Here is a 122,000-nt window from a genome sequence, read left to right on the forward strand (position 1 = left end):
GGTAATACTGCATAAACTATTTTCCGTTTTCCGTTCCGTTATTGATTCCCCGTCTTAGCAATACCTCAAATGTATAGAGTTATATTTAGACTTACTACATATCAATAATATCTTACCGAATTACATTCATATAATATGGTATACTATTGAATTTGTTCCATTATTGAAAGTACTCGCACCTCAACAGTTAGATATAAGATAAGAGGTTAAGAGTTCTTCCTGCTCTAAACTTTCTCAGACACCAGCTTCTTCAAAAAATGTATTTATGCCCAAAGGCGGATCCACAGCCGGCGACCCCACTCCTTGTTTAGTGTGTTTCCCCAGACCCCTGAGACTGGATCCAAAACTAATTGCACATGGAATTTAATCAACTTCGGATATGTACTTTGTGCTCACTCGCCCTCCCCCATTTCAATCTTTTAAAACTTTGTACCAATCAAGCCGAAAGCCTACATTAAAGGAGGGGTGAATTGTATTTATATGTGGTAATTTTCACAGGGGCCTGACATATCATTTTAATTATCATAATTAAAATAGTTCGGTTATACAATCTGTTTTGTTTCGTTTCGGTAGATTTCGTTTCGCTTCGATTTCGTTTCGCACTTTACAGGTACCCGCTTTGAAATGTATGTTCACACGTGTTTATAACGCTAGGATTTATTTGATAAAGAAAATTGTTAATGATTAATTCATATTACACTCAACAAAGTAAGTATTTAGATAATTTATATCAAGATTCAAAATATGCGATTCAGTTATTCGGGCGCTTCATTTATCCGGACAAGTTTGCTTGGAACCATATATAGTGTCCGGGTTATTATACATGTATGTCTGTGGGGAGGGGTGAAAAAGCGGGTTTATTGATTATATCCATGTAATATTTCATATGCAAGCTCATATTGTCTTGAAATTTTGAGATATTTTCAAGTAGTTTTATTTGGAGATAATTATTATGTAGGTCACATGTACAATATGTAATTTCGAGAATTTTTGTACCGGAAGTTGGAGGCGTCTATGGTTGCGGTACCAGATTTCATGTAAACAAACGAGTTGTCACATTTACAATATTGCACCCTTTTGTCCCTTACTATGACAAGTATCTACAGATTATGAAATTTCGTTATAAAACCAGCTTTCATTTCTACGCTTTATTGGAGAACATACTTTTTGAAAATTTACATTTCATTAAACATTGTGGTTTGGAGATAGGGTGTTACAGCTGGACTCACAACTTTACACATACAAACTCATTCATAGGTCTACTCAAACAATGCTTTATGTGACAACAGTCTATAATATTTGAAATGCTCAAATTTGAATAGAACGTTTCATTGCTGATGGTTATGCCGAAATACAATACACTATGCAGCTGGCGTTGATTTCTGTTTGAGATATACATCACAGACATCGTATAGGTTGACAATTTTACAAGAAACAGATTTATGTAAAACGAGAGAGGAAAAGGCAAAAAAAAAAACAAACAAAAAAAACAAAAACAAAAAAAACAAAAAAACAAAAAACAAAAAACAAAAAAAAGAAAGAAAGAAAGAATGAAACAAAACAGACGCATATGTATTATGTTAGATCTAGTATTTATAACTTTAAAAAAAATTAATTGCAATTTAGGTCAGAGCAAGTTGATCGATGTAAAATTCAATTTTAGACTGAAACACAGTTGAAAAAAGCTTTTCAACATTTTGATATTATCCATAGATAATAATAGATAGTACAATGATAATGTAGATAAGCATCTTGTAATTTCGCGAAAATTAATTCTATATTTTGAGATCTTTTGGTGTAATTTCCAGATAATCGTTTCTTTTGGAAAGAGGAAATACTTCTCACCCTGAAACAGCGGTCAGTATATTCCTTTCGGAAATCCTCGCTGGTTATCTTGTTCATCCACTCTCTTGAGTAGTGACTAGTCTCTCCAAAGTTTCCAGAATCACCATTTATCCGTATCGGAAAGTCCTCGGCAAAGGTATCATAATTTCCTCTCTGTGTTGGATTTGTTGTTTTCAGCTCTCTAAAGAAAAACAATATATTATCACATATGATGGAAATAAAACTGAGGGTATATTACATGTAAATATGATATGAATTCATATGTAAAAGACACCTTTTCTTAGCAGATTTCAATAATTTTGAATCCATAGTCGATTATTCTGTGAGACCGTGTTCGGTCCCCGTTTACGTTTTTACATAATATGAGCATGCGCTATACATCGATTACTTTTATCTACAAACTTAAAACGTTTCCATTTCTTTTCGACGAAAGATGAAACTTAGACTATTTGTACTTTAGCCGATAAGAATTATTTTATCTAATCTATCGATGGTTAGGAGTGTAGATGAATGCATACTTTTGTGCTTAAATGAATGTTTACATGTTAAAAATGTATATTTTAAAAGTGATACTCCACGAAGGATATAAATAGTAAAAGAAAAGCTATATCGTACTATTAAGATATCTGCAAATTACATGTATGTATAAATTATATATATAAAAACGATTTGCAAAATGGATATATACAGCTATGTGTGTCAATTTTTAATCTGTAAACCGAAAAAAAAGCATAGGGATGGAAACGCAAATAAGCCTGTCATAAGTCTCGAAAGGCATGCGCTTGATGATTTATCGAGGAATGAAATAAAACAAAACGACGGCATCATGTGTGTTAAGTAAAGCGTTTTCTTAATTTTAGTTTTTTAAAAAAAAATATCTTATGATTGGAAGATTTATCACATAAAGACAATGTCACCAAGAAAGTGTTGGAACAACAGAGTAACTTGATCGGTATAGATGCGCAAATAAAATTAAATCTTTTGGAGTCATCTATACAAACACTAAACTATGACGACAGATTTATGTGTGTCCCCTACAATATTTTCAAATGGTTGTCGGGGTACGAAGGGTGTCGTATCGTTTCGTGAGAAAATAAAATCATTTTAAAAAAGAAAAGAAAAAAAAACATTTGAAAAGATTTTGGTCGTTTAGTAGGTAGTGCTTTTATCATGCATGATTAGTTGAAATGGAAAATGGAAATTCTGTAAGATTTAAAAAGAAAAAAATTGTGTTATATATATATATATATATATATATATATATATATACATATGTAAGACTCTAAAGTGCGATAGTCGCTCCAAAGTGCGATGGTCACGCCAAAGTGCGATGGTCTGCGCCAAAGTGCGATGGTTTGTTAACATTACGGACGCCAAAGTGCGATGGTCACGCCAAAGTCCGATGGTGCGGAGTTCAGTAACATTTGTGACGTCACGTCATTGTGACGTCATTCTTAACGTCTTTCAAAATGAAACCGAATAAATGCAACACGGACGACAGCAATGGCAAGGTTTACACTGTTGAGGATAGTGAGAACGGCAAAATACATTTGTTGTCGAACTATCTACTTCGCCCAAACATTCTTTAATTCATGATAATTTATTACTTGTGACGTACACGTAATAAAATCCTGGGGATATGCGATAATGCAAAACATTCTTCACGATTTCGCGAAACGAAATAGAACTTCTTATTTTTTATGCATGGATTTTGCACTGATATTTTAGTGAAACAACACACGGTTGGTACAGTCTGTACCAAAACACTGTGTCGTTTACAAAAACCAATGGATTTCGGCGTGTCAGACCATCGCACTTTGGCGTGTTACACCATCGGGGTTTGGCGCAGACCATCGGGGTTTGGCGTGACCATCGCACTTTGGAGTCCCATCGCACTTTGGAGTTTTACACACACACACACACACACACACACACACACACACACACACATATATATATATATATATATATATATATATATATATATATATATATATAATATATATATATATATATAATATATATATATATATATATATATATATATATATATATATATATAATATATATATATATATATATATATATATATATATATATATATATATATATGAGAGACCGTTTAGCAAATTCACAAAAGATTAAGGCTTGCGGAATCAAATTCAAATGAAATAAAATAAAATGCAGTAGGCTCGAAGAATGACGAACAACTGACTCTTGTTTATTGTTGTTTTTTTTCAAAATGCACACAAGATTTGAGGCCTGTCAAGTCGTATTCTATCTATTCTTTTTGATGTAAATAAAAAGCAAACGGATGCTGGCGACTGGCGAGCGAATTAGGCTGTGGAGGCGTACAGAAATCTGACTTGACTGTGATGATTTGACACCGAATCTTTGGACAATCATTAAGAATCTCCGAGTTCTGCTTTCCTCAAAGCTTTCAAGGATATTCATTTGTCTAAATCACAATTAGATTATGCAGTATTAACCTTTAGATACTAGTAATGTAAGTCCTACAAGACGCTGTCATCCTGGTATATTTCCAACTTTTGTTCCAGCCTAGCTATTTTTGGCGTTATATCGAGGGTGATATTATAAAGCGTTTGACCATTTTAGTTCATCAATCTAAAGATATTAGGGTTAATAGAAGGAATCATTGCCATTTTACTGTCGTTCAAAACAAACATAAATACTTCTTGAAATGATTGAAATGATTTGCTGTAGTTCTTAAAATTGCGTCAGATAGTGGGGTGTTCTGTGCTTGGGTATTTATAAAACTCATAGATATAAGTAGTCCCGTTCCATTTTTGACATGGTAGGTGCTTCGACGACTGAATACTTTGAGAGGTTGATAAATACGTGTAACCCAGAGATATGACTTAACTACGGAGCGCCAATAAGGACTTGGTCTTTTTGTTATCAAAATCAATTTTGTGTACACAAATAACAAAATCAGTTTTGTCTAGCACAAGTAAGTTATACGTGCTTGTTTTAGGATAAATTTATTTTTGCGATGACAAAAATCAGTTATTGTAGCACAAATATACAAACTTATCTTTCAGTGGACAAAAATCTAGATAAAATTCTTCGTCAATTAGATATTCAAATATAAACTTATTTACATATAAAATTGACTTTCGTTACCTAATTTGCAAAGACAACAAAGGTAAATTTTGTGAGACAACATTGAATTTTTACACATAATGTTGATTTCGTGACGCCAAATAAGATGTTGATGATTTTGTACTCAATATCCATTGTTTCATGGACATAATTGAGTTTTGGTGGACAAAAGTGAATTCTGTCATGAAAAAAAAAAGACTTGTCTAAAAAAAAAAGAAGATTTTGTCATGAGAAAATGATTTTGTCCACTGAAAGATAATTTTGTATAACAAACCTTTCTTCTTTTTCTTTTTTTTTTTTTTTTTTTTTTTTTTTTGGTCATTACTACGGGATACGACCTTTTGGGACTTGACCTTTTTGCAATCATTAAATCAATTTTGTGTGCACAAAATTGAATTCCGTCATACATATGTAACAAAATCATTTTCGTTTTACAAAAATGTTATACATACTTGTTATATGATAACTTCATTTTTGTAATGACAAAAATAAATTTTGTTATATAAAATATCTTTCAGTGGATAAAAATAATTTTTGCCATGACAAAATTCATTATTGTAGACAAAATTCATTTTTGTAGACAAAATTCAATTCTGTCAAGACAAAATTCGTTTTTTGTCAATTAGGTATGCAAATATAAAAAGCATACAAAATTAAATTTTGTTATCTAATTTGATTTCGAGACGCTGAATGAGACTCTACTGATTTTGTACTCGAAATCCATTTTTGTGTGGACAAAATTGAACACAAAGTTCAATTTCGTGTCACAACAGTCAATTTTGTTTAACAGAAGTTAATTTTGTATGCAAATTAGTTTACAGAATCCAGATATGAATATGCGAATGAAAACTCAGCACCAATTTATAAGAAGGTCTCTCATTGGAGTACAAGCGAAGGAAGTGTGCCACGATGTTCTCAACATGTGGCATGAAGACTTCAATATAGACAGATTACAAGGGTTGCTAGATGAAGATATACCAATCACGCAGATTGCACAATACTTCAATGTACTATTGATTGATGTTTTCCGCTACACTCAACAATTTTCAGTTATCTGGTGGCGCCCAGTTTTTATTGGTGGAAGAGAGAACCCAGATACAATGTACCTGGGAAGAGACCACCGACCTTCCGAAAGTAAACTGGCAAACTTTCTCACTTACCGGCGTGAGCGGGATTCGAACCCGCGCCGACAGAGGTGACGTGTGATTTTGAGCGCGATGCTCGACAGAGGTGACGTGTGATTTTGAGCGCGATGCTCTAACCACTCGGCCACGGGGGCCCTGAGTTCAGGACCACTCCCAGCCCCAACAACATAGTACATGAGTTGATTTAACGTTTTGTTACTGAAAATATCTCTAATGTCAACAATATTTTGATACCCAAACGTCCAAAATATCTCCGACATAATTAGCCTTTTAAAAACTGAAAAACCTTCACTGGGTATTATAACGGTTCTGTTATCCAGCTTTGGAGAGATTTTCAACAAAAATATTTAAGTTTATGGCCTCTCGGTCACTGTATGCCTCTTGTATGTCCTTACTGCGGCACTCCGATGGCACCTGTTCGTTCCATTATCTGCTACTTTTCAAAACATGCAACACAAATATGAAGAGGAAAATGGGATTACATGAAATGCATGTACTAGCATTCAAATCAACACCTACATGTACATGTACTAAAACGTTTCATAAAACATTCTATACATAAATACCCTCACATCTTCTATATCATTCGATATGCCCCTTTATGAATTGAAAAATTACCTGAGTGAAATAAAGTCGTATGCGCAGTGGTAACTGTAAAATGCGACACGAAATCGAAATGAAACGAAATCTACCGAAACGAAACCCACCGAAACGAAACGAAACCTACCGAAACGAAACAGATTGTACAACCGAACACTTTTAATAATAGTAATAAACATGGTAATCGCAGGCCCCTGTGAAAGTTACCACACATGAATTCTCCTTCGTCAACTTCCCATATTTATGTAGCAATATTCCATTATCACCTGTATATGGTGTTTACATCTCTCAATTGATTCGATACACAAGAGCTTGTTTTGCGTATGGTCAGTTTTTAAATCGAAGCAGGCTACTGATAAACAAGTTGATGGCGCAAGGGTGCCAATAGTTTCGTTTAAAATCAGCATTTCGCAAATTCTATGGTCGTTATAACGTTCTAGTTTGCCAATACAACCTATCATTAGGTCAAATGCTATATGACGTGTTTCATGCCGATTGTTAGGCCGTTTCTGGCACACAGATTTTGACTACGGATAACTCCGTTTACCTGATCAAGATATAGGGCCCACGGAGGGTGTGACCGGTCGGCAGGGGATGCTTACTCCTCCTAGGCACGTGATCCCACCTCTGGTATACCCAGGGGTCCGTGTTTGCCCAACTCTATTTTGTATTGCTTATGGGAGTTAAATTCAAATCGTACGTCGATTCGATATATCCCAGGGAAAAGACGTTAGATTTTTAATGCTTATAGATGTTGATGGTAAACTCAACTTTAAGACAAACGGGATAACTTCAGCTTCTCTATCGTCAACTTCTCATATTTATGTAGTTATATTCCATTATGACATAAAGGTGGTGTTTATGTTTCCCATTCGACACACCAGAGCATGATCTGCATGTGATTAATTAATAAACCGAGGCAGGCTACCGACAAATAAGTTGATGTTTCAGGGGTTTCAACATTTTCATTTAAAGTCAGCATTTCGCAAATTATGTGTTCGTTAAAATGATTTTATTTGCATGTGCAGGTCTAAAGCTGTGTGGCGTATTTCATATCAATTGCTAGGATGTTCATTTTATGCTCATTTTGTCTACGGATTAATCCGTTTACCTGATCAAGATATAAATCTCACGGCGGATGCGATCGCCTACTCCTCCTAGGCACCCAATCCCACCACCCCTTCGTGGATCCAGTGTCCCGTGTTTGTCCTGATCTGTATCGGATTATGAGATTGTTCACTGTACATTATCTTCACCTTTTAAGATTTTAGTGTCACAATGATAACACGCACATGTATCTTTAAATCAAAAAGGGTCTCCGCTCTGAATGACATCAAGCCCCACAGATAGTAGGCTATTTCTTTTAGCCTTACGAAGACTCGGAGTGCAGGTTTTCTAGATAACAAAAATAGTTAGATCCATAAGGCCATTCATTTACACTCCACTTCTTGTGTACATAGATGTTAAAAATGAACACAGTTTCTATTGAATTGTACAAATGTAAAACCAACAAAAGTGTTTTATCTGCATGTATTTTATTTGCATGACTACTCGGTACCAAGTTTTACAAGTTTATGTATTGTGTCAAAATGTCATTTCTATCGTTTCTATCATTAGAGGTATTGCCAAAATATAAATTGTTTAGTCTTGATCATCGTTGTAAACCACGGTTTTGAGTCCACACACGCTCCATCAAATGATGATGGAGAGAATCGATTAGAAGCACCCGGGGCAACCGACGATGAGTCTTGATTGCTTTACCACATTCTCTCTCTCTCTCTCTCTCTCTCTCTCTCTCTCTCTCTCTCTCTCTCTCTCTCTCTCGTATAATGTTTGTTCAAGCTTACGGGTAAGTAGGTATAGATTTAATCAATTTAACCATTAATGAATTCTCGCAAAGAAAGATAACACTTGCTTAATCTCGCGATTACAACAATCTGCTTTAAACAATATCAGAATTATATTTAATCTTTTTAAAAAGATTGTAACCATTTGTTTTTATGTAATGCATTAGCAGATAAAGACACACATCTAACTATATGATTACTTGTGCATTATTGATTCCGAATTAAAAGTAAGCTGAGAAATGTGTATTGGCAAAAAAGGGTGGTACCCCTAACTTCTTACATGGCGGAGAACGTGTCTCCTGTAAAACAGCATATAAGTTGATGCATTCTCTCTGTAGTATTGGTTTGAAGTATACCTTTTCTAAAAGGACAGATTGAAAGCTTTCTGAAAAAGGTATTCAAAGTTATTTTTGTTGCCCTGTCCACTTGAGAAGCGTAAAAATGTGTATCTCCCACGTAAAAGATGGATGTACTGTAAGTGACCTCTTTATACACGTTATGCATGGTACCTTCATATAAAAAATCAAATGAGTATATAGGTTTTCTATCGTCACTCTCATTACTCCTGTTGGGACCTTACATAATCTGGTTCATCAGAAGTTCATCTAAACAAGCAGTGAACTAATGCATAATTCAGTCAGGTATATGAATGTCGACCTTTTTTCAGCTAAAACTCTCCCGATAAATGTTTCATTTTCAGTTTATAAGTACAAAACCACATGGCTTACCACGTGCATGTAGAACAGATAAGAACATTCATCAATAACATAGACATTCACATCAATATGTACACATACAAAAATACTGCAAATACAGTGATGTACACAACACACATTATACCTTAAGTGTATGAACATAAGCGTAAATACATGTACATATATATTGAATATTATATCATATGCAATTGATTATATGCGCTATGAGCATACATTATTTCTATGGGCTCTCGCTTTTTTAATGTAACATGCTATTAAGTAAACGATGCAGATATGATAATCTAGGTACAATGAAAGAAATCTACATAAACACTTGAAAGTAAACACACAATTTAAAGCACCAATGACAATGGTCTATGTTGATTGTTATTTTTTGGAAATCATTTTCCTCATACAGGTAGCAGAGTGCCTGATTTCTCCATCAATTTCGGATGGTCACATCGATCTAACTGAAGACAAAGGTGTTATATGATTAAAACAGTTGGTTTGTTTTTACGCTCTATATCTCGGTCGACATAAATCTATATCCCTCTGGGTCTTTCAGCAACCTTTAGATTTTCTTATTCTAAAGACGGAAATCTGATGGTCCCTACAATATTTATGATCTGGCATGGTCTCCAAATTTCAATGGATTTGAATGAATAATTTTTTAATAAATTCCTACTATGCTTTCAGTTAATCCTGATGAAAACTGATGCACCGCTTTACACTTATGATTCCTTTATGATTTTGATCAGGTGCTCAGGATATCGACATCTGGAAACCCAATGTTTTTTAATCTACAGTCGTTTCTGTTTTATCTGTACCTCCTGTGCGAAACTGCTGCGAATTCGTCGTTATGATTTGAAGCATTTATCTGGATACATCTAGACACACACACGTCCACTTTGATTTTCATTAGAAATTGATTTAGTTGGTACATATACATGCATCTCAGACATGCATACATAACATGAGGTACTTTAGTGGCATGAACTGTTAAGCATATAGTACAAGTGAAAGTCACATATCATCAAGTTTTTATTTTGGTGAACACATCTTCTAATCTTTTGTAAAGAAAGCCACGAAACCTCCAATTTTAAGATAAATTCCATTAAATGTAATTGTAATTAAGCTTTCGGGGTGTTTCTCATTTGCGCAATGCCTTACCAGATTCTTGACCAGATAGATATGTGAAATTGCACTGGTGGTGTTGAGAACTCTTGTTAAATTTCAAAATGATAATACATTAGTTTTGGCTATTTTGGTATTGGACAGGCGTGGTTGACTTTCGTTTTATTCTTATATTGGGGGGGGGGGGGGGGGGGGGGGTAATGGTCATGATAGTAAGACATAAGTGTTAATGGAATTTTTAGGGCTGACCTGCTGTAAAGCATGAAGTTATGAAAAGTATTTGTAAAAAGAAGTGCTGTAAAAATTAAAGTCGTGGTAGTATTTGCAGAAGAAGTTGTTGTGGAGGCTGGATTTACAATGGTTGTAGTGTTCAGATTAGACCTAAGTGCGAGATTTTGTGAGTTGGTGGTACAGGCAGTGGTGAAGGTGTAACATTGAAGTGGAAGACCATGGTGTTTGTTTTAGTAATGGTCGTTTTTGTCTACCTAACTTAAGGTGTAGGGTTTCTGAACGTGTTGGTTTAAGTAAAACAATTGAAGGGGAAGGTTTAGTAGTCATTCCAGTATTAATCGTTGTATTGTGACGCAGCGTTAAGGGTGCGGTTCTTGACGTGATGGTAGAGGTGAAGGGAAACGTGGAATGTCTTGTGGTCTAATGAATAATGTTCGTTTGTTTCATACTTGTTTTTAAGTGTGGGGTTTCTTGACGTTCTGTTATAGGCATAACAAGTGTGGTATTATTTTCAGTAGTTCTTTTTGTAATAGAAGTGGTAGGGAATGTACTAGTGGTAGGGGTTGTAGTAGTGGTAGTAGTGGTAGGGGCTGTACTAGTGGTAGAGGATGTACTAGTGGTAGTAGTGGTAGGGGCTGTACTAGTGGTAGGGGTTGTAGTAGTGGTAGGGGCTGTACTAGTGGTAGGGGTTGTAGTAGTGGTAGGGGCTGTAGTAGTGGTAGGGGTTGTACTAGTGGTAGTAGTGGTAGGGGTTGTACTTGTTTTCATACTTGTTTTTAAGTGTGGGGTTTCTTGACGTTCTGTTATAGGCATAACAAGTGTGGTATTATTTTCAGTAGTTCTTTTTGTAATAGAAGTGGTAGGGAATGTACTAGTGGTAGGGGTTGTAGTAGTGGTAGTAGTGGTAGGGGCTGTACTAGTGGTAGTAGTGGTAGAGGCTGTACTAGTGGTAGGGGCTGTACTAGTGGTAGTAGTGGTAGGGGCTGTACTAGTGGTAGTAGTGGTAGGGGTTGTACTAGTGGTAGTAGTGGTAGGGGCTGTACTAGTGGTAGAGGATGTACTAGTGGTAGTAGTGGTAGGGGCTGTACTAGTGGTAGGGGTTGTAGTAGTGGTAGGGGCTGTACTAGTGGTAGGGGTTGTAGTAGTGGTAGGGGCTGTACTAGTGGTAGGGGTTGTAGTAGTGGTAGGGGCTGTACTAGTGGTAGTAGTGGTAGGGGCTGTAGTAGTGGTAGGGGTTGTACTAGTGGTAGGGGCTGTAGTAGTGGTAGGGGTTGTACTAGTGGTAGGGGCTGTAGTAGTGGTAGGGGCTGTACTAGTGGTAGTAGTGGTAGGGGTTGTACTAGTGGTAGGGGCTGTACTAGTGGTAGGGGCTGTACTAGTGGTAGTAGTGGTAGGGGCTGTACTAGTGGTAGTAGTGGTAGAGGCTGTACTTGTGGTAGTAGTGGTAGGGGCTGTACTAGTGGTAGTAGTGGTAGGGGTTGTACTAGTGGTAGTAGTGGTAGGGGCTGTACTAGTGGTAGTAGTGGTAGGGGCTGTACTAGTGGTAGTAGTGGTAGGGGCTGTACTAGTGGTAGGGGCTGTACTAGTGGTAGGGGCTGTACTAGTGGTAGGGAATGTACTAGTGGTAGGGGTTGTAGTAGTGGTAGGGGCTGTACTAGTGGTAGGGAATGTACTAGTGGTAGGGGTTGTAGTAGTGGTAGTAGTGGTAGGGGTTGTACTAGTGGTAGTAGTGGTAGGGGTTGTACTAGTGGTAGGGTCTGTACTAGTGGTAGTAGTGGTAGGGGATGTAATTTTTGTATGAGTTGTATTTGTTGTAGGGGATGTAGTTGTAGTGAGAGTTGTAGATGTAGCTGTCGATTTGATGGGTGTTGTAGTTGTTGTTAGAACTGTGGGTTTATTAGGGTTCATTGCAAGATTTATTGTAGATGTAGTTAAAGTTATGGGAGTTACAGTACCAGTTTTAGTTAATATATTTGTTGTTGTAGTAGTGATTGAATGTGGTGCATTTGAGAAATATTTGCTTCCAATGACAATTTTTGAAATTGATATTGTTGTAGTTTTTACAGGAAACTCTCTTAGATAAAAACGTCCATCCCTCTTTTTCTCGCATGCTGCTTTAAGTTTAGTTTCCACAATTTCTTCAGATATGGCCTCCTTTCCTTGTACGAAATATAAGGAAAATGTGACTACAATGCTTCCATTCCTGCAAGACAGAAGTTATTTTCGTTTTTACTTACTACTAAAGTGTAAACAATGAATTTCAAAATAATTGTTATATTTTTATCTGTAAATTTTCATGACACTGCACTTACTGAAGATCTTTTATAGCACAGTTCCGCAAAGTTGGTAGTCCACTTTGTTTGAGACTTCTTGTCATCTTAAGAGAATAATAAGAAATGATGTTACACTCACTTGGAAATCAGAGACTAGATGAACTACACAAAACTGTATGTATTTACGTGCCTGTATATCTATATTCATTTGTTCATCCTGTATTGAATTTCTCTTTTATGAACAAAACGGCAGTAATAAGAACAACTTACCGCTTTTGAAAATGCCCCAGTGAAGTTGCGATATGTCTCAGATGTTTTGTCTTTCAAAGCTGATGAAAATGGCTGGTTAACACTTATATGTCCGTTAGCTTCAACTAAAACAAACCTGTGTTGATTAATCATCGATAAATAGAGTACAAGTACCGGGTATTGTGCACAGTATTTGCATTTTTTATACATGTAAACGTTGATGTGTGCATGCATGTAGTCAATGTAATTAGTTATTGGATTCACTTTTATATTCCAACTTCCCGTGAGGAACCGGGTTATAATAGGTTCTCAGTACCCCTTGCTTATTGTAAGAGGTGACTAGATGGGGAAAGTTCATCAGATGAGACAGCAAAAATCGAGTTTCCGTGTTACAGCAGGTGTGGCACAATAAAGATCCCCCTGCTCAAAGGTTGTAAGCGCCGAGCATAGCCCTTCGACAACAATGGTGACGTCTCCATATGAGTGAAATATTCTCGAGAGGGACGTTAAACAATATACAATCAATCATACTCCAACAGCATTGCTTTGAGGGTTACGTGACCCGAGGCAATGCATAATCATGAGACTGACCCGAGGCAATGCATAATCATGAGACTGACCCGAGGCAATGCATAATCATGAGACTGATCCGAGGCAATGCATAATCATGAGACTGACCCGAGGCAATACATAATCATGAGACTGATTTCGCCAATTAATATGTCTAACTTTGATTGATTCAAACCTGTGTTGTTGTTAGACACCTGATCCCACCTCTGGTGTGTCCAGGGGTCCGTGTTTGCCCAACTATCTATTTTGTATTGCTTATAGGAGTTATGAGATTGATCAGTTCGTTATCTTCACCTTACACTACCGATAAAACGCTGTAGACGGTGAAACATACTAAATATTGGTGTAGGTACAGAAAATTAATAACAATAATGTGAAACCAACAACTATTTGTGCTCTATAAATCATATATTCGAGTAGCGTATTTCATGTTTGCGTATAAATCGACTCCTATAGTAGCTGGCCGGTAGAAGATTGTTTCTCACTAATCAAACGTCAAACGTGTAAGTAACAAATAGTGAGTTGACTTAAAATGTGTAACAGGAAAACTCATTTTTGTAATCATCAGCAACTGCCACGAAATACTCTGAACCCTTCATCATTGTTTTTGTTTTATAAAACGGCTTAAAATTACTTTCTGTATGGCATAAAGTCCCCCCCCCCCCCCCCCCCATTATAGTCTTTTGCAACTCCTCGGGGTGTTATTTATGCGATTTATATGTATTTTTCGTTGTGGCGTAGATTATCTAAACTTATACCTTTACTGATTGTTCTCTAAATTAAAGCAGCTTTCAAAAAAGACTTTTTAAGATTAAGATTTTGTCATTTTAACTAGTTTTATATAATTATTTTCATTATGCTGTTTAATGAAAATAAACAGTATTCTGATGTCCGCATGTACATTGTAGGTCTGATAGCTTTAAAATGGTGGTACATTGTCTTTGGTTATTGATTGAATTAAACTACAATGTATATCAAGTGAAAATGATTTTTTTTTTTACTTTGAATCATTAATATTGTCACATGATGGTGAAACTACAAGTGTACCTTAGAATTAAAGCGAAATATCATTGCCTGTCACAATACTTACTGATTGCAGTATCTGTAAACAAGGAAAGAAAACATTGTTATTAGATATGTTATCTATAACATTATGTCATTTATTAACAGTATCACCTTCATAAGCATGATTATATCTACATAAATTATAATATTGGTAAAAGAACTGTAATTCATATTAGTGAGAGTGCAAAGGTTCATATTTTTATTAATGTTTACAGGTAACCTGATGAATGGGTCGTTATATCTAAACGTATCTAAAATTTGGTTTGAAGATCGTGGTGTCATATTTAGGAGCTGTTCGTTTTTGTCTGTTTTTCTATAGCTTTAACGTTACACACAATGCTAGCTATAGATCAAAAGACCTTACCCTGTTTATCCTGCGTCTGATTCGCAAACACAATGGCAAGAGCTACTGCGACTCCAAGGGCCGCCAATAAGCAGCTGATGACTATCGTCACTAAGATCCGTGCCTTGTACCGGGTATGTTTCTTGGCAGGGGACAACCGTTCATATTCTGAAGACAGGGAGACCCTCTGACGACCAAACCTTTCACGCTCGTTGTGGTTTTCTAGCGTCGCCTTTAAATACAATTCAGAGTAATATTTCACTTTACATGCGTCTTCAAATACGTTCTACATACACGATTGTCTTGTCGTCCGATTTTAATTATGTGTGTACCACAAAATTCAGCTGACATAGGTTTGTGAGAGTTAGATCTGAAAGATGAGTTGTAGCAATTTTACAATGTTAAACAAACGATTCATATACTACGTCTCACAACTTTCGTAGAACAGATCTACGACAGAAAAGGGAATTTCTGTTGTAGGTGAGTTACAGGAAACATTGGTGTTTTGTTAGAAGAAAAAACTGAGGGAGATTCGAATATTTTCTGTTGTTTTCTAGCGATACAGCGGCTTCTTCACATCCTAGCAATCGCGTAAGACAGTTGACTACAGGCCTAATGATTTAATTTCAGGATAATCTGACTTCCATAAAATTGTGGGAATATCCCGCGTTATTTCTGCGAGTGTCCTATATAAAACTCACGAAAGTTTAACAAATATATATGTAGGTCAAAATGAAATAGCACATCTAGACTGTAGTACGATAACTAGCGAGAGTCACAGAAAGGATGTACATGTAGACAGTAATACGATAACTTACGAGAGTCACAGAAAGGATATATATGTAGACAGTTGTACGATAACTCACGAGAGTTAATGAAAGGAAGTACGTGATGACAGTAATACGATAACTCACGAGAGTAACAGAAAGGAATTATATGTAGGCAGTAGTACGATAACTCACGAGAGTCACAGAAAGGATTTACATGTTGACAGTAGTACGATAACTCACGAGAGTCACAGAAAGGATTTATATGTTGACAGTAATACGATAACTCACGAGAGTCAAAGAAAGGATTTACATGCTGACTGTAGTACGATAACTCACAAAAGTCTCAGAAAGGACATTTAAACAGTAGTATGGCAACTCACGAGAGTCACAGAAAGGATGTATATGTAGATAGTTGTATGATAATCCACGAGAATCACAGAAAGTATTTACATATAGAATGTTAGATGATTCGTAATACTGGCATGTACTTAAAGCAGGACAATCTCAGCATTATTGTATATGTAGAAAAGTCTTCACTCGGATCAGTTCGGCCGATTCCATTTAACCTCGGATGTATTATCATGTTTTCTGTCATAGTACGTACCACGGGGGCTAAGCCCGTTTTGGGCCCGAACTCTGTGATACCATAAATATAGAAAGGGGTCTAACTCTAAACTAACCACTCGCTTCAAATGCCTAAAAAATCTTAAACTAGGTACGCTATGCGTAATTTGTCGTTTGCTGATAATATGCAAAGATGTGTCGGCAAATTGAATAACTCTTTTAAATATAAAAAATGTGCAATTTCCCCCCATAATTATAGAATATTCTAAAAGTGTTTAAAAGGATACACTAAAAGTATCACCATCCTTTTAAAAGAAAACCAAACCTTACAAAGCAACCTAAAAATTGAGGATTATAGATCATATTTGTGAAATGTTTGCAGAGAAACAAATCTTTCACACAAAGTTCAACTTAATAAATCCAGACGTTTTCAAGAACCGTCGATCCGTTGTAAACTGTTATAATCAATCTTCTTTATGAATTTACTTCATGTGTATCTCCAGAAGTTCCAAGTATGTATTTGTTTGACCACCGTAAAATGACTGAAATATTGCCAAAACGGCGTAAAACCATAATCAATCAATCAATCAATGTATTTTTATGAAATCATGTAATAGTAGTTTAAATTGAATGAAATCATAGCTTTTTGATTGAACAATCTTTTCGTCACAAAATTTAGTTTCATTCCAAACCCTTTCAAAATTAGAACTGATATAAAAACATTAATAGAATACTGTCGAGTAATGGAACTATTAAACAAACATAACCCTGCAACTCGGTCTTGGTCAGGCTGGGATGGCCAAGATTGAATCTTAATATGACCATGATTATAAGATGGAAAAACAGGTTAATTGAGGAAAGTAACCAGGGACCCGTTTTACAAAACAACTTACGACGAAGTCGCAAGTCTTAAATTGTATTACACTGTTATTACTTTGAGTGAATGAAGTAAAACTTTTCTGAGGCTTAGTTTTCAATATAAATAAAAAACCATTTTGCATTTGGAGTGAATGATCTTACAATAAACTTGAAAATTCCAGTGTGTAAACTTGGTCGTAAGTCGTAAGTTCTTTTGTAAAACGCGCCCCTGGGTCGCAGCTTGGGTAGGTCATGGTTATAATCCTGGGATGACCAAAATTGAATCTTGACTTGGCAAAGATTGTAATATTGGAACGCCAGGTTTAATATTGGCAAGAGGCAAAGATCCTATCTTTGTAACCCTGGGATGACCAAGACACAGCTTGACTTGGCCATGATTTTAAGTTGGAAATACCAGGGTAATGTTGGAAGATGACCAGGATGATATTCTGGCCCATCAACAAGGGTAGGTCAGGATCGATACAATGGATCATGTAGAACATGACCTGTGGGTCCCCCAAATGCTCTCCATAATATATGATGTATTTGGGAGAGTGTGATTAGCATGGGTCTAGTACATAGACGATTAAAAGGCGTCTTGATCTTGCACATGTGTTTAAAAACCACTGAAGGGCGAAATGTCGTACACACACTTCGATAAATATCATGAAATTAATCTCATGCTACATATTGGTCCCTTGCAACATATTGGAAGACACATGTGCGGATTCATTTTGAAATATAAATATAGCTTTCGAAATGAAAGGTCACACGTATATGTATATAATACAAGCCATCAAGCATCTGTCAGACATCCAAGCGATAAATCAACTGATTGAGCAGGCAGAAAAACCATCCTGACTTATTTTTAAAAAGTAGCCCATCACCGTATGTCTCCGTACACGTGACATTATGATAATGCAGGATAGCGCTGTGTGCTGTTCTTCTCTATGTGAACATTCTGTGAAGGAGATGTAAATGTTTACAAAGTTAGATATTATTATGTTATGATATAAATTGCTCCATGTGCACAGAAAGGTCCATGTAACAGGAACTATTGGTATGAAATTAATCTCGTAATGACATTGGTTCGATGATACCGATGCATTATATCCGTATCAACTGTTAATCAAATTCAATTCTGTTTGGGTCACACGTTTAGGATCGAAAATCCTAACTCAACACACTGTGCATGAAAACATTTCAATTCACTTTTCATCTCATTCCGATAAGTGATCTTAAAAACGGTATATCACTTGTTATATTTCAAACCTTGTAGGCTAATTGACGTGCAACTCCATATAAGGTGTGTAGGTTTGGATATTCAAAATGTCATTTGTAAGGAGCAACGCTACCGGTACACCAGAGAAATGTGATATGAATGAAAAGTGGTGGATATGCACAATATTTTTGATATTGAAAACTTTCAAATTTACTTTATTATAGTAAGAAAAATGCAATTTTAAAAGAAAGCAATCTGGAAAAAAAATATTAAAGCCCCTTCTGGAATTAAACCCGCGATCTACATTTCAGCAGTCGATGTGCTAACCTACTGGGCTACTCAGTTAGGCAATGATATTTGAAATGAATAGATAAATATTATTGATATTTGACTGCGGATAACTCCGTTTACCTGATCAGGATATGGGGCTCACGGCGGGTGTGACCGGTCAACAGGGGATGCTTACTCCTCCTAGGCACCTGATCCCACCTCTGGTGTGTCCATAATCCGAGATTCCTCTGACTCTTACCCCCGCTTTTATATTTGACATGTGCGGGGGAGAGTCAGAGCGGACTCCATATTGAAAAGTGGGAATTCAGCGACACCAGCTGGTGTCGCTGCTTTACCTACCTCTTACAACTTTATTTCGCGGACCCATCTTCCAAGACGCGAGGATTCAGTTATCGGAAGATTATTCTACAAATACATCATGATTAATACGATGCTATCGCCGTTTAAACGATGGAATTTTGTGTTTACATGTGCTGACGTCATGCGCAAAGAAATCAAATGGCGAGGCGGCGACCTAATTCAAGTGATGCTCTATTTGTCGGTGTTAGGGCCGTTTAAACGGCGATAGCATCGTATTAATCATGATCTATTTATAGATTTATCTTCCGTTAACTGAATTCTCACGTCTTGGAAGATAGATCCGCGAAATAAAGTTTTAAGAGGTAGGTAAAGCAGCGACACCAGCTTTTCAATATGGAGTCCCCTCTGACTCTCCCCCGCACATGTCAAATATAAAAGCGGGGGTAAGAGTCAGAGGAATCTCGGATTAGTGTGTCCAGGGGTCCGTGTTTGCCCAACTATCTATTTTGTATTGCTTGTAGGAGTTATGAGATTGATCACTGTTCGTTATCTTCACCTTGCATATATATTTTCATCCATATTTTAAAAGGAAGTCAACCAGTATGACGATTTAGAATACCTCCTTAAAGCACTAAGAGCTGTAGTGTTTTTTGTCACCAGTTGGACTACTTTCGTTTTCGTATTTCCGGATAATTGACACTGCACGGAGTTTGACCGATATATATGAACTAACCAGATCCAACATACCTTACAGAAAACGGACTCCAAAAATTTATTGGATATTGTTTAACGTCTCTCTCGAGAATTTTTCACTAATATGGAGACGTCACCAAGACCGGTGAAGGGCTTCAAATTTAGGCCTATGCTCGGTGTTTATGGCTATTGAGCAGTGAGGGTTCTTAAACGTGCCACACCTACTGTGACACGGGGCATCCGTTTTTAAAGGCATCTCCGAGGGCCCGTAACATTCATATCTGATGCCGAGTGGCGATGGAACTGCCACTACCTGTTTTAACGACTTAGGTCTGTCGCGGCCCAATTTAATTAAAATCAGATTGTAGGATGCGCTCACAATCGCTACAATACTTCTTACACAGATTATACGGCGCAGATTTAAGAAATCTGATTTTAATTAGATTGGTCGCGGCTGGGATTCGAAACCCGGCATTCCGCATGCTGGGCGAATGCAGGGCCGTAAATTACATGGAGGCGGAGGAGGCAGCTGCCTCCTCCAACTTTTGAGCAAAAAAAATTAAAATTTAAAGTTCATTAGAATTTATGTTGTTTCCAATAACTAAGAACATGATACCTCCCTTAAAAAGCATTCCAAATCTTTCTTTTAGAATGAGTTAGTCAAGTAACATCTTAGAAGGCCCTAGAATCAAGGATTTTGCACGAAACGTGTTCAGTGTGCACAAAATGTGCTCAGCGTCTGGGGGCCTGGGCGGCCCCCAGACCCCCGCCTAATTTCCTGCCTCCTCCAAATTGAAGGTTAATTTACGGCCCTGGAATGTTCTAACCTCTAGACGAAAGCGGACTCCGAAGAAACCCAAGTCTTGCATAAACATGCATGGCCCAGTATGCACTATTATTATTAATATAATATATATATATATATATATATATATATATATATATATATATATATATATACATAATATCTTATTATCATGTTTATTACGGATTGCCCATTCTAGTACAAATAATCAAATATACTAGAATATCTATTGCACTAAGTAAATTCATGCCAGGATTCATACGGTTACATATGTAACACTATTCAGTACTTTTGAATTCAAAAGTCCGTCCAGAACTCAAATTGCAATTTTTGACCACATATCTTGGACGATATATATGTTTATGTGAATATTTTGTCTTTTAAATTGTCCTCTAGTGTTGATGAGTGAGTTTTTGTGGCACAGTTCTGAGTTTATAAATCCAGCTTTCTTTTGCAGCAAATCTTCACAATAATTTCTAGACAATTTATCTCGCCTTTTGGTATTTCTAGGGGCTCTCATATATTCGGTATCTGTTATCTTTGCTTTTTCTTGATAAAGAAAGATAAACTTTTTGTTAAATCTGAGGTGGGCAAACGGTGTAAGAAAATTAAAAAAAAAATCAACACAGGAAACTTATTTGTGATGTAGAGAGATAAGAAGAAAAAGTCACAATCCAGACGGAGAAATTGATAGAAAGATTAGAATTCGCAAGCAGAAGTTAGAACAGACGCAGAGGACAGAACAGCACAGAGAGCGCAAAGATTAAGCAAAAGATGAAGATAACGAACAGTGATCAATCTCATAACTCCCATAAGCAATACAAAATAGATTGTTGGGCAAACATGGACTCCTGGATATAGAAACGGAGTTATCCGTAGTCAAAATCAGTGTGCCAAGAACGATCTAACAATCGGTATGAAGCACGTTAGACAGCATTTGACCCAATGATAGGTTGTATTGGCAAACTACATCATTATAATGACCTATATTTGTAAAATGCTGTCTTTAAACGAGACCGTTGAAACCCCTGCACCATCAACTTATTTGTCGGTAGCTTGCCTCCATTTGAAAACTGGCCATCCGCAGAACAAGCTCTTGCGTATCGAATCAGTTGAGAGAATTAAACACCATATGCAGGTGGTAATGGAATATTACTACATAAATATAGGAAGTTGACGATGGATAAGCTGAAATTATCCCGTTTGTCGTAAAGTTGAGTAATTAATATGCCGTTGATATCTACTTTCAATAAAATATCTAAGTATGAAGCAGAAGTGGAAGACTCTGATGTGTCTTTTATTTTGAGCTCACAGGGATATATCGAATCCAAATATCAATGAAAAGTATTATTTTTAAATGTCGAATTGAAGGCCACAGCAAGATGTTTTTTTCTTCTCACGTAGAAGTTTATGAATAAATTCTGCTTCATAGGAATATAAAAACAGGTCAGCTAACAAAGGAGCACAATTCGTGCCCATGGGAATCCCAACAGACTGTTGGAAGACCTAATCACCAAAGACCACGAAGATATTGTCAATGAGGAACTCTATCATATATTTTATTTCAACTTTAGAGTACTTGTGTGTGGAATCAGAATGGTGTTTAAAAAAGTTATTTTTTTGGATCACTGATCACTAGATATGATTTTTTCCGTTTTCCATTTTTGTTGAAGAAGCAACTGTCTATGATGTCAAAAAGTCTAGTCTTTGATTTATCGTGAGGAATGGTCGTGTAAAGTGTTGATAAATTATACGTTTTGATGTTGTTGATTTGAGAAATGTTTTGCGTTTTGAAGCTTATTAAAAGATCTTTAGAATTTTTTAGAATCCACATTTTATTTACACCACTTCTGGCATATGTAGTCGCACAGTAAGTTTGAAGTTTCTCTTTCACAGCTGTTAATATTTTCGTGAGGAGCAAAGATAGGGACTTGGTAGAGCACTTACTGGATCCAGAAATGTATTTTTGTGAGTAAGAATTTTTGTGTAGTTTAGGAATCCAGTATAATCATATTCATTCGGCCCATTGACTGGGATTTTAAATGTGTCTAAAACTGAAGCATAGCATAGTTTTGAAAAATTTCATCTTTTCAATGGCCAACCAAAATGAAGAGTATTCTCGTGAAATAGGTTTGAAAGTGACGAAGAAAATACACTGTTCACAAGAGCCTTTATTCAACAAAATACAGGGGAAAAGTTAGATAAGTGATATAATTGTTACACATAGAATTTCAGGTAGCAGAGGGAAGCCAAGACCTATTATTGTCAATGTGTCCCACACCGAGATCAAAACGAAAATCAGGACGAAACTATCCATGGTGAAATATTCAGAAAAAGCTAGATTCATGAATGATGTCACCAAGCCTAAATTGAAAGTCACTTCAGGACTGAACGAGTACTGAGAGGTAGAGTCAGTCTGGTGCATTAACGTTTCGGTGTTTTCCAACATGAGAAGTATCTTTCGTAAGGTTAAATATGACACAAAAGACAATCTGGAATCCAATGTTAGGAATTATTGAAAACAAATATCCGGAATTATTCTGTCTTTCCTGATGGCCCGTCCTCGCTCTACCACACAGGCCAGTGCCTGGTAGTGTCATTTAAGTCCAGGCACGCATATATCTATGTACATGTAAACAATTGCCAATATCACAAAAACTTGGGTTTATATCATGTCTGCCCAAGGGAGATTAAAGATTACGGTGTTAGTTCGCGATTTGAAAAATGTCTGCGAACTTTAAGCCATCGCGAATATTGTGGCAATATAGTATTCATATACGATGTAAAATAAATGGCATGCACTTTAAAATCGTATTTTCCTATTTCATGGAATTAACTTAAAGTAAATCAAAGCTTTGGTATTCAAACTTAGGGAGAGAAATCTATTCTGCATATGACGCAAAATTTCAATGGCAATAAATTTTATAACTGTTCCATTTATCGACGATTAAGTGACGATGTCACGCCATTCTCCCTTTTTATCAAAGGCACCGACGATATAGTCATGGTCAGTTAATCACTCGATTGTGTGTATAAGGTACAAGTACTTGCATTTAGCATGAATTGCTTTTATTTCGGATACGTGAAGGTCATTTTCTACGTTTTCACCAGCATTACCCTTTTCTAATGCCGATTTCACTTCATTAGCAAAGAAACGTTGAACTTGATACTTTACTAGAGATTTGTTTTGCACAACAACAGCCTATCGGTGCATACGGTAGGTACGAATTCTACTACTTTGATACCTATTTCCTCCATGAGGTGTATATTGCATGAACATACTACAAAAAATAATATCTATATTGTGTAAAACTACACCATCATAAACGAGTTTCTTTATCGCCAGTCGGCACGCTTGGGTTATAGTTTACCTACTGCTATCATTTTCTGAAAAGAGGCGACCTGTATGATTACGAAGAGAGGACACTGACATTACACTGCTCTTTGTAATATTTCAGAAATGGGGTCATGCTAAAGATGAGCGATACCGTTAAATGTTTGGTAACGATAAGTTCAACAAAAGCACCAGGGTTCCCCATTAAGTACCTTTTCATGTGATGTCGTGGAGTATATACCACGTGATTTCAATAAATACTCGGCGCTTATATTATTCTATAGAAGGACACTACTGCTAATTTCAAGGATATGGAGAGAGAGAGAGAGAGAGAGAGAGAGAGTATTCAGGAATAAAATTCGTGTGCGTATAATGTAATACAAACATTGAAGCATTTAATGGTAAACTTTTGATTTTCATTTGTAATAATGACCTAAGTGCACTCAACATAATTCATTTAAATCGATTTTCAGAAATTTATTTCTCTTATGATATGTGAAAAGTCGTTTGGGAGAAATTTGATAGCCTGTTTGAGTTTGATAAATAAGTATACTACGTTTGTATCTGATATCCCTATAAGAAGCTAATTTTCAATAGACCGGTCTAAAATCTTCAACTCTACAAGTTTCTGAAATTCATTCAGGTTTTTCCCGAAATCTTAAAAGAAATTGAAAAACCACCTGAGATTTTAATTAACATTCATAATAAATCAATCTCAACTTTAAAAAGATACATGTATATCAAATAGTAATTAATTAATATTTTAGGAATGAATGTTTGTAATAGGTTGTTTGTATTTTAAATGTACAAAAATTATGGAAGCATGGGGTATATTGTAGAGAGAGAAAATATTTTCCATTGCTTGTAAATTCTCATAATACAAATACCGTATGTGTTTACCACTAAGTAGAGAGGCCAGCTCTGTTATCGAAAAATTCAGCAAAAAACTGTACTGAAACGACATAGAACACTGGTAAATGTGATTATTTATAATTCAAAATTCAACAAGAAAACAATTTTATTGGTCATACAGTACCCGGACAGAACGATCATTAAATTCTTTCCGAAAATCCTCGCTGGTGATTTTGTTCATCCATGTGCACTCCTTTGGGGAAGTCCAGTCTTGATAACCAAGGTTATTTTCCCTAGAAGGAAAGTCAAGACCAAATGATTTGTAGAATCCTTCATATTTTACAATTTTCACCAAAAATCCCATCTGAATATTAAAGTACATGTATCTTAAACTAGGATTTTTGATAGGCATTCATTGTAATGCATAATTAAAGACAAACTCACTTTTTCATGTCGTTCTTAAACAAATGCAAGTCCATGACAGATCCGAAGTACCAATATTGGTTTGAACTTTTCCAGTAATACGGTGTGCGTGTGCACGTATGAAATTTGTATGACACGGATGTCGCTTACCTTGATAAAGGAAGTATTTCAATCCTTACCTGTTTCCCGTAAATGTTCGAAAAAGTGAAGATAACGAATATCAATCTATTTCATAACTCCTATGAAGAATACAAACTTAAGAGTAGAGCAAACACGGACCACTGGACATACTAGAGGTGGAGTCAGGTGCCTAGGAGAAGTAAGAATCCTCTGTCGACCTGTCACACCCACCATGAGTTCCACACCCCGATCAGGCAAACGTAGCAATCCGCGGTCAAAATCAGCGTGCAAAGAACGACCTCGATTGATACAAATCATGTCAGACAACATTTTACCCAATGAGAAGTTGTATTGGTAAATTAGATCGTTATAATGACCATAAAATTTGCAAAATGCTAACTTTAAACCAGACTGTGTAAACCCCAGTTTCATCAACTTATTTGTCAATAGCCTACCTTGATTTAAAAACGGAGTATTCATAGAACAAGTTCTTGCGTATTGAATCACCTGAGAGATATAAATACCGTATGCAGGTGATAATGGAATATTGATACATAAATATGGGAAGTTAACGGTGGAGAAGCTGAAGGTGTCCCGTTTGTCATAACCTTGAGTTGTTAGTTTGCCGTTAACATCTATATCCAATAAAATATCTAAGTATGCGGGTGTGACCGGTCGACAGACGATGCTTACTCCTCCCAGGCACATGACCCCACCTCTGGTGTGTCCAGGGGTCCATGTTTGCCCAACTATCTATTTTGTATTGCTTATAGGAGTTATGGTATTGATCATTGTTCGTTATCTTCACCTTTCATGAAGCAGATGTGGAAGATTGCGGTGTCTTTATTTCGCGTTCACAAGGATATATCGAGTGGACATAAAAGTGAATATGGTTATTCTTAATAAATAATACGTCGTTGATATATCTAAAGTTCGAGTCGTAGGCCACATCGTTCATTTCTAGAAGCTTTTGTCTTGTAAGAATATAAAAACAGGTCAACTAAGAAAGGAGCACATGTCGTGCCCATAGCAATTCCAACAGACTGTTGGAAGACCTTATCATCAAAGACTATGAATATTTTGTCAATGAGGAACTCCAAAATTATTAAAATATCAACTACAAACTATTTATGCATATAATCAGAGTGGTGTTTAGCAAAGTAATTTTAATGACTGATCACAAATTCTGAATATTTACGTTTTCCATTTTCATTGAAGAAGCAACTTTCTATGATGTAAGAAAAATCTTGAATGTCTTAAATTCATTTTGAAGAATGGTCGTTTAAAGTGTTTGAAAAGTCCACAATTTTGATGTTATTGATTAAGAAGAGATTTGAGATGTATTAAATGTACTTTAGAATCTTTTAAAATCCACATTTGATTTACATGCCGTGGCACAATACGTTTGAGTTTCTTTTTCACAGCAGTTAATATATTCGTGAGGAGCAAAGATAGGGGCTTGATAGAACACTTGCTGGATCCAGCAATGCATATATGTTTGTAAGGATTGCTTTTTTGTCGATTCATTTTCCATGAATGTTTGAAATACCTATGTAAACTGGCTTTTATATGTATAGATGAAACGTTTCAAATCATATCTTTATCTATTTTGACTAAAATAATCAAAATTTCCATTTTTAATATTGAAATATGATAGAGTATTTTTCTTTACTCGTTTTACTTCTCTTTAGCAATTTGAAGAAAAACAAAATTATAGAGACCATGTAACATTTGAATTCAAGTAAATATATGACATATTCTCTAAAAAATATATGCATGTATAATTACTTGGATCTTGAGGATCACCTATACGCTTAGATACTTTACAAGCAGGACAGGGGATGCTTACTCCTCCTAGGCACCTGATTTGGTATGTCCAGGGGTCCGTGTTTGCCCAACTATCTATTTTGTATTGATTTTAGGAGTTCTGAGATTGATCACTGTTCGTTATCTTCGCCTTTCATACTGGTGTGCATGTCGTTTGTTTTGTTTTTTTCCTTTTTGTCGGACAAACGTTGGTTTTCTTACGATAAGTTATATAATGCTGTTAATGATTTTTGATAACGGAAGCAACATTCTTAATCACCGAGCTGAATCGATGCATCATCAGAACCAGAAGCCTTGCGGCTTTTAGAATAGAAATTTTGACCAAGGAAATCTTATTCAAATATCACGAGGTTTTCTATCGTATACTCTCGTGGTCCTCGTCCCCAAGTGGTGATTTTGGTTCTTTAGAAATTATGATACTGTTGTAAAGTATTCATTGATCGCCTCTTCTCTCTCAATTGGACGAAGCAATAGTTTACTTCTTGATTTATTTGGCGTTGTTGGTTTACGATTTTTATTTAATTTTGTTAGTGACTTTACTAGACTCCATAATTTGCCGGGGGGGGGGGGGGGGGGTTCTATCTATTAATAATGGTATTTATTTGAAATAATTTTCCAGTGGTTTTCTTATCAGACTAATGATTTCGTTTCTTAACTTTCTGTATTTTTCCAATGTAAAGGATTAAATGTGTTTTCCAGCTTTGTAGTATATACGATTCCATTACCTCATACATCGACGTTTAATCTAAGACGTCGTCATTCATATCACTAGAATTGCATTCATCATAGCATCTAAGCACCCTTCTGTGTGTGTACTTTTCGTAAGTTTAAACCTATTAGTCTGTAAGTACTGCAGAAGGGTACTAAAACCTCAATGGATGTAATTAGATTAGTGTAATTAGATACAATAAGATAAATACACGGGTCACGTTCTGGGGTACGATCTATAGTTTCATTAATTATATTTGAGACCCAATTCTTATTATATTTTTACCTGTAATATTTCCCTGCAGCATATCTACACTAAAATTACGTACAAATAATGACATGTTTCCATTTATTGTATTTTCTCCAATTTATATGAAATAGTCCCAGTATCCAATATTGGAACTTGGGGGTCTATCTATAACTCCAATTAGAAATTTATAATTGCATAGTGTACATACATGTGTATGTATTTTATCCCACAGCATTTCTATTCCCAACTAGATTCTAAATACACACATACATTTAATGTAAACACGGATGGTTCTACCAATATAATCGAGAAACATAATAAATGTATAGATTAAGTTGAACAATATTTAACCAGAGATTTATAATTTAGCGACAGAGGTATTTCTCTTTAAATATCGGATCCAGTGCTCTTGGTTAAAGTGATTATGGTAAGGAATCCATCATCATTAATGTTTCGGTTTCCAATCTAAAAGATAAACACCAATCTCAAGAATCAAGTAGCCCGAGTGTTTAAATTTATATTAATACCCAAATTCTTCAGTTTCCAATGTTATGGAAGTAACAGAAATGTAAGTTTAGGATTATTTGTATTGTGATGTTGCAAAATTATTTTGAATCAATGCACATGAGGAAAAAATGATAGAAAATAAAGGGACATTTGGGCAAAGAGATGGATATAGCTAGATTAGTACCTTTGTGGACAGATACGGAGGTTCCCAACAGTAAGCCTCGCGACTTTAAACTGTCCAAGTATCTTAACGTATTACGACGGTGTACATTAAGCACACTCGCTACCAACAAATTGAACTCCTCTGTTTTCAAATATTTCTATAAAAAAATATGTGACTAAACATAACAACAACACAAACTGAATTTAGTCAAGTTGACCCCCATGCAATATGTCCTGAGCTATTTAAGGCAGATCATATCGAGTGTTTATGCGGTCAATTCGATGCTGGTTTTCAAGAACACGGATATCGGGGTGCTTTCCTTAATTTTCTCGTGTTTCTACCTTAAATGTCTGTCTTCCTAACCAATCAAAAGGGGGTGGTGAAAGTTTTACATTCAAGGACAGTTCAATTACTATAACTACTGCGGATTTGAAATTCTCAGTGTTTGATTATCAAGCACGTGACAGTGAAGCTCAAGCTAATCTAGATTGCTGTTTTATTGACAATTTGTGGGTTTTCAAACTTAGATGTCGATCTGATTCCTGTTCTCTTTTTTTTTCAAGGCACAAATTCTTCTTCTATCAGCATAATGATAAAACAGAATAGTCATATGTTATATAGCATTAATCTTTGTGACATTTTGCATCGGTTGTTATCTCGTTTTAATATTTTCATTCAGTATATTTGTCACTGTTACACGTATTATCCTACCAAGATACCGGGTATGATGTCTTAGGGAAATCTTACAACATTTGTTTGTAAGACTTGGCATCAATGATAACTTTCTTTATACATTTAAGGAATAACTGTCTAGTAGGTGGCTTGTGTTATGGGTGTGGAGTAATTTCTGTAATCGGCGATGCTGGCAATAATTTATATGTAATATCTTAATCGTGATTTTTATTCCTACTGCCAAACGCTTGGAGAAGAAACAATCACTTAGAAATAACTATCTCCTCGTTTTTTGTTTGCAACCTTTAAATTTTAAATTGCTTATTTACAGGTCGTAAAGCCATTTTCGCCAGCAACGCGCAAAAGGAGTCGGTAATACGGATGTTTGAGACCGTTAAATAGCAAATGAGAAGATGGATATTCCCATTCCAATGCAAGTTTGTATTTCATAGCATTGTGACCCACAAGCGCTCCATATATTTCTTTATTCAACCGAGGAGGAATACAAAACCACAAAACCAAAAATGAATTATCTCAATAATTATATTGTTGAGTGTTTTATTTGGGGGGGAGGGGGGATGTTTAAAAACAAACACAAATTCCATATGCCATGCAGTCGTCTCGGGACATAAGAAAGTCCTCCAAGTCCTAAATTATTACAAGCCTGTGACGCTACTCATTTACATTATCCGCTAAAAAAAAAAAAAAAAACAGCATTCCACATCGAAAATACACATGCCCCATATATTCTGCAAATATTAATGTAATATGAATATTGAAACAATGTAATTCAGTTTTAGCACTTCTGATATACATATATGACACCGCTGTATTCCAAAAAGTAATTTGGAATGACTTTTCTTGATAGTCTTTTCCACTTGCCAGAAATTTCCAATTCTTTCATTAATGGTTCCAGTCTGTCTTTATAATCACTCACGATTTCGAGGTATCTTTCTTTCATTACGTTGACAATATAACCACCTGAAAAATTGAAAAGAAGTTGACTATTTTAATACCTACAGGTGGAATTCCACTGTGTATATGACATTTTCATGAGCAAGGCCTCTCTAACACTCAGTAAGGTCGAAATTAGACAGTAGAATTGTTCTTGTGTTCACATCGCAGCTTTTTGAACTCAAATAAGATGCAGGAATCTATTGAATTTATTAGAAAAATAATACCGATGTCTTCGTTGGTTCAAACATTTAACATTATGCTTATTGAACTTGTCTAATTGACTATAAGGAATTGACAAGCTTAGTTCAGTCGAAGTATTTTCATATGTCGGATATCCGGGGTTGTCATGGGTAACGTATTCGTTTTTCATCGTTGCAACCCGAGTTCAATCGAGATCAGCGGTGCTTGTAAGTGAGAGGAAAACGTAGTCCCCACTTGGACAGGTACTTTTTCATCCGGGTACTCCAATTCCTCTCACATCACTTACCCCTTAGCGCAAATATCCGAGCCGACGAGAAACATTACTTATATGCACGGGCACTGGAAGTTAATGTAATTATATAGTATGTGCATGTATAAAAAAGGAAGGGTAGGACACTCTTTTTGAGGCAAATTCGGGTTTGGGTTATTGTGGGCGTTTCTCAAACGGCCTGACGCAATGAATCGTTCACATATACCTTACTTTCAATATATGTACGGTTTCTTTCCGTTCCAATGCCGTTCATTCGAAGAAAAAGATGTTTTTACACCTCCAAGTGCCTAAGAATTGACTGTCTTACTTCCGGTTTAATCGCACTGAATCGAAAGGTAAGTTGTGATTGGTCAATGTGATAAACATTTATAAGTTTATGTCATATTCGTATTGGTTGTGAAATAATGATAAGAATATTTGAACTATAAAAACAAACATGGCTCATGTACTTAACCACTAGTCTCTAACACCATCATGAAGTAATAATCCTGAGAATTATTTTCTCTACATATGTATTTATGGATTAGATAACGTGTGTCAATTCAGACTTCAATTTTATTATTGACCTATCAGAACTTACCTTTCGATTCAGTGCGATTAAACCGGAAGTAAGACAGTCTAGCGAAATTCTTAGGCACTTGGAGGTGTAAAAACATCTTTTTCTTCGAATGAACGGCATTGGAACGGAAAGAAACCGTACATATATTGAAAGTAAGGTATATGTGAACGATTCATCGCGTCAGGCCGTTTGAGAAACGCCCACAATAACCCAAACCCGAATTTGCCTCAAAAAGAGTGTCCTACCCTTCCTTTTTTATACATGCACATACTATATAATTACATTAACTTCCAGTGCCCGTGCTTATATGATATACACTGTACATATAAATTGTTTGTTAATCGTCGTAAAATGAATATCGTTTTAATATTTTGATAATTTTTATTTGACTCTTAAACATGAATTTCAGAGACGAGATAATCTGACCAATCTTGGACAAACACATATCCAGCCAGAGACGAGTACACATGAATTTGAATCTCGATACTGACATGTAACAACTCACCAGGCTTTACAATACGGATCATTTCGTGTACGGCGTTGCATGGTATGTGTCCTTCCCCAAAACCACCAGCGGTGACAGCAACATCGTATGTGCCTAGAAAATGTAAATAAGTTGTATGAAGATGGAGTTAATGTCAATCTTCGATCTTATTGATCATTTTATTGCGTGTATGAATAAATGGATATACACGTTGCCGTATACGCTATATATACCTTCCTCGATATCCAACTTCTTTTCAGTCAAGAAATCACAGATGAGGTTGGCATACACCTTTTTTTTCCTGGCAGCTTCTAACATTCCTTCCGCAGGATCTAACCCATCAATTAAGCGGAACCCCTTTTTCCAAATCTATAATTTTTACATTTTTGGTAAAATTTCAAAATGATAAATGACAACGGAAGGAATTCCATTCAATATTCAAATATGTATACCAAAATTGCCCCACATTTAATCCACTACGGAAGCTGTAAAGGGTCAACAATTTTCAGTACGATTCTCCCGATCTTCTAAGGTTACGTAGTAGGTCAATAAGAATTTATCACACCTCTTGTTTCTCAACCCTCAATCGAGCTACAGTTTATTTTCATTTCAATTTGTTATAACTTGCGATCGCCGAGAAAGCAAAGTACGGAAGCCGATAGGTGCCAGGGTATAGAATTAATATTTATTTAACTGGCGGCCGCCACTAAATTTATGTGGCGGCCGCCACTTATTATCTGGCGGCCGCCATTTATTAACTGGCGGCCGCCACTTAATTTAAATATGGCGGCTGCCAATTGCAAAAACAATGTAATTCGTATCGCTGAGTGATTATTTTGAAAAGATTTAGAATAGTACGCAAACACGCAGCACCGTTTTTCAAAGTGTATAAGGACAGTCGGAGGAGAAATTGTCTTCTACAATTGTTGACAAGCAGAAAGGGAACCTAAAATGTCTCTTTTGTCCAAACTTCGCACTCCTAAATTGGAGGGAAGGGGCTCCGTTCATCCTTCAATTGATCAGTTAATCTAATATTACATTTTTACCATTCATTACTACCACCAAAAGAGTGGGGTGGGGGCCAATCCACCAATTAATCTTATTTCACATGTGAAAATAATTTAGTTTGCATGTGAAAATAACAGAAATTGAACGTTATCAAAAAATGGAGGGTCAGCCCAGGTGGTTCTACGTATTTAACAGTACAATCGAAAAACAATAATTTAATGCTCTTAATTGTGTATATATATATATATATATATATATATATATATCACATACATATTACTAAGCATTGGGGAGGGATTGCACCCCTTTCATTTTGAGAGAGAGATAGAGAAAGAGAGAGGAGTTGAATAACTGGTGACAGCCATATAGATGATTTAAATTGAGTGGCGGCCGCCATGTGAATTAAGTGGCGGCCGCCAGTTAAATTAACTGACGGCCGCCATATAATTAACTGGCGGCCGCCACATAAATTAACTAGCGGCCGCAACTTAATTTATATGGCGGCCGCCAGTTAAATAAATATTAATTATATACCCTGGCACCTATCGTCTTCCGTAGCAAAGAACAACATCACAGTAATACCCCACACCCTCGAAGAGACGATACGATTTACTGCCTCCAATGTAGAGTTACCAAGGGGCATATTTTAACCAATCCACATCGAATGTTCTGTCAAAGATGAGATAAAATGTTCACCATGAATTTCACCCACGCTAATGTTTAAAAAAAATCGAATTTCTTTGTTTTTGTCGAATTCAGTTTGGATATCTAAGACCTGATGTAAACTCTACAAAGAAAATGAAGGTGAAAACCATACAATCTAAACTAGACTGATTTTTTCAAGAATAAATTTGGTGTACCTGTAAATCATAGAATATAGACACATAAACTCTTTCTCAATGAGGATAAATGCACATACATGAAATGAATAAAATGATGGAAATTATCATACAAATGTAACGTGTGTGTATTTATATCACCATTTGTCCTAAAAAGCCAGTTCCCGCGGCAATATCCAACACCCTGACATTTTCTCGATTCTCTTTGATTAGTTCACATATAGTTTCTGCAGCAAGCTCTGGGCCCTTATATCGCACTGGTCCTAAATCCTACAAATGCACAACATGGGAACACAAATCTAATGTCGGCTGGCTTAGATAATAGGGGTCACATTGTGACATTACATTTTGATTTGTGATTCTTAATCGTTGTATATTGATTTGAACATACAAATGAATCGAATATAAGTTCTTGCAAGTTCATTTTCCTCTCAAATATACGTATATAATGCATATATAAAATAGAAGACAGTCATACAAACATTTTAAAATCCAACTATATTTTGAAAATTATATATGTCAAACTGCTCTTGAGAACTCCATGTATCCATCTATCCATCTATCTATCTATCTATCTATCTATTCTTTATTACATACATTTCTTTCCAGACTTAGGGAATGGTGAATTTTTGTCTCTGGACAGAAATTTAAATTCATTGCAGAATACAGTAAGAAATACCACTTCATATTTATCGGTATTCGCCCACTTTGTGTAGTACTCTGCCATTTCCTTCATCGATATACCCTCCCTGTGTGCCCCGTAGTTCTGAGCGTACGCATCTATAGCCTCCTTGTTGCGCTCCTGCTGGAATGGCATTGCCTTTTCTAGAGCCATTATCTATTCAAATAGGCAGCAATGTATATTCTATATAAGTTTTGTATATTTCATATCAGTGTTAAATATTTTATATCAGTATTAAATATTTTATATCAGTATTAAATATTCTATATCAATAGTGTATATTCTATATCAGTTTTACTTATGTCAAGGGATAAAAATCAATTTGATTAAACTTCAAAAAAGAAAAACAAATAGCTCTACCTTGACACGCTGAATCTCACGTAATTGACCAAACTATACAAATTCCTGCTTTGGTCAATTACTATATAAGGAGATAATCTACAGGAAATCCTGCAACGTCAGTGATGTCACGGAACCATAGCATGTTCAGTTGGAGAGGATACATGTAACACCCCTACAAAGTTATTGGTATTCAAATTTACATCATGTGGGGTGTTTCGACCCATTAAAAGGTTAAAGGTGAGGTCAACTTCAGCAGTGAAGGAAGTCGGAAACAAATCTGCCAGAACTACAGTCATTTTCTATCTAGTATACATATACATGTATCCTTAATGCACTACAGTTACGTAGAAAATTCAATAGAGTCCTGGCATTACCAGCTATGATTGTGGTATAATAAAAAGTTGAGGACGTAAAAGTCGATCATTTAAAAAAAAAACTGTGTTAGATATGTATTAGTAAAAAACATTTTAACTGATGTTTAGTCGTATTGTTGTGTCATGTGGGGGGTGGGGGGGGGGGGGGGTGGGGGTGGGGGGGTCTTTTCTTCTTTTTTTTTTTACAACGGTAATGATTCAATTGTTTATGATATATACAAATACAGATATTGAGGTAACTGCCCTCCTCCACTTTCATTTATAGTGGAAGATAGGATAAAGACAGAACTGTAAACATGTATCGAAGGAGAATACTGATATATACGTGTATGTCAACATCCCTCTCCCCTATAATTAAAAAATCGAAGGTAGGGGAAAATTGAGGTTTGGTAGTAAGTTTTCCCCACCCCCGAATTAAGAAATCAAGATTTTTTAACTTAGAAGAAACACCCCCCTACCCGATTTAGAATGGGCAAGTCACAAGTCAAGTGAAGAGTGGGCAAGTCACAGGGCAAAAGAACTTTTGTTCCTTGTCAAGGATTTTCCCTAACAATCGGTATGAAACAAGTCAGACAGTATTTGACCCAATGATAATGGCAAACTAGATTGTTGTAACGACCATAAAATGTGCTAAATGCTTACTATAAACGAGACCGTTGAAATCCCTGTACCATCAACTTGTTTGTCAGTAGCCTGCCTCGATTTAAAAACTGATCATACGCAGTACAAGCGTATCGAATCAGTTGAGAGATATAAACACCATTTGCATGTCTTTTTTTTTTTTTTACTGTACACCAAGCTTTAACATTCTGATCACAATCCCCATTTAAACACATTATAATGTTTTATCGAACATCTCATAGGGGGTCATTTTTCACTTATCAATGCAACTTTTAGATTCAATTGGATTAAAATTAATTATATATGAAGTAAATTACAGATGTCAAGTCACCCAAACAATGTTTCTTCAATGATCTCTTCAACAATATATTGTTTTTAGAAAAGGGAAAAAAAAACACTCGGGATAGTGTGTTTAAAGCCATACAAGCTGTAACTGACGGTAAATAAATTGAAAAATAAAAGAACAAATATTTAACATATTTGTGATCGAATATATATAACGCAATAGAATCAGAGTGAATCTGAAATAATAAACCCGTCAAAATCAGCAGAAAATGTCGATTCATGAATCATTATCATCCTGTCAGTAATTCCTGCTCGTTGCATTGACCTCGGAAGTTACCAGTTCGGAAAAAGTGAAAGGGGGAAGTGAGCACGTGCCATATTTGTAAACATGCCAATTTTATAGACAATTCACTATCACAATTTCATTTGAGTGGCACATTTGTGTAATTAATACACTTATAGTACTTCTTGTCATTCTTGAAACGATATAATATTTTAAACAAACGAAACGTGTAGTTACTCACATCAGTTTTCATCTCGGTCTCAGCAACCCGATTATGTTCGGCAATCATCGTTCCCATGTCTGTGTATACGACGCAATGATGGTTTATACGAAACCCTCATTGTAGGTATGCTTGAAAAAATATTCCCTTCTTTATTTTGCTGAACCTTTCTTCAGATCTTTGGGATTATATCAGTTATACCGATAGGAGCTAACTGATGCATAATTGGACAGTTGAAAAACAATAAATGAAACAGTAAAGCTTAAAGTTTCTTACAGACAAAATAAAGTATATATATTAAAACAATAGTTGATTACAGTGTCATGCAATATAATCCTAATTGTTCATTTATTTGATTTCGATTTTAATTTGTGTACAGCCATTCTCTAATATATACATATACATGACTAATCTGAATATAAAAAGATTCTTAACTTGATATATTACATTGTGTTTCTGTAATTATAAGTTTGTAATTGAAGTAAGTAAATCTAAATCAATTAAGGAGAAAAATGTAGGTATTTTATTTATAAAAGTGGAACAATTTTACGAAATGACTTAATGAAAATATTTACTGCGTGATGTACCAGGAAAGGAAAAAGTCATGATGTACATATACATTGTCCCTTCACAATACTATGTGTTACTGATTATTCATAGTATCATTTATGCTCTCCGTTTTTATAAGAATATGAAATACTATTCGAAGAAACTGGTTTTATCATGTCCCGCAGCTTTGTTATTTTTCTTGGCAAATTAATGATTATTTATAATACCATAAATGCATGCTTGCATTAATAAACATTAGTAATACCTGTATGTGGTTACAGAAACTCAGAGCTATAGACTGTCAATCTGTAAATGAGTATGAGACCACCACTCAGGAATTCTAAATGTTTTTTACATGTACTATGACTTTCTATTAAGACTGTAATTTTGTGCTTCACATACAGAATCCGTGGCCCCTGTATGATCTAATCAGAATCTTTTAATTAAAGCACCGTCCCCTGGTGTCTTATGCACATTTCTTACTAGATTTAATATACATGTTATATTGACAATTACAATCCTGCATAATGATTACAAGGAGAATCCTGTTACATGTAAATTCAATGTTAAAAGATTCTTAAGCACTGTACCCTGGTGTGCTTTGCAGATTTGTGATCAACTTTTAGAATTATTACATAAATATGATATGCTATGGCAATTTGTACTACATCTAGTCATGTTCTTATCTCCTTTTATTGTTGCTTTCCCTCCACTTACAATCCATGAGTGGTCAATAAGACCACTCATGTAAGAAAAAGTTGGATTTTTCATTACCAAATGATTATCATACGTGTCATGTACTTTCCATCCATTATGCTTTTCTTAGGTGTGCTGTATGCATCAATGAGTTTAATTGTGAAAATCTTCACATTTCACATTTCATGGGTAGTATGTACCCCCACTCCAATAAATCATAGATATGTATGTATATATGAATATGCCTATATATATAGTACATGTAAGATTTCTATATGAATGCAGAATTCGTCCTCCTTAATAAAATGATGTTGAAGTTAACTGTACTATAAAAGATGATAAATGAAAATATCAAGGCTTTTACCAAAGTTAGTTATATATAAAAGTTATACTATCTTTATTCGTAGAGCTAAACCGCAAAATACATGTACTATACCATGTAAGATTTTATAATGTAAACAGTTTCCCCAATCTAATTAACGATAACGAAAATACCGGATACAATGGTTAAATATCCGTTTACGTTGTTTGAGAGAATGGGATAACATTGTATAAGACAACCTTCTCGGATGTACTCAAGGAGAGTTGTTAACACGCCTGCCCACGGTGGCTATCTTATTTTGCCTACCTAAAGGCAGATCACCCAAATCCTGTGCTTCTGCCATTCTCTACCCATAGGTGTCACAGCTCGCCAACATCTTTGTCAATTCGAAGTTACAAGATTCTTGTACATGTATATAACGCTTTGTAAACTATTATACAAACATTTCACTTAGCTTAATCAATTCATGGTGCACATTGCAACATTGTTTTACCGCTTGTAAACATAATTTTGATTTAAATTAAGTAAAGGATATTATCCAAATAGTTGGTGTTATCTAAGCTACAATGTATATCATTCGAATTCTTAAGTTCCGTTCCGTTCCGTTTTTCTTCCCGCGTTTTAGCAACTCTCCTTCTAGGCACTTGATTCCACCTCTGGTATGTCCAAGAATCCGTGGGCAATAAGATTTTGGAACGCAGTTCGCAGTTTACTATTCGCAATTCAAAAGTGAACTGCATTCTAGAACGCAGTTCGCAATTCAAATTTCTATATGCATAAAAAGAACACCAGACTGGAATAATAAGGAGGGAGTGCCAGTTACCAACCCCAAACACTGTGAAGAAATGGTGATGGTAATCTCTCGATCTAGTTACGGAGATCCGCCCTTCCAATTTTATGCATTACACATATTGAATAAACATCGGGCTTGGAATAATCGAAGACCCCTATCCTCAGGAACTGAAATTTTGGGGGTAAGGTATTAATGGTCCATTCCCACCGCTGTGAAGAAATGAATGGTGATGGTACTCTTTCTAGTTACGGGGATCCGCCCCTGTAATTTTTAACCAATACGCATTACACTTAGTGAATAAACATTGGGATTGGAATCATCGAAGTCCCCTACCCTAGGGGCTCAAATTATGGGGGTAAGATATAAGTGGTCCTCTACAACAACTGTGGAGATATGATGGTACTCGCTCTAGTTACGTAGATCCGCCCCTCCAATTTTTATGCATAAAGCATTACACTTTGTGAATTAACATCGGGTTCGGAATCATCGAAGACCCCTACCCCGGGGACTGACATTTTGGGGATAAGGTATTAGTGGTCCATTCCCACCGCTGTGAAGAAATCGTTATGGTACTCTCTCTAGTTACGGAGGTCTGCGTCTCCAACCTTTTTCAATAATGCATTACACTTAGTGAATAAACATTGGAGTCGTAATCATCGAAAACCCCTATCCTCAGGAATGAAAGTTTGGGGGGCAGGGTATTTAGTGGTGATGGTACTCTCTCAAGTTACGGAGATCCGCCCCTCCAATTTTTATTCATAATGCATTTCACTTACTGAATAAACATCGGGGGAAATTTTGGGGGGTAGGGTATTAGTGGTCTATTGCTACCGTTGTGAAGAGATGGTAATGGTACTCTCTTTAGTTTCAGAGATTCGACCCTCCAATATATATGCATAACGCATTACACTTTGTGAATAAACATCGGGCTTGGAATCAACGAAGGCCCCTACTCCTGGGACTGAAATTTGTGGTTTGAGGTATTAGTGATTCACTTTCACCACTGTGAAGAAATTGGGGTTACTGGAATCTGTGCAATATCCCCCCAAAAGTGCTATACCCAGAAAAAAGTACACTATACCCAATACTGCGATAATATACACAGGATATCCTCTTAGATGGGTTGAGAAATGGTTATCTGGAAAAAATGGTACACTGAATTGGTACCGTTACCGTTATACAGCCAATTCATAGAAAAATCCAATACATCCGGCGCCATTTGCCGGCGCCATTGCTTGTGACGTATTATAAGGTATACCACGCCCGATCAAATTAAAGACGATGATGTAGTTTAAATGATGGTGGGTTTTTCTAAGTTTATAAATTCAAATATATGTATATTTTTTAATATAAGTTGATGCCCCATCACCTGTCATTTTGTCACCAAAATGAATTCAATGCATTTTTAAATTTTTTTTTAATTAAATATCATGAATTTAACACCAGTATTTAATTATTTCAAACACTTTTTAATCTCAAAAGCAGGCATGAGTATGTAATTTAAGTGATTAAATAATTTTCTTGCAAGACAAATACACACAAATACACACACATACACACTAATATAAATAAGGAAGTTAGCCATAAGGAAAACATGAATTTGAAATTTATTTAAACATTCATAGTTTCCATATGTTCCCATCTCTAGCCACGTGGAGGCCTCCTTTCTGTAGAGCCATAATTTCTTTCTTTTTTTAATGAAAAATTTAAAGCCAAAGGACCAAAATCATGAAGAACACAACATACAAAAATTTAAAACACATAAAACATCTGTAAATTTACATTTATAATTTATTTTTTGCTTATGTTAAATAAAAAATATTGAAACCAAAGGAAACCAAACTATCAAAAATATAAGAGACAAAAATTTAAAACATCTTTAGTTTTACATTTACAAACAAGAATTTCATTGGATGTCATTTTCTGCTCATGTTAGATAAAAATATCAAAACCAAAGGACCAAAACTATAAATACGAGAGACAAAAATTAAAAATACACGAAACATCTTTAGTTTGTTTTTTAAATGAAGCAATGAAATATTTTAGGACCTTGACCATAAAAAGAACAGATCAATAGATGAAAAGAGATAGGAATATAAACACTTAATACCATAAAAAATATTTCAATATTACATAATTATAATTTTTTTTTTAAATAAAACAATCCGTTTCATATAAAAATCATTAAGATTATATATTTCATTACGATATCCTTGTTTGGGAAAAAGAGGATGCCAACAAAAACCATTACAACAAAACAAAAAAATAAATATTTAGAGAATTTTAAAAGACCATATGAGATTCATAATTGAAAAAAAAAACATTTGTAACATTATATTAGCATAAAAAAAGTTATGCAGCTAAAGGCCAGAACATATGAACATTAAAATTAACAAAATGCAAATGGAATGGGTGAGTAATAAGCCTGAAAGTAACCCTACTCAAAGTTCTAACCTACACAAGATCAAGCTGTATTCACTGGACACACCCGTCTGGCGGGGGAGGAATAAGCCTGAAAGTAACCCTACTCTAAAAGTTCTAACCTACATAATATCAAGCTGTATTCACTGGACACACCCGTCTGGCGGGGGGAGGAATAAGCTTGAAAGTAACCCTACTCTAAAAGTTCTAACCCACATAATATCAAGCTGTATTCACTGGACACACCCGTCTGGCGGGGGAGGAATAAGCCTGAAAGTAACGCTACTCTAAGTTCTAACAATTTACTAAGTGAGGAATATAAAAGCCTGAAAGGGTCAGAAAATGTAACTGATCTATTGTGATTTAGGTTTTTTGAAGTTTGTAGTCCTGTCCACTATTTTACGTTTCGTTTGTCCTATCTTTTTTCCTAATGTTCTTGGTCGAAGTATGGTCATTGTTCCGTCTGTGGAAGTTATTGTACGTTTGTCTTGAGATATATGCTGTTGAAATCTCTTGTACAGTCTATTTCGTTCATCGTTTGTCTTGGTTACCCATACGGATTTTGAAACACCAAAATGTTTGTAAGTTTCCCCCAGTGTAAATAGTCCTACCCCTACCAGTGATTTCTTAAGGTCTTTGAATTGAGACTCTATCAGAGTTGTGAGAATATTTATAAGATCCAATAGTGGTTTTGATTTCCAATCAATGGCTTGTTTCAAGACATGGTTTAAGGATTCAGAATTATTATTTGTCCATGGCTCATCAATTAAATTCTGTCTGATTGGATTATTTACTTTTTCTTTGAGATTTGTTCGAAGTTTTCTGTAATATTTTAAGAATTTGCCTGACACCTCCTTAGAGAGGTCTTCGACTTGTTCAGATTTATAATCAAAACAAATGCTGTCATCAGCATTGATTAACCCGTCATCACTGAAAATGAGATCTAATATTTTTTGTCTATCTGTCTTGTCAACACTATCGTCAATTAGTTTTTGCTTTGTATTTTGATACAAATGCCGTTTACAAAGAATGTGGTTTGACTCAGGAAAACAGTTAGTTATTGCCTTAACGAGAGCTTTCTCCTAATCTGAACCAAATATTAATTTCGACTTGTCCGTGTCCGAAAGTTTAATCCTTAAATGGTGAAAAAAATTACTATAAGACCCAAAGTCACTGTTGTCATGAATGAACAAAGGTCCAAGAAATATTGGCGGTGCTTTAGTTCTATCCCTTATCACCATGACTTGCTTATAACATGTTGCAGTAACATGCATGTCACATAGATTAAATGTTTTGTCCACACCTAAAATTGTCTGTCCACTACAGCATAAAGTTTTAATGTCAGCAATTTGATCATCAGTGTAAAGAATTAAACATGGTGCTTTCCCCTGATCTCTTATAATAGATTTTACTAAAGAATGGCCTGATGCCACTAAACTGTCAATTTCCTTGATGTGGTCTGCAATATTGCGTCTGTGTATGACATGTCCTGATTCATTTATTCTTCTTCTTTTTTCATCATTTTTTTTCTTGTCATAAACCTGATTAATACGGCTGGCCCACTAAGTATTTCATATTTGGAATTTAATTCATTAATTACTTGATTTGGTTTTTTTTGTTTCAAAAGATCTGAAATTTCTTGCATTACAGCAGGTGGTGGTTTTAATTGGATTATTCATTTTTTTTTTAATTATAATGTAGTAAATTGTTAGAACTTAGAGTAGGGTTACTTTCAGGCTTATCCCCCCCCCCCCCCCCCCCCCCCCCCCCCCCCGCCAGACGGGTGTGTCCAGTGAATACAGCTTGATATTATGTAGGTTAGGAAGAAATTCAATTGTTTCATTAAATGTTTGTAATTCTATGATAATGTTATTGTACAAATATAGTATTTACATTTTTTTATCTAGTGCATTTTTATGGCTTTGGTCCTTTGACTTTAATACTTTCTTTTTTACAAACAGAAAAATTGTATTATGTTAATGAAATACCATAGATTTTTTTGTGTAATTTACATTGTTCTCCACTACATTCTTTATGGTTTTGGTTATTACGCTTCACTAATTTTATTTCACACAGTAGAAAAACAAATTATCAACAACTGAAATTGGTTAATGTTAGTATCACAAAATTTATTTATTTTTGATATAATTTTTTTGTATGTTCTACTCTTCATGGTTTTGGTCCTTTGGCTATAAATTTTTCATTTCAAAAACAGAAATTATGGCTCTACAGAAAGGAGGCCTCCACGTGGCTAGAGCTGGAAACATATGGAAACTATGAATGATTCAAAAATTCATATTTTTCTTATGGCTAACGTACCGATTTGTATAAATATGATGGTGGTTACAAAGTGGTAAATTGTTTGCTTATTAAAAAACCATTTTATTATAGAGCAATGTATTGAAATCACTGACTTATTTATGTATCATTATTTCTTTTTTTTCCCCTCATTAATATACATTTGACTATATTCCATATAGCACAAAGAAATTTATATTTCTCATCAAATCATACATATTTCATGTATACAAATAGCAAAATACCAAATGCCTGAGGTGTCATTGGAGGTTTATATAGGGTTTCAATAAACAGGGTCTTCTGTCAGTAGTTGTGTATTTACTTTCAATAATTAATGGCCTTTATTGGGATTAAAAATATGATAAATGAAATCAATCACTTCTCAGCATTAAATTTAACTATATAATTCATTGAAAACAACTGTGATATCACAAAGCTGGCTTGTTTCTTGTTGTCTGGTGTCTGAACAACAGCTTTAGTGAGCATTTTTGTGACTTTTAGTCCAGTGAGGTTTAGTCCCGTGACTCTTTATCCTATCTAATCAAAAGTTATCATTGTGACTTTTTGTCCTGTGACTTTTTGTCCTACGGATTTTGTGACTTTCTGTCCGTAATCTAAATAACATTATACAGATTTTTAGCGGAATTTTATACTTTCAAATTGATGCATATATTTTTTCTTTGAGCAGTCACTTACAATTCCCATCTTACAGTTCAACCATCTCATGTTTAAAGGAAAAAAGGTTTTAATGACTGATCCATACACAAATAAAGGGATCAGCATTATGGCCTTCATGAGATGGCATGAAATTCTCATCGTTGGATAAAGCAGAATACATAGTGTTTAGCTAAAACTCATAATTCTTTTTATGCTGATATATATATATATATATATATATATATATTATATATATATATATATAGATAGATAGATAGATAGATAGATAGATAGATAGATAGATAAATTCTCAGTTAATGTACACAAATCTTTATTCTGAAAAAAAAAAACAATTAAAGAATTCCAAAACTGTCCTTCTATACTTATTCATATTGCTAAATGTTTGCAGAAAAGACAAGACAAATATAATTATATGCATGTAATTATAATGCGTTTCATTTTTTACACAATGTCAAACATAAGCACCCTCAATACCAAGTAAATTAACACAATGTACGCTTCGCTGAGATCATGAATTCATTTTTGAAAGGTGATATTGCATTAGTGTCTCTATCAATACGTATAATGTCTGATACGAAATTATGCTGCCAGAATATTGAAAACATCAATGGAAACCGTGTTAAGATATTGTTGTGAAACATTATAAACTCAGACATAAAGGAAATCATACACATTGTAGAAACCTTAAGTGTCTGCACTCATGGGGTTCCAAAACAGATAACGTACACATAACGTACATTTCACGTTTGCAAAACTCATTTTCCATACTTAATTTTGGTATATATGTGTGTGTGTGTATGTGTCGAATTTCCGCTCTGTTGAGTGACATTTTCTGCAAATATGAATAGAGATGAAATTGTCTATATGGGGCTATCATAATCATCAAGAAAGTATAACAATTAGGAATATATAATAGTGTTTTGAGTTAACTCTTCCAATTTTTCAAAATTGTGATTGTCATCCAAATGTATTTCATAGCGCTAAATATCATGTATGATCAAGCCCTGGGCTAACCTCAATTCATATGAATAGATAATTCATATTTATATCATACTACATGTATCACAAATACGCGGACTAATAAGCATTACTTTGGGAGTGTAAAGCGTATTTACATTCGTTAATGAGTAATTATACGCATGATTTTCAACTTAAATGCGTATTTGGTAAAATTTAATGAGTATTTACGCTGATACGCACCTTATCTGAGCTCTGCGATTTACCAACTTGAAAAACACACAATAGAACTTATCATTTTTTAACTCATTCATGCTATCGAACTTCATAAAAAAATCTGTTGTTATGCGTACCTTTTATATATCACTGATAATGAAATATAAAATACCTGCTCTGGCTTGTAACGTACGTTTCATTTCTGTACATAACGGTATTCCTTACTACAGTAGTTGGCCATAAGTAAGTTCACAAAGAGAATTTTCTCTATATATTTAATGCAAATCTATCTTTTTTTTAAAATCTTCTCTTACACCCCCCCCCCCCCCAAATTACACATACTTATATAAATAGTATATACTCTCAAATTAAGATTCGTGTTAAAATCGTCATATCTTTACAATATATTATCATTTATTTATTCTTAAATTATTATATGCTACTGTGAATTCTTCTGAGATCAGTGCTTTTTATTTCATCAAAATTGATGAAGAAATGCGGTCAGAAAAATTGTTTAAAAGTATATGGTTTTGTATTAAATATATAGTGGACATTTTCTTTGGGAACTTACTTATGACCTAGTACTGTATATTATGTTTACATATCAATGGATAAATATATGTTAATTTCCAGTTATGGCAATCATTTCTTTTAAAAATTCTCATTGAATTTCTAAATGGAATAGGTATGTACTAATAAAACAATTAAAAAAGAGAAAACAAATACTACGTTAAAGGAGCCTGCATGTGCATATTTTTTTTTATACTTGCATACTGTACTTACTAAACTATAATTATACTGATTTGATTGCAGTTTTATATGTATTCAAGCAACAATATCATTTTCAGCTGTTTCTGAAACAGTTGGGTTAACTTATCTAATATATCAGGTTCTTAATTTAAATCCTGTCTACAATTAGTATTTCATGTATAAATGTAATTATAGATGTGTGCAGTGCAGAAGTGTTAACTTTGCCAGTATCAGTACCTCCGAATGATTGTTATTTATTTTCATTGTTATAATTAATTGCTTGTTTAACCTGTGGTGCATCCCCCCCCCCTCCCCCCCCCCCCCCCCGGTAAATAAGCAATATACATAGCTTATAGTGTAAACAATTTGTAAGGAAGAAATTTTGTCTTGCAAAAAAATTATTTAATCACTTAAATTACATACTCATGCCTGCTTTTGAGATTAAAAAGTGTTAAGTGTTTGAAATAATTAAATACTGGTGTTAAATTCATGATATTTAATATAAAAAAAATAATTAAAAATGCATTGAATTCATTTTGGTGACAAAATGACAGGTGATGGGGCATCAACTTATATTAAAAAATAAAAAAAATATACATATATTTGAATTTATAAACTTAGAAAAACCCACCATCATTTAAACTACATCATCGTCTTTAATTTGATCGGGCGTGGTATACCTTATAATACGTCACAAGCAATGGCGCCGGCAAATGGCGCCGGATGTATTGGATTTTTCTATGAATTGGCTGTATAACGGTAACGGTACCAATTCAGTGTACCATTTTTTCCAGATAACCATTTCTCAACCCATCTAAGAGGATATCCTGTGTATATTATCGCAGTATTGGGTATAGTGTACTTTTTTCTGGGTATAGCACTTTTTGGGGGGTATTGCACAGATTCCAGGCACCGAAGAAATTGTGATGGTAATCTCTCTAGTTACGGAGATCCGCCCTCCATCATGGAAGACCCCTACCCCGGGGACTGAAATTTGGGGGGTAAGATATTAGTGGTTCATTCCCACCACTGTGAAAATATAGCGTTGTATTTTCTCTAGTTACAGAGATCCGCCCCTTCAAAATTTTGTAATGAATCAACCCATCCATTTTGGAATCATCGAAGATCCCTACCTTAGGGAATCAACTCATCACATTGGTGGGTGTAAACCCCAAATACTATATCCTTCTCGGAGGTAGGAGTCTTCGATGATTCCGAACCTGATGTTTAATCAGTAAGTGTAATTCATTAAGTATCAAAAAGTGGAATGAACGGATCTCTGTAACTTGAGAGAGTACACTCACTAGCTCTTGACAGTATTGGGAGTAGACCATCAATACCCTTTCCCAAAAATCCCAGTCTCCGGGGTGGGGGTCTTCCATGATTCCGAGCCCCATGTTTATTCACTTAGTGTAATGCGTTATGCATAAAAAAATAGAGGGGTGGATCCCCGTAACTAGATAGAGTACCATCACCATTTCTTCACAGTGATGGGAGTGGACCACTAATGTCCAACCCCAAAACATTTCAGACCCCGGTGTAGGGGTTTTCGATGATTCCGAGCCCGATTTTTATTCACTAAGTGTAATGCGTTATGCATACGAAATAGAGGGTCGAATCTCCGTAACTAAATAGAGTACCATCACGATTTCTTCAGTGTTTAGAGAGGACCACTAACACCTTACCCCTAAAATTTCAGTCTTTGGAGTAGCAATTTTCGATTACTCCAAGCCCGATGTTTATTCACAAAGTGTCTCACCTCTGTCGGCGCGGGTTCCAATCCCGCTCGCGCCGGTAAGTGAGAAAGTTTCCTAGTTTACTTTCGGAAGGTCGGTGGTCTCTTCCCAGGTACATTGTATTTGGGTTCTCTCTTCCACCAATAAAAACTGGGAGCCACCATATAACTGAAAAATTGTTGAGTGTGGCAGAACACATCGAAACAAACAAATATTCACAAAGTGTAATGGGTTATGCATAAAAATTGAAGGGGCGGATCTCCGTAATTAGAAAGAGTACCATCACCATTTCTTCACAGTGGTGTGAATGGATCACTAATAAATGTACTTTTCCCCTAAAATGTCAGTCCCCGGGGTAGGGGTCTTCAATTAATCCGAGTCCGAGGTTTATTCATTAAGTGAAATGCGTTGTTTAAAAATTAGAGGGGCGGATCTCCGTAACTAAAGAAAATGCCATCGTCATTTTCTCACAGTGGTGGGATTGGACCACTAATACTGTAGTCCCAAAATTTCAGTCCCCGGGGTAGGGTTCTTTGATGATTCCAAACCCGATGTTTATTCACTAAGTGTAATGCGTTATGCATAAAAATTGGAGAGGCGGATCTCTGTAACTAGAGAGGATACCATCACTATCTCTTCACAGTTGTTGGAGAAGACCACTAATATCTTACCCCCAAAATTTCAGTCCCTGCGGTAGGATTTTTCGATGATTCGGAGATCGATTTTTCATCTCTAAGTGTGATTCATTATGTATAAAACGTTCAAGGGCGGATCTCCGTAACTAGAGAGAGTACCATCACCTTCTCTTTACAGTGTTGGAAATAGACCACTAATATCATACCCCCCCCCCCCCAAAAAAAATTTCAGTCCCCTGGGTAGGAGTCTTCGATGGTTCCGATCCCAATATTTATTCACTAAGTGTAGTTATGCGTAAAGATTGGAGCTCCGGATTTGCGTAACTAGATAGAGTACCATTACCATTTCTTCACAGTGGTGGAAGTGTACAACTAATACCCTACCCGCACAATTTCAGTTCCCGGAGTAGGGGGTCTTCGATGATTCCGAACCCGATGTTTATTGATTAAGTGTAATGCGCTATAAAAAACGTTGGACGCGTGGATTTCCGTAACTAAAGAGAGTATCAACACCATTTCTTCAGTCGCCGGGGTCGGGGTCTTCAAAATGCATTATTAAAAACGTTGGCGGTGCGCTCTCCGTAACTAGAGAGAGTATCATCACCATTTCTTCACAGTGGTGGGAGTTTATCACTAATACCTTACCCCCGAAATTTCAGTTCCCGGAGTATGATTCCTAATCCGATGTTTATTCACTAAGTTTAGAAAAAAAGTTGGAGGAGCGGATGTCCGTAACTAGACAGAGTACTATCATCATCTCGCCACAGTGGTGGAAGTGGACAACTAATGCCTTACCCCCGAAATTTCAGTCCACGGGGTACAGGCCTTCGATGATTCTGAACCCGATGTTTATTCACAAAGTGTAGTGCGTTATGCATAAGAAATGGAGGAGCGGATCGTCGTAACTAGAAAGAGTACCATCACCATTTCTTCACAATGTTGGGGATGGACCACTAATACCTTACCCCCAAAATTTCAGTCCCCGGAGTACGAGTCTTCGATGATTTCGAGCCCGATGTTTATTCACTTAGTGTTATGTTTTATGCATAAAAATTGAAGGGACCGATCTACGTAAGCTGACCAGTACCATCACCAACTCTTCACCGTGGTTGGAGAAGACCACTAATATTTTACCCCTAAAATTTCAGTCCCAGGAATATATGGTTCTTTGATGATTCCGAGTCCGATGTTTATTGACTAAGTGTAATGCGTTATTCAAAAAAGTTGAATGAACGGATCTCTGTAACTAGAAAGAGTACCATCACCATTTCTTCACAGTGTTTGGGGTTGGTAACTGGCACTCCATCCTTATAATTCCAGTCTTGTGTTCTTTTTATGCATATAGAAATTTGAATTGCAAATTGTGTTCTAGATTTTGGAACTCTTGAATTGCGAAGAGCGAACTGCGTTCCAAAATCTAATTGCCACACACCAGAGGTGGGATCATGTGTTTAGACCAGTCACTTCCAATGTGAGCCATATATCTTGATTGGATAGACGGAGTAATCTGTAGTCAAAATCAGTATGTTAAGAACGGTCAAACAATTGTGTTATCATAACGACCATAAAGACCATAGAATATTTTACTTTAAACGCAACTGTTGAATCCCTTGTAACATCAACTTCCTCGGATAAAAAATGCCATACGCAATACATGCTTTTGTGTATCGAATCAGCGGAGACACATAGACATCACATGCAGGTAAAAATGCAATATTGCTACGTAAATATAGGTTACAATGGGGAAGCTGATATCATACGTTTGTTAGTTTGACGTTCACGTTTATGTTCGGTAATCATCCACATATGAAGCAGATATGGAAGACTCTGTAGTGTCTTTTATGTACAATGTCTATCACTAGGATATATCGAATCGAAATATGAATGAAAGTGAATATTGCCAGTCAATGAAACGTCAATGCATCTTCCATTGTAGATTGATTGTATATTGTTTAACGTCCCTCTCGAGAATCTTTCATATGCCGGTGAGGGGCTGCAAAATTTAGGCTTATGGTCGGCGCTTAAGGGCCTTTGAGCTGGGGGTGATCTTTATCGTGCCACACCTGCTGTGACACGGAACCTCATATTTTAAGGTCTCTACCGAAGGACCGCCCCATTTAGTCGCCTTTTACGACAAGCAAAGAGTAATGAGGATTGTTTTTTGTTTTGAACATATTTTATTGATGAAATCAAAAGGATTGGGAACAAGTTCTGACAACTTACAAGTCCCTCTCCTAAAATATTACAATATGTCATGCAAGATAATAATTAACAGGTATAATGTACAATGATTAAACAAATCTACAAGTTTCTTCTATAAATTTATGAACTGAAAAAATAGTTATATTAGTTTGCAGAGGTAAATTGATATCACCGCATAATAACAATTTTGTATCAATATTAACCAAGTCAAGCATGAAAAGGCGATTAAAAAGATCATTTCTAGCCCTGGAGTAATTTTTACAAGCAAAAAAGAAATGATATATATCTTCATTAGTATGTCCACATGTACAAAACGGAGAATTTGTAATATTTAATTTATAAAGATCATAATTAAGTATACAGTTGTATCTTAGCTTTGTATGAATAATGTTGATATATCGTTTTCCAAAAGAGTAATATGATGGTGGTATTGTAATGTCTGTTATTATATTTTTGCGGAATGAATTGATTGAGATGGCTTCTCTGGTTTCTACATTTAATAAATTCCACTGTTTTACAGAGTCAGGTACAAATGATTTTTTGAATAACTCTAATCTGCATTTTGGAATGTAAAACTTATCATTGTTTCTAGTATTATAAAGGGATATATTTTCATGTTTATGTGGAATAATTTCATTTAAATAATCAGGGGCGCTACCATTGCAAATTTTAAACATGGTAGTCATGAGGATCTATTCTAACCTGGATCCCCACGAATCTCATAGAAGCTAATAATAAATTATGCCATTTATTAGTAATCAGTCAAGGTAAGTCCATACCTTATGCCAGTGCATTTCCCAAACGAAAGAATTCCTATACGGTACTATTTCTAACCATTTTATTTGTAAAACACAAATCGAATACATGTACATGTAATTATCAAAGACAATCTTTAAAAAATCAAAATCATATCAAATTATGCAGAAAAACATAAAAACAACCGTGCCAATTTCTATAGTTGGTCCCTTTTTGTAAAAGAATGGATATCTGTGCAGTTTCACCATTTGAAAATCTAACGTCTGCACATTTCTTGAATTCGTAATGTTACTACATGCATGCTTCAAACAATTCTTTTGAAAAACTGTATAATGACACGAATATATTTCATTTGTTGACATTTGATTGGTTGGTAGGTTGTTTGTTTTACGTCTCGTCAAGAATGTTTCACTCATATTGAGACGTTACCAGCTGTAGGTGAAGTACCACAAATTCAGACATATGCTTAGCGCTCAGGGGCGTAGCAGTGAGGGTTCTTTTACACACCAACGCTTGTGGCGACACGGGACCTCCGTTTTTAAGGGCATATCCGAAAGACATGTGATTCTCATTTTTAAATGCAAAGCGTTGGCGACGGAGCAATCACCACATATGTTTGACGTGGTCATGGCACGAGTGGGACTTAAACTCACAACCTCCCAGTTGAAGTAAAAACACAATTAAATCTCAACTACAACGATTTTCTTCCATGTTTTCACGAAAGAACAATTTATATTTACAACCAATTGTGTGAAATGCTTCAGACACTTTTTTTTAAATTATGAAAATCAGAAATATACCACTAACTATCGAAATATTTCAATGTAACCAGATCGCACGAAACCATACAAAGCTGTTTGCTATATTTGTACATGTACAGTGTATACAGTAACATCAGGACACACACACACACAGAGAGAGAGAGAGAGAGAGAGAGAGAGAGAGAGAGAGAGAGAGAGAGAGAATACTATATATATATATATATATATATATATATATATATATATATATATATACACCCTTGAACGGTTTGATTAAAACCCCTATCAGCATATCGTGAATAATACTCGGAACATATTCTCAAAAGCAAATATTGCTGCCACTATAATAAAAATATAAAAAAAAAAATAAACATGCAAAAATGGAATCTTTCAGAGAAGAAATGAAATATTATGGTAAAATTAAAGCCTCCTATCAGTATATGATGAATACTACTTGAAGCGTATTCTCAGAAGCATGTTGCTGCCAAGAACTAAAACAAAATAAACACACTACAACGGTATCTTTGAGAGAAAAAAATACAAATATGAAACAATGATAAATATATATATTATGAACAGATCCAGATGCATGTATTTTTCTCTTGAGTGTCCAACTATACTAGGGGTCTTAAAAAAAAACATTGAACAACAATAAGTAAGCGTTTATATATTTGGTCATTTAGCGCGGGTTTTAACCTTCACTGGATCCTGTTTGCACTTATCATTGTCATACATAATAATACATTTTGCTATAGGACGTAGATGTATATCATTCCATTGATATCAATCAAAATGAATCCATTATCTATTGGGATTCTATTCTCCGTTTCATCTCCCCTGTCAGCGAGTGCTTCGAATCTGTCAAAAAGGAAACAAAAATTAAACAGAACATCACGGCACCCTTAAATCGTAGTCATCTTCATTTCAAATAACGCACAACCTTCTTAATTTAAGATAGCTCACAACACTAAAGCTCAAACTCTGTATGACACTACGTCACAAGAAGGTGATTTAAATGTTTTGTGAACTTATCGATCGATTCGATTGTCTATCATCGTAGCTCAGTGATTAAAGCATTGGGCTGGTGAACCACAGATCTCAAGTTCAAATCCGCCAAAGTCTTTTGTTGTGTTTAAATATATTTTTCAAAAATCCTGTTTCTATCGAAAATTGCATATTTTCTGGCTTTTTAGCCTATATAGTTATTATAGATCATCATAACGTTTATCATTAAATTAATTCGTTACTGATTTGAAAAACTATTTCAGGGTGTAGTGAGCCTTAATTAAATACCGCTATACATTAAACACACACTCAACCTTCTTAACCCTAACCCTAACCCAAACCCTCTCTCTATACTAATACAGACACATTCTTCTTAATACCCTAACTCTCTCTATACACTAGATACAGACAAAACCTTGTAAATCCTAACCCAAACCCTCTAGATCCCTCTATACACTAAATACACATACAACCTTCTTATACACCCTCTATACACTAAATACACACCTAACCTTCTTATTGACCCTCTATACACTAAATACACACACAACCTTCTTATACACCCTCTATACACTAAATACACACCTAACCTTCTTATTGACCTTCTATACACTAAATACACACACAACCTTCTTATACACCCTCTATACACTAAATACACGCACAACCTTCTTAACCCTAACCCTCTCTATACACAAATACACATACAACCTTCTTATAGACTCACTATTCACGAAATACACATATAATCTTCTTATACACCCTCTATACACGAAATACACATACAACAGTCTTATAAAATCTCTATTGCCTATGCTCTAAACAGAAATACCTTTTGGACAAACGGATAAATACAACCTTGAAAGTAGTCTACAAATACATGTAGACCATTCAGATTGTGCGTATTTTCCTAGGACACCGTCCTTATTTTCCTTGTACATCATTTCAAGCATACTCTACTATTACCACTGAATAGTATGTGATGTTAGCATACACGTAACGATGTGTATTTACTAAAACAAAAGTTACTGTATTATATCAGGAAATCCTATTGTAAGATTGTAAGTGCAAAGAGCTTGATAACATCGTTGTAAGTCATTCAAGAACAGAGGAATGAATACATGAAGCATTTGTAAACGAAAATCTATAAGGCCTCCGTGGCGTAGTGGTTAGAGCATTGCGCTCAAACTCACAAGGCCTCTCACCTCTGCTCGGCGCGGGTTCGAATCCCGCTCACGCCGGTAAGTGAGAAAGTTTCCCAGTTTACTTGCGGAAGGTCGGTGGTCTCTTCCCAGGCACATTGTATCTGGGTTCTCTCTTCCACCAATAAAAACTGCGCGCCACCAGATAACTGAAAAATTGTTGAGTGTGGCGTAAAACATCAATCAATCAACCTATCCCCTTCTTAGTATCCATGGATTGCTCAATTTGACAAGAGTAATATACATTTCCTTACTAACGTCTTAACATTTTTTGAAATATTTCAGTTTCTTGATTTTAAAATTTAACATTGTGCAATTAACATTAATAAATTATATAGTCATTGAAATGCGTTATTTTCATTAAAAACTTTTTAGCTTGGTAAGAAATATAAACTTACCATCATAAGATACAACCTCGCACCTGTGAGCAAATTTCTCAACTAACTTCTGCCTCAATATAATCCCAATTTCATGGCAGAATTTGCTGGCTTGCTTAACCATGTCTTTTTGATTTAATCCTGCAATCTTCAGGTTCCACATGTCATTCAGACAGGTTACCGGAGCTGCATACTGGCCAACGAAAAAATATTCCTGGAACAAACAAATGCCAACCAAAATTATGAGTTGATTGAATATCGGGGTTCTTTAAGTAATTCAGAAATCATCCTTACTAGAAAGACTGCCTATTAAGATGACTAATCATACTTTAGCGTTCATAAGAAGAAGACTTTTAAAGGATTTTTATTATATATTCCCATATAAAACTTTCATTCCCTATTTTGGCCTCATCAAACCTCCCAAAGTCACAAACTGAACAAACTTGACTCTGCACTATCTGAGGATGTTTACTTATTTTAAATATGACTAGCCATGGTCTTGCTGCTCTTGAGAAAATATTTTTCTAAATTTTTTTGCGAAATATTCCAAAATAATACTTTGATCCCCATATGTAGCCCCATTCTACCCACCGCGGCCATCATTTGAACAATCTTTAATCTGCACCGCCCGAGGATGATTGCATATAAACATGACTTATCAAGACCCTTTTGTTCTTGTAAAGATGATTTAAAAACAATTATTCTACATTCCGATGTAAAATTGACATGGATTTATACAATTTTAAATCTCACATTCTTTGATGAAGCTTTCATATAAGTTTTTTTCCTTTCTAGCCTTGTGGTTCTATAGAAGAATTTTTTAAAAGATGTCATCATAATTTTATTATTTATCGATTATATCCCCTTTGAAAAGGGCGTGACCCTTCATTTGAAGAATTTTGAATTTCCTTTATATAATGATGCTTTATGACAAGTTCTGTTGAAACTGATCGTAGTTGTTTGGGGGAAGAAGTACAAAACTGTGTTATAGTTTAGTAACGGGTAGGTTTAGAGACAGATGAACAGCTGATGGGTGCCAAACAGAATCATGGTCTTGTTGTTCATGAGAAAAAAGATGTTTAAAATGTTTCCCTTTATTTTCTAATATAAAACTTCGTTCCCCTATTGTGCCCTGACCCTACCCTCCGCGACCATGCGCAAATGTGGATCTACATTACTTAAGGATACTTACATACATGTATTAACATGACTAATTAAAGCCCTGGTGTTCTTTAAAAGAACAGTTTAAAAGATCATTTCCTAGGTTGATTGATTGATTGATTGCGGGTTTCCATCGTTTTTGGCAATATTTCAGCCATTTTACGGCGATTAGCTAATTGAGATATGTTTGGGTGCGAGTGTTTGAGTTTCCCTGACGGCCCCAAGTGATGTCTATTCTTTTTCGAAAATCAGAAAAATGGTCTTTTGTGTGCCAAGGGGGTTATGATCCCTGACAAGGGGCACCCGGACATAAAAGTTAAAAATACATAAACAAATAAAAATACAGATCATTTCGTGCATCTGAACAGTTGTATCATAAAAGTATTCAAATTTTCCTGTAAAATCGCATTCTTGTGAATATTGTATAATATAATGCTTGTCAATATTTGTGAAAAGTCCTTGCATTGATTGCACATTACCAAAACCTCTATTCCATATGGGCGTAAAATCACTGCATTCTAAAAGAATGTGATATAAAGTTAATGAATAGTCACAATATATACATTCAGATTGAAGTTCTCTGTTTCGTAGGTAAGAATGGGTCAATTATGAATGCACGATTCGTATTCTTGAAATAATCACTTCGTCCTGGCGTTTCATCAAGATATTACACAGTTTGTTTACTTTGTTTAGAAAAGAATAAAGTTTATTTGGGTCATAGAAATCCCAACAGATTTGCCAAAGAGAATTATACATATAATTTTGTAAAATATTTAAATCAATGAAGGGGATTTCAAAGCGTGCAATATGATCTTGAAGTGCATTTTGACTTTGACTACTTTTGGGATGGTTAGAATATGCCCTTAGTATCGCTTGCTTGTCGTACGAGGCGACTCAATGGGGTGGTCCTTCGGATGAGCCTACAAAAACATCGCAGGTGTGGCATAAAGACCCCTCCCTGCTCAAAGGCCGTATGCGCCGAAATAGGCCTAAATTTTGCAGCCCTTCACCGGCAATGGTGACGTCTCCATATGAATGAAATAGTTAAACAATATACAATCAATCAATCAACATATATCTCCCCATTTTAAACTTTAGATACCCTATTTTGTCCCCCACCCTATCCTGGGGTCAAAGATTTAAACGGTTTGTATTTTTCTTATTAAGGTAGCTTTCACATACAATTAATCTTTGTTTTTTTTTTATGATTTTTAAGAATATTTTTAAAAGAGGACATCATATTTCCATTGTGTCTTATCTATCTCCCCTTTGAATTCAAACGTGATCTGTAACTCATTAATATGCATCTAAATACAAAAAACTCAATTCAATACCTCAAGGCGTGTAGGAAAAAAAGGACCGAAAAACTGGTCGTAACAGTAATGTTTCAACGTTAAAGGGGCAAAACTCCATCAAAAATTAAGGAACCGAAACAAACCTCAACCTCCATCTATAACTCATCCATATACACCTGAACACAAAATATCAATCCAATATTTCAAGGCGTTTAAAAGAAAGGTCCGGAAAACTGGGTGTCGCAGAAGGACGGAGAAGGGTACATTATGTAAAACTATATGCCCTAACCACTTTGTGGCGGGATGTAATTTTACAAAATTAAGGAAACCGCAAATAAGGACACCTGGATATACCAGAAATGGGATCAGGTACCTAGGAGTAAGCCTCCCCTGTCGACCGGTCACACCCAATGTGAGCTCCATGTATTTATGAGGTAAATGGAGTAATCCGTAGACAAAATCAGTCTCTAAAGAACAGTCTAACAATAGGTATGAAACACGTCGACAGTAAATGGTCCAGTGATAGCTTGTATTGGCAAATTAGAACATTATAACGAGCATAGAATCTGCGGTATGCTGACTTTAATCGAGACTGTTGAAACCCTTTTAACATCAACTTACTTCTCAGTAGCCGTTTAATGCTATTCTATTGAATTTTTTCTCACAACAATATTCAAAATCATCTACAAAACTAATATCCACGATGTTAAAATTCAGGATAAGGCGCCCGCCTCTAGTTGGGACCTTAAGGTGGCTCATTACACAAAATTTTATTTAAAAGTTCGTTAAAGCATCTCTTATGAAGGATGATTTCACCATCGAAAGTGTGATACTTCACAATTATTTTATATGAATTTCTGTTATTTTTTCCGGAATGATAAAGATGGTGTTTGCAGGTTTGCAAAAAAAAAAAGAGAGTTTAAAATCACTATGATGCATGACATAAATATCTAATACATGAAAGGTAAAGATAACGAACAGTGATCAATCTCAGAACTCCTACAAGCAATACAAAATAGATAGTTGGGCAAACACGGACCCCTGAACACATCAGAGGTGGGATCAGGTGCCTAGGAGGAGTAAGCATCCCCTGTCGACCGGTCACACCCGCCGTGAGGCTTATATCTTGATAAGGTAAACGGAGGTATCCGTAGTCAAAATCAGTGTGCCAAGAACGGCCTAACAATCGGTATGAAACATGTCAGACAGCATTTGATCCAATGCGGGGTTGTATTGACGAACTAGATCATTATAACGACCATAGATTTTGCGAAATGCTGACTTCAATCGAGACTGTTGAAACCCCTGTAACATCAACTTGTTTGTCAGTCGATTGCCTTGATTTAAAAAATTAAGCATACGCAGAACAAGATCTTGCCTATCAAATCAGTTGAGAGATATAAACACCATATGCAGGTGATAATGCAATATTGTTATTTAAGAAATAAGATATCATTTTTGAATGCTATTGGAATATGACATGAATTTGGTCACGTGATCAAATCCTATAACGCCCTTCGATCACGTACCAACTTCATGTCATATCCTAATAACACTCAAAAATTATATTTGTATTTCTTATATTGATGTTTTCTATTTTGATTTGTGTTCTTACCGAGATGACCGAAATAACGATCGTAGAACACAAAATATAGTTTGTTAGAGTTTTATCAAATAAAAAATTAGGAACAATATCAAAGAAAATATAAGATATAGATATTCAATTGAAAATGTTGGAAAAAAAGACGAAACAGGTGTAAAATAAAGGCAATTTAGATCGTGAAGACAAGAAGAGCGGTGTAAACTACATCCGTGATGTGATTTGGTCGCGATCAGCGATGGAGAAACTGGCGTTAGTGTAGCCTACTGAGTTGAAAACGTAATTGTTGAACTCAGATTTCGACAGAAATACAAATGATCTGAGAGAATTGATTCTTAGTCAGGTTTTTGGAAAGAAACAACGGCATGTGCACGTTCATCGTTAGGACTCGCGGTTGTAGCCATTGAGGAGACGATTCGAGACAGTTAACAGATTTACACAAAGTGCAGGTAGGTCGCGTCTTTTATTTACCTTCAGTGTGTGTAAGAGAAAATAAAAACTGACGGAGTTTTTGTTCACTTGAGAGATTTTTGTTGTAGGATTTTAATGAAGACTCGCACCGGTACCCTGACATGAACATATAAATTTTTCGAGACTCGAAACCAACTTCGCTTATAATCATGCCAAGTCATAGCAGTGATGGCAGTTGCCAGGAAACAACAGCTTAAGTAAATAGGCTTATAACTCTTCCTACATTTTTTCGCTTCCAGTATCATAGAACTTTATTTTATAAATTCGCCATGCAGAAGTTGATGTTTCAGGGGTTTCAACAGCCTCATTTCAAGTTAGAATTTCGCAAAATCTATGGTCGTTATAATGATCTACTTCGTCAATACAACCTATCATTGGGTCAAATGCTGTCTGACATGTTTCATACCGATTGTTAGACCATTCTTGGCACACTGATTTTGACTACGGATAACTCCATTTACCTGATCAAGACATAAGGCTAAGGGCGGACGTGATCGGTCGAGAAGGATGCTTTCTCCTCCTAAGTAACTGATCCCACCTCTGGTGTGTCCAGGGGTCCATATTTGTCCAACTCATTATTTTGTATTTCTTATGGGAGTTATGAGTTTGATCACTCTTCGTTATCTTCACCTTTCATCAAATAAAATGCAATGAGCCACCTTAAATATCTATATCGGCTTGGGCTTATCATTCCAATCTCTTCAGCTCTAAAAACGAAATTTCCAGTATGTAGTGGAAATAAAAATGATTTCGATTAATAGATATAAAAACGAATTCAGTCAAACAAAATTGTTAAAAAAAGTTATCCCAAATCTAGTTCATTTACATTATGTTCAGTTTGGGTAAATACATTCTAGACACCTGATTCTACCTATGGTATATCCAGGAGTCCCTGTTTGCCCAACTCTCTATTTTGTATTGCTTATAGGAGCTACGAGATTGATCACTGTTCGTTATCTTCGCCTTTCATTCTACATATTATTCGTGATTTTTAAATGGCGATTACAACTTTTGCAGCATAAACAAAATTTCGTATATCCACGGATTGTGCATCCGCTTTTTATGGTGGCACATTTCTGCCTCCCATTTGCAAGTGATTTTCTTATAGATTATGTTAGCATGCAAGATAATTATTTCAACATGCAAGAAATATATAATCAGATAAGAATTTGGAAACTTTTCAAAAGTTATCGAATATCGCCAACAAGTGATTTCTAACATGCTAGATGAAACTTGGTTATTTTGACATGCAACTTATTTATGTCAACATTTGAGATAAATATATCGACATGCGAGATAAATGTTGAAATGCATATCTATCTCCCATGTCAATATAAATAGGTTGCATGTCAACATAAATAAGTTGCATGCTGACATAAATAAGTTGCATGTCGACATAAATATGTTGCATCTAGCATGTTGAAAGCCACATGTGGGTGATATTTGATAATTTTGAAATATTTTACAAATTCTTATCTGATTACATTTTTTTTGCATGTCAACATAGTAATGTTGCATGTTGACATATTTATACTGCATGTCGACAAATTTATCTTGCATGTAGACATAAATTATAGAAAAATAACTTACAATAACATACAAGGGGGCAGAAATTTGCCATCATTGTTTTTCTTTTGAATAATCCGGTATCCTGTTTACGACAACAATATTACCTCTCTGGAAAATGAAATAACTCGGGTTTGGAGCACACCCTTTTTTACTTGCACATTATCACACGCAGTATTAGAAGTTTCAGTGTTTATAAAGATCAGACATGCATATGAATTTCCATCATATATCACAAGAGACCCAAGGGCCACATTGCTCACCTGAGATACTTTGGTCTATATTTAAAGATTTTCCTTGTATATTCGCATGTAAAACTTTGATCCCTATTGTGGCCCCAAACTATTTCCAGGGGTCATGATTTTTACAAACTTGAATCTGCACTATGTTGGCAAACTTTCATGTAAATGTAAAATGTTTTGGCCCTATGGTTCTTGAGAAGAAGACTTTTAAAGATTGTCCTTATATATTTGTATGTAAAATACCAAGTTAATGGTTGAAATTGGCCCAGTGGTTCTGGAAAAAGAAGAAGATTTTTTAAAGTTGTTAATGTATTTTTACTATTTTGCGATTATCTCCCCTTGCAAAAGGGCGTGGCCCTTCATTTGAACAAACTTGAATTCCTTTCACCCAAGGATGCTTTGTGCCAATTTTGGTTGAAATTAGCCCAGCGGTTCTGAAGAAGATTTTTAAAAGTTGTTAATTTATATTCACTATTTCGCTATTATCTCCCCTTGGAAAGGGACGTGGTCCTTCATTTGAACAAACTTGAATTCCCCAAGTTTGGGTGAAATTGGCTTAGTGGTTCTAGAGAAGATGTCAAAAATGTGAAAGTTTACAAAGAGATGCACGAAAAGACAGACGGACGACGGACAAGCTCACTTGAGCTCTCAGTTCAGGTGAGCTAAAAAACTGATACATGTATAACTACTATAAGTAAACTCACTTTTCCATTTTCTTCAAATGTGTACATATCGAAGTGATAAGGCCTTTTGGTTCCCGCAAGGCTGACATACACTGGGTGTATAGTCTCCAATTTAGTAATTCGTGGATCTGCATCATGTAGGGAGGCATGACACTCACAGGAATCAGGAACAATGATGTACACCTTTTTCTTGCATAAGGAGGGATCTCTGTTGTGTTTAATTAACACGTTCTCAATAGATTCTGTTAATCCTATAAAAATATAAATGTTTTTGTTTTTCCTTTACACACGTTACAATGTTCAGGTCAAGTATATTATATCGTATTGTAGCTCATGTGGATTTCTGAGTTATAAAATGAGTAAACAATCTCGTTATACAATGTATCAGTAATGAATATCATCATACCAAATGTTCTACAATGAATCCTACAAATTTGACCCCGACAGTGACATGCAGTCACTCTTTATAAAATTCAACTAAACCAATAGTAAGCCCACCAATCAAAGTGGGAACGATGTATAGTTGTATAATATCACATGTAGTGACTATAATTTGGCCAGTATATAAATTACCCAATATGATAATTGAATATCTTTTTTAAAAAACTATCCATTTGTAGAAGCTAACTTTTTTATTTTATTGCATTCACATGTATTTATCTTATTGTTAAAATGATATTTAGAAAAGTCCTCTAAACGAACACCAATTGAATCCCTACCAACACAAGAGGCCCATGAGCCACATCGCTCACCTGAGCAGCAGTTCCTAGCAATAAACAAGATTGAGCAAAACTATCATTAAACTTTAAAAAAAACTTTTCAAAGAAATGACTAAACATTCCCTAATCATCAAACTTGATTATTAACCTTAACTATAAATTCATTGATTATCATATGCCATTGTAGACGGGTATGGCCTTTCATATTAACAAATTTCATCGAAAATCCTGGTTAGAATAGGTCATCAGTACCCCTTGCTTGTCGTAAGAGGCGACTGAATGGGGCAGCCCTTCGGATGAGATCGTAAAAACCGAGGTCCTGTGTCATGGCAGGTGTGGCACAATAAAGATCCCTCCATGCTCAAAGGCCGTAAGCGCCGAGCATAGGCCTAAATTTTGCAGCCCTTCACCGGCAATGGTGACGTCTCCATATGAGTGAAATATTCTCGAGAGGGACGTTAAGCAATATACAATCAATCTAAGGATGCTTTGTGCCAACTTTGGTTCCCTATTATACATTAGCATGTAAAAATTTCATCCCCTATTGTGGTATCAACCCAACCCGAGGGGTTATGATTATTTCAAACTTGAATCTCTATTTTGTCAGAAAGCTGTAAATTTCAGTTTGCCTGGCCCAGTGGTTCTAGATTTTAAAATGGCACCACTCTATTTTTGCATATTTATGTTTATTTCCCCTTTGAAAGGGCCATGGCCCTTCATTTGAACAAACTTGAATCCCCTTCACCTAAGGATGATTTGCATGAAGTTTGATTGAAATTGGCGCAATGGTTATGCATGGGGAAGCAGGGATGTTTTAGGGTCTGTAAGGGACCGAAATAAGGCCTCATTCCCAATGCTAAAAAGCAAATATTTCCCCCAATTTTTGCTTTAAAATTCCCAAACACTGAACACAGATCAAAGTAAGGTAACATTATTGTTCATATATCTCCTTCACAGGCCCACAGATTTACAACTTTTGTTTCAAAATTACCAAGTAAAGCTAATTTTTTTTTTGGCCTCTGATTATTTAAATGAGGTACGCTTTGACCAAAATGCAAGTCCAATTGTTCCTTAATGAACTAGTTTGTTTTTCTCCCTACACCACTGAGTTCTTTTATCCCTAGAATATTTTTCCCAATTTCAAGCAAATGTTGCTATTTTTCCCAATTGGAAAGGCCAAGGCTCCTGAAATCAAGACCTTAAAAAAAACCTGCGAAAGAAAATTTTCCTTAGATCAGCATTTAAAACTTTGATTCCCTAATGTGATCCCACCCTACCCTTGGGGCCATGATCTGAACAAATTTGAATCTACTCTATATCAGAAAGATTTCAGGTAAATCTCCAGTTTTATGGCCCATTGGTTTCTAAGAAGATTTTCTGTTTGTATTTGCATGTAAAATTTTGATCCCCTATTGTTACCCCAACCTAACCCCAGGGGTCATGATTTTTTACAAGCTTTTTTTATAACAATAATTATCAATTAATACTTTAATTTAATAAAAATAATTGTTTACGTTTCTGGTCCAGCTAGTGGATTTTTAAATGACCCTATCCTAGTTTCGCATTTTTTACCCCCCCCCCTTCAAAAAGGGGCTTTACCAAAGGATGATTTCGTCCAAGTTTGATTGAAATTGGTCCTTTGGTTCTGGAGAAGCTGAAAATGTGAAAAGTTTACGGACAGACAACAGACAAAAGGTGACAGAGTCTCGAGCTTTCATCTCAGATGAGCTAAAAAGGAAAAATTGAGCAAAAACAATAAGTCTCTAAACTGGAAGATTTTAAAACTCAATAACAACGCATAATCCTGATTATCTACACTGATTGTTCTATAGAATACCACACAAAGTATGTTATAACAAAAACTCTTTCTGATCCAAACACAAGTAGCATTTTCTCTTATATTAGGTAAACACGTAATTAAAGATAATTATGAATTTCTCAAGCTTTGAAGAGAATTTGACAAATTTTTGAGTTCTTAAATCAAACATTATTATACCCAAGTTACCAATTTTGAAATAGAATTATAGGTAAATAAAGATTAAACAAGAACTATTTAAACTTTTAATTCATACCATTAACTCCCTCCTGCTCCGGATCTGAAAGAAAAAAATCGGTGTTATAATTACATGTAATGTGCACTTCAAATCTTTACAGAGTCAACAATAACATCCTAAATCATAAATAAAATAGAAATCAATTACCCATCAAGACATACTGCAGATAATTGAGCACATAAGTCCACGCCAGTCCATATGCCACGTCCCCAGCCGGTATCAATGCCTCTTTCTCAAAGGGGATGTCATTCCCTAATTAAAAGGAGAAATATTAATAAATTTTAAGCAATCACTATTTCCAAAGTACTGTCAATTCTCCAATACATTCAAGAGACCATGTATTGTTTTACCATATATTTAACACAATTCTCTATTAATACATTGTATTCATTCTTCGTATTATTACAGTGGAACACATCAGATTTCATCATTCAAATTAGACTTCCTGAACTTAGGGGGAAGTGCACTCAATATTGGAGCCATTTTCTCTTATAAGTGCCTAAAAAGGAAATCGGTAGTTAATTTGTAGTCTGCTACTGCATTTTCTCAGTAATTATAATAGTTTAGGTTACATGTATTGCATTGAATTCTCATAGAAACAAGAGGTACTGTGAGCAATGCTCACTAAGAATATCCCCCGCTTACCCCAATCTCCCAAAGGCTGTTGGTAATAGGTATAAATTAACTCTTTCCTGAGTGTAAAAATATGGTTTGCCTTTGTAGAAGAAAATGGAAGATATAGTCCGAACACAAATCCATGGTATAAACCTATAATTTTGACCTTGATATCAAAGGTCAAGGTCACAAAGAGGTCATGAATGTACATGACACATAGTCTCATGGTGATACACCCATGTCTTATGGTATGACTATATCAAAATCCTATAATCAATTTTTACCTTGAGTCAAAGTTCAAGGTCATATAGAGGTCATGAAGGTACCCGACACATCGTCTCATGGTGATACACTCATGTGTTATGGCTCGGACACGAATCCATTGTAAAAAAAAAAACCTTTAATTTTAACAAAAAGGTCAAGGGTCAAGGTCATATAGAGGTCATGAAGGTACTCGACACATCGTCTCATGGTGATCCACCTGTGTGCCAAATATGGTATGCCTATGTCAAAGAACAAAGACGTTATGGTCCGGACACGAATCTGCACAGACAGACAGACAGAGTGATTCCTATATATCCCCCAGAACTTCGTTGGGGGGGGGGGGGGTTATAACAATGTATTGCAGTAGATATCTTTCCAGACGCAGACTGTAGAGGAGGTCTAACTATTTCCGACAAAAATCGCTTACTCTATATACTGACCTCAAGCAAATTATTTTTATTTGTAATATTACTTGTGTATGTAATCCACAATTTTTTATTGATACTGTGGCACGGTCCAAATTGTTTTCCTCTTTTTGTTGTTCAATTTGCCTGTAATTGAATGTACATAGATTTTGATCAACGTGGTCGCTTCCGTCTTTCATTTTTTTTTTCTCAGTAAAATACACAGATCTAGAAATATATAATTGCATTTCCTCCGACCGAAATCCATACATGCGGTACCGCGAAATTTAGGCCTATGCTCGGCGCTTATGGCCATTAAGCAGGGAGGGATCTTTATCGTGCCACACCTGCTAGGACACGGGACCTCGGTTTTTGCTGTCTCATCCGAAGGACCGCCCCACAATCGCGACTTAAGTACGTTAGTTCGAGCTGCTCAGTGACGTCAAACATGTAAGAATCATATCCCATTAATTAAGATGGCTCATTACACTAAAATATTTATTTAATAGCTCTTTTAAGCACCTCGTATGAAGTATGATTTCATCATCGAAATAGTAATACACGCTCTCAGCAATTTTTTTTTGGGGTGATTTTTTTTTCGGAATGATAAAATAAGATCTTTTGTTTGCAAATAAGATATTCTAGAGCCCAAATTCCGCCGTGATTTGGTGCATGATATGAATATCTACTACAACATGCCTAAAAGACTCAGATAGACGTTCTAATTTTTTAGAAGAAAAATATTTATGAAAATTGAAAACGTTATTTGTTAATATTTCTTAATCTACGGATAAAATCTTTAAACAAATATATCCAGAAAATATATTTTAAAAAGAAATTGAAACGAAATGGCCAAATTTCAGATACAACGCTAGATGAGAGAGAAAAGTACCGATTCGATCAAAATTGAGATAAATTATTAAAATAATCATATTGTTGCTATTACATGCATATGTATTTTTCATTGATAAATTAGTTTCCTTTATAAATTCATTTAATTTGTAAACCATTTTACATCCAGGGAATGTAGTTTTCTTATTACAATGTTCTCTATGATTACTTTTTTTTTCATAATTCCGACCGGGCTTGCTTCAATTTGAAACATCGTAATATTTCTTAATTTTGACCATTTCAATTTCTCCGATACATCTTCTTTTTTTTAATTCACATCCTTTTTGAAGATTTCATCCGTAGATTTAAACAAGAATATCAGTGAAACTAATCAATGAACTACTTCATATGAGAAATGACTCGCACAATATATGATTAATAACTGTTGAAATGATGGTTTCTTTTTCATATAAAAGGTATGTTGAATGACAATGACCTTTACAAAATGACCTTGAGTGACCTTTGTCTGAAAGTCATTTCCATATTACTTATCTGCGTGATATATAATCAATACATGTTTAAACACTGTTGAAATAAGGCACTTTTTCTTTATATAAGGTATATGTCCTGAATGACCATGACCTTTCCATAATGACCTTGATCCAAAAGATCAATAACTGTTGCAATATTGTTGAAATGAAGTATCTTTCATATATGATATATATGCTCCGATTGAACTTGACCTTTGTAAAATGACATTGAGTGACCTTTGTCTGAAAGCCTGTTACTTATTCATGTGATGCATGATCAATTGTACCTTTTCAAAATCTGTTGAAATAAATAACGTTTTACATATATAAGGTATGTTTTGAATGCCCTTGACCTTTCATACATAACTTTGGTCCAAAAGTCCCTGTCTCAAGGAATATTTGTGGTCAATTAGGATCCATTTCTGATGAAATGTTTAGGATATGGGAACTTTTATATAAAAAACTGTCGAAATAAGGAATTTTATGTTCTGAGTGACCTTTACCTTTCCAAAATGACCTTGAAAGACCTTGGTCGAAAAGGTTTTGTCTCAAGGAACATTTGTGATCAATCACATCAATTTCTGATGAAAGGTTTAGGAGATTTGAGCTCGGACAGACAAACAGACATTACCGCAACTATATGCTCCCCCAAAATTTTTCGGGGAGCATCGAAATATTAATGAATAACTGAGAGCTTGTTTCATTCTTCATAAGAGGTGTTTTAACGAGACATTGATAAAATGTTGGGGTATGGAGTATTGAGCTACCTTAGCACTGTTTTGTAAAACCGATGGGTTCCAAAGATCGTAAATGGTGATTTTAGCATCAATGAACTGAGTATGAAGTCTAAATGAAATTTATATTCTACTTCAAATAAGACAGGTAATGTTGCTACAAAGTTAAAATACTGTAGTACTGCATACATTTCATGTGCTGAGGAATATTGGACAGGTGGTGAGATATACGAGTATGTGTGTATTACATACCTTTTATTGCGTAGTACACATCTCTTGTTGTGCATTTAATGCTGTACGTACAACACACCTCTCACTGCAACAGAGTACATATATATATATAACATTATTACCATTGTGTGCGTATTGCATACCTCGTATTGTGCAGATGAGTTGTTCTAAATATCTTTTCTTTGCATCAACAGTGACATACGTCACAAATCGAATGGCACCAGGGATATCGCCGACATCTGTATCTACCAACACTGGAATCAATCTAATTTTCTTATCTCTTAAAAACGCATCTAAAATGCTCAGAAGTTGCAAAGTAAATGTTTTGTCATAAAGGGCTTCTTTGGTCATGATTGCAATCGTCCAGTAACACTGGTCTACGGCGCATTCCATGGTATCAAACTGCCTATGCCCGATCTGTCCATCCTCATAAAACTTTACACCTTCTTCTTCGAGGCGCTTTACAATATCATCTCTTGTTGTCTTGCTTGCGCCAGACGGATGGTAAAACAAAAACACTTCTTTCTCATAATGAGCAGGTTCTTTTGAGCTTAGTCTGTCCAATGGTCTCTCTATCTGATTTGCATAAAACAAACATAAAATCAATATAAATTCATATAATTTACTTGTAAATCAACATGATTTTTATGACAAACTTAAACAATATTACACTAAACAAGATCACGTTAATATCACAATATTACACTAAACAAGATCACGTTAATATCACAATATTACACTAAACAAGATCACGTTAATATCACAATATTACACTAAACAAGATCACGTTGATATCACAATATTACACTAAACAAGACCACGTTGATATCACAATACCAATATGACCAATTACAAGAAAGAAAGCGGCCACGACTTTCCCATGGCTGTTACAATTTGCTGACAGACAAGCAGTGAGTTCTATTGAATGGGATATAATTGCTATGTAGAAAAAAAATGAATATACGCGATCTTTTTTCATATCTACTGTACTGATAATACACGACAATGTGTAGAACATTACTAATTGTAACCCGCCTTATTCATTTGTGTATCATCAGCACACAGACGTCAAACATCATTTAACAATATTGTTAAATCTTCAAAAAAATCCTTTTTATCAATCATATCTTTGTACTTGACCTTTGTATTTGGGAGAGGGCTTACATAGGCTATGCCTGTTGCCCAATCCTGTTGAGTTTCTCAATAAAATATGTTTAAATCAAAGTACATCATTTAATGCTTTAATAAACGTGATTTGTAAACGAATTTTTAGTCAACCTATAATATCCACAAACGAATTCCTAGCAAACTAACTCATTATCAATCACTTATTTTTAGAAAAATGACGCACCTTTCCATCTCTGAAAGCTTCCATATTTAGGTCCAGTTTAATAGATTTTATCATCTCGTCAGCAAGAACAAACCCTGGCCTATTTTCTGAATAAAAAACAAAAACTTTTCAAAAAAATCTGTGGGGCATCATGTAAAGAATTTACAACCATACTAAATGTATTTTAAACGCTAACTGTGGTTTCCACATCGAAATATCAACTGTACACGTCGAATGTTGGACACTAGTAATTACCATTGTACATGATGACATTTGCTTTATTCAGTGTGTTTTCCAAACTCTCGTGATGCAGCAAACCGACCAACGTGTAGTAAAACCGTCCAACCTGAACACGTCTGTCGCATTCCTGTAATCTGGTAGAGGTTTCCTCGATCATCTTCTGGATTCCCGCCAAAACGCCAGGATATTCCGCTACACAGTAGTACTCCTGAATAGTCATCGTACATATTATGCAAGATTACAAAACTGTAGTCTATTTACGCAAATAGCTACATGTGATACAAATAATACGCTATTTTACGTAGTTCATTTACGCAAATAGCTACATGTAATTTATATAATATGCCATTTTGCGTAGTTCACTTACAGAAATACATGTAGCTACATGTAATATATATAATACGCCATTTTGCGCAGTTCACTTACGAAAATAGCTACATGTAATATACATGTATATAGGCCAATCCGAAAACATGAGTTATCTTTCCTTGATCCGGAATGTAGTGCGCTTGCTTAACAGTAGTTTAAAACTTCCGGGTAGTATATTCGAGAAGCGTCATTATCAACAGTGAAGAAGGCCGCAAAGATATTGCTGTATAATTTTACAGTAATCACGCCAACAAATATGTTAACGTTAATAAAAAATCCCAATGCATAAGTTTACTTCATACACGTAAAAATAATCAACTTTGCATGTAAAAATAATAGAAAATTAATGTTGTAAGTAGAGGAGGACACCCCCCTCCCCAATATAGAATGCTCTATCGTTAAAGTGATGTAATTTCCTACGCCGGACCTGTCCCGAGACGCAGTTAGATTATTCAGATTCAGTTTCTTTATTTCCTTAAGCTATACAGCTCATCGGTTATAAATGCATTTTAATATTTACAGTAACTACCCCCCCCCCCCCCCCCCATTTTCCAAGATTTCACACGTTTTATGACTGAAATTAGTATATATCATATATTGCATACATTTCCTCAGGATCTTTAGCCCGCGTGTTTTAATACAGTCAGGTTTATAAAAGAATATCAGAAGTCACTTGTTCAATATCAATGTAGTACATTCAGCGATAAAAGTTCTGCCACGATGAACGTCTAGGTATGTCGGACTGACACATCTGGATTTTGAAAATGTCCATCTCTCTGATTGGCGAGTAAAATTTATCCCAGCCTGTACTTGTAAGTGAGAGGCCACTGACAGATTCCCAGCTGTCTGCCCACAAATTTTATACAGTTTCAAATACAAGTATTATAACCATAAATAAATTCGTCGTCACAAACCATCTTTAAACTGATATTTACACATGCAACGTTTTACAAATAAAATAACTTATAATATTGAACGCCCTGAATTTATAGTCGGCAGGAGTATGTACCTGTAAATACAGCAATTTTGGGTAAAATATTTGGAGTTTTACTCAAATTATTTTGTAAATTCGTGGCGAAAAGGGGGTGTGTGTCTAAATCTGTCATTGCAATTTCTGTTATGACACGATACGTGCCTATACATAATCAAGTACATTTCAAGGGGGCTAAAATGAATAAAAGAGGGAAGATACAGAGACGTCAAAAGCATTCTATTGGGGGTTAAACTTACCTTTCCCCAGAGAGTACATTTGAGAATATGGCACCCCCCTCACCCACCCCGGGATCACACAGGTCTAAGAAAAATGATTTATATCAATCGAGCAATATTGAACAAAATTAATTTAATTTTTTTTTTATTTTATTACCTATTTTTCTGCATTTTAAACATATCAGTTGATATGAACAATTCCAGCTTCATGCTGCAGTGTACAAATGATTTGCACACAGAATGAACACGTCCAGGTACTTTGGAGAAAGTTACCCAAACATTGCAATCTGGTTTATTTTTGAAAGAGTCGATTGGTAGTGGTGGAATAATTTTAGCCCTGATAAAACAATGAGAGTGTTGATTTCCTAATTGATTTTTTTTTATTTTGGAAAGAAGGGGGGGGGGGGGGGGCATGTTATGCAAGATCTTTGCACGTGTCGATCCTCGTAAAAACCCGAGCTTTGAGTTGATGAGTTGCCATCATTTCTTGAGAATCAGAAGTTCTGTTCTGATTTCATACAAAATAATTATGTCAGTCGTTATTGGAGACATATATGTAAACAAATGAATGTCTGCGTGATTTCCAATTTAATTTTTACCCACCCCCCCCCCACCCCCCACCCCCGAAAAATCACACCCGACTCGATCAAGAAATTCGTTTTTGTTTCCATTAATATTTTCTTACTCTCGTACAAATGATTTCAACTGTTTTCGATTTTGGTAGCACCCATACTAATATATAACTCTTATAATATATGCGCAGTCTGAGTGTGTTACTACCCGGAAGTTGTCATATTCACACTAAGTGTAAGAATACAAAGAGAGATAACTCACGTTTTCGGAAAGGCCTATAATAGGAAAATTTACTTTGTAGTTCATTTACGGATATACCTAGATGTATTATAAGATCATAGGACATTTTAAGTCGTTCATTTACGGAAATAGCTATACATGTAATACATATAATAGAAAATTTTCGACATTTTTACTTTCGGCCATTCCGCCATTGTTCTTTTTGTGCGATGTTTAGACAGGATCATTATCAAACTATATTGTGAATAATACAGTATTTCATTCATTTCCAATCATTTTCCCCTATTGTCTTTACATTCAGAAATCTGGCTTCCTCGAAATTAGATACCGTGGAAAGCAAAATTGAAAACTGACAAAATTTCGTCAACTTACAGCAAATACTGTAATATATATTCAACACTCGGTATGATCAAGAATAAATACGTAATTTCCTCATAGATTGATTGCTGCTATTAATTAGTCTTAGTTGAATCTGAAACCTATTTCTACCCATTTTAAAAGTGCACAACCAACCTCGCCGTCCCTGTCCTTTACACAATAGATCGTCATCACCACTGTCCTAGTGTTCCCAGCTCTCTTGTAGATTAGTTCTGGTAATTTTTTATCCATTTCAATTATTCTTTTCTCTGATCTCTTCTCGGGGATGTCCTCTATTACTTTTGGACAGCGACAGTTCTCTGGGACTAGTTCATGCAACTTCAGTGAAAACCTGGACGGATTTTTCTTATACAGCTCTGTTTGCTGAATAAGGTCTGCAATTTCTATAAACAAAAGCGTGACCAAAATAAGCACCAATGAAGGTTACCTTCTCAGATGTCAATGCCTGTAAAATATTATACATGCGCAGATCGAAGACCCAGGGGGTGTGAGCCTTTGACAAGGAAAGAAAACAATCCTTTTAAAATGAATGTCTGAGCATCATGGGTCAATAGTAACTAAAACAGTACAAAAGCGGGGGGGGGGGGGGGGGTATCTACAGACACATACTGCAATTTTATATGATTCTTTAACTTCGTCCCGCGATACACAAAATGACGTAGGGTGTGAATTCCTCACTTTTCGTCATGTGCTGATGTTTTCTAGTTTGAACTGTTCTTTTGCCAAAGAGACTCGATTGATATAATCTTTGGTTCCCCCTGCCTTATAAATTATTGTACCTTTTCTTTTTGGTCAATTTGTAATGGTAAACAAAAGGTGAAGATAACGAACAGTGATCAATCTCAGAACTCCTATAAGCAATACAAAATAGATAGTTGGGCAAACACGGACCCCTGGACACACCAGAGGTGAGATCAGGTGCCTGGGAGGAGTAAGCATACCCTGTCGACCGGTCATACCTGCCGTGAGGCTTATATCCTGATCAGGTAAACGGAGTCATCCGTAGTCAAAATCAGTGTGCCCTTAAACAAGTAGTTTAAGTCTAAACTGTACCAAAGTGAATGACTTTACGACAATGTGAATGTAGTAACATATAATGCCGTTAGGCAAAAGTTTACATTGTCTAAAAGTTTGTTGCTAGCAAAATAGTAAGATATAAATATTAAGGTAGTACCACACAGATACGTAAGTTTTTCCTCAACTTCAATTTCTGAAACTTGAATATTTTGTTGTAAGTAACAAAAAGCTTCCTACTGTGCATGATATAAAAGAAATCATATCAAATTTGTTCTCCACATAAGGTAACAAAACCCAGTTAACAGAATGTGAAATTAAACTTTCATGATAAGAATGTGCCCTATGCAAAAAGATCAAGAAATTTTACAAAAATGAATACAACTGTTTGTAAACTGACCTAGTTGTTACTAACTCTCAATAAAAATATTGTAATTGATATATCAGATTCTATATGTACACTGAAATGTACAAGATAACATGCATGACTCGTCAATAGCAAATCTTAAACGTTAATACGTCCAAGTTAAACATTGAGTAAGAAGAAATTTGTACGTCCATAATCATGAAATTTCCGAGTTGCCCAATAGTTGTTTCGTTTTGTTCAACTCTTACTACAGTATACTTTCGTATACACACGGTGGGTACTAGTCTGGATCATCCCGACGTTTGTGTATACACCCACATTTATGGGGGAGTCGGCGTATACACAAACGTCGGGATGATACAGACTAGGTGAGTTCATCTGTCCAAATGCTTATTCCTTAAAGGATGATTGCCAGCTGCTATCCAACCACCCGAACTGCAGTAAGCACAAATATATTATGCTTATGAGTATTTGAATAAAAATATCTCCAAGAAAAATTCGATTGGAGATTAAAGAATTAAAGAACTGAAACTGAGATAAATTTATTAACAACTCAAAGACCCGATTCAAACAATTTCTTCTCGCTATTGTCAGTTCAATGTCTACCGACGGCTGTTGTAAAATCCATAACTTTTATCGTCATCTACGTAAAAAGAGTACGAAATGTTTACTTGATTATAAATGTCTATCATAGTAATATAAATTACTTAGAATTTATAGATTTTTAAAGACCTTTATTTTCTACAAGTGATGTTTGGGAATTTCATTTATTGGTATTGCAAACGTGATAGAAAGATAGTGTAGGCCTACATAATTAGTTTACATTCAATGTAATACAAAGAATAGAAATTGGTAAATGACATTTAACCCTAATAAATGCGAGGTCATTTGCATTCACATAAAAGGAAAATCATCAAGGGAAACTACATTAACCAGGCCTTGAATATGACCAGCAAAATCAAGTATCTGAGTGAAACGATCGTGGAGAGTATCCCAAAAACGGGGTTTTAAATCTGTGACGCGGTTCTTAGTGTCCGATCCGGTTCTTTTAATATACGAATGTCCAGCGTGGTATTTAAAACATTACAAGTGTATATGCATTATCAATCAATTCATCATTTCATCCCCCCATGACACTCATTGATCACTCGTTTTAGGGATCACGAAACGAGTGATCAATATGTGGCGAGGGCAGGGACCCGAATACATGTTACAATATCAATATGTGGAACCCGTGTACTTTATAATTAGCCCGCAAAATAAAAATCAGATAGCTACCTGTAAATTGTCTTAACACATTTTTATTACTTGTGTAAAGACTTTTCATCATCAGGGATTTAACTGTAAAATAAAGTTTCGAGACTACTGTTCTATATAAATCCCAGAATACCACACTATGGCCCCAAGCATGCGCATTAGCTGCAAAAAGACTAACGTATTTGCTATCGCCCGAGGGCGCTAGCAATAATATAAATAATACGTCAGTGTGATTAAAATCAGACCCCATACTCATTATCATATCCAACGATATGATAATGAGTATGGGGTCTGATTTTAATCAGACTGAATAATACGTGCACCTGTACCCATCCAAGTGTTCAATAGAGAACTGAATGTACCTCCATCACAGAGGAGCTGATATCTCGGAACGGCATAGAATGTACATTGTAAATTGTAAACGAAAGAAAATTCTAAATAGTTTCAGTATATATTCGTTTGAGAAATTATATCTGTTAATGATGATTTTGTGATTTGGTTTTATTATCTAATTTACTATAATATGCTTTACGGCGTGACTGTGTTTGAGGGCGAAGCAAAAAGTATTAGCATTAGTATGCAAGGTGAAGATAACGAACAGTGATCAATCTCATAACTCCTACAAGCAATACAAAATAGATAGTTGGGTAAACACGGACCCCTGGACACACCAGAGGTGGGATCAGGTGCCTAGGAGGAGTAAGCATCCCCTGTCGACCGGTCACACCCGCCGTGAGCTCCATATCCTGATCAGGTAAACGGAGTTATCCGCAGTCAAAATCAGTGTGCCAAGAACGGCTTAACAATCGGTATGAAACACGTCAGACAGCATTTGACCCAATGCGAGGTTGTATTGACGAACTAGATCGTTATAACGACCATAGAATTTGCTAAATGCTGACTTCAATCGAGACTGTTGAAATCCCTGTACCATCAACTTGTTTGTCAGTAGCTTACCTCGATTTAAAAACTGACTATACCCGGAACAAGCTCTTTTATATCGAATCAGTTGAGATATATAAACACCATATGCAGGTGATAATGGAATATTGCTACATAAATGGGGGAAGTTGACGTTGGAGAAGCTGAAATCATCCCGTTTGTCATACAGTTGAGTTGTCAGTTTGTAGATCCATAACAGGACAAAAAATATCCCGAAGGTAGCACCTAACGTGTGAAGACAGAGCTCAATCAAAGTATTCGAATTTTAGACATTTTTGATCCGCCTACTCATTGAACATGGGAAACTATACGCAACTGATGTAAACAGTGCATTATAACGTCATATTCAGCGTCGGTGTTTAGCAAATTCATAAACATGGGAGGAGACAATTGCGTTACTCGAGACCAGGAGTAATTATAGGGCCTATATAATTAAGAAAATAAGATGTACATGCTTTTACGGATTTTATGTACTAACATCTCAGAACGACGTGAACTTGGGAACACGAGATTCAAAATGGAGAAATACATGTCCACGCGCTAGTATTCGAATCGACGCCATTGGGACCAAAATTTTCAAGTTCCATAGGTATGGTTAATTTTTCTATATTTTCCTTTTAAACATGTATATACGTGTTACCTATAGGGATAGCTCCGCTCTCACGGCCCTTCGGGCCTTGAGAGGGCTTCGCCCTCTATAAATAGATATTACATATTTTTTCTGTTTTCCAACTTTAATCAACAGAGAAATATACACAAAATGAGCAGGGGTTCATTGCGTGACTTACTATCACTGATCCCATGACGAACTTTTTTCCAATCACATGAGGTACTTAATATGTTTTACGGCGTGACCGTGTTTGAGGGCGAAACAAAAAAGTTTTGACATAAGTATCTATATCCAAAACAGGACAAAAACAACCCGAAGTTAGCACGCGGACGGAGCTGTATCAAAGCATCCTAATTTTTGGACATTTGATCCACCTATATATTGAACGCGGGAAACATAACGCAATTGATGTAAACAGTACATTGTTACGTCATATTCAGCGTCGTTGTTTAGCAAATTTACAAACAAAGCGTTTGAACCACAACAAAAAACATGGCGTTAATCGTGGAGTGATTATACCGAGCGAAGCTCGAACGGGCCGAAGGCCCGTCCGCGAAGCAAGGCTCTAAAGGTAACACGTATGTAAAAGAAAAAGAGTCAAAATCAGCAAAAGAAAAAGAGATAATCTCTATATACGTTCACTGAAATTTTCGTGATCCATATGGGCGCCGCCATTTATTTTTTCATTACCTGCTTCAACAGTTATTCCTGTTTTATTTTGAATGCCAATAATAGAAGACTCTAACGTGCAATTCGTAATTTAAACATTCAGTTTGTTCAAAGTGAATAGTATAATTATCATTGTAACAGGTTTTAGCAAATAAATACACATAAAACCGTAATACGACTAAAGAAATGAACGAGTTCATGAGTTTCATTAAATAAGAATATACGATAAAATTACGGTTACTTTTTACCATTTTGAATTTATTGTTTAATTTTGTTTAGTTTTAACGGCCTTTTTCATTGCATACGGAATGTATTATTAAGGTATTCCGTCTCCTGCGGAAGACCTTACTATTATTGTTCGCGTTCTTCTTCTTCATTATTATTATTATTTTTATTATTAAGGTCTTCCGTCTCCTGCGGAAGACCTTACTATTATTGTTCGCGTTCTTCTTCTTCATTATTATTATTATTATTATTATTATTTTCCTTGGTAGTACACGCGTTCTTCTCAGCCATTTCTCGATCGATTTTCACGAAATTTTCAGGAAAGATGTCTTTTGGTGACGAGACTTTGCTTGCAAAATTTCGTGCTTGACGTCACTTCCGGTCAGGAGTTATCTCTCTTTTAGTGACTTTTTGAAGGGCCTTGTTGTCCACGCATCTCCTCCGTTAGTTTTGAAGCTAGAGTCTTGAAATTTCTACACAAGATAGAGTAAACATTTTAGAAGATTTGTGGGGGATTCGATTTTACCGGAGGCGATTTGCCTAAACGCTCGCCTGGACCTGAAAAAATGGATGCCAAAATTTTTCGCCGATTTCGGCGATTTTTGACCTTTGATCTCCAATATCTTTTTTCTTGCAAATATTTTGTTAAGACATGTAGAACAAAAGTTGTGCACATTTACGAGATCTTTTCGAAAATATCAAGATTTAGGGGCTAGCCCCTTAAATTAGGGATCTAGAAGGGCTCAAAGTCTAGATCAAATATCTCAAAAATCGTTAATATTTTGGTATAAGTCAAAGAACAAAAAATGTTCATCTCAACAATCCAAATCTATTCATATAAAAATTTAGGTCATATGTTACGTAATAAGGGATTTTAAGGGCCAAAACCATAAAAATTTTACCCCTTGTATCTCGAAAACGACAAATATTTTGAAAGGCAATAAAGAACAAAAGTTGTTCAGAATGATGATCTGAACAATATGCATATTTCGTTTTTACCCTATGTGGCCCCGTTAGGGAGCTACAGTTTGGCCCCTAAAAATTACTTCTAGAAATAACTCGAGAACGGTAAAGAATTTCTAAATACTTGTTGAACAAAAAATGTTTGAAATGTCATGACCTTTCTTACGATATCAAGCAAAAGGGGCTGACCCTTTAAATTAGGGGCCCAGAAGGGTCCAAAGGTTTATGAGAATATCTCAGAAACTATTAATATTTTGTAATAAGTCATTGAAGCGGAAATGTTCATCTAAACGAGCTTGTTCTTATCAAATCAAAAAGTAGGTCATATGTTACGTAATAAGGGATTTTAAGGGCCAAAATTATAAATAATTGACGCCTCATATCTTGAAAACGACAAATATTTTGAAAAGCATTATTGAACAAAAGTTGTTCAATGTGTCATAACCTATCGATCAATATCAAAAAATGGGTCTGTGGGCCTCATGGCTCGCCTGTAGAGTCGATTTTTGTCGATATCAGTCGATTTCACAAACTTGTAACTGGTAAATATTTTGTAAGGACATATTGAACAAAAGTTGTTCAGTTTATCGAGATCTATCGATTGATATCAAGAAATAGGCCTATGGTCCTAATGGCTCGCCTGTAGAGTCGATTTTTTGTCGATATCGGTCGATCTCAATAACTTTTTACAGGTAAATATTTTGTAAAGACATATAGAACTAAAGTTGTTGAGTCTATAGAGGGCTAACAAATGACATCAAGAAATAGGCCCGCGGGCCTTATGGCTTGCCTGGAGAGTCGAATTTCAAACAGTTTCACCGCAACTTCGCTTCAGAAGCTTATGATATGAAAAATTGATTATATCTAAAGTGTCTTAAAGTCGGAAACTAAATTGGGACTCATTTGTCTTTTTTTTTTTTTTTAACTCCGAGTGCATCAACAAATCGGACGGAAGACCTACTCGTTGCTCGCAACGAGATCGTGTCTAGTTATTAAGGTCTTCCGTCTCCTGCGGAAGACCTTACTATTATTGTTCGCGTTCTTCTTCTTCATTATTATTATTATTTTTATTATTATTATTATTATTATTATTTTCCTTGGTAGTACACGCGTTTTTCTCAGCCATTTCTCGATCGATTTTCACGAAATTTTCAGGAAAGATGTCTTTTGGTGACGAGACTTTCCTTGTAAAATTTCGTGCTTGACGTCACTTCCGGTCAGGAGTTATCTCTCTTTTAGTGACTTTTTGAAGGGCCTTGTTGTCCACGCATCTCCTCCGTTAGTTTTGAAGCTAGAGTCTTGAAATTTCTACACAAGATAGAGTAAACATTTTAGAAGATTTGTGGGGGATTCGATTTTACCGGAGGCGATTTGCCTAAACGCTCGCCTGGACCTGAAAAAATGGATGCCAAAATTTTTCGCCGATTTCGGCGATTTTTGACCTTTGATCTCCAATATCTTTTTTCTTGCAAATATTTTGTTAAGACATGTAGAACAAAAGTTGTGCACATTTACGAGATCTTTTCGAAAATATCAAGATTTAGGGGCTAGCCCCTTAAATTAGGGATCTAGAAGGGCTCAAAGTCTAGATCAAATATCTCAAAAATCGTTAATATTTTGGTATAAGTCAAAGAACAAAAAATGTTCATCTCAACAATTCAAATCTATTCATATAAAAATTTAGGTCATATGTTACGTAATAAGGGATTTTAAGGGCCAAAACCATAAAAATTTTACCCCTTGTATCTCGAAAACGACAAATATTTTGAAAAGCAATAAAGAAATAAAGTTGTTCAGAATGATGATCTGAACAATATGCATATTTCGTTTTTACCCTATGTGGCCCCGTTAGGGAGCTACAGTTTGGCCCCTGAAAATTACTTCTAGAAATAACTCGAGAACGGTAAAGAATTTCTAAATACTTGTTGAACAAAAAATGTTTGAAATGTCATGACCTTTCTTACGATATCAAGCAAAAGGGGCTGACCCTTTAAATTAGGGGCCCAGAAGGGTCCAAAGGTTTATGAGAATATCTCAGAAACTATTAATATTTTGTAATAAGTCATTGAAGCGGAAATGTTCATCTAAACGAGCTTGTTCTTATCAAATCAAAAAGTAGGTCATATGTTACGTAATAAGGGATTTTAAGGGCCAAAATCATAAATAATTGACGCCTCATATCTTGAAAACGACAAATATTTTGAAAAGCATTATTGAACAAAAGTTGTTCAGAATGATAATCTAAACAATATGTACATTTCGTTTTTTCCCTATGTGGCCCCGTTAGGGAGCTACAGTTTGGCCCCTAAATATTTCTTGTACAGATAACTCGAGAACGGTAAAGAATTTCTAAATACTTGTTGAGCAAAAAATGTTTAAAATGACAAGGCCTTTCTTACGATATCAAGCAAAACGGGCTGGCCCTTTAAATTAGGGGTTCAGAAGGGTCCAAATGTTTTTGAGAATATCTCAGAAACTATTAATATTTTATAATAAGTTGTAGAAGCGGAAATGTTCATCTCAACGAGCTTGATCTTATCAAATCAAAAAGTAGGTCATATGTTACGTAATTAGAGATTTTAAGGGCCAAAATCGTAAATATTTGACGCCTCATATCTTTAAAACGACATATTTTTTGAAAAGCATTATTGAACAAAAGTTGTTCAATGTGTCATAACCTATCGATCAATATCAAAAAATGGGTCTGTGGGCCTCATGGCTCGCCTGTAGAGTCGATTTTTGTCAATATCAGTCGATTTCACAAACTTGTAACTGGTAAATATTTTGTAAGGACATATTGAACAAAAGTTGTTCAGTTTATCGAGATCTATCGATTGATATCAAGAAATAGGCCTATGGTCCTAATGGCTCGCCTGTAGAGTCGATTTTTTGTCGATATCGGTCGATCTCAATAACTTTTTACAGGTAAATATTTTGTAAAGACATATAGAACTAAAGTTGTTGAGTCTATAGAGGGCTAACAAATGACATCAAGAAATAGGCCCGCGGGCCTTATGGCTCGCCTGGAGAGTAGAATTTCAAACGAATTTCACCGCAACTTTGCTTCAGAAGCTTATGATATGAAAAATTGATTATATCTAAAGTGTCTTAAAGTCGGAAACTAAATTGGGACTCATTTGTCTTTTTTTTTTTTTTTTTTAACTCCGAGTGCATCAACAAATCGGACGGAAGACCTACTCGTTGCTCGCAACGAGATCGTGTCTAGTTGTTGTTTATAATTGTTTGCTTTGAAAAAGAGAAAAAAGTCGAGGCTAAATGTCACGTCACAATGCACAGTTTACGTCGCCTTGCGTTTTATTTCCCGCTTTCAATGAATAGGCGGATCATGTAAAACAGTTGTCCCCATATAAACTCCTTTAATATTGAGATGTTACTGGGTGTTTAGCGCAAGGAAATTTCATTCAAAATATATATTTTTAAATGAATCATAATATACCGTACTTAACGGAATTATGATTACCACTCGGGACACGGAGTTACGTACATGCTTCGCTCGGTCCAACGGTCTCACCGTATACATATTATATGATTAAGAAAATAAGATTTACATGCTTTTACGGATTTTATGTGTAACATCTCAGAACGACGTGAACTAGGGTAGACGAGATTCAAAATGGAGGAATACATGTCCACGCGCTAATAGCGAGCGCAGTGAGCCAGCGCGAAGCGCTGGCTCGTACTGCGAGCTCTAATGACTAGAGCGCGGGAATAATCCGAGCTAAATCCAAACCTCTAACAAGAAATTTTTTTTGACGCCAATCCCAGAAGTCCCTTGTCAAAAATGGCTGAGATCTCGCAAAGTCACACCTTGGAACATGATTGTGAACTTACGTGGATTTTCATCCTAATCTTGTGCATGGTCTCCTAGCTCCAAAATTCAGTGCACCATTAGGCGAAATGTTTAATGAAGTGCAATGTTTATGAAAGGCAGGCTAAGATCATTTGTGACGTCATGTCTACGTTTCGACGTACGTCATAATAAGACGGACAGTAAGTATAATCTCGCGAGAATACCGCTTGTTTTCATCTGCCCGTGTAGCACATTCGTTTAAGTCATACTACCGGGACAATACATTGAATATACGTAAACATTAGGCATACGTAATATGGCATCGAATACAAATTGTTTATAATCTATTGCAAACCACAAATCTGATTAAAATACTAAATTCTCAATAGGAATTCATTATTCTAACAAGAAAAAAGGGAGACTAACTTTTTAAAAATTGTTAAAATATTTGAGATCACAGATACTGAATTATTGCTATTAACAAAAATATACAAAAAATCGATGAAAACATTTTGAAAAAAATCTTTGAGCTTTTTTTTTCGCGACTAATAATAGTAAGTGCTTGAGTCCATTTCCTTTTAAAAACATGTCCGTAATGCAAACCACGATGACCTCTCGGTCGATTCTGACAGCCTAACCACTAGGCCACCGACGCCACTATCATTGTGTTGCAACTAGGATTATGTACAATATTATAAAAAATGTTTTAATTTTCTCTTTTGGAACATACCATTGCTCATTGCTACAAGGAGATTATCATATGAATTTCATTTTTTGAAAATTAGATAGGAGCGCATGGGACTTACCTAGTGGCGTGTGCGTGTGTGGGTGGGGGTGGGTGGTGGGGTGGGGGGGGGGGGGGGGGGGGTCTGCGCATATACATGCTCAATAGTTGAATTTATCGATTTATTTAAAATTATCATTATATTGAAATGCGTTTTACGTTCCAAGGCAGTGCTGTTTCCACAGTTTTACAAACTTGAAAGGTTTAATGTTTGGGCATTTTTATCATAAATTGGTAACTTGAAAAGGTTGAGAGTAGAAAAAAGAAAAGTACAGGCAGTCGACTGCTGAGAGCATACAGTTCAGAACAAGTGCATCAAAGGTTAAGCAAGTCACAGTGAATGCAGCAGAAATAAAATGTATATTCACTGTATAGCATAAAAATATTTCAATTACATTAATGCATACATGTTTTAATGATTTTTAATATAAAACCATGGGAAAAAACTAAAACGGCCTAGCTGTTTCAGCTACCTAATTTCAGTCATGTTATGATAATTAGGCAGATAGATATTGTTTAAATTCAACCTGATCAAAACAAAATATGTACATACATGAAGCTGCGTTCGCTCAAACGGCAACACCGTCAACATATTATTCGAATCGACGCCATTGGCACTAAACTTTTCAAGTTCCATAGGTATGGTTTTTAAATTTTTCATTATTTTCCTATATTTTCCGTTTAAACATGTATATACGTGTTACCTATAGGGAGAGCTCCGCTCTCACGGCCCGAAGGGCCGTGAGAGGGCTTCGCCCTCTATTACCCGATTAGCAGATTAGGTATCATTTCATGTCTACTAGGGAAACAGTGAAAACTATCGCCCCTCGGTAGTGACGAAGACCCGGGAAACTGTTGTCTATGACAACGAACAGTTTTCCGGGTCATCGCCACTTCCTCGGGGCGTGCGTTGCAAAATTGCATTAAGTATTTTAATACACTGGAACATTCTTTTGAAGTAAATTAACAAGATATCAAGAGAGTAGAAAGTTATGTTTCACCTGGAAGCAAGTACTGCAATAAACCTGTATAGTGAGACCAAACTTGAGCATGCGCAATGTTTCCAGCAGGCAAAAGTTCTTCTATGCATTTCCTTTCTACAAATGAAAAACAAACATATCAAACTTGATCTAATTCGTCCAGAAACCAAATCTTATTCCAAGTTATGGAAGGAAACACTGCATATTCTACCTTTGATTTTCTCGACAAGTTCATCCACTTTGCTGTCGATATCATTGTTGTGTTGAATGTCTACACGTGGAACCGTATTCAGCATCTCCAACGCCTAAACAATATATACACACTCTACATATCAACAGCATCTCCAACGCCTAAACAATATATACACACTCTACATATCTACAGCATCTCCAACGCCTAAACAATATATACACACTCTACATATCTCAACATCTCCAACGCCTAAACAATATATAAACACTCTACATATCTACAGCATCTCCAACGCCTAAACAATATATACACACTCTACATATTTACGCTGTACTAGCAGATTATGCAGACTACGTATGCCATTCTGTGTAAATTGATTACCATTACATTCACATGAATAAAAGGGATTCGGTGATGATATCATTTCAAAAAGAACGAGCCACAGCTTGAAAACATTTATTTTAGAGCATGCCTTTTTTATTTGTTTAATGTTATATAATGATATATTTTCATACCCGCTTTGCTGTTTTCATATTTCAAAGGGATTACAAGTAGTGTTTTGTATAGATTTGCACTAAGCGTGAATTCTCCATGTTCATAATTATCTGTCCATAATTTTGGAACAAGGCGAAGTAAATCAAAACTACTCTGTATATTTGCTAAACATATTACGGTGAGTTAGTATGCTAAGTTTGGGTTCATTTCGTGAACATGGACTTATCACGAAAATGCGATTTTGCCTGATTTTTACGTGGAACCATACTTAAGACAACTAACCAGCTGGTTTTCCCATTCAATTGTATTTCCTATCTGCAGGACAACAAGAGACATAATGTTCTGTCTGTGGGACTTCTCCATTGCCAGCAGTAGTTCCAGTGAACACCAGGGACTGTTGTGGGAATGTTCTGTGAGTACGATCAGACACTTTCGGCAACTTCTGACAGCCAAAGCAATGTTGTCCAACACGCTTCTGCCACCTCGGAAATCATCATGGTCAGTCATAACCTTTATACCTCGACTTTCCAGTAAAGGCTTAACTTTCCCCAAGGCCAAATCCCGGTCTTCCGTCGGTTCGTTGACGTGAATCAGAAAAACGTCGTGAGTAATGTCAACATCAGTACCTTCGTCGTCCGCCATTTTCTGTTGTAATTAGAATGTTCGAATTGAGACAGGCCTATATTAAATATCATTTGTTCTTTTAGCAACCAACCAGGTATTACCTGTATAACTCAACTCCAAATAATAATGCATATTGCTATCTTTCAAATTTACGACAAAGTAAAAGAATTTTGTTGATACAAACATTAACAAATGGAATTTTTATACAAATTAATTGAGTAGAATGGCTTAGTATTACAGAATAGAACTTTCAAATGTTTTGCCTCAATTTTGCAGCCCTTCACCGGCAATGGTGACGTTTCCATGTAAAACTTATACGGTACCAATTTTGATGCACCAGATGCGCATTTCGACAAATAATGTCTCTTCAGTGATGCTCAACCGAAATGTTTGAAATCCGAAATAACTATGAAGTTTTAGATCTAAATATAGCCAAAAACAGCGTGCCAAACAAGTGGAGCCAAATTCGTCCAAGGATAAGAGCTAAGCATGAGGGAGATAATCCTTAATTTTGAAATGAATTTCTAAATTTTATAACAGCAATTAAATATACATCCGTATTTTCAAGCTAGTAACGAAGAACTTAGCTACTGGGCTGTAGAGACCCTCGGGGACTAACAGTCCACCAGCAGAGGCCTCGACCCAGGGGTCATAATGTAAAACTTATACGGTACCAATTTTGATGCACCAGATGCGCATTTCGACAAATAATGTCTCTTCAGTGATGCTCAACCGAAATGTTTGAAATCCGAAATAACTATGAAGTTTTAGATCTAAATATAGCCAAAAACAGCGTGCCAAACAAGTGGAGCCAAATTCGTCCAAGGATAAGAGCTATGCATGAGGGAGATAATCCTTAATTTTGAAATGAATATGAGTAAAAGATTCTCTCGAGAGGGACGTTAAACAAAATACAATCAATCAATCAAATGCTTTAATGATGTAAAAGGCGTGGTTGGTAAAACGAATTGTTTTTAACTTAGATAGCCTTATTTCAAAAGTACGTAGACATATTAAAAGACAAATCGCTGGCTTTAAAACAAAATAAATCATGGATTGTTGGAACCAAATCAATTCATTGTACAGAAAATTATTAATATATCTAATGTCTATCAAATTCTGAAGGAAAAGGAGTTCATCTCCCCACAATTAGAAAAAGATAAGTGTGAAATTTATCTCAGTGAAATCATTTCCGAAAAATGTTCGTAATTCTATTCTTAAAATGTATCTTTCTTTTAGACTTATACACCAGTCTTAAGGCATCTATTTCACAAAGTGGGTTTCTATCGGAGCAGTTTGATATCCAACGCGGTTGTCGTCAGGGCAATCCCGTAGCACCATATCTTTTTCTTCTTTGTGCTAAAATACTTGTAATTTAAGTCAAGCAAAATAATGATATTATAGGTATTATTGTTAATGATAAGGAATACAAGATTTCCCAGTATGCTGATGATACATCCCTAACTCTTGACAGTTCTGTAAAATATCTCCATGTAGCTCTTGACACATGAGATTTCTGGTAAACTATCTGGTTTAAAAGTAAATTACTCAGAAACAATAATTATATGAATTGGCTCTAAAATAATTCTGCTGCGGTATTTCACAATGCAAGATGGAAGTTGGATTGGGAATCTCATACCTTCACTTTATTGAGTGAAAATTAGTCATTTGTTTATGATGAAATTTCTGATTTAAATTATCGTTTACAAATTTCAAAACTCTATACACTTATTCAGCAATGAAAAAAGGTGTTTTAACCCTACATATGTAGAGTGATTGTTAATGCAAAAACACTGATGTTTACAAAAGAATTATATGCTATATTACGTTCATTCTATGATTTCTACTTTTTGTTGCTGAACATTAGAAAACTTCGTGGGTGCAAAGCGTAATTACAGGTGTCATTGTACGAAGGCCGACTGGGCTCACTTTTTAAAGAAGTAAAAAAATAATCATTTCGTTATAACGAGTTAGTATCTCGTTATAATGAGTTAATTATCTCGTTATAACGAGTTAATTATCTCGTTATAATGAGTTAAATATCTCGTTATAACGACTGATTGAATATTGTTTAACGTCCCTCTCGAGAATATTTCACTCATATGGAGACGTCACCACTGCCGGTGAAGGGCTGCAAAATGTAAGCCTATGCTCGGCGCTTATGGCCATTGAGCAGGGAGGAATATTTATTGTGCCACACCTGCTGTGACACGGGACCTCGGTTTTATCCGAAGGACCGCCCCATTTAGTCGCCTAGTTCTTACGACAAGCAAGGGGTACTGAGGACCTATTCTAACCCGGATCCCCACGGGATCGTTATAACGAGTTAGTATCTCGTTATTACGAAATAAATATTGATTTATCATAACAAAGTAACTGACGGAAACCTTTCAGGGCCTTCTCTTGTTCCCAAAATTTAAAATTGATTCTGAAACAAGTTGTAGCTATGGTATAATTACATATTCATAAACATTTACCAAATCATCAGTTTAAGAAACCAAACATTTGTTTTCTTGATCGACTTGCAGTTCTCAACACCATCTTCATACTGATCTCAATTGTTTGTGAAAATACACATACGCTCTAAAAAATCATCAATGTATTAATTTGAAGAAAATCTTATCATGAATATGTGACTGAAGTTGTTTGAAAGTTGATACATGTACGATAATATTTAAATACATGTAAATGTTGGGTTTGCTGTAGGGGTTTTCTGTGATTTTTAACAGCAGAAATAAAACCAAGTCGAAGTTGTGGGCTAGGTTGGCCCGCACTTAAATTCAAAATTAGGTACGTAAAATTAGGAGGGAAAGGGGGATCCCCCCATTTAAAAAAAAAATGAATATTATCTGTTATTTTCATACATGTATGTCAATAAAAATATATTGAGTGACTGCCCTCTCCCAATATTTTTATACTGTAGTAGTAGTGAATGAGAAGACTGTAAGCTTGAAAGTTATGAATTGAAGCCCTTCAGCGAAGGATGAGCGTCCCCTCCTTAATTTAAGAAATCATATCAAAGCGTGAGGATTTTAGCTAATGTAGACTCTGAATTCCTTCCCCTCTCAGGAATAAGGATTTTAAGGATAGGGCAAGTTAGTTCAATAATCATCCGATAAAAGCAATTTAGACAAGCCAACTTCTAACTTCTCCCCCGGCTGCCCCTACTTTGAAAAGCAATGCTATGTGCCTGAAAATGAAGTACATGTAGTAATAATTCCCTGTGTCAGACAAATATCTGCCTGATACTGCTACCTGGTATATCTATCATTTATTGGTTTGAATATGCATCTAGCCTTGTTGATATTTCGCTCAAATACCAATTTAACTATAATGAAAATTCAGTCTGATTAAAACCAGCCCACTTCTCCTATCGTCGATAGGAGAAAGGGAGGTGGGGGTGGTTTTAACCAGACTGGTGAAAATCATGACAACCATTACTGCAATTCGACTAGTTATAATATATTAAAACGATAAATAATTGTTATATCACTTCTTGGCAACGCAGTCTTTTTGTTGAATTCAAGAAAAGACATCGTCACCTTTTGGATAATTTTAATTAAGAAATGAACATTTTCTCGCCATCTTAACACGACTAATAGTCTTACACATTAGTCATCGTAAAATAATCGTCTATTAAATAAGCCAGATATGATATTTTTTCATTTAATCATAAGATGGTGAATCTTGTTCGCTGGGTGGGATTTTTCTATACCACACCCGATATAATGAATGAATCTATGACTTCATATTTGACGATTTGAATAATTTCTAATCGTTATGTTGAGATTTTAGAAAGATGAGATCCTTTTGAAAACGTTTCCATAGATACGAACACTTTAACGTTATAATGCAAGATAAATATCTCCTGTTAACGAGATATAACTTGATACGGGGTTTCACACCCCCCCCCCCTTTTTTTTTCGACTCTGTAAGTGACAATTATGCATTTATCTTGATGTTGCATTTAAATGCTGATGGACTGTACTGCCCTAAGTTGTATTAAATGAATAAACTACACTATAACGAGTTATAAACTGTAACAAGATAACTAAGTCTTTGTAAAGAGATAACTAACTCCTTATAACGAGATAATTTTAAAACTCGTATTAACAAGATGACTGATGGGTAGCTAGTTATAACGAGATACTACCTCGTTATAACAAGCTAGTTTTTTTTCTCTACTTTTTCAAAAATGAGCCCAGCTGGCTTTCGCACCATTGTAAATAAATGTACTGATGTACATATAAATGTGTGAAAATAATGCACTATGAGAAGAAAAATTTCACATGTTTTATTTCTTTAAAAAGTAATCTTGAATTCTTGATTTATTCTGCAAAGTTAATCCATTTTCCTAATCAATATCGAAAGGTATTGATTCTGATTTAAACAATACATGTGGAATTCTTTTTTCTTTTTTTTTTTTTCTTTTTTCTTTATCGGGTAATGAAGATAACATGCATTGCAGAACAAAAAATATTGATTGTATATTGTTTAAGGTCCCTCTCGAAAATCTTTCACTCATATGAAGACGTCACCATTGCCGGTGAAGGGCTGCAAAAATTAGGCCATTGAGCAGGGAGTGGTCTTTATCGTGCTACATCTGTTGTGACGCGGGGCCTCGGTTTTTGCAGTCTCATCCAAAGGACCGCCCTATTTAATCGCATCTTACTGCACGCAAGGGATACCTTGAACCTATTCCAACCCTGATCCCCACGTGACTTGGCGGGTTATGCAAACTTTTCTGCAATGATTCCTACCTCCGATTCATCATCCGATAAAACAACAAAGAAAGACACCTTTCACCTTTTCATATTTGGTAATGGTTATGGGGACAGTTGGTACTAAAATATCGGATCAACTAGTTTGCAACACGTCTATGATGAAAGCAATGTCAATTTTAAAAAAAATATACGAGAAAAGGTTCAGTGAATGTAAATATTCAATAAATTGAATGTCACTTATTATACAGTCTACATATTCCATATTTTTCCTCCTACTTTTCTTTTACAAAACAATTCTGATTTTTCTATATGCTTGCTTACTCCATATTCCAAAATTGTGAATCCCAAAAGGAAAAATATTTCAATTTCGAATACATAAAACCAATCAAATTTATTTTGTGAAAATGAGATTTTCTTATTCATTTGGGGGTGGGGGGTGGAAGTTATGATTATTATTTTTCCATATTTTATAATATAATTAATTGGGGAGGTGTATATTATGAAACTTCGGTTACGTGCAAGAATCCTTACTAGAGATGTATGTCAATAATGAAAGGACAGATGAGAGTATAATATTAGAAATTTACTTACATAGAAAAACATATCCTCCAAACGTTTAAATTATCACTTGTATAGCACCACATGTGTCCTGATTTTAAACGCCATTACTAAGCATAACAAAACCGAAACTAAATGGTGTAATTTAGACCCGTCAGATTACACGGCCTATTTACCCTCAGCTTATCGATCTAACTCTGTGTAGTCTAAGGAAGGCAACAAATTTAATCATAATCGACGATCTGTTGCAAAAAACATAAAATCGCATGAATAAATTAAGTTTACTGGGGGGAAAAATCGGCATTTGACAAACATTAATTTAAACAGATAACAACATACGTATAAATGATTTTCTGACAAAATACTTTAAGACACAACATACGTATAAATGATTTTCTGACAAAATACTTTAAGACGCATATATATATTTTAATTTGGGCTTTTGAACATGTTTAGAACTATAAAATTGGATCATATTTGTGAAGGGTGAATGTGCCCGCGCTGGATCCGCCATTGCCACTTTGACATAGATCTACGTACGTGTAAAACAATCGAAACCGAAACTTACGGTATGACTCATATACAGTATATATTCGTATCACCCGCAAATGTAGATAAATATAGATCTACATGTAGTATAGTTACATAGCACATCATTTAGAATGTAAAAAATAACAATAATAATAAAAAAATAAACCACGATCCTTTGAAACAAAGACCTGCTTACCTATGGCGTGAAGGTAGTTCTGCAGCTTTCTGAAAATAGCGACAAGTGTTACGCGTCGATGTAACCACGTGACAAACAGAAGATCGTTGGATTTAAAAATTCCATTATCATCACTGCTTGAATTTACAATACTCAACAACAAAATTGTTCTGCGTACCGGATTGTTCAGTTTTACATAACTGCGTTCAAAATGCACTGTTAACTAAAAACTAAACAGAAACAGTCAAATGGGATTTCCCCATCTATAAATAAATTTAGAACAACTTTTAAACATTTAAACAGCTTTCATATATTGATTCCGAACAAAAATAATCCTATTGCTGAACCAAGATCAAATAATAATAAATAATAATATATTGATCAAAAGCGTGCTGTCATTTGCGGGAGGGAGATTCTATACTTGGGTTCTTTTCCTAGAGAGAAAGATGGACCCGGGTCAATAATTCTATGCTGGAGCCCATTGGGGGGGGGGGGGGGGGTCTATACCTCTATGTGTATAATGTTGTAACACAGGCAATATTTGAGTGGTTTTATTCCTCGTATACTGTTTTTCAAAATATTACCAAACAAACGCTTATAACTTAAATAAAACAATTTATTTTTTGTAAACAATTCAGTTTACATGAACAAACAAAATGAAAACAAACATTAAATTAAAACACACACACACACACACATATATACATATATATATATATATATATATATATATATATATATATATATATATATATTAAATAGGGTAACTTTTAAATAACCAGCAGAGAAACATCAACAATCGCAAGAGTACAATAATCAGTGCATCAATCAAATATTAATTATATATATTGTATATAATCGATTTCCCAGCCATTTGTGAAATCTAAGCACCTGTCATTATAAAATCAATGGTAAATGTATATCATCATTTATACAATAATCAAACAATACGGCATAAACATGTATCGCTCAGGTAGGACATTACATTTTTAATGTGTCAACATGCAGCGCAGCTAGATAACAAAATAATCGATCTACCTGCAACAGCGTATTACAGTATTCAACGTTCCAGCACTCCATATCTTAGTCCTTTAAAATATGCATAGGACAACAGCAACATAGGTAAAACAAAAACAAAAATATATGAAGAAATCTCTCATTCAAAAATAAATTACTGTATTGTTATCACATGTCATAGTAAAAAAAAAAACAATGGAGGGAGGAATACAGACACTGGCAAAATCTTGTCATCTACAATATTCAGAATCATAAGGGAAATAATCAATAAATGTATTTCTTTTGGGTTTTTCCCAACATTAACTTATATATATAAATATATATACTACAAAAAACATGCAATGTAATATTGCACCATCTCTGATAATCAATAATCATAGTAAATCAAAAATACAAAACAAAATACTGTATCATTCACATAACTACATAGATTTCGAAGCATTTAATTACAAAGGTGGGTTGTTTTATGTTCATTAGCACCATGATAATGTACACTGAAAACATGTTCATCGTATTTTTAATTAGGATATAAATGAGAAGGGAACTTTGTACCTTGTAAACACAAGTACATGCCCTTATGTTCAAACATATATAGATATTTTATTTAATGGATATCATAAATAAATGCACAAAATAGAGTACTTTTATCATACTTGTAAGGCGATGATGGCAGTCTGTAAATCACAGTATGAGAGAAATCAGGAGACACACTAATGAAATGCACATTGAGCGACCATGGAAAATTTTCCTCATTTGGTGTCGAGATTGGATTCCGAATAAGTCTAAAATGACACCGTTATCGGGACGAAATATAGTTCCGGCCATGACAGCTGTAGCCATAGTAGCATAGACAAGTTCTCCGTGTAATGCATGCTTGTGCAGGGCAAGTTTTACGCTTAGAAGAACATACACCGGGCCTAGGTGGCTCCGCACACCCTGCAGACGAGTTTTCAGTCCGTCTGGTTTTCGTAGGAACTGTGGAATGGCGACTAAAATCATTTTATAAGCAGTCCATGAGCTGGATCCAAACATGCATCCTCGAATATCCATTATGGAAATTAGTAATGTGAAAAACATACTGGTACTCAGCGATTTGAAAACATCGGTGATAGATTGGATGATAAGAAAGGTTTCTACGGTAACTAAGATAGTTAATAGAGGGTTTCCGATTATCTCCATAATAATCGCCATAATACACAGTGGCACGACGATCTTTAATTTATCTCGACTGAATGACCGTTTGTAATATAAAGTGGCAGCTAGAGAATAGACCAGCGATGTGAAGGCGATATTCTGAGTAGAACTTTCCGGAAACATTGTACTCAGGAAAACGATACTGCTTCTGTTATAATGCGCTATCTCCGTATGGTCTTCTGTAAACTCCATGGTAAATTGACTGTATTTCCGTTAGTTATAAGCTACCAACTGAATTCGTATTCTTTTTATACTTCATCTCAACGGAAAACCCCAATTACCTTATTTCAAAAAATGCGAGCATTATCTATGACCCCATTAGATCAACGTTTCTTGATTTGCAAAATCGACGTTTACAAGAAAACGCAGGCATATGTACTTTCACTTTCGTCTAATTTTAGAAAGCTATGATAGAAATTATTTTTAGAAGACGGGGAATTCCATCAAATTATTTCTAAATATATACGTCTTACTGTTGGACAAGGCCCGAGGCATACTATAAAACCTGGCCTGGCCCCATTGGCCTGTCCTGGCTCCAATTTTGCCTCTGATTAGGCTCCATCCCAAATTTTGGCCTGGCCTCAAATTTGGCCTCCTAAAAAAATTTTGGCCTCAACTAAAAAAAAACTTTTTATTCTAAATTTTGATCGAATTCATTGATTTATTATTGGTTTAAGTTTTTCAGTGATGTAGCAGATAAATGATATGTTTCTGTTGTTTTGTAAATGTGCACTTTAAAATAATCATGAACTATCACCAATCTGATTGATTTTATTGAATATCTATTGATCAGTTTATTGATTAAGGAGGTATGCTACACCAGAGAAATTTGATGTAGATGAAAAGTGGAGGATATGTACAACAATATTTTGAAGTTGAAAAATTTCAAATTTACTTTATTTTGTCAAAAAATACAGTTTTAGTAGAAGGTAATCGGAAAAAAAATTTAAAACCCCTGCTGGACTCGAACCTGCGACCTACAGTTCAGCATTCGGTATTCTAACCTACTGAGCTACTCGGCTAGGTATTTAAATAGAAAAGGAAAAGTCAAATATTGCTGATATTGATTTTGTCATCTATGTTTTTAAAGGAAGTCAGCCATTATGACGATGTAGAGTACTACCTTAAATCATTTTCTTTTCCCTTCATACTTCAAACTTATACACAGCTAATGAAACGATTGGCGTATTGATTTTTTTTCTTCAGAATAATGATTGATTTCATTGATTTATTATTGGTTTTGTATTTTCAAAATTGTTGAACATGAATGATATGTTTCTGTTGTTTTGTGAATGTACACATTAAATAATCATGAACTACCACCAATCTGATTGATTTTATTGAATATATTGTGAACAGTGGATTGGTTCATAAAGTTTATTCACAAAAAAAGGTGGCAGTATACATGGAAACCTGTAACATAAAGAAGAACAAGTTGTACATATGACCGCACTAAAGCACAAATAAACAGAATAAATGAGTAAACAAGAGAATATGTCTTGTGAGCTATCATTGAGAAACATTAATAGGGGCACTACCCCAAATGGCTCATGTACTAGGGTGCATATGATCTATACTCAGTTTTGTGTGTAAACAGACTTGACATACATATCCTTAAGATAATGTAGGTAAGACTATATAAATACATGTGTTACTTCAAGCTTACTATTATGTTACCAAAAGTATAGTACAACCCTATGTGTCTTGATTTCTAACAAAAAAAGTATTAATGTGTAATAATACAAACACAGTACATCACCTATGTAACTATGACTATCAAGACTTTTGACTAGAAATCCACATTTACAAACATTCCTCACTCATAACTTACAATGACTATTGTGAGAGTAGTGCCAGTTGATACCAAATATTGTGCCTAGATTTACTAGATATAACAAACATGGTCTGACTAAATAAACAATATAACTAACCATTTCTGAATGTACATGACATGTAATAATGGCTAAATAATACAACCAAGTCACTCTCACAATTTGGCATCTAGAAATATTCATGAGTATTATTCAAAAACCTCAATACCTATTTGAGACTAGTTTCATACATGTGATGTAACAAACAAATAAAAGAATACATTTTGGCGGGAATACACATACAGTAAACAGTGGCTATCTATGTAACGTATTTCTAAGTTGTATACTAAGACAACTAATATATACAAAAGATATACATAACTGCCGTCATCTAAGACATACTAAGATATCAAATTATCAAGTAAAACTTACCCAACATGCGGCTAAAGAAGGCAGTAATTCACATTCATAGAACTCACGCCATGTGAGGGGAACTCTATACACAGTGCTTAAAAACGAAACCCGGAATACGGAAAAATATGTTCCGGCGCACTCTACTACAATATGTTGATCAATTTATTGATTAAACAATTTTCCCCTTCCTAACTTATGCACTATTACACAGCAAAAAAAGTATACCGAACTAATGAAATTATTGGCTTATTGATTTTTTTTTTCTGAATTATGATTGATTTCATTGTTTTATTATTGGTTTTGAATTTTCAAAATTGATATCTTTGTGTTGTTTTGTAAATATTCACATTGAAAACTCTCATTTTACTAATTATCCACTTCACTTATTGATATTGAATTTAAAAAACAAATTGACACTAGTTTAATGATGAATCACCACACTTCACACACTGCAATGTAGCGTACTGCTTTTACTCTCATTGATAAGAACAATGAGTTTGATATCTAGGTATAAAAATACTACCATAAATCATACAGATTGAAACTACAACTTTGATAAATTAAGGATATTCATATCTGGTTAAACTATTTGAAATAAACATGTAACACTAGTACTGTAATGGGATATCAGATTATTTACAACATATTATTCTACAGCACGGTTCTTGACAGGAAGTCAAGGTTGAGGTTAATCTTTGATATACGGTTTGAAATGTCACACAGCTCTGCACAGAACGTTTATTTTCAATAATTATCAGAATGAAAAAGGTTAAGGAGTAAAGTACAAAATTAAAGCTGCACTTTGTGAATTTGTAGATGCATAAATCGTTTTTCTCCATGATAAGACAATAGTATGAGTATTACATGTATCTAATATTTGCTTAGATATACTGCTGCAGTGGTAGATAAAGGTACAATGATTTTTTTGTTAACTAATTAATGCAGGCTTTGATATAAAATAAGAAGAAGGTGGACAGATTCAATGTGATAATTGTAATTAGTTCTGTTTTACTGTTGCTTTATCACAAAACCAGAAAAAAATCACAATTTTGAAAATTCAGACAGACAGTTCCGTATACCTTATTTAGTTTAGGCACAATCATAAAATGAGTTACTTATCAAAATTTTCTGTTGTATCAAACACACCCTATTTGCAAATGTTGGACTGCTCCATTGTTTCTGTATACATGTAATGGAATTTCCAACTTCAGCAAAAGTTTTCATCATCATCTTTTAATATGGTGATATATATTCCCTTTATCCTGACAGGACAGACCTTCATAGCATGGGAACTTGTCACTTTTACAATGAGTATTGAAAATCAATTATGAAAGCAAGAAAGAAATATATATAATACATCATATCGGTTTTAATCTACATTGTTCATTCAGGGTAAAGTATAGATAAATGAACACTAAAATACACATCTAAAATCCTTAGTTCATTGGCTATTATCATTATGCTAGCAAACATTTCACTGTGTTTATTTTGATTTTTTGAAAATGTCATTTATCATGCTTTGGAAATTAAACAAGCAACACTAAATGTGTGGTATCTGCACATTGAAAACATTAAGACCACATGCTCTGTTCTGAATGTGCTCTGATCTTAAAATCGAATTCATCATAATGACAACACAATTGTAATACATTGTACTTTTATAATTTGTAAATTGATATCAAATTGAATTCTATTGAATACAAAAAATATCATTAAATCAATCATTTCATCAGAATACTTTTTGGTGTACTAGTACATAAGTTAAGAAGGGAAAAGCAAATAATTTTGTCAATAATCTAATCAATGGATAATCAATAAAATCAATCAGATTGGTAGTAGTTCATGTTTATTCTAATGTACATAATCATTTTATTTCTACAACTTTGAAAAACTAAAACCAATAATAAATCAATGAAATCAATCATGATTCTGAGAGAAAAAATCAATATGCCAATTGTTTCATTAGTTGTGCAATCTGTTTTAGTGTGTACTAGTAGTCTAGTACGTACATATATAAATTAAGGGAAAAGAAAATGATTGATTAACTGATCAATAGATTTTCAATAAAATTAATCAGATTGGTGGTAGTTCATGATTTTTTTAAAGTGCACATTTACAAAACAACAGAAACATATCATTTATCTGCTATGACATTGAAAAACTAAAACCAATAATAAATCAATGAAATCAATCAAAATTTTGAATTAAATTAATTTTTTGGGGGGGGGGTTGAGGCCAACAAAATTTTTAGAGGCCAAATTTGAGCCCAGGCCAACTTTTGAGGCCAGGCCAAAATTTGGGATGGTGCATAATTAGAGGCCAAAATTGGGGTCAGGTCAATGGGGCCAGGCCAGGTTTTATAGTATGCCGCGGTCCGAACAAGTTATCTGCAAACCTTTATTTATATTCTTATTTGCAAAGGCGTAATAGCTATGTTTATCAGTGTCACAACTATATTTCAACATGTTTGTTTCATCAATTTTATTTTAACATTTCTGTTTCTATATTTTATTCTTATTCTATATTAAATTGTTTTAACCGGCAGTATTTTATCTAATAGTTTATAGTTTTTGATTCAGTTTACAATTTTACTTCTCTATTTTTGTTTTAATAATTTTTTTTTTTCCTTCTACTTTTAGCAATAATTTTACCAATTTTGCTTCTGTTAATGATTTTGTTCTAATTCCCTATTACAATTTTTTAAAAGTTATATATCTGAAAAGTTCAAGAAAAATTTAAAAGGAACCACAAACTGGTACACAATTTGCCAAATTGATACCCACGCTATACATCCTCATGTCGTAGCACCCGGGGCAAGGACTGGGCCACAACATGGGCATTAACTGTGAAAGTGATGTCAACTATTTTTCACTCAAAATCGCTCAATGGCATAGGAATATATATTAATTAGAGCATGTTTTTATGAAAAACGGATGTCTTCCCAGCTCCCCAAATTGCACGTACACCACATAAGACCTCCTTCCCTTAATGTACTGCATGGTATGGAGGAGAAAACATGGACAGGACATAAGACATTATGAACTTCGATACGTCACATAGGAGAAGTGTTCACAAACTATCTTACATCCTCCACCCCTCATATCCACTATAACTTCAAGGATAACAATAGGATCCTCCTGTCCCTACAATATGCACATCTGCAAATGGCATTGAAGTATTGTACAAAATTTCAAGTATATCGGACAAGTCTTATAGGAGAAGTGTTCACAAGCTATTTTCCATCCTCCACCCCTCTTAGATCCACTATAACTTTTAGGAAAACAATTAGATTCTCCTGTTCCGAAAATATGCACATCCGCAAATGGCAATGAACCATTGAACAAAGTTTCAAATCTGTCTGATAAGCCATATAAGAGGAGAAGCGTTGACAAGATTTTGTGACAGACGGACGGACGGATATATAGAGAGTACAAAAACAACATGTCTTCCCCTGGAAGGGAGACATAATGACTAATAAAAGCACTTTTTTGTACATAAACAAGAGAAACTTGACAAAACTATATAAGATAACCGCTTTTTAGTGTAAAAAAATAATATGTAAGGAAGAATTATATAATCACCAAAATTGCAACATCCATGTGATTGCTTTGAGGTTAAAAAGTGTTTGAAATAACCAAATACTGGTGTTATTACTGAAATATATTACAGATTAATTTTCACTCAATTCAATTTTTGGTGACAAAATGACAGTTAATGCTCCTTTATAGTTAACTCTAGAAATGAATCATTTTCTTTTAACACCCGAAGTAATCAAACTGGCACATTTCATGGAGCGTATTTAACAAATAAACAAGCACATAAAGGCATGGATAAGAAAAGTTGCGACTCAAGACGAACGGAGAGTAAACTAATAGTGCCTTTCGGCTTCGCCTGCACGGGACTAATAACGGTTTTTTAAAATTTCATTTTTGGATCAAATTAAAATGTAGACTTTAATCAATTTCGTGTGGCATGATTTGTTCAAATCAGCAAGTCACTCAGAACTAAGCGGGAACGTTGTATGGTCCGCTTTTCGACACATTTTTCCACCTTGTAAAAACGCTGAACATCAAATCATCGCACGTACATGTACGTATTTATGTAGCTGTACGACATGTAATACAAGAATTGTCATTATTTCACCTGTTTTAACCAGAATTATTTCATTTTAAATCGGTGTTTACAAACAACCGTCACTCGGCCATTTCTAATGCACGAATCCGTGTCAAGTCCTTATCTGTGTAATGCCGTGTAATTTGTTACAGCAGTACCGTGCAATAAGTTTAACACATGTAAAAATATCTAATACCTATTATTATCCGTTGTTTTACGCTCTTTAAGCTTAACATATCCATCATGTTGGGATTCCCCTGACGCTCGTGGGACTATTTATAGACACCTAACAGACAATGTATGAATTACACGCAGCCACTTTATCTAAGTTTTAAATAATCTTCTCAATGTTTTCTTTTATATGTAAATGTTTTCAAGCATGTATTTAAGGGAAAGTTGATAACTTTAAAAACTAATTAATCTGCTTTAAAGCAATTATGTACAAATATAATACATGGACATCGAATCATACAGCTTTAGATCAATCTTACTAATTTCATAAAAATAGTAAAGCATGGCTTGGCAATTGGTAACCCTTCGTCCCTAAGATATGTCCATGACTTACAGTGTACATGACTTACAGTGTACATGACTTGCAGTATGCTTGACTTACAGTGTACATGACTCACATTCTACTTGATTTACAGTGTACTTGACTTACAGTGTATATGACTTACAGTGTACATGACTTACAGTGTACATGACTTGCAGTATGCTTGACTTACAGTGTACATGACTTACAGTGTACATGACTTACAGTGTACATGAGTTATAGTGTACATGACTTACAGTGTACATGACTTACAGTGTGCATGACTTACAGTGTAAATGACTCACAGTGTACTTGACTTACAGTGTACATGACTTACAGTGTACTTGACTTATAGTGTACATGACTTACAGTGTACATGACTTACAATGTGCTTCACTTACAGTGTGCATGACTTACAGTGTACATGACTTACAGTGTACATGACTTACAGTGTACTTGAAGTGTACATGACTTACAATGTGCATGACTTACAGTGTGCTTGACTTAAAGTGTACATTACTTACAATGTGCATGACTTACAGTGTACTTGACTTAAAGTGTACATGACTTACAATGTGCATGACTTACAGTATGCTTGACTTACAGTGTGCATGACTTACAGTGTACATGACTTACAGTGTGCATGACTTATAGTGTACATGACTAACAGTGTACATGACTTACAGTGTACATGACTTACAGTGTACATGACTTACAGTATGCTTGACTTACTGTGTACATGACTTACAGTGTACATGACTTACAGTGTGCATGACTTACAGTGTGCTTGAATTACAGTGTACATGACTTACAGTGTGCATGACTTACAGTATACTTGACTTACAGTGTGCTTGGCTTGCAGTGTACATGACTTACAGTGTACATGACTTACAGTGTGCTTGAAGTAATTCACTGCGTCCCACAGTGTGACTTCCTACAATGGATTTCCATCTCTTTCTGTCTGGTGCAGTGATCTTTGCATCTCCCTAGTTTTTTGCCAATTTTCCTCAAGTCTGATTTTAACCCTCTTCGCCACGTGCTATTTGGTCTTCCACGCTTTCTTTGTCCCCGGGGTGTGTGGGGGTGGGCAGGGGCTTGCTTTGTGATGTTGGTGTTCGGTGTATGACTTATCCGGTTTCATCTGCGTGTTCTGATGCTGTTGTTTGGTCCTTTAACATACGTCATGTAATCATCACACTCGGTACAAATACTTCCTTTTTATCCCACATATCTATTGCTACTTTGAATGTCAACATGCCTGGTTTTTGATTGACCGAATCCAGATATGCCATGCATAATTGTATTACATGTAGTTGCATGTTACATGTAAATAGAAATTGAAAATAAGTAACCCATCCCACCTCCGAATCTAACGTGACCTGATTCATTGCAGAAAACACAGGCCGCCGCATCTGAAGCCTTGCAGGAAATATCCATACGGATGTATTCCATCAATATCAGGAAATATCCATACGGATATATTCCATCACTAGCAAGAAATATCCATACGAATATATTCCATCACTAACAAGAAATATCCATACGGATATATTCCATCACTAGCAAGAAATATCCATACGGATATATTCCATCACTAGCAAGAAATATCCATACGGATATATTCTATCACTAACAGGGAATATCTATATGGATGTATTCCATCACCAACAAGAAATATCCATACGAATATATTCCATCACTAGCAAGAAATATCCATACGGATATATTCCATCACTAGCAAGAAATATCCATACGAATATATTCTATCACTAACAGGTAATATCCATACGGATATATTCCATCACTTGCAGGAAATATCCATACGGATATATTCCATCACTAACAGGAAATATCCATACGGACATATTCCATCACTAGCAGGAAATATCCATACGGATATATTCCATCACTAACAGGAAATATCCATACGGATATATTCCATCACTAGGAAGAAATATCCATACGGATATATTCCATCACTAGCAGCAAATATCCATACGGACATATTCCATCACTAGCAGGAAATATCCATACGGATATAGTCCATCACTAACAGGAAATATCCATATGGATATATTCCATCACTAACAGGAAATATCCATACGGATATATTCCATCACTAGCACGAAATATCCATACGGATATGTTCCATCACCAACAGGAAATATCCATACGGATATGTTCCATCACTAACAGGAAATATCCATACGAATGTATTCCATCACTAACAGGAAATATCCATACGAATGTATTCCATCACTAACAGGAAATATCAATACGGATATATTCCATCACAAACAGGAAATATCCATACGGATGTATTCCATCACTAGCAGGATATATATCCATACGGATGTATTCTATCACTCCTCACTGAATGTTGTATTTATTTATTTTCTCAAAATACAATCTAGTCTAACAGGCATCGATTAATATACATGTATATCCATGCATCTATCGCATTGTATTATATTTTCTTTTTCATCATACATAAGTTACTAGAAATGGAAGAGTTATTTCTCTTTGAATAGAAAAAATGTTCATGACAAATTTTAATATAATGTCCATTAAAATATTGAAACTGCTTTATTTAAATCAATATGAGCAGTTACTAACTGTAAATAAGTTTAAGAAAATAATAAAAGAACAAATATTCAACATTTTTGTGATAGAAAATATCTCACTTCATAGAATCAGAGTGAATCTAAAGTAATAAACCCGTTAAATCAGCAGAAAATATAGATTCATGAATTATTGTCACCCTGTCAGTAATTCCTGCTCGTAATTTCATATGTGTATTGACCCCAGGGGTCACCAATTCGGAAAAATGAGAAACCAGGTGTAAGAAAAATTGACCACCGCGGTGACCTAGCACTACATGTAAGAGCGTTCGCCCCGCATGCGGAAGTCCGGGGTTCGAATCAAGGCCGCGACAGACCTAAGTCGTTAAAACAGGTAGTGACACTTTCATTGCCAAACACTCGGCATCAGGGGTGAATGTCACGGAGATTACCTTAAACACGGATGTCCCTAGTCATAGGTGTGGCACCCTAAAGAAGGGCTTTGTGGAAAATTTGATCACGCCCATGTACCAACCCATATTTATGTCCCGATAAATATTTTAAAATGATGCCTTATTACTAGACTTGGTCAAGTCTTTATGTTGTTTTTATTACTTTATCATTTCGTCGAAATTTTACTTTTCAGAAATCTAAATATCTGCTCTCTACTTAAATATCACCAAAATTGATGTTTGGCATTATTAAAAAGTATTACTCTTTTCCTATTCGATGATCGCCTAAAACCCGTAACAGTAATAATTATCCCATTCATTTCTAACAAACTAAGTGTTTGAATTACAAATTGCACGTCAGTCTTGTATTAATGGCATTCCAAATTAAAACACGAATAACCGTAGAAGCAACTAACGAACAAAACAATATGGCGGGGCCCGTATGGATCACATCATTTTCATTGAACGAATGTAGAGATTATCTCTATTCCTTTGCTGATTTGTTCAGTTTTTCTTTCACATACATGTTACCTTTAGAGCCTTGCTTCGCAGACGAACCTTCGGCATATTCAATTAATCATACCGATTGTTAGACCGTTCTTCGTACTTTGATTTTGACAACGGATAATTTCACTTACCTGATCAAGATATAGTCCTTACGGCGGGTGTGACCGGTCGACAGAGGATGCTTACTCCTACTCGGCACCTGATCCGCCCTCTGGTGTGTCCAGGGGTCCGTAGTTGCCCAATTATCCGTTTTGTATTGCTTATAGAAATTATCACTGTCCGTTATTTCACCTTTCATACTATTTAGAAACACAAGTTCAATACTCAAGGCCGAAACGAAGTAAACTAAGTTATGCATTGAATCCACCGATTTACGTGAAAGAATCTGGGATTGATTGATTATATCTTGCTTAACGTCCCTCTCGAGAATTTTTCACTCATAAGGAGCTAGACGTCAGTAGGACCGATGAAGGGCTTCAAATTTAGGCCTATTCTCGGCGCTTACGGCCATTGATCAGTGAGAGTTCTTTAGCTTGCCACACCTACTGTGACTCGGGACATCCGTGTTTAAGGTCATATCAGAGGATTCAATTCTCAGTAAATTTAGAATCTATCACTGAAATAAACTATGACATAGTTCTACCAAAAATCAAGTCTATGATTCAACGATGGAAACGAAGAATATTGACCCCCATTGGTCGAGTCACTGTTGTAAAAAAAAACCACAAAAAAACCCCAAAAAACCAGTGCATGGTCTTTGTACCTTACGAGTTTAATATCCCCCGGGAGGGGGTCGTGTGTTTCCGGTGGAGGTCTCGGACTCAGGCGGTGTGAGTTACAGATAGCAATCATCTGCATGGATTGTTGACTAGAACCTGCCAATACGTATTTGTTTATGATATTTTTAAGGCTATTTGTTCGGCGTCTTTTCCATTTCTTAGTTCCGGTATTCCCGAGAACGTTGGACATCATTGCTCCAGATCGTCGATTCTCTGATGAAGTTTGTATATTTCAGATTCCATCCGATCAAACTCAGGTATCAATGTTTTTGTTCTAGAGTTTTTAATTTCTGGGTTACTGAGAATCAAGGTAGTAATTTTATGGTGTTTTCCGGGGTTTGCACTCGCTCTCTCCAATATAGCACTCGGATCAGAAATGTTTAGATGATACGGTATTATTGCTAAACTAGTAAACCCATTGCAAGACTTGTTTGTGATAGTGCATGTTTTAAGCTTGTATATTCCTTATAAGATATCTAAGTTGATTGATTGGATATTGTTTCACGTCCCTCTCGAGAATATTTCACTCATATAGAGACGTCATCATTGCCGGTGAAGAGCTGCAAAATTTAGGCCTATGCTCGGCGCTTACGGTCTTTAAGCAGGGAGGGATCTTTATCGTGCCACACCTACTGTGACACGGGCATCGGTTTTTCTGGTCTCATCCGAAGGACCGTTCCTCTTATGACAAGCAAGGGGTACTGAGGACCTATTCTAACCCGCATCCCCACGGGTTAATATATCTCAGCAATAATTTATCAAATGGACCGGTAATAGAATATTAAATTTCAAACTAGGATTATTCTATTGTTACATTCAACTTTCATAAGAGTTATTCTGGGAAGGTTTCATAACCATATTTTCCAGGGGAAAGGTTCTAAACAACGAATTTGTTTTGTTGATGGGTATTTTTTATACTTCTTGAGTTCGTTTCAAAGAAGCTTTTCTGAGTGCAAGCATTATGCTTTAGTGTATTTCTCAGAATTTCGATAAGCCTCGCTTTAAATTTAGACGAAATATTGAACAAAATACCCAGACTTATACATGTATGGGGAATATACACAAATGTTGCGACGATCCAGTGATTTTACTTGAGTGAGAGAGATAACTCTTCCTAAAGGAACAGAAAGATCTCAAAATCAGTTGCTTTTCTTTGTTTATTTATTAAACGAACCCAGACAGTCTCACTGCAGTAGTTATGGTCCTTGCAATTTCTACTTTACATGTTTACACGAGTCCTAAATATCCGAATTTTGAATCCATAGAGTGAATGGGACACCAGACATTTATTGCCTTTATTATGAAAGCTATGGCAAATAAAGGACAAAAGCAAGTTTCAAAACATATCTATTACACATGTACATTATACCAAAATGAGAAATAAATTTCAGTTACTGAGAAATAAATTTCAATTTTGAAAAATACCTGTGGGATTGAGCTGCGACGCCTCATGAAGCGTGTTAGCATAGTATGTCGGCATGTGCTGTAGTTCACACCCTCGCGTGTTTTCAACAATGACATCTCCACATGAGCGAGATATTCTCGAGAGGGACGTTAAACAATATTCAATCAATCAATTATTCTATTTTCATTATCTGTCAGAATTTCCAGTCGTTAAAATAGATATAGGTTATTTATCAAAATTTACACACGCATCGTTTACAAATGCAACGCATGAATTCATGAGGAAATGATTATCATTACAATTTGTAAAGATATCAAAGGTAAAAACAATGGAAATGTTCAAATGTAGATATTGCTGAATATTTACATTTCTTATGGGTTTATCTTTGACATCTTTATCAATTGAAACGATAGTCATTTCCTCATGAATGTGAATGATGTACGTATGAATCTTGATAAATATACACTGTAGTACGGCTACTATTTTAACGGCTGGAAATATTTCTCCAGAAGAAATGAAAATAAAATGAAATTTCATTTTTGAAAAGACATGAGAGTACGTATGCACTGCAAAGCTTCACGCCGGCCTACAATTATTGAGATGATCTTTATCTAAAGAATATTTTAGATTTTTTAAAAGAGTATTTTCCCTGTAAATACTTTCAAATGTAAACACTTATGTTCAAATGAAAACTGCTTTATTACGAAAATACACGTTGAACTGAAACCACGGTACGTAAATGAGAAAATATACATTCAAACAAAAACATCTAAGTGTATTCATTATGAACTATCGTCCAGGTCGTATTCATGAAATGAGAAAAATGTATCCCCAAAGGTAAACATTTTTCAAAATTTTCATTTTTACTGCAACATATATTTAAACCAGAACTGCATAGCCATAGCAATTTTCACGATAATATTTTCATAATATTTAGGTATTTTTCTATACTTTTAAACTGTATAGCAGTAAAATTAAAACATATATGTACGTTATTTCAATGAATCGCTATTGCGTATCGACGCTTCTGCAATGGTTCTGTGGTGCAATATCCGATTCAATTAATTATCCTCGAAAACCCTGGAGATTACTAAATAGGAAACAATCTTTTATTACTTCAAACATTGCTGACACCATGCTTCACGCATCCTACAGAAGGTCGACTGGCAAAAAAATTGAACATCTCGATTGGGCTTATTAAATCTTGTCATTATCCTCCAAAAGATATTCATGTCGACATGCTGATGCTTTTTATGGTCCGGATAGCGATAACCTGTGTTTGAAGTGTTCTAGAGGATGGGTAATTGTTACTCTTGATTTGCATTTTGGCGATAATTGTTTCCTCAGCAGAGAAAATTGTCCAGAGCCTCTACACAGTTTTGTGTGGCAAAGAATCGTTGTAGAAAGGCTTTGTTTTCCTCATCAATATGAGCATTGACAGCATTGGTTTATATAGGTTAGAGAGCCTATTGTATACGTGACTAGGGCTTGACCGAGAGATACATCATGGGGGCGCGTCTTGATGATTGTATTTGGTCGCACTGTTTCTAAGGCGCTCGATAGGGGGTTTAACTACATGTAGTGAAAATCATATTCTTGTAATGGTTACTTTATACATTTTCTTCGTGAAATATTTTCGTCTTAAAAGGTTTTTTCTGTATGTAAACATACTCTTTAATAATATGAGTGTTCAATATGTATATTCAAAAACACCAATATATAAATTTAATCAGATATTTCATTGTCGTATTCAAACCTTTTAATACATGGAGGTACTGAATATGTTATAAGTCTATATACACATTAAGTATGATTAATCTAGAAGGTTAAATCTTTGATTTTGATATGATTATGCCATTCAAAATATTCTAATACTTTTATAATATTAGGCTCCAACAGCAAAATTAATTTGTATCCCATTACCAGATATTAATTAAGCTTCCCTGCTGACTTAAACAAAGTTTTAATCTAATTACTTTCCATGCCGCATTGTTGCAATACACATGAACCAAACAATCCGCTTACTATATAATTTCCAGAGGAAGTAATCGGCTTGTACGTTGCCTTGTAGATGATAATACAAAAAGAAAATATCCCAAATGGACAACACAATCTGCCTAATACTTCTGTATTGAGGAAAATATCTCCGCTCGTCTCCGTATCACGGAAAATTCAAAGGAAGTGTGATATTAATTTCAATGGGATTCAATGTCCTTTGTCTTCATCAATAGAATCACCTGCTTGTTCGACCGATGATACAGATAGAAATTTATATTGATTTCTTTTTTTTTCCTTTTGAGCCTTGTATACATCACTACAAAAATTGTAATCACGCTAATGACTGCCACACTCTGTCTGCGTGCTTCTCTTACTCCGAAATATGGTTTGTAAAATATTTATAAAATTGTATGTGAAAGTTTATACATTTTCATATTATGCATGTATTATAATAAATTTTCTGTGTTGTATATGACTAAAAGTAAACCGAATATTAATCGAATTATCTTACATGTATTAGATGCATATCATTGTAAATAATTTATAGTGAAACGGATCTGTACAACTTACACTGAATTTATACGACACTAAAATACATGTCAATAACAAACAAAATATTAAAAAGATGGAAGCCTGGAGTAAGTCTTATTCTATATCCTCCATGCCTTATTACAAACTAAATATTTATTCCTTACAACTATACATATTAGACTCTTATATCAATGTCATGTTGAAAAGCTGGGGCTTTCTTCTTCTTCCTTTTTTTTTTTTTTTTAGAAATGATGTACAGTGAAACAGTTTACCTTTATTAATGACAAACTGTATGGAAAGTATGATTGATTGAATATTGTTTAACGTCCCTCTCCAGAATCTTCAACTCATATGGAGACATCACCATTACCGGTGAAGGTCTTCGAAATTTAGACCTATGGTCGACGCTTACGGCCTTTGAGCAGGGAGGAATCTATATGGAGACATCACCATTACCGGTGAAGGTCTTCGAAATTTAGACCTATGGTCGACGCTTACGGCCTTTGAGCAGGGAGGAATCTTTATCGTACCACACCTGCTGTTACACGCGACCTCGGTTTTTGCGGTTTCATCCGAAAGACCGCCCCATTTAGTCGCCTCTTACGACAAGCAAGGGGTACTGAGGACCTCCGAGGACCCGTGGCATTCACACCTGATGTCAAGCGTTTGGCGATGAAACTGTCACTATCTGTTTTGACGACTTAGGCCTGTCGCGGCCTGGATCCGAACCCCGGCCCTATGCATGCGGGGCGAACGGTCTAATCTCTAAACCACCGCAGCGGAAAGTAAAGATTACAAACAATGAGCAATCTTATAAATCTCATGAATAATACAAAATAGAGAATTGGGCAAACACGGACCCCTGGACATACCAGAGGCGGGATCTGGTGCCTAGGAGGAGTAAGTATCCCCTTTCGACCGGTCACGCTTTTCGGCAGCTATTCCTATCATCTATATTTATCAACCAATCAAATGTCTTTTATTTAGTATCAGATGTTACCATTTCGATCTGTCTATGACACCCCCCTATAGGGACAATTGATTGCGCCCCCTGGGGGGATCCCCTTTCTACCAATCATATTTATTAATTATCTGATTTCAAATCATAACAATTTAATTATCCAATCAACGTTCATAAGTTTCCCTACTTCGGCATTTCAAATTCTAGATTAGCGTCACTTTGAAAAAATTCATCAAGTGCAAAGGCCACACACACTTTCTCAGCAAGGCCACGCAGTTTATGCAGGGTTTTTTTGTGTGCCATATTTTATTCCAAACAAGGAATTATTGCAATGTGTCTATTATAAATTTATTATTATTATTATTATTTATAACATAGTGATATGTAGAAGTAGATTGGGTTAACCATGATTTCGCTTTATGTTTTGCTTTATGTACTTATTTTGTCATACACTTTGGCTTTGCTATGTACATTTATAATAAATCATGGTTATTTGCCCAAACTGGTTGTTTTACTTTAACCTAGACAGTTGAGAGATAAAAGAAATTAATATAGATTTCAGACGATATTTGTGAGAAATCAAAGATCAGCGTCAAAGTTACAGAGAAGTTGAAAAAGACGCACTGCCCGAAAGCAGTAAAAGAGTTTTGTAATGCACATATTTTGGGGAAAACTTTCTAGTTTTAGTCAGCATTAAATTATGTGTATCAGCTTATACTTGCCATATTCTTAGTTTCTATTTTTCTGTTATTAACTTCTTTATTGGTTTGACCCATGAAATGTATATTTCTTCTCGTAAATACAAACTTGTACCTTGACTTAGGGAGAGAGATATATCGTATAGGTATCGATTGATCGGAAAATACAACCGTTAATGAGTTTTATGTATACTTCAATTCGATTTTAAAGTTTCGATTGCTTGATTTTTGTTTTTAAATTTAGCATGTATTCACTTATTATTGGAATTTGATCGTAACAATACACCATATTCGGGGAAATGTTCATGGGTACCTACATTGTAAAATGCATCATTACATGTGATGAAAAGAACTATTAGCATTAAAGTATCTGTAATTTTTATGTGAAAGGTAGTATATTTTAATACCTAAGAATTGCTGAATCGGTCTACCTCGTGATTCTGATTTATGGAGGCTTAATTTGTCGGTTATATACGCATTCCGCCCTTAAGATATATCTTATGTTATAATTTATTGCTGCTTGTGATTTAAAGCAAATACAAGTCATTATTTACCGAAGCCTCGATTAAAGTTCCTATCTTCATTGAAATAATAAGTTATATTCACAGCAAACGCCAGATTCTTGACACAGAAGGTTACTCACTTTTGATATTAATATATGGGGGACACTTGAAAATGGAGCTGTCGAGTTTACACCAGTTAAACCTAAGCTTTGGGTGACTTTTAATCTGTCGGTAGAAGAAAACTGAATTAACATAATGTAAAACGTTTTGCAACTCACATGTACATTGGACTGTATATTGGGATGGAAATATACTTTTGAATTATCTATATGGTTCGAATGTTGTCTCTTTGAACCCAGAATAACAAATGTGATGTTTTGAAGAAGAAAAAATTAACACTTTTTGTTTCTGCAGGAAATAATGCGCACGATTGCCTCCATCCTTTAGGAACTTGCACATATTTGATTAGTTGCTAATAGCTATCTTAATAAACACACACATACAGCTTGAACAAAATGTGATGTTAAAGATTAGTCATGTTAGGCTTATTACAAATAAGTAATGCTAAAGTAATAACGTATACTGGAAAAGGTTGATATTTGGTCTATTCGTCATCGAAGCGGACTTCACAGAACAAGATACTAAGATCAGGAGAGTCAACAGCTGGGTTTTGATATCAACAGTTAACCAATCGGAACTCCCCGGGTGTTTCGCAGAAGTGATTCAATTGTTTCAGCCATACCCATCATGCATAGTAAAATGGGGTAACCCCGGGTCCTGCTTGAGGGTACTAATTATTACTCTGCATCTAGCGCGTTTAACACCAACGAGACACCCGAGGAGTTCCGACTGACCAGTTAACAGTCTATCCGGAAAGCATCTGCAATGTCCACAAAATCCAAAACCAGATGTTTTGAGTCCTTGCATTAAAAATTGGACCCGTATAGAGACATCTAATTACCTATAAAACAGCTCATGTATCAAACGATAGCATACATTTTTGAAAATAACCAGCTGCTCTGGGATATATCAGAAGCAAGTGTAAATGACTTTGTCATGTTTTGAGATAAACATTTTTTCTTCTTCCGTAATTCAGACAAACGTTTTAGTAAAATGATACCTGACGATTAATAACAACTTCCTGTATAGGATGATACAATGACATTGTAAACCTTATGTTTCCAAAAATTGATTTAAAGAAAAATTGATAAAGCAATTTGATCCCATTATCCACTTTGTTTCATCGCTCCGGCACGGTGGTTCTTTTTTTAGTTTTAATAACATGATATGAAACACCTGAGACGATTCTGATTGGTTATTCCTTTTGATAGATCATGGAGAGTACTTGACTATTGCACGTAAATGTGTTTAGTTAAAACCCACGGGAAAAAATATACATTGTATATATTTATACATAACATAAATAGTTGTAGAAACTGGCCCCATAATATGTGCGCGTTAGTAACCGATTTTCTCAAACTCTCATTCGTGAATCTTGAAATTTAAGGAATTAAAAAAACTCGAATTGAGAAACAAAAAACCCGGTTATTAAACTGTTATGGTCATGGAACTTATATGAAAGTAGCAGGGGACAGTTTCGCACTATAGGCCCGGTCAACTTTTAAAAAAAAAAATGGAAATACCCCATATTTGAAGTGATATTACATGTGTATAGAATAATGTTAGGATACATGTCAAATGTAGCTGAGTGCTTAATAAAAATGCTGATATACATTTAGGTGTAACCATGATTCCTAGCATATAGATGGGTGCAAATACGAAACTAAGACACGTGTAGCTGAGAGGGAAGGTGGATAGCCCCATATAAAAAGGTAGATTTTTAAGAAGGGCAGACAGGGTTCTTGATTGCGCAGTGTCTAAATCCCCTCGCTTGGTACTGTAATGGTGTGGGGGTGGTGCGGATTAGCCCAAATGAGAGAAAATCAAAGCAAAAAAGGGTACCTGCTCAGAGCATGTTTGTGCACCAGCATCAGTATAGATTACATGCAATTTAGGGTCATAATTTATTAACTACACTAATATGAAATACAAGTATTGACATAAAAAGGGAAAGATGATTTTTCATTAGTCTGTCATAATCAGACTTTGATGTATACTCCCTACCCACATCTTTCAGAACCAAAGAAACTGTCCCCTGCCACCGTAGCATGCTGATTTAGATCGGGGGGGGGGGGGGGGGGGGAATGGTTGTCAATCCATAGATTTAACGCACCAATCAAAAGTATACAATATCGGCCTCGGAATTCGTTCTCTTTCAATATTGTGCTCTTGGGTGGTGAGATTCAACCATAGATTGACCTCATCAACCTTCCTACCAGAATTGTAATACACTCCCCAAATCCACACCTTTAGCTGGAACCCACGTGTACAACAGTGGCGGATCAAGAAATTTCTGAATGGGAACGCAGTAAAAGACTGGGGTCCGCCTTTAAGCCCCCAATAGGCCCCAGGGAGCGAAGCCCACTGACGCTACTGAGTTTTGACCAAAAAGGTATATCTTTTAGTATTTTTATAAAATGTTTCACGAAGGGGCGCACCAGCGCTAAATTCTAGTACTTTTGGATGCCATGAAAAAACATTTAGATGATGAAATTGTACAAACATTTTGAAAGTATTTTCATGTAATGATTTTATTAATTTGATACTATATCGCAGTGGAAGATTTAAGGGGGAGGGGGGACATCCATGGTAAAATACTGTCTATTGTTTAAAAAGAATAAATGATAAAAGAAGCAAAATAATTTTCCACTCAAAGAAAAATAAATGACGAACTTATACGTTATTCCAAAAGACCCTTAAAATTTGTGTCATTTTATTTAATTTCACCTCATTGAAAATGACAGAAAATACTAAGAATTACCACATAGTAGACATCTTTCAAGCCCTATATAATCCAGAGGCTTTGCCTCCTGGGCCCCCACCAGGGCGTCGCTTAAGGCGGCCCCTAGACCCCCTGCTTTATGAAGTTGCGCCCATCCCAATCTTAACTTAAATTTCTGAATCTGCCTCTGTATCGTTTTCGTTATGTATTCCAATTTTAAATCATTATACTTTAAATAACTGTGTAGGAGACAAATAATATTATTTGATTGCTAGTACGTATTTGTCGGTTTTGCTTGTATAGATATTTCAGCGAATTCTATATATGTACGTGAAACAGCATGAAGATCACAGCCGAACTGTACTTCAGGTCTGCAGCAACAATTCATCTTGCTCATTCTCAATATGGCACGCGTGAAAAATTTCCTATTGATCCTCAAATTTCATTCTCTTGTACATGCACACTTATTGAAATAAGTGATGGCAATAGTATTTTGTTTTGCTAATTTATCATATGTTTATAATCTAAGTACAATGGTGGATCCTGAAAATTTCAAAGGGCGACCCTAGTTTGTACTTTTTTCGCTCAAGAAAGGGGTTGGGAATGAAGACCTCAGAGGCCAAAAATGACTGATCGATATATATATTATATATATTCAATGGAGGGAGATTTTGCAATCCCTGTAACCCAACCCCCCCCCCCCCCCCCCCCCTCCCTGTAGATCCGCCACAGCATTACCCTCCTTGTCTTTGTTCTAGACAGTCTAAGATATACAGTATGTCAATTCAGATTCTTGTTTTTCTTTCAAATGCGCATATGGGATGATCGACTGAATGGACAGATTGAATTGATATTGCATATTTAATATAATTTGGGGGTGTGGTTTTTTGTTTTTTTTTCTTCTTCAAACACTGAAATGTAATAAACCAGGATGTGTGTAGTTTTAAATATCAAGGGTGCACGTGTATGTCCTCTGTACAGGGTGCACGTGTATGTCCTCTGTACAGGGTGCACGTGTATGTCCTCTGTACCTTTCAAAGAATTAATAGTGCACAACTGATTTCATAACACAATCATAACATCCTTCAGTGAGCAGCTTTCAGATAAAACAGATATCGCATTAAAATCATGAATTTGCTTTTTCTTTTTTATTGCAGTGTATCATTTTTTCCCACTCACACGTGTGTTGTTTCATCATGCCACGTGGGTTTAATAATAGTTATACGGAAGATGTTTGCATAAATCGAATGCTAAATAGTGGTCCAATTAATTTACAAAATAAAGAAACATCGAATATTGTATTTTTTTCATTATATGCGAATAATAAAATTTGCATTGGTTTGTGCGAAATGTCTCTTTCATGAAATCAAAGAAGTTGTCTGAAGTGTAGCATTAGCGATTTTACATTCTCGGACTTAACAATGATTTCGCCAAATTAAGAACTCGCATAACATAGTCAATACCAAAAACTATATACAGCTTTAAAATACCTCTTGGTTATATTTACGTGTTTTTTAAATCCGTTTTCATGCAGTTTTGAATTAACCTTACTGCAGCTTTCTTTTCACAGTTTTGCCCACAATTGGTAATATCAGATATTAAACTGCAGCGAAAATAACGCGCTTCATGAAGTATGCCGGCTTGAAGCATCACAGTTCATACCCCCATGTATTTTCAAAATAAACTCTCTATTTCTTAATCTTACTATTAATCTGGCAAGCATCATTCGTACGTACTAGGTACTTTCCTGTCGTGAGAAATTATAAATGACAATCGAAATTTCCCAAACATGGAGTATTCCTCAATAAACTTTATATGGATTCAAAAACAAAAAAGGGGTTGTTGTTGTTGTTAGAAATGCATTTGGTACATGTAGTTGTAGGAGCTAGGTCTCATTGCAGTTTTATAGTACTTGATTGCGGTGAAGTTCGTGCAAGACCGCACATGACCCCACCTCTGTTGTGTCCAGGAGTCCGTGTGTTTGTCATATTCTATAAGAATAATGGAATTGATCACCGTTAATTATCATAAGTTTTTCTTTTCACCAATACAGAAATAGAAATTTAAGGTCTGCAAAATCATTAACTCTCTTCTTTTTATTGTCTTACTTGTTGGGGTAAAACCCTTGACAGTGAACATCCAAACACTTTCATTAGTAATGATTCATTTTGGCCATTCAATGACAGACAGTAACTTTCTTACTAATCTTTTCAATGGAAATTAACGCCTAATTGTGGCAAGCCGTCTAATATAATAGGAGTAAAAACCTGGAATGGCGATAGATGATTATGCATCACTTTGAACTTGTTATCAAGGCTTTCATTTTATAGTAGTTAATCCGAAGATAATCTCTCGGGAACAGGTATTGAATGCTTTTTATCGACAAGTTAATACACGGTAACAAAGACTTGCTCCATCCGTGAACCACCTTAGATAAATTCAATTCTTCGGAAAAAAATAAATTGCTTTTTCACTAAAGGGAATAATCTACGATGGCTGATGAGAATAGACAAATAATTATGTTACAAAGGTTGTCTTGAAAGCATCTATTATTTACTCTTTGTTTCGGAAACAATAATTTTGTCATAAACTGTAGAACTGTTGATCCTGTTGATAATTGTTTTTCATCACTACAAAAGAATTCCACGCCATTAGACAAAATGATAACAGCACAATACACAAAACAAAGAACTAAATCAACAAGGAGGGTTTCGCATCAGTTGAACCAAAGAGAATAATAAGGCGTGACGTAGGCACACAAGCAGACGACATCGATTTGTCGCCTGCCTTGTGTCTTCTGGGTTTCAGTTAAGTCTCATGGCTTTGATTGTAATACACATCTTTACCTTCTATCGTGTTCTCTAAGATTATCTGTTTCTCATATACTGGCGAAATACCAACAGAAATATTTATAAAGGCAATTTTTGTTACTGCGTTTTGTCATGTTTTATTTACGATCTTTGCTGCTCAGTCTACATTTCATAATGTCAGATATGTTCATGTTTTAGCAGTGTTCAATAGAAACTTGCCCCCTAAATTATATATATTTCATTTGAAAAATATTTATAATCACTATATAGACATCAATGATAAAGTACTATATTGGAACGAGTGACATTTTCAGTCTGCTTGCTGTTGTGGTATGCTTGTTTGAATAAAGATTTAACCAACTAAGACGTATTGGCAAAATGTTTAGACTCAAGAACATGCCAGAAACACGGTTGCATTTGAAGTATACATCATTTCTTGTACAGGTATTTAGAAGAAAAAATCTCTCGCTGTGGCCTTCAATTCGACATTTAGATATATCGATAACGTTTTGTCTATTAACAATAATAGCTTTCATTCATATGTCGATTTGATATACCCCCGTGAACTCGAAATAAAGGACACCACAAAGTCGTCCACTTCTGCTTCATACTTAGATATTTTATTGAAAGTAGACATTATCGGCAAACTGACAACTCAACTGTATGACAAACGGGATGATTTCAGCTTCTCCATCGTCAACTTCCCATATTTATGTAGCAATATTCCATTATCACCTGCATATGGTGTTTATATATCTCAACTGATTCGATATGCAAGAGCTTGTTCTGCGTATAGTCAATTTTTAAATCGATGTAAGCTACTGACAAACAAGTTGATGGTACAGGGGTTTCAACAGTCTCGATTGAAGTCAGCATTTCGCAAATTCTATGGTCGTTATAACGATCTAGTTCATCAATACAACCTCGCATTGGGTCAAATGCTGTCTGACGTGTTTCATACCGATTGTTAAGCCGTTCTTGGCACACTGATTTTGACTGCGGATAACTCCATTTACCTGATCAAGATATAGGGCTCACGACGGGTGTGACCAGTCAACAAGAGATGCTTACTCCTCCTAGGCACATTATCCCACCTCTGGTGTGTCTAGGGGTCCGTGTTTGCCCAACTATCTATTTTGTATTGCTTATAGGAGTTATGAGATTGATCACGGTTCGTTATCTTCACCTTGCATTTACTAATTATAAGTTCTAAGTGATAATTATAAAAATTCATATCGTACACAAGAAAATTAACACACAGTTATCAAAAATACTCGTCATTAGGAATTAATATACATCCTTGCAATAGTTTATTAATTCAAAACATAAGAATATCCGTTAAAGACAACACATCGACTAAAATATAAGCTGAAAGCTGTATCATCACAGAAACTGATTTACAGGTAGAATGTTTAGTTTGAAGATTATCAAAGATCCTAGTAACTGGGAGTTTTCAGAGCTAGGGGTGCATTTCTAAATAACGAGTGTTTATATATGGAAAAAAGGATCAAGGATAAAACTACCGCTTCTACCAATAATGAAAATTAGCGGAATTACTATTGTTTGGCGTTGATTTTTGGCTTTGATAGTGCACCGTTCGCGCGCGCGCATACACAACACACATGAACACACACACGCACGCATGCACGTGCGCGCAGTTATGAGCATGTAAATCATGGACAAATATCATCCGTACCTATAACATCAAAATCACATAAGATTCTGAATTACTTAGTATATGATTTTAGATATTTTCAGATAGTTATCATCAAAAGACGTCTAACATGAAATCGTCAATAAATTTAGGAATGTTTTGTGATGTAGGAAGCAGTCGACATACAAGATCCTGAGATAGGAAGACATACTGAGGTAAAGTTATATCTTTTTAAAGTCGTAAGCAGTTTTTTTGTCATGAAGGTCTTTCATTGGTATACACGCCGATGTTTATCTACTTACAATAAAAATAAAATGCTGATGAAAATCTGCACTAGTCTTTTATCTGTTTTAAAATGTTCAGATTTTCCTTTTTCCCATATTTTTACCGAAAATATACAAAAAGAAAAAAAGAAAAGACAAACACTTTGATCAGAAATCGATGCAATATTGAACTTCACCTGAAGGAAATTACTTATCCCCGGATTCTTTAGAGAAGATGCATTCTACCTGTGCATATACATTTGTACATGTCCTCAAAATTGGATTATCGATATCAAAATTAATATAACTTGGTTTACCATATGACGTATAAAAGGGAACACTTTATAAAGTATATACTAAGCAACCGATTTCCAAGTGATGCCATTTAAAAATGTTAAGACTTCAACAGTGAACTGAAACATGAAACAAGAAATGTTTGTCAAACATCTATGCCCCCCATGGTGCAAAACTAAAAAGGGTTATACACATGCATCATTTAAATGATAGTAGTGCCAAACCATTTAAAAATATTGAGCAGACAATATCTTCCTATATCCAGAGTGGTTTGAACAAGTGACCTAAAAATCAATAGGGTCATCCACTCCTTATGCTGTACCAGTGTACCAAGTTTGGTATAGGACACAATATATCACTATGTCCAGTTTAACCCTTGAATTTTGACCAGGTGATTTCAAAAGCAATAGGGGTCATCTACTCCTTAAGATATACCAGTGTACCAAGTTTGATGCCTGTCAAGGAAAGGGTTCTCAAGATATTGTGCGGACAGTATATTCCCATGTCCTCTTTGACCTTGTGACCCCAACATCAATAAGGTTCATCTTCCGAAGATGTACCAGTGTACCAAGTTTGATGCCTGTCAAGCAAAGGGTTCTCAAAATATTGAGCGGACAGTATATTCCTATATCCAGTTTGACCCTTAACCTTTGACCATGTGACCACAAAATCAATAAGGGCCATTTTATTCTGAATATGTACCAGTGTATAAAGTTTAATGTCTGTCAAGCAAACGTTTCCTTAGACATTGAGTGGTCAGTATATTCCTATGTCCAATTTGACCCTTGACCATGTGACCTCAAAATCAATAGGGGCATCTACTCCTTAGGATGTACCAGTGTATCAAGTTTGGTGTCATTCAAGCAAATGGTTTTCAAGATATTGAGCGGACAGCATCTTTCTATGCCCAGCGTAGATTGACCTTTTGATCTGAAAATCAATAGGGGTCCTCTTCTACTCGTAACCCACCCACAAAATCAATAAGGGCCATTTTATTCTGAATATGTACCAGTGTATAAAGTTTAATGTCTGTCAAGCAAACGTTTCCTTAGACATTGAGTGGTCAGTATATTCCTATGTCCAATACAATGAAGTGAATGGTTCTCAAGATATTGAGTGGACAACATGTGGTCTACCGACCGACCGACCGACAGGTGCAAAGTAATATTCCCCTCTTCCTTGAAGGGGGACATAAATATACATGTTGGATATTACCAGTCGTTAAAATAGATATACACTTGCACTGTATTTATCAGTATTTATACGCGCATTGTTTGTAACTCATTCATGAGGAAACGGCAAACTTGTAGATATCAGACATAAACATTGAAAATGTAAATATTAACAGAAACAGAAAACATTTTTAAGAAATGTCTCTCAGTTTAAGAAATGTCTCTCAGTTGTTGACAGTGTATGAGATGATATACCTGGAGCCTCTTTACACCGGCGTATTGAATGAAGCACAAAATTGGAATGTATTAGAAAATAACCCTCGGTTTGAATTGCTACTTAACAGCATTAAGAATAAAACAGAACAATTTTTGATAGATATTTTTACAAATAGTATAGATAGATAAATGTGTATACCATGTTGCATTCAAAGCGGTAAAAAGTAGATTAACAGAATCCTTCATTAGTACGAGTGTGGGATAGGGAAATTCCACCGAGGAGACAAGATTCGCAGTCTAGGACGAGGCTTTGCGGAGTCCTGGACATCGAATCTTGTTCCAGAGGTGGCATTTCCCTATTCCAAACGTGTAAATAATGAAGGATTATTTTTTCACATGTTACCCACAGTTTAGTGCATAAATTCAAATGCTTCTAGAAAATTCAAAATTCTCAATTAAACTTCAATGCAAAAACTAATTAGATAGCCAGAAAGAGCATACCCGAAAATGGTTTCACTGCAAGTGTAAACTAGAAAACCAAAGGTTGTCCACCAGAAAACTATATCAAATTCTTTTTAGAATAACCCTTCTTAGAATTTTTCATTATCGAACACTTTCTATAGGTGATAGGAAGTTTGAAATTTCATTGATAGTGATGGGATATCTTAACATATTTGGACTATACGCCATACTAACATTTTCATATTAAGTAGACGATGTGCTATCCAAGTATCATTCAGTGAATATTCTGAATGCCAGCTGAAGAGAATAGCAATCAAACCATGAAATTGTCTTGTTTGTGCACGAACTTACTTTCATTTGCTTAAAAAAGTGATAGAAAAAGGGGCGGTTGAACTATTCTGTAAGTACGAAATCTATTAACAAATGAATCGTGGATACAATACATGTTGTAATTTTTTTATTTCCTTATGACACGTCATACGCTAAACCGCGAAATTGGACATAATGATATGTTGTTTATGGTGCTGTCGTGATGATAAACTGAAGATTCAAGGTATCTCCAGTAGTACTCAGTCGTCCGTGAATTTTAACGAGCACCGAAGTATCACTCACGTAGTTACGCGATCAATACTACTTAGCCGTGATGATACAGCGGGTAAACGTTTTCTGAAGCGAAATTCACACACATAATCTTATCTTTAATAAAAGATTGCAAAGATATGGCTGGGTTTCTTTCTCAGAACAGCTAGACATTTAGCTTTTTTATAGAAAGTCTGATACACAACGCCCGTGAAAAAAAAACATTACACACATTGTATTTGGAATCCATTTAGGCAATGGCAACACATGTATGATGAAAAGAGTTTTAGTTAACTTCCAGGGTACCAGTTCCGCCGGATACAATGCTTCCTAACACCGTATTCCCAGAATTCCTTACATGTACTTTGAAAATTAATACCCCCCCCCCCCCCCAAAGAGAAAGGGAACGGAAGATGTAATCGCCAGAGATCGCTAGCAATGGTATGAACCTTGTCTATATCTGGGTACTCTCGACACAAAATTCATTTCGGGAGAACATGAAATTCCTGATTTTGGAAACATAAAATTATAATTGATCATTGTAATTCAATTACATATATTGTTTGGCATTCTGCTGGAATAGAAAAAATTCAGAATTGGATAACATGAAAC

The 122,000-nt window shown here is 35.3% G+C and overlaps 4 protein-coding genes across 6 annotated transcripts in view; all 4 read right to left on the reverse strand.

Annotated features, from left to right (window-relative positions):
- Positions 1–6,540, reverse strand: part of LOC125660300 (mucin-2-like) — a gene marked incomplete at its 3' end in the record, with an annotated part of 35,530 nt that extends 28,990 nt beyond the window's left edge. Inside the window, exons 1-2 of the mRNA XM_056150692.1 lie at positions 6,509–6,540; positions 1,846–2,026 (exon numbers count right to left, since the gene is read on the reverse strand). Of these exons, the coding sequence (XP_056006667.1) occupies positions 1,846–2,026; positions 6,509–6,540 (213 nt within the window). The remainder of the gene's footprint in view (positions 1–1,845; positions 2,027–6,508) is intronic.
- Positions 6,541–10,571: 4,031 nt separating this feature from the next.
- Positions 10,572–25,371, reverse strand: LOC125660302 (mucin-5AC-like). Its single transcript, XM_048892121.2, has 7 exons — positions 25,254–25,371; positions 24,994–25,102; positions 15,142–15,352; positions 14,803–14,814; positions 13,164–13,267; positions 12,933–12,997; positions 10,572–12,823 (listed from the first exon to the last, which is right to left on the reverse strand). Exons 1-7 carry the CDS (start codon positions 25,286–25,288, stop codon positions 11,041–11,043), a joined length of 2,319 nt encoding a protein of 772 aa, XP_048748078.2. The 5' UTR covers positions 25,289–25,371; the 3' UTR covers positions 10,572–11,040.
- Positions 25,372–30,004: 4,633 nt separating this feature from the next.
- On the reverse strand, positions 30,005–34,633 carry LOC125659138 (methyltransferase-like protein 27). Its single transcript, XM_048890695.2, has 5 exons — positions 34,478–34,633; positions 33,940–34,068; positions 32,185–32,320; positions 31,973–32,065; positions 30,005–30,460 (listed from the first exon to the last, which is right to left on the reverse strand). The coding sequence occupies exons 1-5, from the start codon at positions 34,631–34,633 to the stop codon at positions 30,276–30,278; spliced, it is 699 nt and encodes a 232-aa protein (XP_048746652.2). The 3' UTR covers positions 30,005–30,275.
- A 17,046-nt stretch (positions 34,634–51,679) lies between these two features.
- On the reverse strand, positions 51,680–91,935 carry LOC125659133 (stimulator of interferon genes protein-like). Of its 3 annotated transcripts, none has more exons than XR_008798744.1 (13): positions 90,948–91,078; positions 85,291–85,653; positions 84,532–84,625; positions 84,342–84,437; positions 72,834–73,081; positions 69,945–70,137; positions 69,711–69,796; positions 68,503–68,935; positions 64,898–65,002; positions 64,769–64,792; positions 61,999–62,228; positions 54,586–55,173; positions 51,680–53,233 (listed from the first exon to the last, which is right to left on the reverse strand). XR_008798744.1 is itself a non-coding variant. In XM_048890686.2 (13 exons), the coding sequence occupies exons 2-13, from the start codon at positions 85,648–85,650 to the stop codon at positions 53,181–53,183; spliced, it is 2,115 nt and encodes a 704-aa protein (XP_048746643.2). In that variant the 5' UTR covers positions 85,651–85,653; positions 91,642–91,935; the 3' UTR covers positions 51,680–53,180. The 3 variants fall into 3 exon arrangements, 2 of the variants coding, with proteins under 2 accessions (XP_048746643.2, XP_048746641.2); XM_048890686.2 differs by lacking the exon at positions 90,948–91,078 and adding an exon at positions 91,642–91,935 and having other exon boundaries at positions 54,981–55,173; XM_048890684.2 differs by having other exon boundaries at positions 54,981–55,173.
- Between the last annotated feature and the right edge of the window lie 30,065 nt (positions 91,936–122,000).

Source organism: Ostrea edulis, chromosome 9, assembly GCF_947568905.1.
Source record: "Ostrea edulis chromosome 9, xbOstEdul1.1, whole genome shotgun sequence".
NCBI classification, from domain to species: domain Eukaryota; kingdom Metazoa; phylum Mollusca; class Bivalvia; order Ostreida; family Ostreidae; genus Ostrea; species Ostrea edulis.

Excerpts from the sequence above, each read along its gene's own strand:
- LOC125660302 (XM_048892121.2), bottom strand. The coding sequence starts at position 25,288 with ATGGACTTGCATTTGTTTAAGAACGACATGAAAAA. Across the intron at positions 25,103-25,253 it reads TTTAAGAACGACATGAAAAA|GGAAAATAACCTTGGTTATC; the intron begins GTGAGTTTGTCT and ends CTTTCCTTCTAG. Across the intron at positions 15,353-24,993 it reads TTAATGATCGTTCTGTCCGG|GCGACGCTAGAAAACCACAA; the intron begins GTACTGTATGAC and ends TTGTATTTAAAG.
- LOC125659138 (XM_048890695.2), bottom strand. The coding sequence starts at position 34,633 with ATGGCTCTAGAAAAGGCAATGCCATTCCAGCAGGAGCGCAACAAGGAG. Across the intron at positions 32,321-33,939 it reads CTGGCTTTTTAGGACAAATG|ATTTGGAAAAAGGGGTTCCG; the intron begins GTGATATAAATA and ends TAAAAATTATAG. Across the intron at positions 32,066-32,184 it reads GAAGTTGGATATCGAGGAAG|GCACATACGATGTTGCTGTC; the intron begins GTATATATAGCG and ends TACATTTTCTAG.
- LOC125659133 (XM_048890684.2), bottom strand. Across the intron at positions 70,138-72,833 it reads TAAAGGACAGGGACGGCGAG|GAGTACTACTGTGTAGCGGA; the intron begins GTTGGTTGTGCA and ends ATGACTATTCAG. Across the intron at positions 53,234-54,980 it reads CGAGGTTGTATCTTATGATG|ATTCGAAGCACTCGCTGACA; the intron begins GTAAGTTTATAT and ends CCTTTTTGACAG.